We start from the raw sequence: 144,179 nt of genomic DNA, 5'->3' as shown, positions 1-144,179 counted from the left end.
CAAGAGTTTAAAGGAACACGTCGTTGCCTTGGATCGGTCGAGTTGGTATTTGAAAAGCGTTCCTAACCGTTTGTTATAAAATACGGTTAGAAAGATGCTTTAAAAGTAGAATACAATGATCCACACACATTTTCCTCAAAATTTATGGGAGTCAAATTTGACTCCCATAAATGGCCGACGGTGTTAGTTCGCGAAGTATAATGAAAACCACGCAATTTTGAGGCAAATGTGTGTGGATCATTGTGTTCTACTTTTAAAGCATCTTTCTAACCGTATTTTATAACAAACGGTTAGGAACGCTTTTCAAATACCAACTCGACCGATCCAAGGCAACGTGTTCCTTTAAAGACATTGGACACTGTTGGTAATTGTCAAAGACCAGTCTTAACGTATGCATAAAATAACACACCTGTGAAAATTTGAGCTCAATCGGTCATCAAAGTTGCGAGATAATACTGAAAGAAAAAACACCCTTGTCACACGAAGTTGTGTGCTTTCAGATGCTTGATTTCGAGACCTCAAAATTCTAAATCTGAGGTCTCGAAATCAAATTCGTGGAAAATTACTTCTTTCTCAAAAACTATGGCACTTCAGAGGGAGGCACTTCTCACAATGTTTTATACCATCAACAACTCCCCATTACTTGTTACCAAGTGAGGTTTTATGTTAATAATTATTTTGAGTAATTACCAATAGTGTCCACTGTCTTTAAAAAATAATTATACTACTTTTGTTGTGTGTAGCCTTGTTTTATTTTGTTATCGCGTAAAACATGTCATTTTCGTTGCTGAGAGGGTGGGGGGGGGGGGGAATCCCTACCTACCTACCCTATCTTTGGGGGGGGGGGGCGTTACGCCAACATAGCATATTTGTTTTATGCCTACGGAAATTCACCTTGTCCCATAAAACTTTCTCTGTAGATATAATATAAATAAACAAGGGATGGTAACACAATTGATTTCGAAATGGAATATTAATTATGCAAGATAACTAGGAACTTTCAAATTGTATCTAAACTTGCATCAGGGATGATACCGGATCAAGAATAATATTTGTGTTTGACCCATACAACATCGGTGTTGGTATAACACAAATAATTATCATAAACCACGATGTCACTGATTAATGGCCCTTTTTTAGGAGTACATTCTTCCATTTGGCTGGGTACAAATCGTGCCTGCAGAAAGTCCACTACATGTGGCTCTTCTAGCAAGCATGTGACGTCACAGGTTACAATGGTATGTAGACCGTTTGGGCATTGCCTTGGATGGGAAGAGTTGGTCTATAATAAGCGTGTGTAACCGTTTCTTTACAAAATGTATATGTTGGAAAGATGTTTTAAAAGTAGAATACAATGATCCACACAAGTTTGCCGTGAAATTGCGTGGTTTTGCTTTTACTGTGCGAACTAACACGGTCGGCCATTTATGGGAGTCAAGAATTTGACTCTCATAAAATATGGCCGACCGTGTTAGTCGACGAGGTAAAAGGAAAACCGTGCAGTTTCGAGGCATGTTTGTGTGGATCATTGTATTCTACCTTTACAACATCTAGCTTTCTACCCATTATTATGCATTTTTTAACAAACGGTTAAAAACGCTTTTCAAAGACCAACTCGACCCGCTCCAAGGCAACGTGTTCCTTTAAGATAACCCGTTATACTTTCCATCCACTGCAATAATACCATTCTGGTTGATCGCTCATGTATTTTACAGCAGGCTTTTTTATACATGTGTATGCTTCGTTTTTGAAAGGGCAGGGGCACCAATGCATTTTCTGCTTGGTAAAAGGGCAATCGCCTTCGTTGCCGCCGTCAAGTACATGCACGCACATTGACATCATGTAGGCCTACCACCACATGCGCTACGTGTGTAACCAGGGAGGAAGAAAGTAACGTAATTGATTACGTCAAACACGTACGAGAGGTTACAAGCTTATTATTTTAGAATTATTTGTTTAAACACACATAGAGCAAGTAAACAAGCGTTTGTATAATATTTATACCACGTGGCACATTTTCAGCAGGAACAATTCGAGTGAAACTGTTTCCGATATACTAATAACGCCCTCTGTTGACCATTGGTGAAAATGTCAACGGGCTACATGCACAGCTCAACTTTTTGACCAGTGGTGATCTTGTTGTATCCTACCCCCCCCCCCACACACCCCGCCCAAACGACACAGGTGTACGGTCGATATACACGCATGGAGAAATAAGCTAGCTTTGAGGTGAGGTTCCAAATTAACTTGACAGATTAACTTGACAGAGTGTTAAAATTAGTCATCGAGTTAATCAGACAGGTATTTCTATTTCGAGATCAATTAGAAAATGGTTTTTATTTGCGGTATTGCGTGAACGGGCATGTCACGCGTGTGTCCATTTTTGTAAGCTCAGTAAAACTTTGTTTAAAGGCATTGAACACGTTTGGTAATAATTTTTAAAGCCCAGGAGTCTCACTTGGTGTATCCCAACATAATTATAACAAACCTGTGAAAATTTTGGTTCAATTGGTCATCGAAGATACAAGAGAATGACAGAAAAATACCCTTGCTGCATTAAGTTGTGTGCTTTCAGATGCATAATGAAAGGCTTCAGCCGAAGTCTTTAATATTTGAGTGAGAAGTTACCTTTTTCTCAAAATCCAAGTTACTTCAGAGGGCAATCTTATGTCGTTTCTCACAATGTTTTACCCCGTTGCTCGTCACCAAGTAAGTTTTTATGCTAAAAATTGTTTTGAGTAATTACAAATAGTGTCCAGTGCCTTTAACTTGTGAGGAAACAGAAGGCAGGTGCGTGTACGGCTGATCATCTGTAAGGTCTGTGAAATAAAAAGGCTTTCCAACTAATTATTCATTCGCGTGTTTGAAGCTAAATGTCAAAGACCACTACAAAAATGTGATTTCACAACATGAAGTGCACAGAATACTAATGTTGTGTCTTGTATGTACAATGAGCTCGAGAGAGAGAGAGAGAGAATGTGGGTACAATACGCTCGGTCTCTTCCGGTGAGTAGGTATTGCTGTACGGAGGTCCCGACTGTAAAGATACCTCTGGGTTAAAGGAATAATGAGGAGACAGTGCTAATTAATTTGATTAATCTTGTCCGATTATGAAATTATCTACGTGTATTATCTTGCGAGAGTCATGGTGGGAGCCGAGTGAACCTAAAAGGAACGAGGTCCAAGCGCCGCCGGCCCGGGTTATCCGCGAGATATTTTCCCCCGATCTTAACGGTGGACGGCTCCGCCATGTGGACTCCCTCCCCCTGTAGAAGTCACAGCGGATTAGGACCTTTTGTGTACAGCGACTCGGTCCTCTCTACGTGTATAATACATGGGTGATACGAATACGATACGCTGGCATCACTACACGCATGGGCTGACTGGCTCCAGGTAGTCTAGTATCCCGGGTGGACCACGTCTCTCTGACGGCGACTCGCAAGAATGAATCATCCCCCCCTTTTTTATTTTCTTCTCCTCTTTTTTTTTCTTTTGCCGAGGCTTCTTTTCTTCCTCTATTATTTCGGAAGCAAGGACATTAAATTATTATTTTGATATTCTTTCACCGATTCTTTCTTTCTCCGGTCTCTGTTTTCACTTATCACCAAGAAAGGGAAAAATGATCTGATCGATCGACAGGAAACGGCCTGGGCTCGGCCAAGTACGATGATTCCACTCGGGACCGGCGACTGGTCAACGGGTTCACCGTTTGATCCTTGCATCGCCTTCCATCGCCTTCCATCAACAGCCTTAATACCGTAACAAACATAGCATCACCTGCCTTGGGGAGGAGGGTCGAATTCTACAACGAAACCCCATTTGCTTTTTAAAAAGGCACTATACACCTTTAGAAGTAATGTCAAAGACCAGTATTCTCACTGGATATGCATACAAATAACAAATCTGTGAACATTTTTGGGCTCAATTAGTCATCGAAGATGCAAGAGAATAATGAAAGAATAAAAAAACACCCTTGTTGCACAAATTTGTACGCTTTCAGATGCCTATTACAAAGGCTTCAGGACTAAGTCTTTCAATATTTTGTGGGAGAAATTAGCAGTTTCTAAAAAACTAAATTAGTTCGGAGGGGGGCCTTTTCTCTCATTGTTTTATAATATCGAGTCATCCCTAGCTCTCTTTATTGTTTGTTAAACCAAGAAAGTCGTTATGCCAATAATGATTGAGTAATTACCAATTGGTAATTACCAATAGTATGCTTTGAAATGTCCGAGAAAGGCTTCATGAGGGTTGTTTGTATGGTCACTCACAACATTTTGGAGTAATAACTTAGGCATGTTGAAATGAAGGTGCTTTTAAAACTTGTTGTAAGTCATTAGAGTTTAAGATTTAAAGTAGCTTCTGTGAGCATTTATGCTCAGACAAGAGGGGAAGACAATCGCCCAATAATTTCCTCTTTTTGCAAGCAATCGTTTCATTATTTTATAAGGAATACATTTAGAAATGAGTCAGCATAGAGACAGTGTTTCAAGTGTGCATATTAAAGGTTTTTTATTTTATTTTATTGATACCATCAACATGGTTCTCTCTGTTATATAATGTGAATCATAACCAGTGTTATATAAAAGGTCTCTGTCAGTACATGTACACAGGATTTGAAAAATTCTGAAATTCAACCCGAGAGTAAAGGCCGGTTTGTAGTCAGTTGCGCGAATATAATCGTTGAATGCAGACGATCGCCAGCATCTTTAAATGCTTTTCTTTATCGTGCCTTTTAATTTCTGCGACCACCGACTAAAACCGGTCTTAACCCCCTCTCTCTCTCTCTCTAAGACTGTGTCTGATACAGCAACTTCGGTTACAGCTACGGCTAGATTGTGCTCGTCTGCCTATTCTTCAACACTGGCAGACGCGCTGATCTAGCCATAGCTTAAGCCGAAGTTGCCGTTTCAAACATGGTCATAGAGTACAAGTTGTCTTACTGGCCTGGAATTCTGTGAAAGCCATTGCCTCCGTTATCAAATTCTCACTCCCCTCTAAAAATGCCCCATGTCCTCTTTTTGGGAGTGGGAGGGAGGGTGCAAGGTGGAAGTGCTTTCATCAGGATTTGCCCTGTGTTACTTAAAAATACAGACCTGGAATTACACTTGGTCTTGGAGGCCATGGCCTGCGTTGTCCCTAGTGTTGCCCCTGGTCTTTCTTGGCCTGTGCCGCCCCCTTTCAAAAAGTTTCCCATTGACTTTAAGATTGTCCAATGGAAGTGCCATTTAGAAAATGGCCTTGCCCTTTCTATTCTAGGCTTAATAATTGCTTTGTAGGACCAGTTAGTTAGTTGTCTTTTCATGAGTTGCCAGAAGTCCATATCTTAATTTTTCTTTTTGGCATAGTCATTTCTGTATTGGACTTCATTGCAGAAATTGAATCCATGCAGAAAAGCACTTAATGCTTGGGGCCCATATGTAGTATCTAGGAAGCTATGTACTAGCCAGTAATGACCAGTTGAAAGGGAAATTCTACTGGACTTCAGGCTACTACCCCCCCCCCCTGTTTAATGTAAGAGGAGGGGGACAATGCCATTTCACTGTCAAGAAATGAAGGAATTCCAGGCCTGAGTTTTCCTTTCTAACATCTTCTTACCACTTTTCCTTAAAAAAAAAAGCTGTCCAAAAACCACCCTCATTTTCATGTACAATGTACAAGGGGGAAAAAGGGCAATCTGAACTGTGCAGCATTTCTACTTGCATAAGATTGCCTAGGTTTGAGGTACATGTGTTTTCAATGGGGGATGTTTTTCATCTCGAGTTCCACCTGTGTACAGATATGTGGATTTATTGTTAGAGATGGTACAGCATTTGGGGGTCAATCCTTAACCTCATTCTCATCCTATCGTTTTGAAGTAAAATTATATTTCCAAGGGAAAGCTCTTCCTCCCCGCCTTTTTTTCAAAATCGTCACATTAGGACCTTTTATTTATGTAATTAATAGACCAGCCAAATTTTTTTTAACTTGCCGTATTCACAGCGTTCTCCCTTCAGTGGTCATCTGGCCAAATCGGCCACTTAGAACACACGAGAACCGGTACTAGCTCAGTGTTGAAAAGCTTCCCTATTTCATTTGAAATATTGACTAGTTAAAAAGCCGCCAGACTAGTGACAAGACTGAAGGGCAACCCCTTATCTCAAAGATTAGAGTATTCCATCCGAAATACACATTTGTTCTTGGGGTGTTTGGTATGGTATAACTGTACCAACTTAAAAGGACAGTTATTTGATAGTTAGCTGTACCATCCCTAAAAAAAAAAACTCATGTTTTTTTTTCTTTTCTGTTTTGTATTTCTCTGGGGGAAGGGGATGTGAAGTCCTCTTTATGTTAATTATAGCAGAGTACAACCGCACCATAAATTACATTGTAAAAATGAGTTTCCATATTTACAGTATTATAATATATAATATATATAATATAAAATATTATATTAGATCTAGAAGTAAACATAAAAGGTATGATGATGATGATGATGATCAATGTAAACGTGGTCTGGTAAGGATCACTTCGAGCCAGCATGGGCACGAGGTGATGAATTGTCTGGAGTAACGTGGCCCCCACCCTTTGATGAAGCTGATCCGAATAGAGTGGGGGTCCGTCGGCCCGTCCGGGGGCTCCGGATCTCGCCGTGCATGCTCCAGCATCTGTGACTTGGCGTAATCAAACACTTTGATCGAGTAGCCCGGCATGAGCTTGTGCACGGTTAACGTTCTCGACGGCGGTAAGGCATCCAGGGTAGGAGAGTTGACAAATAAGGCAAAGTTACTTCGGTTGTACAGCCACACGCCGTCCGACTCCCGGCTCATGGTCAGGCCGCAGCCGACTTTCTTTCGAGTTCTGACGACGGATTCCGAGCGCTCGTCGCGGGTCAACGACCGCAGGCAGAACCCGTCCCCATGAGGTAGTTCGTAGAAGATATTTACAGAATCTAAGAATACTGTGTACATGCGTCCCACTCGTGTTCGGTGCTCCCAATACGCTATATGACACCAGTGAGGCTGCCCTCTACTGTCCTGAGCATCTGTAGAAACGAAAATAAACAGAAAAGAGCTCTCATTAATAAGCAATTCAACAATACAGAGGTGATCAAAATGTGTCGAACCCAAGTGGGTTTAAATTAGGGCCCTTTTCACATGAGGAGAGCAAATTAGCAGGGGACCCTTGCGTAATTACTCTCATGTGAAAAGGGGCTCAAGGAAATGTGTGAAGTCATCATGTGCATGAAATATAAAGAGGGAAGAGATAATATAACTCAAGAAAAACTGAACTGAACACTTTAACCTTGATATTTTAGGGAGGAACAAGGGGCTCAAGCCAAAACCCCTGACAACACATTTTTCATGAGACATGAGAGACTTAAAACCCCCCTCCACGGCCCTCAAGTGACAGTGTTCCTCTTAATATTTCCAAGACACTCAAGGCATGGCAATTTATTTACCACAGTAAATCATGCAAGTCTGACCATCAAAGATTATTTCAAGCCGTAAATTGGGTTGGAAAGGGGGGGGGGGATGTCAGTACACCAGACTCTGGAATGGCCTATTAATCTAATATTTGCCTTAGATTCTCCCTCTTCTCTGAGTCTCTCAAAAGCAAGCCAGCAACACCAAGGAATGTCTTAAAACCAACAACAAAATTCAAAAGATGCAATCCAGGCAAGCCACCTGTCTGCAATCCCTCTTTCTGAAGGACTGCACAGGCCAATTTTTTTTAATTTTAACGAAATACTCAGGAGAGAAAGAGGTCCTGGCCAAGACCAGTCAACCTTCAAGAGAATACAGCAGACTTGGGGGACAAAAAATATGAGTTGTAGATCAGAGACAGTTATGAACCAAGATAGAAGAAGGGGAAAAAATGGTATGCATTTGCAATCCAGGGTAGGCATTTTGTGCCAGCCGCTGCGAGAATTGGGGTCATTAATCATTGCATACTACTGCTGGGAAAAGAACGAAAACAACTGCAGCGCTCCATAAAAAAAGAAACGAAAACGAAAAAAAGTATGGCCCCTTATAAAAGGGCAAAATAACTAGATACTGTTGAAACACCAGTTACAAGGTTTTATAGCCAGAATTGCAAAACTATGAGCACTAGTGCTTATAAATTAATAAAACTAAATTGCAGAATCGAGATTCCAGTGCAAACCCTAACATTGATAATGCTTTTTCTCTGAGCATATAGGCCTACATATATGTTGTACATCGTCATTATACTCGATATTGACTGAAAAAATTACATCCATACATGTACGGTGTTTTCTTTAACGCAAATCACACCTTTACAATGGACTGCTTGCTCCTTCATATTCATATATTGTAGGCCTACACATGCACAATGAGATTGTCTGTACATGTAGGCCTACACCATGCCTTGTGTTCACAAGGCACACGTAAAATGGCCGACAATCTTTTTCTTTATGCGAATGAAATATCAACATAACATTGATGTATGCCTATAAATAAATAAATTGATAGCTTTCCAATGATCATGGAATAAGACAACAGTCCCTTTACTTTTTTGGCCAATACCATAAATATTTATATCAAACCTGTCCTGTGCAAGTAATTTTTAGTCTTGACATGCTTCTAAGAATATAAACAATCCGCATTCCTGCAACCTCATTTGCTGATCAAACAATACACAAAATACAACAGAAACATGGGATTTCTTGTGATATTTTTATGGGAAAGTTGACATTTTCCAAAATCAAAACAACCTATTCCGGGCCCCCTTGCGCTCTAGTCTTAGCAGTCTTAGCAGTCACCCTAATGACAGGGAACATATATTACTGAGCTTTCACTGTCCTAGCAGAGCTCTTTCACTCATCGTATCTGGCAAATGAAGAAACATCATTCTAACAGGCCCCTATTGCTCAGCAAAGGGCTGTCGGGTCATCAGTTGCAGTAGCTCCTATTTCATAATAATGCCTAGTGTCATCCCAGACTGATATGTTTCCATTTTCAGTTCTTCATTTTAAAGGGGGTGGCTGGAGGAATTTAGGAAAACCCCTAATAAAATGTTTTGGGACAGATTCAAGTCAGATTCTCAAAGCCAGACACGAAAATAACACCCTTATATTATGCATTTAAGGGCTACAGAATATATTGAGACAGAATCTTGAATCTCTGCAGATTCAACTCGTACTCTGCAGACTACAACTTACAAGAAAATAACACACCGATGTCAAAACTGCATCGGGCTACAGAATATTAAAAGAAAGAATCTCTGCAGAATCAAGACTCTGCAGACTACAAGAAAACAACAGCCTGATGTAATAGATGCACCAGGGGCTACATAATATATTAAGCCTAATTCTCTGCAGATTTAAGTCGGACTCTGCAGACAACATTACAAGAAAATAACACCCTGTAAATAGATGCAGAATATCACTTTGACATTTGATTTTGAAATTCAAACTGGCCCTTTGATTACCGAGTCAACCTGCTTGGGGTAGGGTAGCTTTCCAGATACCTCCTCTAGTAGAACACAGTTCGAATCTCACCTGAGTGACTAACCTAAAGATTTACCAACCCCCCCCCCAAACAAAACAAGAATCAAATGGGAAAGGAGTGTAATGGTAAAACTCTGAACACAATACTTTCCATCAAGCTACAGCCTTTGTTGCCATTCTAATGGAATATTGTACCCCATTCAGCAGGCATGATATTTTACCCTTGCTAGCAAAAAATATGTTGACTACAAAGGCTGGTATACAATACAATAGGCTTTAATAGACTTTCAAGTAACAATTTTGCTGATTTTTCAGAGGGCCCAAAAAATCAACAATCAGACTGCTCATTTTACACACATACACAAAAAGAGGACAGAATACAATTTTTACATGCAACCTTGGTTCGGTCTTTTAAAGGGACAAAAAAAACAAACAGCTGAACTATGATAAATATTGATTTCATTTTAATCGCTCTGCATGCATAGAAATGATAGGGCCGCCTACATGTAGTTTACTCTTAATCTACGTATGATTACGCTCAAGTGTGTAGCACACAACCACCAAGTGCAAGTTTCCTGAGTGAACGTGACACAATGGGGGTACTCGTGACCCAGTTTTTTTTTCTTCTATTTTTCTGAGACTGTTCAGGTGGAATATGAAATAATATACACATCTTGGGTCAACATGGCTTTAAGCTTTGGCGGCATCAAAATGTGGTTTTGATATTTACACGACCAGACCAGAGATTTTGTGCCGGCAAAATGTATCCATGTGTGCAGGACAGCAGGAGAAACGGAAGATGCTGAGTTTTTTAGGGGGGAGATGGAGATAAGAAAGCAACGGTCCTTGATTCTAATTGAAGTTCCTAAAGAGTATTATCGAGAAAAATATGACGGGTGACTACTTTAAATACTAGTAGTGGTTTTTATAGGCCTAAAGGCTTGCCCAACTAAGATATTTTTGTATTGTAGGGGTGCCCTTTCTCATATTATTTAAGAGTAACCCTAAATTATGACACCGATTCACTCTTTGTAGTCATTGTGAATACAGTGGGCAATCCCATTGTTACATTCATGTGCATTTGTGCAAATGCAGTGACCTACATGCAATGAACTACATCTAGCTAAATTATGATTTATGAATTATGATTTATGAATTGTTTACAATTTACGTCTTCAAGTTTTGTGTGTGATATGGATTGAAAGTGTGTAAACCCAGCAGGGACATTCGGATAGGCCTAAACTCATGTTGAGGATATTTACACTCACTGCCATGTCTTGTGTCATATTGCAATCAAAAAGGTTCATGTTGTGTAAGCCCACGGGCAAAGTATGAAATGATATGTCAATGTTGCTCTTTACTTGTTCTTTTGGTGATATGGTGGTGGGAGGATTGGTGGGGTGGGGAGGGGGAGGGTTTGACAAAATATGGTATATATAATGTACAGTCACAACCTCAAAACAGATGAGTGCATCATGTTTATGCAATCAAATTGGTTCTGTGGTACATGTGTGTACCTGGACCAGCCTTCGGGGCCAGAGCAGAAGTCAATATTTCTTATAATCCACAATGCAGAAGAAGAAACATGGCCGCTGCTGCTGCTGCATTCTGCATCTAGCCATGTCTCTCCCTCTCTCTCTCTGTTTCCCTGGACAGCTAGGGGGTTAAGCATTAAGAGGAAGTTCTCAGCAGCTGTCGTTCAGCGTTCTCTGGAGACCGCTGGAGCCAGCGTTAACTGCATGGGCTTCTGACCTCCTACATGCTTAATATGGTGGAGTGGAGACAGTCTGTCTACTGGCCAAGGTTAGATGGGCCAGGCTTTTCTATATTGGCAGGGTGGGCAGAACACTGGTTCACTGCTGGTTGGTTGGTTGGCCGCACATGGGTGAATGGTAAAGGAATTAATGAGTTAGGGTTGGGAGTGTGTGTGTATATAGTGTGTGTATATTTGCAATGGATGCATGATGAAAATTCAACTACTAGAATTCAGAGAATGGAATAATAGTATCTCCGGCCACAACCATGCAAGGCCATTTTGTTTTTTTCCCCAGTGAAGCTAGGATGAGTTGTTTTCTATGAAAATGATTTCCAGCGAGCATTGTTGTGTATCATGTACAAAATAAGATATGTGGCTAAATTAGATGAAAACTTGAAAGGGACAGTTTTGGTTTAAACCATGGTTGCTTGTGAGAGTCTATAGGCCCTACATCACAAAAACATGTAATTATCAACCCAAATATTGTGGGCCACCAAAGTTATTTGGGTGAAACTGTTTCACTCACTTCTCAAAAGAGTCCAGCACCTCATCAGCAAGTTATATCCAAGGGAAGCTTTCTGCCATCTTTGTCTTGAAAAAGTTTTTGTAAATCTGTGGGCGTTTGGGTTTTGTGTAACTTAGTTTTTGTGTTGCACAAAAAGTACCCACACCTTTTGATTCCTGCTATCTATCATTTCCCAACCTACATTATAGTATAACAAACGGCACAAGTGACATTAAAACGTTGTCCAATGTTCACTGACACATCAAGGCATGTTTATAGTGCATTAGCTTCTTCACTCCCTCCCTCCCTCCCCTCTCGCAGCTCATTCATAAATATGCAAATAAGCTTTAATACTACTAGCAAAAGGGATTTGCCTATCTACAACAACATCACGTTTCTTAGTTATTACTTTGTGTCCAGTGTTGACTTTAGTGCTTGGGCAAGGCATGTATGCTATGCATGTTTCTCAAATGGATTTGTGGTTTACCTGAAACCTTACTGCTGGCTATCACACATCAGCACTTGAAGGGGGGAGGGGGGGGGGACCCAAGTTTTTTTTTCTGTCACCACAGTGAACAGGAAAAAGTATCAGATTTAGCCCCAGTCTTTTCACAGGAGTACCTTTGGGTCCAAGGCTGACATAATAGGCCCCAAAAGCTCATGTTTTGATATAACCAAGCTCCTAAGAAAACACTCTTTTGTTGCGTTCCAGCGTTTTTTTCTTTCTGTATTTGATTAAAATTCTTTTTCGAGAATAGAGGGGTGAGGGGCCTTTCCCTTCAATAGCAGGTAGCAACTGGAGGCTCTATTCATAGAGTCACAACGTTCAGTCACACAGTTAGGCCTCGGAATGAAGGGGGAAAAAAAGGATAAACTATTTAAGAAGAGGTTAAGTCCATGGCTTTTGAGGTTGGACTTTTTTTCTTCCTATTCTCAGATGGAAGGATAAGGGGTAATGGTGTTTTTGTCCGGGATTACTGTTCTGGAATCACACGGGAAAGTTCTGGGTACAAAGGTAGCCACATATAGTAGGTATTATGTTATTTTTGTTGTCTGAAAACCCCTGTTAAAAATAAAACGTAGGCCTAATAATACACAAAAAGCGATGCATGAAATGTTTTATAAGTATCAAGCATGGGGGTTTAAGACTGGTATAATGTGTAACTGTTGCAAATCAGTAAAAAAAAAGTTTGTAACAACGACTTTGATTTTGAAGTTCATTTGTTTTTGATATTCCATTGACCTGTTCACACGATTTGACTAATATTAATGTTGGAATGAAGAAATCAAAAGATCAAAATCATTGTGGTAACTGTTTTTTTTTTCAAAGAACATTTGTGACCGACTGTCTCTTAGTACATTAATAACTTCCTTAAAAATTGAATACTTTCAAGTGGGATGAAGCTTAAGTGCAAGGCTGCACAATTCTAATGTTTCCACAATCCACTTAAATCTTTCAACAAAAATGCAAGATTATTTTTGGTTTAGTTCCAACAGAATATTGAATGAATCTCCCCATGGGAGCCTTTCACCAGACTCAACAAACCAAGTAAAGTAAAAATAAAATAAAATGCCCCCATCATGAAGTGACTTGATCCTCAGCCTAGATTGGAACATTGTATTTGTCATATTACTACCTAAAAAAAAAAATGAGCAAAACAAAACCCACAATGAAACACTGTGCAGGGCCCTCAGTTAATATTGATGGTAAACCTCCGCATAGGCCACTCCAGATGAGCCCTGGCAACAACCGGAGATATTAAATTCCCCGATAACGGATCCCATGTTCTAAATTGGGTCATCTAGGTCAGGAGCCCAACCTACCTTTGGAGCTTGGCAACTTCCAGTAATGGGAGATTAATATACTCATATTTTTTTTTTATTAAGGGAAATACTTATAATACAGAGTTCAATATTATTATGCATGTGGGCCGAGATAATGCCTCTGCAGATCAATTTTTGTCATCCAACTTTCAAGGCAATATCAGAGTAGTAATCAGGACTAAATTTCAAGCAAAACATTAGCTGGTAACCAGTCGCATAGCAAAAGAAATGTAATTTTGCTGGTAACCTAACTATTTGTCCGTGCTAACCATTTTTTGTGTGCTTAGCTGCTTCAGGAAATTGGGTTCAGGGTCATGATAAAGGAATAAAGGCATCATGCTCACAACACATACATGAGCACCGTTCTTGTCCGGATAATCTCGGGTAAAAACTAATATGGAACTCGCAGAAAACTATAGCGTACAATTTGGAAAAGGTGTAGGCCTAAGGGTCAGATAACAAAATTACACAAACTGCTTTGTTTTTCTTACTAGCTAGGGACTCTCTTCAAATTAAAGGTTTCTCAAAATTTGGTAACAGCGCCCTCTTGAAGTTTGCTCGAGATCAACTCCGACATTCAGTGACACTCATTACTGAACTTGAGCCGTACTGTAAATGTACTGATCATCCTGAGATCGATTGAACCTGTTTACAGTGTAAACACAGTGTAACTCTGTCGGTAATAAATTTGAACATCGACATAGCACTGTGTGTTTATCCACTTCCAAAATGCACATGTACCTGACCTTCCACTTAACAGCACTTTAAAGTTGACTAGAACACCTTGCTTGCAGTCAAAATTACACAAGTTTAGTGCAATGCCACAACATTTTTATTTGAAGAAAAAACAAATAGTGTAAATAAAAAATGAATTAAACTCCAGTGGTATTAAAATTTATTTTGTAAATGTATGAAATGGGTCCCTATACAGCTCTGTTGCCCAGAGGGCCACTGTTGAAGCCTGGATTTTTGCCAAAACCAGGCTAAATTGAATTAAAGTCTTCATAATGTTTTCCGCTTGGTGTTTTGGTTTTAAAACCCCTACTGTACAATCTGGAATATACCAGATGGTTTTCTTTTGATGTTTTTTTTTCTGAATGTTATTGGTTATTTTGTTTGCATATTGGCGAAATTTGCGCGGATCGACACAGAATTTGCGCACATCGGCCCGATACGCTAGCTTCTGCTAGGGGAAACCCCTGGTTATGTTTCAATGTTCCAGATCTTGACTATGTATAGATCAAGGTATTGTATGTCAGGCTAGTTTACTATATACAGAATGTCAGAAGGTTGATTGAGTTTCACCAACTCAAACACAGGGCAACAGCTCTACACATAAACTCTCGTGTAAGAGCAGTCCAAAATGATTTATGTTTTAGCCTCAATGCAAGAGGGAATCGTCATAATAATAAGTTTTATACTGCAATATTTGACCCTTGCAGTAAATGTCACCTTTTTTCCCTCTCCAACGATATGTTTTTATATTTTATTTTAATAACTGGCGGTGCAGTTTGATCCCTGCAAGGCGCACAGCTCCAAGCTGCAAGTGACATGAAAGGAAAGCAGATGGGTGCCAATGTCATTGTGGGTCGGCACTGATCAAAGACTCTAACAAGGTGGTACTGGAGAGACCCAAGCATGCAACACACACTGCATAAACCTTACCCAAGGAATGCCAGTCTAGAGAGAGAGTGCTGGGTGTGTGTACAGTGTGAATGTGTTTTGAGGGCTAGATGACTGGCGAGTTGGGAGAGCTATACACAAGCCCAGTCATTCCCAATGAAAGGCTCTGGCTGGCCACAGTGGGAGTCCACCCTTGTGATAAGCACACAGGGGGCCTTTAAGTAAACAGGTCCTTTGAGCTGACCCACGCTTCACTGGACATACCCCTGCCTCTCACAATGCCCTACTCCCCTCAAATAGAGCCTTTACAAAACTAACATAATTCCTCCATACCTCCATCTAGCCATCACACTCTCCTATTGCTTTCAGAAGAAAAGAGAAAACACCACGCTGGCTCCATTTAGGCTTTCATTCCCTACCCCTCTCTCTCTCTCTCTCTCTCTCTTTTTTAAGGGTTGTAGGCCCCTGTATAAAAGTGAGGGCCCATTATGCAGCGGAATAGCCAGCAGCCTAATACATTACACAAGGAGGTTCTGTTTGGCCATGAAGAGAAGAATGCCCAGGGAGTGTGGGTAGCCCTAACAATCCTTTACAAACCAAGGCTTCATCATCAGGATGGCCTTTCTTCTGGGCATAGGCAGTCCACAAATGGTGGCACCCTGTTGGCTACCAGAGCAGAATGTCAGGGGGAAAGTTGAGCCGCTGCCAGGGCCTACTGATTGGCCCCTAATAGGAGGCAAACATTCCATTGGAGAGCATCTTTGACCAAAAGACTGCTGTCTGCCACCATGGTGTTTCTTTCTTCCCCTTCCTTTATTTCTCTCTCAAACAGAATTCCATTAGAATCACAAGGGCCGTACTGTGTTACAGACTTCGCTATTGAGGCGGGTATTACAGATTCCACTTTACCCAAAGCCTACCCCTACTTGCCACAAACTGAGCAGAGTTGTCACAACTGGAAATTATCAAACAGGAGTTTGATTTATTATAACTGGCAGGGAAGAATGGTGACTGGCGCCCATTAACTCAGGCCCAAAGAAACGGGAAAAAAGTCCTGCCCTTTGGTCAAGCTGTTATCATCTGTAGCTGTAATTACAAGGAATAGTCAAGATGATCCAGGGCCTTGTAAAATTATATCTGATTAATTTTTCTTCTTCACATGAATGTAAACAATTTTTTAAGTGGTTCAGAATTATGTATCATTCATTACAAATAAATATGTGATGTGACAGATTTTACATTGCTTTCTTGGTTTGTTCTTTTGGAGAAGTTGTCTTTCTGATTAATCTGACAGCCTTTGAGTAGATTGGGAATCTTGAGACCCAAAGCTCGAAGGGAAATAGCCAGAGAAGTAAAAAAAAAACAATAATAACTATCTGCAAAGTAGATTTTATCACTTTTGTGAGTATCGGCAATCCACCATTGCATTGCCACAACTCACAAAACTCATAAGAATGGATTAAGTCCACTACTGCTATAAACTACAAATTGTTGCTCCTTTCCGGTTCAGTTTCTTCTTAATATAACATTCATCAAAATAATTGAATTTATTGACAATTTAAGACAAGATGCCTACAACTTGCGACCTTACCCGAGGTCTGTCGGCCAAAATTTGATAGTAAAAACATCAGTCAAAACCATCACCGAGTGGTCCAATAAAGAAAATCATCCCTAAAAGCCTCATTTTATATGAACCATGGACCAGTAAAAAAGCAGAGGGACTAGTCAATAATGACAAACTAACTGGTCCTAGCTGCTGAAAAAGTTAAGGGCAGACCTTGGTTTCTGGAACCATTTCACTAGTTACTATGGACATTTGTTGGAGGGAAATCTGTACACTCTACATGCATTGGCCTGATGATAAAACTTGCAACATCTTGCAAAGTCAATTTTCTCTGAAGTCAGATCAGTAAAGTCACACATGTTAGCGATACCCCAAGGAATCTAAAGGTCTGGATTTTCATTCTCAAAAGGACAAGGCAGTTCTTAATTGGTGAAGGACACATCAATTTGAGAAAACCATAATGTCTGGGTGGACACATTGCACAGTGGCACATGAAACACATCCTGACTGCCATGTAGGAATCCAAGGCCAGACTGGTGTCCCAACGTCAAGATCAAAACTTCATTTTTTCCCACATCACTTCATGATAACCAGTAGTTTTTCACAACAGCTTAAAAACTAATCAAATTCAGCACAAATTCAACATAATTCCCCCCCCCCACTTTAACACTCCCTGAAAAATTCATTAAAATGGCAAAACATAATTTGAGTCAAACTCAAGTACATTTCTCTTGCATCATCCAAGTCAACGATTCCACCAAGCAAAATTTCTTTTGAAAAAAAACACATTTTCCCAAATGAGACCCAAAGGGAATCGCGGTTGACTAACTCCCATAAAAAGGCCATAAACATTGCCATGCTATCATGCACACTACAACACTGTCTTTTTTTCTCTTTTACATTTCAGGTTTTCTTTTTTAATTGCCTATTAGAGCAACCATCTTGTTTGGTTAGCCTAGTTTGAAGGCTACTACATGCTCTGGAAGGTCATGGTCTCTCTTCAAAGGGCATCCCTGGCCTTCAATAACATTCATTGAGAACAAACAAGCCAAGGGGATCAAAAATATGGAAACTATTAACGAATCTAACAATTCGTAAGGCAGTATAGTTACAGTTTCCAAGGACTGAATATTTTCTCTCCAAACTAACGTTTCCCTGAAGATTAGCAGTGTGAATATTAATCAAAATGTCAAGCTGTTACATTTAGATGACATCATGTTACACCAGGGCCAAATTTCACAACTTTGCTTACCCCCGCATTCTGCACTAGTGATCACCAGGGCAAGCGCTAATTTTTGCGCTAGCTGTTTGAGCCAAGAAAGACTAGCAAAGTGGAGTACTACACACATGCACAACCACAAATTCCCTGCATCTGTTGCCCTGGTCTTGGCATTGGTGCCCCTACAAAGGTTTCCAATACACTTCAAATCTTCCAAATGGAAGTGCCCTTTTGAAAAATAGCAATGGCCTTGTCGTCTCAAAGATGACATTCTAGGCCTGTTTGGAGAGCAAAATAATAGACAGTATTTAAAGGATCAATCGACGTGTTCCAACAAGTCATCATCATCTACCTTTAAACCAGATTATTTTCATGCCATTTGAAGTTTTTATCTTGCACTGCAGGCGATTGTGAATCGGAAATGTATTCAATCTGTTAAAGTCATTCCGGTGATTCTTAGCGCCACTCGTATATGAGAAGATCAACTGGAACATTCCTCCTAAAGCAATTCAAATGGAATATATATCAAGAAGTTGATCACATAAACAAACTCCTTATTAGCATCTGACAGGGTCGACTTCTTTCTAATTACTTTTTTCCCATCACAGTAATTACTCGGCTTCCTTGGTTTGTTTGGAGAAAGATTTCCATGTACATGTCATGTAGGCAAACTGTAGCTAACATTAGACAGAGTAGATCTCAATTTAATACTTGTAAATAGCTGGCATTTTTCACTGGTGACTGGGGAACAATCCACAATCAAGTCTTGAAGAAGACGGAAAACAAAATTCAAAAAAATAATATTAATTTTACTCTCCATCTTGCGTTTTGATTTTCGAAACCAAATATTCCCTTTTTGTCTTCTTTTTTAAATACTTTTTTCAATGTACGGAAAACATGGCGCCTACCCCAACCTAAAAAACAACTTCAACACACTAACAAAAGCTTATGCCAGCATACAAACATGATTAATATTCCCAGCTTCAAATATCCATGTCAGACGAACGGCAAAAATTCCATCAAGCACAAATTTGCAAAAGTGTAGCTACAGGCTTTTCTTCTAAAAAGCCAAAAACCAAAACCAAAAAGAACACACACTTGGAAAAGAAATCGAATGGGACCTGACACTGATGAAACTTGGCAGTGGTGTGCTTCCTCCACCCTCCCCCCCCCCCCCTAGTTCAAACTAGGTCATATCCCCAACACTGGGTCAGTGCACCTACCCTACCATTTAGACACCGGCACTAGTGGAGTACTGGAGGAGTGGGTGGGGCGAGGCCTCAGATCAAATTCTCCTCTTTTTGGAGCACTTTTAAAATATGTGGTCAGGGATAGATCATTTTGATTTTGTATCAATTTAAGTTGGTTCCACCCTTCTGATTTTAGACAGAGCTTTGAGTGTGTGATAGTCATTCTATGGAATTGAGTTGGTGTAGTGGTACTTCGCAGGGAGTGTTGGCTCAGACCCAGTAGATTCTCTTATCTGACAGGAAAGTAATGGTATCCTTATTGGGTTAAAAGATGTTCCAGCCAGGGTTCAAGTTTATAATAGGGGGTAAGAAGTTGAGGTGAGGTGACCATGAGAAGCTGTGACCCGAGAAGCTGCGACCCGAAAATTCATGTACATGTACACTTTTATACTGAGTAGAGGTAGAGAAAAATTACATTCGATTTACAAATCTAGATAAAAACCATTCAAAAATTAAGTGTCAGTACACACCAAGATTTAATGTTGCAATTTAAATGATCCGAAATTGAAAGAGGCTATTTTCTTTATATCAAAGAAACCCTGCGTGACCATACAAGATCAGAACGACGGATGAAAAAATAAAAAATGTTGTCTGGTGCCTTTCGAGAGTTCAACATCAACATTCTCTACATGCGCTGGGAAAATGGGAATAACACACATAAATAGCTGGAAGCCAAAATTGCCCGAGCACATCACACTTCCTTCCATTCAATCCGTCTTTAAAACCGAAGGAGATCTATCCCCTAATATCTTTCCCAAGATGTCCTCGGTTGTTCCGTCTTTATCTCATGTTGATGACCCCCAGTCCCTATCTCATTGACCCCAGAGAGATTCTGCTTGGCGACATCAGCCGAGACCCCCTCGGGGCGCATCGCATAAACGAAGAGAAAAAAAACAAGAGAAAAATAAAGCTTGACAAGACAACAATATGAATTTCAGTCCCATGAACAGCTCAGACTTCTGCCTCCATGTAGACATCCTCCACCGTCACCCTACTCCTTGGGACAAATTCTTGGGTCGGGATGAATTCAGATTTGCCATTTTTTTTCCTGTTTGTCGTTTTTTATTAATAGAGGATGCACCTGAGGTCTTGTAACTTTATGTTAATTCTACTTTGATCCCTGCCTGTTTGTTACAAACTTAAAATCTTTATTTACTTTGTCTGGTTTTTGTATTTATGAATTTTTATTCCTCCCAGATGTGACCTATTGTTGTAGAAAAGTGAAGTTAAAATTCATGGTTTCAAAAACACTTTCAAACACAATTGGTTGATATTAATAACTTCCTCATTATGCAAATAAACAAGTAATTTAATGACTCATGTTTTGTTGAAGCTGAAAGAAGCTACCAACTGGGAGAAAAAAAAATGTGATGTGAATACATCATCCCTTTAATACAGCGAGCGGAAGATAAGAAGACGAACAAAAATGATAAGGGCATCTTCATCTTTAACCTTGGGCGAGACCGGCTTTAACAAAATCATGCATGTACAATGCAAATTGCCTGCCGTTTTTTGCATAGAGCTTGTACATGATGTCCATACATCCATGCGAAGCATACCTCTAGCTACACACACACATCTCCCATGCCGGTAGGTGTAATTGCATGAAAAATTATATTCTGTATTTAGCGAGACAGAGCGAGCGAGGAAGGGGGGGGGGTGGAGGGAAGGGTATAAAGTAAAAAAATAAATCTGTTTAATGGAAGTGGTCGATAGAAAAGTGTGATCTCCAATAAGAATGTAGATATGTAGAGAAATACATTCTGGGTGCAGTAATGCAGTTAACTGCAGGGGCCTGTAGCTAACTGGATAGTAGTTACGCAGGTGCGTCCAGTCATTTAGGAGGCAGCCAGGGGTCAACGACACCTCGACCCAGGCTGCCGAGCTGTACCAATAGACCTTGAGTCTAAACTACTGTAATCTAATAACGGCCCCCCAAGAAAAGAAACATGGGAGTTGTATGGATATGAAAGACTGCTTTTGTTGTGATGGTTGGGCCTGCGTCGCGCCAGAATACCTCGACTGCATAAAACACACAAATATATATGTGTATGTTTTAATTTTTGGGAAAATTTTGAGTATGAATATTAAGCAAAAATACGAGACGAGATTGGAGAGTGTAGTTTGAAGCTTTGCATGGTGTGAAGGATAAGACTACACTATTAATAACAGTAAACTTGCAGATGATGTTTTGCAAGGGTTTTCTGTAACAGTTCACATGAAATGTGTAAATTTTACACCCCAAAATGTAGTCCCATTCATAGTTATGCACGTAAGCTACTTTATACTATCGTTGATTGATGACGGAACTTTGCACTAAGCAGACTTCTAATCACACAGCAGCACTACTCAAATGCATGCTGTCATGAAAAATCTGAAAAATGTTGTTTTGACCAAAAACTAATTGAAAAAAAAAAACATTATCAAAGTGTGTAGCCTTTTCTCTTCAAGTGATTCCAAATCAAACAATGAATGCATTGTACTTTCCAAACTGTATTGAATACTTATTTATCATAGAGTGGATGTCATCAACATCATTGTAATATCAAGATGTTTCTAAGCATGCGAGATAAGAAAAAAAAAACGGTTTTGATAGCATATCAAAAATTTGTACATTCCATTGATAGTCGGAGATAAACATTAAGCTTTGATGCTCGGGAGTCGACTGCAGGCAGAGCCAGGCAGAGCCAGTGGAGGGGTTTGTTCCCAATCATCCTCTGGCGCCTCCGCCCTGTCTGTGGATAACCTTTGACCCCACTGTTTGGAGAAAGGCCACCCAGGCAAAGTCCTAGCATCAACACTATCTGATGCCAAGTGCTATGTAAACTACCTTTGCCACATTAATCAACCTGGTCTGTTAGTGGGTAAAGGGCTTGCCTGTGCCTGGCTAGCTAAACCATGGCAGCCAGCCTGGTGTGTGATTCCTTGAGTTTCAGGGAGCTACTACTAGGGGTGCATTCCACTCGCGCTTGCGCACGTTTGCCAACAATTTCAAGTGGAACAAGTTGTGCGCTGACACCGTTGGCGAACATACTTCTGAGGTGTTGGCGAGTGGTTTTAAAAATGGCGGACATGCATACGGTATTATTTCTTTGTCACAAACATAATTACATTGTATTTTCGGAGATTTATAATTAAGATTGAAAGTAACAAAGTTAATTAGTCGAAGAAATGCTGTAGAAAAGAGGACTACATACAGCAAGAACCAAGTTTAAAAAAATACTACGTACGGTGCGCGCCATCTTTATTTCAGGGCGCCGCCATTGACATCGCATAATGCGCACCAATCGTTCCAAAGATAAACCTTGGGTTGGCATTACCTCACAATGGGGGAAAACCATGAGGCCAATGACAACCCCTCGCTCGTCTTTTCACACCAGATCAATTTTTCTAGCCAGGCCTCCACATGTTTAGGTTCTCACTATATGGCTGGCAGTGCTTTCATTGATAATTTTTAATATCAAACGCATACCTCGCCTGGTCTGGTTCTTTAAAAAAAATATTAATCATGGGTCAGCCATCGTGCACGCGGCATAATTTCTCGTTACAGAATGCGGTACATTAGGGCCTGCATGCTGGGTTACATCTTAGAATGAATCATGGCGTTTGGATGTTCCACACATGCACATTAATTTACCATGAAAACAAAGAAAACCAAACCCCAAAACTTTCCTAATGTAGCTTTTGGGTCATCTATTTTTCTTGCATGCAATGTAGGTAGACCTAAGCAGTATGAGTAATAAAGACTCCATTAACATTCATGAAAAATTTAAAGTGATTTATCGGTGTAAATAACAGTTTAATTGTGTCCCCCAGCCTCCACAAACCTCCCCCCCCCCACCCAAGCCCACCTTTGCCAGATGGCTTGGCTAGTACTCACATGGTTAACAATGTGAAATTAATTCACAAAAGCTATACCCATTTTTCAATTTCATAATAAGCGTTTTGTATCCAATAAATCCAATGTCCTTGTGCTACCAGTGATGAAACTGCTTTACTACGAATGCATTCTCTTTTTGGTAAATCTAACACTTGCTAATAAAGACCAGCCATTTGTATCAAAAAATCAATCTTCTTTACTGCAAAAGAGAATTCAACTAGAATGGGCAAAGTCTGAACAGCAGTCCTGCACCAAAGATAACAGTAAACACGTCCCATTTGTATTGAAAAACTGTTTCTTTTACCACCATGTTTTTTTTTCTTCTTCGTACTGATAGAGAGGACTGCAGTGAGAAAGCTTTACTTGCCATTGGAGTATCTGATTGGTCTGGGTGCAAAATACCATGTGTGCAAGCATGCTCACATAATAACAAGTTTATATTAAATTTCCAGGTGACTGTATTTCTGAGGGAGAGTTTGCTCCAAAAGATTTTCCAATAGCATTTGCTGTATCCCAAACCAACATACCTGAAAGTTCTCAATGAAATAGACACAACTCGGTAATGAGAAAAGCGTGCATGTATTAATTAATATGTGTACAATATGACTGTACTTTTTCGGACGAGGTAAAAAAACATATTACAGAGGTCTGTTGATTTTGTTTAATCACGCTAACAAGAGAAAAAACAACTGTCCGACCCTGAATGGCACCAGTTTATAATCTAAGCATTCCTAACCCTTTCCTGTTGTTGAATTCATACACATTTTTTGTTGACGCCACACTACACACTTTGTGAAAAAAAATGAGAAACTACAACCAAAACAATCAAATTTGTATGGTGCTTGCCTTGTTGGAACTTCATCAGGGCAAGGGCATTTTCATTTCAAAGAGGGGAGTTCCAGTGGGAAAATAAAAAAAATCTATCGGAAAGTTTTGAAGGGGCACCGCGGGTAATAGAGGCCATGGCTTCCAGGGTCTGAGTGTATTTCCAGGCTAATGGCCCCTAATCACCTCCGAAAACTTATTGAAGCCACGTCGACCATGGTCATTGATGCCTTAGTCTTGGCCTTGTTCCTTTCTCCCATCAAAAGTATTGCTTTGGACTTTTAAGATTGTCCATCCTTTTCAAAAATTCATTAGGCCTCACCTTCCCAAAGATGAAACTTCAATCCTGTTTACAGTACCTAAAATCGGACCCCTTAAAAATACTGGATACCTGCTCGATTCTCCAAAGTGTACACACCTCAACAATGTTTCTCAAACTCTTTGCTGGTCCTTGCTCTATGCCTCTTTGCTTTTCATTGTTGTTACCTGGCCCCATCAGGCACAAGAATCAGTAAAGCTCTTTCATCAGGAGCCCCCGAAAATCCACAGGGCAAACAAATAGGACACTCAATTTATGTCCATGCTCTATTGTGAGACTAGCAGATCCTTTGACGCAGACAACTGTTGAAGTTGATTTTCCTTGACAAAAATATGCAAAGTCACAAAAACCCACACGCATACTGGCGGTTCCGAGATTTTTTTTTTTTACTAAAACTAAGGTTGGCTGGCTTTGAGTAACAATCGTTAACCACACAGTAGGTATGTGATTATTAACACAGAGGCCATGGACACTGGTGCCCTTTCCATGGTCCTGGTGTGTTTTTTAGAAAGTTATGCTCTTACAGAAAATCTGATTTTCTGATCCATGGGTGACATTTACTGGGGGAAAAAAGAAATAAGTAGAAGAATCGACAGCCCATTTAAAGCCTTTGGACACTTTCGGTAAATAGTATTATCCAAGGCCCACACTTCGTGTTTCACAAATTATATATAAAATAACAAACCTGTGAAAATTTAGGCTCAATCGGTCATCGGAGTCTGGAGAAAATAACGGCAAACCCCACCCTTGTTTCGCCGTGTCATGACATGTGTTTAAAATAAATCCGTAATTCTCGATATCGAGAATTTATATTGTTTTAATGTTTTCTCAAAAAGTAAAGCATTTCATGGAAAAACATTTCAAGACAAGTCCTTCACCATTACCTTTTGTAAACCCTGTAAGTTGTTTGTAAATCTGTGAATTATTATATTTTTTTTTCTGTTCCGAAAGTGTCCAATGGCTTAAGTTTGATTCTTTCCAGTCTTGGGAAATGGCTGTTCCTAAAACAAATTTGAACAACAAAAAAATACTTTTTTGGGGGAAGCTTAAATAACACCCTCCAACAGAAAAGCAGACAATCAAGTTTTAATCTGAAATGATTTGCATGTATTCAAATATTGAAGTCAATATTTCAAACGGTTCAATGTTTTGCTACATCCTTAAATATGTTGATGATAGTAGATTTTCAGACACACTGCCCTCGCGTTAAAAGCAAACACTACTTTTTCTGATACAAATTGTAATTTGAGAGGGCCCCTTGCAAAGACAGTTGGCGAACGAATTGTCCTTTTTCTACATGTACTTGACAAATCATTCAGCAATGCCCTGCACTGTCAACATTCTTTAGTTAAGTTCAGTGACGCCAAGCCAGAGATAACGAGGCCCCCATGCAAACTTAATAATAATCCCCTTTCACTTTGATGATTCCTGTAAAGCTATATAGGAACCCCATAAACTAAATAAGATTAACGTTGATAAAATGAGATTGTGTCGTTTGCAAAATATCAACTGAAACATCTGGCACTAACATGGATACATATTGTCTCATCATAAGACAATCGTGCCCGTTTGTATACTCTCGACAAGAAGAACAGAAACTTTACTCTGATTGTTGACAGACAAGATAAAAAAAGGGTTTTTTATATCTTGTTTTTTTTAGTTAATTTTGTTTCCTGACAAACACTTAAAAAAAAAAACTAATTTGTAATTTTTTTTTATCTTGATCGAATGAAGAATGAAGAAAACACAAAACTTTGGTGATTTATTTCTTGTTTTTAGTAAAGTTTGTTTCTTGACAAACAAAAAGTAAAACTACTTGAAAAAAAAACACCCACAAATTTGTTAAAATTCCAATCTTGCTAAGGAAGAAAAAAACTAAACTCGATCATTATTTTCTAGTAAAACCAAACCAAATGTTTCCACAATTTTTTATTCCTAACCTGGGGCCCCCAGTGTGTCTTCCATCATTGCCTACTATAAACTTTAGACCACTTCAAAAGTTGTTTACAATTCCAATAAATAATGCCAGCAAAATGTTTACTTAATGTTCTTCAAAAAAAGACAATGTTTGGAACCTGGATCTGTGTCACGAGATCTTTGCGTTATTAACTTGCCAGTCTCGTCCCAACTGAACTGAAAGGGCTGCTTGTTTTTCAAATAATGAAGCCTCACACTCGTTATTCTGTGTAAATTCTAGTTTGATCTTTCCAAGCTTTGAACTTTTTGAAATGAAATCATTCATCTTTCTGGATTTAAAGAGGTGCTACATGTATGTGGAAAGACAGACTTCTGCCTCTGTCTAAGGGGACTGATATACCTTCGGTTTTTGGGACCTAGTGTAATTGTGTGATCACCTTTCCTTTAACAGCATTATTAATTCTAGTCCGTTTCAAACTTTGAAGCATCATGATGATCAATCATGATCAGACAGCTGCATTTACTTACAGTTGTTTCAGATCATACCTGATATATCATCGACTCAAAAAACTGAACTGAAAACAGGGGTTTGAGACTTTTTTTCAATTATTGCCTTTCTTATTATCTACCTGTACACGGGACAGCAGAATGCACTGTCCACTACAACAAGAAGCATAGGGCAAGGCTAGAAGAAGCCACACCCTAACCCAGAGTTTGGTTTTGCCCACACTCTGTATCTGTTGTGGTTTTCAGAACAGTGTCCTATAACAGTCAAGTCTTCCTATCTTTTTCTATCTAAATACTCTCTGAATTAACTTATTTAGTTTACTTTCTACCTCTATGGTTTACTGTTACTCCAACCTCCAACCATGGTACAAGGGCTGGGTTATATTATGCAAGAGGGAGATGACAATGATAAGCAGCAGTTACCATAAACTGGAATGTTGCCTCAAGAGATGAAAAACCAGAAGAGAATAGCTGAAACGTTTTTGTCCGAGCGAGCGCAAACCACAACAAAACACCCCTGCTTTTGAGGCCCATACAATAAGGTCCCACCTCTCCTTAACAGGGGATGACAATCCAGTGACATTGTGAGGGGTACACAACACACCCCCAACAACATTCCAGTGCCCTTCCTGCCTTTGGGGGCTTAGAGATCACAGCACCCCCCCCCCCAAAAAAAAAGGCCTTTCATATGTAAATTCCAAGGGCCACTCAGATGAATTTCTCCCCAAAGCTCTCAGAAGTTACCCATGATGTAGTGAATTTTTTAGTGTACCATCTTATTCTCAGGCAGTGAATCCTTTTTCTAGATGAAAATGTCTCCTCTTTCTAACCAAACAAAACAAGTAACAAGAATGCCATGTTCCAATAATTGGCGCTAATTTCCGTACAAGGTTGACTTTCCAAATTTCTGTTTGTCTTCTCAATTCTAATGACTGATTTCCTGAAATTGTTTGAGTTTGTTGTTTTTTCGTAAATGCTTCTTTTTTGAAAGGGCAAGGGCACCAAGGCATTTCTCCTTGGAAAAAGTGTACCCTATGAGGGAAATTGTTAATTTCTATTGGAGCAATTCAAAGACACCAAGGCAATGACCATGGGGGCATGGAGACAATCTTCTTCGTTGCCTCCATGTAGTATCAGGCCTGCCTGCCTGCAACCACTACCACCCCAAAGCACACCCTGACCCCAACACAGTACACCATTACAGATCCTCTAAAGAGATATGGAATCAGCAACACAGAGAGCATCATCTCATAATCAGAGTTCCATAAAGCTGGCTCCGTGGTTACTGCATGCTCAGTCTTTGATAGATCTACATCTACTTGAAATATTTCCGTGTCCACACAGATAATCACACGGCACAATCGCTTAACTTTATTAAAACTATTTAGCAGGCCGGCGTTATCGTCCCGATGTACATCGGGACAAAGGGCAAACTGCGTTGCACTTATCACTCGGCTGTTTGCTCGGGTTACACAAGGCAAGCTATAGTATCCAATGGAAAGGTCAAAGGTCAATGGTAAAATAAGGAGTTGATCAAGAGCAAGGTCAAACGGCCTAAAAGGGGTGAATATATAGACTGTGCATATTTATAGAGGAATTAAAAAACAAATTGAATTTTATTGAACTGTGCAAGCTAAGGATGTAAAGAGAGGTTTTTCCTTAACTAGAGTGTAAATAATGTAAAACATATCCCCACCCCATTATGATTTCTTTGACAAACTTACATTAACCTAGTTTCAAGTTGGTCTTTGTAAAAATGAAGTGACTTTTTATAAAAGTACAAAATATTTAGGGCCTCCTTATACACCAATGTGATGTCTACAAGAGGTTTTTCCTTAACTAGAGTGTAAATAATGCAAAACATATCCCCACCCCATTATGATTTCTTTGACAAACTTACATTAACCTAGTTTCAAGTTGGTCTTTGTAAAAATGAAGTGACTTTTTATAAAAGTACAAAATATTTAGGGCCTCCTTATACACCAATGTGATGTCTACAACAAGTCATAATAGGCCAAATACTACCGTCTTCTGAATCATTAACCCTCCTACTACGTTACTAATTAATGGCAACTTGTGATTGACAGAATAACTGTGCCGACCTTAGCGGAAATCAGTAGGACCCAGGTTCTGCACTTGATCAGTTGCACCATGATCCATGCAGTTAAATGGTTTCAAATGGTTGGCCGACTCCCTAGAAATTGTAATAAAGACTATAGAGTGGTTTCAATCAACATTAAAACCAACCAAGGGTTAAATTCTGAACTCATAAATATTTAGGAAAATGAACACCATTTTCAGCAAAAACATGTTGATAGATAGCCTTATCAAAGTCTGGTGCTTCCAAAGGTAACATTGGTTAAAGCATGGAGGAAGAAATCATTTTAGTGCTTGTGTTGATCCATGTCGAATCGAGGGGGTCAAACTGCACAGCAATAGGGGCCACTAATTAGGCTACAGACCACAACTTTATATAACCTTGCAGCAAAAACCAGGAGGAGGCCAACCTTTAGAATTTATTTTACAAGTCTTCAGTTCATTATCCCCGCTGATTATAAACCTCAAGGCCCTTTGGGGGTCGGTTATTGCAATCACTACGTTGCTTTAAAGGGAAATAATACTGCGGTAGAGAGCCGGAACCACGCAGCCGCAGAACTGCATGAAAAAAGATCTATTTCTTATGATTTTTCGCAATACTATCAATGCAGTTGGGTATTTCAAGTTTTATGTTTGTCCAATTGCCTTTCAAATAAACTGGTGAAATAAAAACTTCCTTTGGCTTTTTACAATCCAGACAGAATTTTTAAAAAGGGTGCTTTTTGTAATGTATTTTTGTTCACAATTTTGACTTGCACTGAAATTATTTTACGTCGGTTGAGGACGTTGATGTCTAGATCTGGTAGGATTTAGTTTACTGGATGTTTTTACTTACACACTCTTCAGGCCCGAGACTTTGCCTCCATGCCCTTGGTGCCCTTGAAATTCTCCAATAGAAATTTACAACCCTTTTAACAAGTACAAAATGCCTTGATGTTATTGTGATTTTAAAAACGATGCATACAGGCCTGACAGGCCGCAAGTTAATAATCTGATAATATTATTGCATTGGTTAACTGCAAGGCTCATTTCATGTGATATTATCAAGTGACCTGTGAAAGTCTCGGCTCATTACTTAGTCTCCGGTCAATGATGGAAAACTGCATTCAATTTTGATCAGTCAGTCAGATATTAAAATCTTCCGACCAGGAATAACTGTTAAACCTAAACAATGCCACAGACTCACAGATGAAGAAATTGTCAGCGGAAATTTCATTTAATATGTTCCAGTCAGTGACTTGAAATACAATTTTATTATCAAATGACTGAAATGTTGCATTGTCATTTTTAAGCATGGAGATTACCAGATGTGTAAGGCTATAATATATAGTGTGCAAACAACCCTCACTGAATAGTATTTTTGTATTTTGAAAATTGAGTTGACCACGACACGACATTCAAATTAGTTCAATTCGCCAATTACCATATGAGGGAGGAGGTTTAGCGAACTTTAGAAAAGACGAAAAAATCCCAGATTGTGCAATTCCAGGGGTTTACAGACTCTTTGAATCCCCTAAAATAGATCTATTGGAAAAATTTGAAGGCACTAGGAGAAGATTTTGAGGGAACACTGACAAATCACAATGTGTGGTAATTTTAAAACAACCTCACCAGGCCCGAGTACAAGCTTTAAAAACAAAAGCGTAACAACCATTTCAAACATGTACCCACCCTGAATCCTGATAATCGGAACATAAACAAAATTTATACTGTCATTATTCCACCATTTTTAACATCCATAATTTCTCAAAAAAATTTTCAGGGGGGAATATTTCACAGAAAGCTTTTTCCACCATGACCATTAAGCTCAATGGCCATGTGCAAATCTGTGTTATTTTGCTTTTCCATTATTGACCAAATTGTAAAAAATGCAGGCCCTTTAAAGCAAGGATGGAGGACATGCCTGGAGGGTGTTCTACCTCCCCCATGGTAGGGACATGGGCACACTGGGGTTCATTTACTTGGGGGAAAAATATTAGTTTCCGCCAAGGTCCCTGTAAATCAGAAGCACATTTTTGTCATTGACTTGGCCATACAGTGCAACCTAACTCGTATTTAAAGGAGATCACTGGGTTAGGATTGCGCTGGTAAAGAAGGAGGCTTTGCATAGATATTCTTTAGGGGCAGACCCTCATTTTCTTCCCACAGACTTGACTTGGTAACGCTCCTAAGTTACAATTGCTGTTCAGTTTATTGAGAAAACATCAAGTGTACAAAATGTACAAAAATTCTTTCTATTCTTTTAAAAATTTTATTTAAGCACTGCAAACTTTTGTTTTGGGGGTAAATTTTATGAAGATGTCTTTCACTTTAATCTGTAATTAAAGGGTACTTTAAAATACCTATTTAGGTTGAATCAAGCAAACACTGGAAACTTCAAACAGAAACAAAGCCTACCAAAACGGGAAACATCTTTCTTTAAGCGGATTACAAACTTACAAACTAACAACTTCCACCTGTGTCCAGGGCACTCCTGCAGAATACCCCAACTTCCTTAATATTTCCCCCTACAGGCAAAGTCCTGATTCATCTTGTTGAAAAGTTGAACTGGTAAACGAAAAGAGTTCCCACTGCCATACTCTTTCGAGGATGTTCCAGTCTTGCCACTGTGACAGTCACTGACTAATTAAATTATGCTCAAATCCAAGGGGGTAAAACGCAAAAGAGAGGGGTGCGCAATTCCCCTCTCTCGCAATTCCCCTTCCTCAACGTTACACTTTTTTTGGAAGATTGTTCCTAGAACTCTTAAGAAGATTTTGAATCTGAAAAAAAAAAAAAACAGGAGTCTTAAAATCTGTTACACAACTGTGACTTTCCTTTAAACCACAGAGTTTGAGAGAGAGAGCAGTTTAGCTTCAAAACCAGGGACACATGAGCTTACTGCCTAGCCAAATCCCCCACAGTAAAGTAAACATCGGCCAGGCAAAGCCAAGGGTCTTTGGCTGACTTGTGATACCAAAACCTATTAATAGGGGTACCAGTTTACAAATTTGAACCCAAACAGATGGGCAGAAATTGGAGACAGTCTCTGGGTATGAACAAATACTTGGGCAAGGATAACAGGGACTTTCATTACCAAAGAGAATGAATGGTTTAGGTAAAATGTCACGTTAGAAACAGTCTCAGCATGTGGGGAAAGAACAGTTACTCCGCAATCGTGCCTGGTAATTATTCTGTGGTCAAGTTCTTACTGCACTCCCCGACCAATGATTTAAACATTGGCCAATCTTTTAAGAGTCAACTACATGTTTTTTTTTACTCTTTAAGGAGGTCATCCACTGACCTATATCCATTTCCGTATTTAAAATACACAGCCACAAAACAATACAAGAGCAAGCATGGCTAAGAAAACAATCAAATAGGTTTACTTTCAAAGTTCAAGCTGACCATAGTCTTCAACAGACAACGAACCTTTCAAGTAAATCTCTAACAAATTATATTGGTAACCAATCATAAGCACAGGAAATTGCCCACAGCTGTTTAACAAGGCATCACAGCCAAATGGAACTAAGTGGAACTGAACTTTCTTTTTTTCACAACTATTTGGAAGTTGGTCCCCCCAAAACCAAAGAAACTTTGCATTATTCGACTGGGATGGATTCTCAGTGCATTGCAAACAGTTACACCTTCCGAGAAAAGGTAGCGGCAACCCTATCCACATTATTCGAGCCAGAAAAAAGTGCACCAATAGCCGATTGTCATGTTGATACGCCTAACTCAACGTGGCTCAGTTGGTGTTCCCTGCCGGCCAGCATGTTTTTCTCTAACCCATTGGACCGGGGAAATAATTTGCCAGCAATCACACGATGGGGTCTCTACAGTGCGTGTATTTTTGGAATATTTCTCTTGAACTCTGGGGTCCCGCGTCCACCACACAATATCACTTTAATCACGTACAGTGTATATTATTGGAGTCAAGTGAGTCGATAGGCTGCGCCGGCCTTGCTGGAACTAATTTTCGTCAGTGTCAAGTTGTTTTGGGGAAATGATTCCATAACATGGTGCAAAATATAATACTTGGCCATATTTTCTCTATTATAAAAGACCCCAAGATAACATTGAAATAAAAACAGCCTACTTAATTGATAACCTGGCAAGGTTCTCAACAAATTACATATTAACTTTATTGAAAAAAAAAAAAAATTAAAAAAATTAAAAAGAAAGGGGTAAAAACAGGAAGTCTCCTCAACTCAAAAGCTCTGGTAAAAAAAAACATGCATTAGAGTTCCCATGTAATGTAAGCAGGACTGTTTTTCCAGACCCTTCCATGGGCCCCATCAAAAGACAAGTGGACTTTCTCTGCCTCATTTATCATACTCTCTTCAGCTCTTCCACTACTATGTCCTACCCCCTCCAGCTCCCACAGAGGACAGCACTTCATCATGCAGAAATAATCACCACTCTAATAAAAAAAAACTAGAAGTAGAAAAAAAAACGCTAGTGCATTCCTCATCCACACACAAGTAACCTTTGCTTATGGCTCTCCCTATTCAGTTGCCAATGTCCCAGGAGTCTCCAGAAGGCAAGAAGTTTACTCCAGGAAAAAAAGCCAGACCTTATATCCCTGGTAATCTGATACAGGGATTGGTTTTTAGTTCACAGATCTTGGTCCTACATCACCAACTTATTGTGACTTTTTTTTATAAGTTTGGGGTTTGTGGCTAACTGATCAAGTGGCACCAGACCCCTGACCACAAGGCCAAATATTTTTTTTTTGTACTAAACATTTGTAACTGAATCAAAAGCCACTATTTCCAGATAGATTACACCATTATACAAAAAGCATGGGACAGAAAAGTGTGGGGCTACAAAGTTACCGATGTCCAGTCAAAATGCAGGAATAGTGACTCCTATCTGTTACTAAAGTTTAAATATGAATCCTGAACGGTCTTCAAATAGCTTCAAAAACAATCAAATAACCTGCAAAATATTTGATGGTTTTTGGATGAGGAGCCCATAATTATTGTGGCTAGCCCAAGGTAGCTGTGTGCGGAAGCAGGGGCACCATTTAGTTACCACCCACATCACACACACACCTGTTTTGCAGTATTGTCAATTTCAACAGCTGTATTTTCCCTCTTGGGACATTTATGAAGTATCCCTCTGTTGAGTGACTACCACAAGTTTGTTCTTTGAAACACAGCTTTAGCACATGTCTGTGCTAAGAATATTACATATAGTAGATAGGGCCTATAGTAAATCTCTACCAATTGTAGAAACAAAAATTCACTGGCACAGTGTTAGCCATCGTCTCTTGGACACCCTGTTTTAAATTTGGACTCCCATCTGTCATTCACATATTTTTACATATTTTAAATTTAGTACACCCAGTTTTAAAATTTCCAGCCAACTTGGAACACCCTTTTTACCAAATCATGGCTAACCACTTTGGTCCCTAGTGTAAAGATTGCAGTTTTTGGAGAGTAGTTTTTTTCTGAGGTAAACCAAAGTTTCATATTTCATTGTAGCTTGAAAAAAAAAACATCCATTCATGCCTTATTATTTTAGACATCTCTGTTAACACTCTTTAGTCCGCCAAAGTAAAAATAGAAATTTACTTTGTACCATGAAACACAACTCTTCCTGATGTACCATGGAAATGTTGCAGAAAAAAAGAGTAACTTCACGATTTATAAAAGCGCACTAAACTGTGTAAAAAAATCCTTTAACAACCAAACTTGAGGTTCTACAAGCTTCCTCTTTTCATTCCAACACAATAGCGAGTAGGGGGGAAAAAATGAACACAGACACGAAATTCCATCAGTAACCTGACAAAACCAAAAAGGTCAGAGAAGAGTTCTGGTTATCCCGACATCCTTTCACTTTTGATAGAGTGCTACAAAAAAAAACCGCTGGCATCGAATACGACTGCCATTAATACTAATCTCTTAGAGTGCTACGCACCATTGGCTCTGAATCTGGCAGCAACAATAGTTGCACTTTTTTTGTAACAGGTAGTTCAAACACGGATTTTTTCCCTACATTTTCTGATTTTTTTTTTTTTTTAAACACCGCTTGTGTGAAAAGGTCCAAGTGGGAGGAGCTTGTTATGCATCATGTGTAACTGTGAAGGGGAGAGAGAGATTTATAATGTCCCAGTATGTGGGGGAAGGGGAAAGGCAGCCAGGCTTGTGTGCTTCGTTTTGAAAGGGGCAATGACACAAAGGCGCTTTCTCTTTGGAAAGGGCACCCACCCTTGTACGAAATTGTTAAAGTTCTACTGTAGCGTTTCACCAGGGGCATGGAGGCTACCGTGAAGTATCGGGCCTGAAAATGCTTCAGAATAAATTTACAATTGGTGCCCTTTTCAAGGAATAAAATGCCTCTGTGCCCTTGCTATTTCAAAAATAGAAGCATACAGGCCTGCCCCTGTAATAGGCAGAGGGAGTAGAGATGAAGAAAGCTATCAACTATAACTGGTGAAAAATGCATATGGGAGGATAATGTGGGAGATAACTCTAGCTTAATGGGGCGTGGCATTGCTGTAGCAAACCTACACACACAATTCTTTAAAGAAGATAAAACATAATGGGGAAACTGTCCATTATGATGAATGGGATTTGCTCCGCAAAGCCCCCCCCCCCCCCCCATAAATTTTTTTTATGAGCTTAATAAGCAATTTGAAAACTAATTGGTCAGTGTCAGGGGGGCTTATTACAAACAAAATCACTGGGCTCCTTGTTTGCTTTTTACTACATAAGTATTGATTTGGCAGAGAGAGAAGGGGGGCGTAAAAGCCATTCTCGCTAAATGTTTTCAATATTTTGCTAAATGCTTTAGAGTATACTAAACCAACACAAACAGAAAAGGGTTAGTATAACCTATTAACAAAATTGATGATCATAAGTATGTAATGAGTGAGGGGAAAATAGCCCTGTCCATGTTTATGCTTCCATCCTTACTCTATGCTAAACAGGATTCCAGCATTTTGTGCAATTACAGGAGGGAGTAAGGCAGCTCGTGGGAACAGCAACATTCTCGCCAGCCAAAGCCCACATTGGCCAAGCATATCCAGCCTTGCTGGTGCCAGTGTGGCTGGAGCTGTGGCCAGCCTAGCTAAGCGTGAGGCCAAGCAATATGATTTACACAAGGGCTTTGACTGGTCACAAGCTGTATGTTAATTTCCCACCCCTTAGGTCAGGTCTGGAGAGAAAAAATGGTGATGAAAAAAAAAGGCTGTGGGGGAAAAAAAACCTCTGACCAACACAAGAAGGGTGGAGCCATTTGCAAATATTTCTTGGAAGCTCTGCACAGGGAGTTATAATACTCATTACTGGCATTCCTATTCCAAGTAATTGTTCATCTTGTATATTGATTGTACAGATATGTATTTGAGCAATATGGAAAATCTTACCTAAATTTAAAGGGATGTTTTTTTATACCTTTGGCAATTACTCCAAAAACAAATGACCATTCAAACTCCCTGGGTATAGCACTGCAGCTGTTGATAATGTGTAGCATTTTAAGAAATGGTTCCCTTCAACTTAAAGGAATGTGTTTTTTATAAAGAGGGACTCAAAACCATTTTATTGATTTGTTTCTGCACAAAAACATTTCTCAGGTTTATGTACTCCTTATACTGATTTTCTTCCTTTAGTGGACACAACCCACTCAAGATTTTTGGCAATATCTCAAAAACAACAATACCTTTTTGAATTGAAATTTTCAGGTTAGTTTTGTTGTAGGCTAGGCTGTACATTTATAGGATTAAAACAAGAAAATGTTGTTAAAGACCAAAGGTATTCTATTGCCTTTAAATTAAAACGGTGTATCCCATGTCTTCCCCACGAAAAAAAACTCAATTTAGTGATGATACAACACATATCAGTAGCAGTTTAAGCAAAGCCAAGAGAACAAATTTATGCCAGCTTTTCTTCCTCAAAGAGCCTTATCATTCAAGCTCCTAGGTAATAACTTGCTCTGCCGAGTCTGTGAGAGGCACATCTACAATTGTAATTCCATGTGTGTGCACCCCCCCCCCCCCCCACCTCCTGATCAGAGCTGATCTTTTTTGGCAGAGGAAGGGAAGTCCACAAACAGATCCACTGACCAGAGGATATCGGGGATATCATTCTAATAATTTTTATTTTATTTTGCTAAATGAATTGAAATGATTTTTATAGTTTGTTATTTATAAAAAACAAAATATCGTGAAAATTTGTTATGATAGGGGATATAAGGGGTGGGGTGGGGCAATTTTAAAGGCAGTTTTGCAGCGAATTCTGCTTGGCAAATACCATTGCTAAGCAAAAAAGGAATGAGGTGCCTGTCATAGCAATCCTTGCAGCAATGTGTTGTACTGTATTTTTGACAGTAACCTATAATTGCTAAGCGAGAGTTCTCTGTGCTCAGTAAGTTTTTGGGCTTGCAGGCTTTATAAATCACAAATCACCATCAAGAGCTTTGACCCTCCCTCCCCCCTCACCCCTCCCTCCCCCCATCACCTCCAAGTAAAAAAAGAATTGACTACGAAATGAACAGTTTGCATTAAAATTCACATTCCAAGTCATCCATGTGTATTCACTTCGTCCTTGGTTTGACTGAGTAGTCTACCCCCTGAATAAAAAGAAACCACAATCGCAGAGTTTTCTTAGCACCCTTAAAAAAAATAGTATAACCTTAGAGAAGCAAAAGAAGGAAAAAAAACGGCGACTCTTTCTCACAAAAGAGGCTTTGATGTCAGGGGATTAGGATTTAAGCTCCTCTCAAGCCACTAATGAGTTGAGTAAACTTTGATAATAGCAATCTGCATGTAAACATCAGTGCAGAGCAAATAAAAGTCACTGACAATAAACACAGTTAGGAAATTCTGTATTTGTTTAACAAACCTAGGAATACAACATAAAGATGGGGGAGCTGCGATTAGGAAATAAATCTCCTGCGGGTTGAAATGCGTTTTTTATGTCCTCTCCGGAATTTTTATGTCAAAGGCTGTAAAAAGTTTACAGGCACATTTTAAAAATTTTAAAACTAATGTCAATTAGGCCAAAGGACATTCCATTCATAATAAATGGATCAATTCAGGTGCTGGAGATTGAAATAATTATGTTATTTCTTTATGTCCCTTACCAATGAAAGTACACAATAATTGATGCAACTATCAGCAGTAAACAGGCACCATCCATGCACTGGGTGAACTGCTTTAGCAATCCTGAAGTTGTCGAGTTCCAACATGAGTTTGGAGCCTAACTTCAGCAAGTAGCGCCTTTTAGCCAACATACACACAAGCTTGAATTGGACATTAAGTCAGTCTGATCCTACGATCTGAACCTAATCTGAATTACAATCCACAAATCCCAAGATCTGCAACATGCAACATTTATGAACTCTTGGATGTTACCACTCCATCCAGCACATCGAAAATACTTTGACCCGACTTTGACTTGTCATAAATATTCAAGTCAGCTGCAGAACTAACCATTCAGATGAGTAGGGTGTAAACGAAGAATTGGGCTCAAGCAACTTCCGTACTACAACAAAGTAGGAAAGTTGCTATCATGCCTTCAAGTTAGTTTGTAGGTCTGATTTCATACTTTTTGTTTACTTTCTGATTTGACCGAATAAACTTGTGGTTAATGTGAACCACCTACAAAACATTGAAGCAACTTGATTAGGCAGAACAGCCAACAAAATAAAACAAAACAGTAAATTAACAAAATTACAAACAAAATGTGGAAAAAAATAAATACAACTTCTCGGAGGGACGCGTGTTCAGTTCAGTTTCCCAGAGAGCATTCGAGTTAAATAAACATCAGATATATGAGAGGGAATTAAAACCAACCTGAAACTGCGTAGAGCTGCTGCCGCTGGCTCGGCGTATTTCCCGTCTCGGTGCTCTCCCCAAAATCCACCGTGGAGCCGGTTGTGGATTCCTGGGAGAAGCAGTCTTCGTTAGGACTCGAGGCTGGTTTCCAGACAGTCAGAGCAGAGCCAGAGAGAGAAGGGGGATGAGTAGAGGCAGAAATGAGGAGATATAGAGGGGGGTAAAATTGAAGCCATCTGTTATTATCTTGCGTAAATGGAGTGGGTAATTACTAGACCAGCTCAATTATATTGCATCCAGGCTTACTGGCTTGTTGCTAGGACACATCATTGGAATGTAGGGGGAAGTGGGGGACTCTGCTGCTTGAATGCAAACTGCAAAGCAACATTGAAATGGGGGGGGGGGGGGGGGGGGTGTGGGGGTTGAAGAAGAGCAGAAGGGGCCCACTAGAGGGTTATGTTTAACAGTTAGGCTGGAGCAAGGCTTACATTTATTTTAGTGAAGACTGCAGAGAGTCCAGTGGCTTCTGGATGTGGGGTTGTCAGTTTTACTCCATGGTTTTATGATGGGAAATTGCAGAGAATGAACATCTACAGGAGCTTTGAGATGAAAGCTCAATGGGGGGGGGGGGGGGGGGGCGGGGGCAACATTGTCTTACTTCCAATAGCTTAGGATTGCAGAACAAACCAGATATGCAACACCTTTAAATGTTTTGAATGATCCCAGGGCTTGAACGGAATAATCCCTGAACTAAACTGGATGTTTTATTCACAAGAAGACTTGGTTTCAAGTGAGCAGAAGCACCATACAAACGAACAAATAGTTCTGTTTGGAGTGCTTTATCCTTGGAAATAAGGAATGTTTTGTTAGATTAACAAACAATTTCCAAAAAAATCCACAGAAAGATTGGGGTTACTTTTTATTATTTTTTTTTTAGAAATTGTAACTCATGTCTTGTTCATTAAGTCTTAAAAAAAAAAAGCTTTACCAACCGTCTATATTATTTTTATGTGAACAGTTCAACTGTTTTGTTTTGTAAAGAATTTGTAAAGCATGGTCATTTTGGCCTGATATCCTGTGCAGCAACATAAAAACGATAACTTTTCAGAAAAAAATGAAAAATTGTGAAAGTATCTAAGAGTGGTAGTAGTATGATGAACTTAACAATATTCGTTAAAAATACAAAATCTATAATAAATTCGTTTTTAAAACTAAATCTAGGTGATTTTAACTGTTTGAATGTAGTTGTCAAAGATTTAAAAGTTCCAAGTAAAACAGATGATAAAATTAACTTAGTTTAGGGCCTATATTGATAAATTATTGGTCTCATAATGAAATTAAACAATTTCTATGAGGTTTAAAAATGTATCAAACAAATTAATCAAAAAGTGGTGATTTGTGAAAGTTTGACCACATCACAAGCAAGGGTTGATTCCTCTGGACTATTTATTATACACACCTTCCGTTTTGGACCCCTCGATCGGAAATCTGCTGTATGGAGGCGGCGGCGATTCTATACAATGCAACACACAACAAACAAAACACACAACAAGAAAATAAGAAAAAAAATAGAGAAGAATTTCTGTCAGCCTGTGTGTGTGGGAAGGTCAGTATTATTATGAGGTAAAAAGAAAAAAAAGAAGAGAAGAAAAAATATGCCAGTGAATCCCCGCTGTGCGTGAACAGACAGCGAAGCCTTGCCAACGTTTGTTAATTGAGGCGAAAGACTTCGGCTGGAGAGCGGCACATAAATAGCAGAGGCGCCATGTTGGTAAATCGAATGCTGGGTGACTCAATGGTTTGCCGCGGCCCGCCGGTCTTCTTTCCCCGACGCCCAGGCGGGGCCGATGAGACCCACGGTGGTGGTAGCGCAGCCCAAAAATCGCTAATATTTTGTTTCCTTGTCTAGTCTTGTCTCTCATTGTTACAATAAAAGCCAAGGTCTATCGGTCTATCTGCACAGAATATATAATTAAACAATGGCAAATATTGTGTTTGAATATAAAAACCTGTCCTCATATAAATTAACAATACTATTTCTGTTACAAATTTCTCGTCCGCGGATGTTCTATAAAACAGTGGTGTTACAATTTAAAAACCAAAACAATTGTTTGCTCAAGGCACTTTCTTCACACTTTGTTTACACACAGAATGTACACACAAGTAGTAAATTGAAGAGTTGCTTATTGAAGTCCAGGCAGCGCCACGCCGTTAATTAATAATTTAAACAGTAAACATCTTTTAAAAGACAAGCTGGAGCCAGAGAGTCGTAAAAGCTTGTTGACTGCCGGGCTGGCTGGATAGAATTAAGATTTTGTCTTCTGCAGGGTCTTAAAACATCCTTCTTACCTGGCCGACACAAACGGCTGAGATGATAAGGGTTGCAGCATACGATTCCTGAGCTAAATTCCTCCACATCACGTCCCGTTTGACAACAAAAGTTGAGTCTTTTAAGTTCGCTAGCCTGTTTGAGATCGGACCAGCGGTAAAGCTGACAGCACAACACGTGCGGCTGAGCGGTCCTGCCCCGGCCGAGGCGCACGTCCCCCTTGGGCAGGGGGACGCAGGCGGTCGAAGTCGTTCCGCGGCTTTCGACGGCATCGAGCAACAGCTCGAGCTGTCGATCTTTCAAGCGTTTCAGGAGGCTGTGGGCAGCCGATTTGAACTCGGGATCGGTGTCCAAGTCGCGGTCGAAGCCCTGACTATCGGGGCCTTGTTCGCCGGTGGCAGACTGACCACCACGGCTCCTCCAGAGTCGCCGGATGAGTACCGTGCGCTTGGACTTGAACATGCGACATAGGATTCGTGCACACGGTCATAGCCCACGGAGTCTAGCGTTGACCATTCCATGCGCCGGACCCTCCAAGTTTAAATCCAATTCGGTCTTCAGCATCAGTTGAGTAAGGGCTGGTGGTCAAGATAACCCGGCCCGACTTTATACAACAATCCTCGTGTAGTAAAGGTGCAGGTCAAGACATAAACAGTAGCTCTTCCTTCCCCCCACACACACCATTCGTTATCCAACAAGGTAATGAATGCACTGCATGCAAGCAAGCCCTCTGCGTAGTTTACCCCCGGTCGTAGCGGGTCGTCATACGGTTGAGCACTCAGTGCGTTGGCCTACTCCGCGGCAACGTGACGCCAGCACAGCGCCTTGCATCCACAGGCAGATTACGTACACTTCCGCCGCACCAATGCGAGGACAAAATCCCAAAGGTACATAGATAAAGCACTCCCAAAATCGTCTTCGGTCACGATCTCCAAACTTTTTAAAACATCCACGTTGAGGAGAATCCAAAACAAGAAATAAGGCTCTACAATCCGCTATCTATATATACAGCAGTGCAGGAAACCTCCACACACATGTGCACTCTACAATGTACACCGTACATGTGAGTTTTCGATAAATGTGTATACAAAATGTATGTGATCGTGATTGGACGCTGCGTTACGTGTGTGTGGTGCGCGATGAACGAAAAATCAACACGAGTGGTTTTTTTTTACTACACAGAATGTGAGCTCACAAACTCCGGACCCGCTGATTGGCTTATTTAAGTCACGAGACGTCTAGACATTTTGGCGCGGCTCGAGTCTGAAATGATTGTTGAGCAAATAACATGGCGCTGTCACAGTGGATGCTGCTACTCCCTCCGGGCATGTACAGGGATCGCCTCAGAAACCACTACAGCGCTGGGATTTACTCGTTTATGAACCCATGAGCAGGGTACAGGAGGGTGTCCCGCAGTACCGGGGTTGGGTCCATTCTCTCAGCGAAATTAATAAAAGTGACAATGCTGATTATGTAAAATAGACAGAAAGATCATGTTGCCATGGTTACCAGATTGAGGGACATTGAACTGCGTAGGCAGTATAATGTATAGATACAGACGCTGAGACTACTCGAAATGTATTCTTCCATTCCTCGGTAGATGCGCGTGCAAACAAATCAGTAACGAACATTATCAATTAGTCTTTGCAAACAGGTATAATATTCCTTCCCGTCCTCCTTAAAGGGTTTCAAGGATTTCAAGGCCAATGTTGATTTTTTTTCTTTTTTTCCCTTCAAATTAGTGTGCGTTAACGGCAATAATGAATTTTAATGAGCATATCGGCTAAGACAATATTTTAAGGACACTGTTCAAATTAGTTGTTCTAAATCAATGCTCGGTGAACGTTAAGTAAACCATTCTTCCTTCATGGTTATACATTGTATGTTTGGATTGAACAGGTTGCACTTATTGTTCTTTGGTTATCACCAAGTATTTTTCCCCTTAAGTATACCACTTGCTGTTAATATTAATAATAATAATAACGTAACCCTGTGGAGCTACGTTTTGAAGTATGATATTCAGTATGAGACATATCCCTTTACCATTAATAGTTTAAAAGGTGCTGCCGATGTACCCATGAACACCGGGGTAAACCCCCTTCTCTTAAGGGCCACATTGTTCTCAAATAAATGTACGTGCATTACACAACACACGTAACCAATGTCTTTACGCCCCATCCAAAGTACGCAGCATGATGGTTAAATGTCTTGCTCAAACTTTGTCACGACTAGGATTCGAACCCACACTCAGCTGATCAGAAACACCATAGCTCGACTCCAGTGCTCTTAACCGCTAGGCTGCGACACGATGTTGATGTTATTGTTTCTTACGGGGTTATTTATTAGTTGGTCATCCGAATGTTGAGGGTGGACAGTGGTTGGATGGAGTCAACGGTCAAAATTGGGGTGGTCGGGTATCAGGGATAAACTTTGCATGGTTGGTGCAAAGAAACCAGCCATTCACATTCACCGTGTAATAAGTCATAGTCAAAACAAGCACACCTTATTTTCACGAAGTTTGTTTGTATATTATTTGAAAATTTATGTTATAGCTTTACGGTATAATATGCCAAGGCAGTAAGCAAAATAACTTACATGCATTATTGGTATCTTCCAAAAATAATGACCATACAAAATTGGCAAGAAGCACTGCAGCTATTGATAACAGAACATTTGACAAGAACCACTTCAATTCAAAGGAATGCGGTTTCAGAGAGAGTGATGAAAACACTCAATCTGAGAAACGCTTCTGCATAACACGTTTCTCAGATTGTGAATTCTAATTACGGAATATTATTCCTATACGGACATTAGACGCTCCAGATTTCCGGTGATACCCAAAACGATATCATTTGAAATGACATTTTCCGGGATTGCATATTAGAGGAACGATTAAAAACATTACAACGGTTCTAAAAACCAAGTACACTTTGCTTTAAAAAAAAAAGCATAAAATAACAAGCTTGTGAAAATTTGGGCTCAACAGGTCATCGAAGTTGCGAGAAAATGATGAGAGAAAAAACACCCTTGTTGGACGAATTTGCGTGCTTTCAGAAAAGAATAAAATACTTCTAGCTAGAAGTCTTTTATTATTTTAGTGAGAAGTTACCTCTTTCTCAAAAACTACGTTACTTCAGAGTGAGTCGTTTCCCACAATGTTTTATACTATCAACAGCTCTCCAATGCTCGATACCAAGTCAGTTTTTAAGTTAATATTTGTTTTGAGTAATTACCAAACGTGTACCTTCCCTTTAATAAAGTTCCTCGAAAAAAGAAAAAGAAAAAAAAGAAGAAAAAAAACAAAAACAGATTCAATATTATTTACATAATTGGAGGCAACAAATTCGCACTTATGAATGTGTTGATCCATATATGAATAATCCTTCTGGCATTTAAAGGCACTGCATACGTAGTACCAGTATTCTCATTTGGTGTATCCCAACACAATATGTATAAAATAACAAACCTGTGAAAGGACTCAATTGGTCACCAAATTTGCAAGAGAATAATGAAACAAAAAATCACACTTGTAGTACAAAATGTGTGTGCTTTAAGATTCATAGAAAGGGATTCATGCCTGAAGCCTTTTTATTGGGTTCACTTATATTTAAGTAATTATAAGGATTCCCTCTTTCTCAAAACCTATAATGCTTTAGAGGGAGCCATTTTTAAACAATTTGTTGTATTACTATCAACAGCTCTCCATTGCTCGTTACCATTTATTATTATTTTTTGTTGCCTTAAAATGTCCAGACAGGCATCCAGCTGAACTACTTGATGGTGGGAACAAGCTTCAGATGGAGAGCCCCTTTAAATAATATGCTTAGAGTTATATACATTTAGAGGGCGCGTCACGAAGGCACCGAGTGCGAGGGTTCAGAGACGCGCTGCGGCCCCCACGGGCAAGAAATACTTCGGAGGTGTTTCCGGGACTCAAGCTACGTCTGTGCATTTTTGATCGTGTTTTCATCCTGCTTTGACTCTTATTTTTGTTTGACCACAGTGTTCCTTGCGAAGTCAACGAAATAGTTGACTTCTTGTTTGTCCACATCCTCAAGTTTGAATGAGAAAAGAATGCGAACCCCAACTATGACCTCATACTTGGCCTTTGGTACATTGCTTGAATTTTCTTGACAAGGAAAAACGCATCCTCATGGCGAAATCGGTCGTAGAAAGAGATACATCATAGGCAGCTTTGCAACTCAACCTTGCTTATGCGATGGGGATGGATTAATGCTGTTTTTAGCGACTAAACGATAGCTGTAGAAACGATGCTGACTTTTCGGCGTTCTTGTCGTAGCCACTGCTCAGCCATCACACGCTCCGTCGTCACTCTGAAATAGACAAGCATGTCCCCCCCCCCCCCAGCTTACACACACACGCGTTCCGAGTACATGTATGTGGGTTTTTTTGGCGAAGTTGTGGCTAGAGTTTTTATAAACCCTAATATCTTAAAAATGAGGCCCTCCACATTTGTGTGACGTCTTTGCCAACAAAAATACAAGTTTACTTGATTGTCATACGCTATTCGGGGACAGTGTCACTGACCGTCGGACAGTCAACTTATTCCACAGGGAGGTAATAAAAATAAATGAATAAAATCGTCTCAAGTTATTCAAAAGCTTTGTGGATCTTCTATACCACTGGAGCTTTGAAAGGCACTCAATGAACAAACTGGCGTTTTGTTTCCAACTTATAGAACCTTTCGGATGCGACGGGTAAAAAACAATGCGAACAACTCGTGGGAGCGATGTCAATTTCTGGGATGGAACATTCGAGTTTTTGATGAGACTCAAACTTTTAAAGAACTCAATCGATGATTTTACCAGCCGGACATGACCACAGGTTATCATTTAGATGAAGAATAACAACCTTCTTTAAAAAACGACAATGTGCAAGATGTCCAGTGTGTAGACTGCAACACTTGTAATCACAAGGTCGTGGGTTCGAATCCTTCCAAGCTAACCGCCGATTTCACAATAACTAGAATAAGTATTGTCGCTATATGGCTCAGAATTAACATGTCTTGATTTTGTGCGATTTATCATCATAAAACCAATATGTGTATGTGATTGATTGGCTTTTGCCTGCCTGGCGTTTATGGTTTGCCGATAATCCCTTGCGGGAGGATCATCTAAACGAAACCAGCACCAACAGCAGCAGCAGCAACAACAACAGCTACAACGTAACAACAAAAGTTAAAAACAAAAATGATGTGTGAGGAAGAACGTATGATTTCAAAACAAAAATTCTTATCAAGGGTTCTCTTTTTCCAAGATGGTCCCCATCAGTCCTCTCTCATAGATCAATCGAACATCCAGGATCATCAAAAGAAAGGAAAACCTAAAATCGAATACCACCAAACAGTTTTTCGTTAGCGGTGCCTAAATAATACCCTGCCAGGACCGCCCTTCTCGTTACGCGGATCCATCAATGGTCTAAAGAGAGAGAGGGTCCCGATGACAGGATGCGCCAGTTTGACGGATCTTCCATTCATCCCGTGCTCCATTGTTATTTAGAAGACCCACGTCACCTTCCTGGAGTCACCAGCAAGGAACACACGATCCAAATCCCATACCCCTATTGTCCGGGTCGGATCTGTCAGGCGCCCGGTCGCCGCCTGCGTCTTTTTTGTCAACTGGGTTTCGTTTCTGATGATGGCAGTCAGCACTAGACAGAAATCTTTAGTTAGTGTCCACGGTACATGAGTTCACATTGTACACATCCGATCGGCAAACATCACAGAGAAAAACGGGAGTGCTTATAGCCGGAGTCACTAAACGGAACAGTGGCTTTCTTTCGTCTTGTTTCTACAGATCCACAATGGAACTACAAAGGAGGTTCTCGGAATTATGAGTTTTACAAATAGAATCACGCGGGTTTTGTTTATTCAGTTTATTTTATTTCATCCGGTGGAGCTCAATGCCAAACATGGTAAACAAACGGAGAATTTATGTTTTACGAGAGGGAATACAGGCCTGTTTGCTTCGTTTTTGAAAGGGGAAGGGCACCAGGGCATCTGTCCCTTGCTCCATTGTAAAGAGCACCCTGAGGAAATTGTAAATTTCTACTAGAGCATTTTAAGGGTATACCAAGGCAGTGACCAGGGGGCATGGAGACAATCGCCTTCGTGGCCTCCGTAAAGTATCACTGTCATGGGTTCCGAAAGAGCTGCGAAAAAAAGAGGAGCCTAAACAGTTGTTTAAATAACGGACACAGAAGTGGCTGCACTGGTGAGATTTTACACACTGTGTAATGTTATAAAAAAGATTCAGCTTATATCACACACGGCAGTGAAAACATCGACTTCTCATCCACATTTCCAACGTTTCGATAAGAAGGTGGTCTCCACCCCCATAACCAAGGCTATCAAACTATTCAATATACAAATCACAGTCATACGGTAATTATTGTCGAATTTAAACCTCTATCTTTACCAGAATCTGGATTAGAATGTTCGCGAAGATAGAGAGTCTATAAATAAAGAAACCGTTAGCACCTACATGTTGCACTCTACTCTAATTGACACATTACCAGAATCGCTGAAGTTTTTTATCCTGGATATAGACCGGCGACCATAAGACGTCCAGCATGCATGTATTAATGAGGAGTAGTCTGACAGCTTGTGATAACTACGCCTTCTTTATGTGAAGAGTGGTGAATAGAGGACTGTGTGAATAGCTTACTCTATTCAGACTTTTGGTGGTGAGAGACTACCGAAGAAAATACCCAATGTGGATGACAATGAAAGTAATTGCGGATCGCTCAGTTTGTCAGAGACCACATTAATTTTAGTTTTCACTACTTTGTCTTGGTTTCGTGGGAAGAAGTCACACATGAAAATGCTGTTCTATATAATGGCTAGGAGGCTGCAGACATGAACAAACATGTTCGAAAGTATAATACCTATAAAAGAAGGCATAAAGAACTGTGCTTGTATTTTTTCGGTTTTATAGCAAAATAGGGAACGCAAACTTATTGAGAGCAAACTTATTGGTCACCTGTAGGAAGACCCCACAATGTCGCTCTAGTAAAGATGTCTGTTTTTGTCTTGTGTGTCCGTTGTCTGTCTTCGCCCTGTATGTCATTCCCAAATCAAGCAAACGCTTACCGGGGCTTCCCTACTAGTATACCATTAGTGTATTCTGTCTTGAAGTATATCATTGTGTACGGTATCAAAACATTGTGTAAAAATAAAAATGGAAACAAAAATGTTGTTTAACTGAAATTGTTCGACCCACGTCACGAGTCAAAAAGAGCAACAAAACAGCTTCAAATAATTGCTTTGCGCCCTCACACACAGTATATTGTGCCATCCAACTTTGAACGGATCCACGAAGTCGGGAACGATTACGGATGTATCCGGTATTATATATTTTGGATAAGGTGCCGAGGGACGACTACTAGTATGGTTTCGCAATCCATCGGCATGGAACTAACTTGAGTGTGCGGATTATACACTCACGTGTCAGTTGGGGTACCAGATTGAGTTCGAAGGTTTGGTTTTTAAACTAACCGCTGATAAATCTTGCCTTTTTGAGATGATCCCCAACACGCAAATAAAGCAAGAAACAGTATTGAAATAACAAGCCCGCCCTCTTTTGATTTGATCGCTTTAATAAGTGATAACTCTTCGAGTGGCGTCAAAGCGTCAGTCTCCAATTTTAGGGACCCTTCCATCAAAGATATTAATACAATAATTGTTGTAAGTGACTGTGATAAAAATATCCACAGACATAAACTTTGCTCAACGGATAAACTTATTGAAGCACGAGGAGGAGTCTACAAGCGATTAATTTGACACACAAACCAAAATACATTCTGCCAGGAGAGGGCGCAAGTCACAATACTATAGGTTTGGTGATGTGTTAACATAGTACGCCCTTTTCTAAATTATGGCTTTGGCTTTGAATTCGGCTTCAGGCTCCGTCCTCTCGTCTGAAACTCTGGGCGCGTATACCCAAAGCACAATCAAAATTGTCAAAACAATCGCAGTGCCACTTCTACTTCTACTTCTACTTCGCTACTCGGCAAAGTCCCATGATGGGATATCACGCCAAGATTACGCACGCGTTTGACCGATGAAGCAACTAGGGTAGATTAAGAGTGGATTTGAACTGGGAGAGCGGGGCAGTGACAACAGGCACTGGGAGATTGTTCCATGCAGGGGTAATTCTTGGGAAAAAAAGAGTTTTTGTAGATGTTGGTGCGGGGAGAAAAGAGATTATATTTCAGTGGATGGTAACTGCGTGTTGATATACCGAGGGGAACAAGAGTCAGAAAGTTGAGTGGATTTATGGATGGTAGTTGGTTGTGAGAGATCCGATACATCATTGTAAGACTGGCATTTCTCCTACGGGTTTCCAGTGACTGCCAATTAAGCTCCTTGATCATAGATGAAACACTTTCCATAGAATGGTATTTATTGAGAACATTATCTGGCTGCTCGTCTCTGAATGGCTTCTATTTTGTTGATATTTGATCTTGTGTGTGGGTCCCATACACAACTGCAATATTCCAGGCGAGGGCGTACCAATGCTGTGTATGCACGTTCCTTGAGGTCCCTAGAGCAGTGTTTTAAGTTGCGTCGAACAAGGCCTAAGATTTTATTTGCACTAGTGGTGATTTTGTTGATGTGGTTGTTCCAGGATAGTTTATGAGACAGGAGGAGACCCAGGTAAGGATGTTCAGTGACTGTAGATAAAGACTCATCTCCTAGAAGGTAAGACGACTGTATATTGTTATGGAGCAGGGATAATTATAGTCATGCTATGACATTTCTCGACATTAAATTGGATATTCCACTTATCAGCCCAGGATTTTAAACTGTTAAGATCTCTTTGGAGAATGGTCTGGTCTTCTGCTTTGGAGATTGATCTGTAAATCAAGCAGTCATCTGCGAAGAGACGGATGTTAGATTGAATTGAGTCTGGGAGGTCGTTTATGAAAGTAAGGAAGAGGAGGGGACCGATAACTGTACCCTGAGGAATTCCTGAGCTTACATGGCACCAGTCAGAGGCTTCCCCATCCACGACAACTCGCTGGGATCTGTTTGTTAAGAAGGTTTGCAGCCAATGTAGGATGTTCTTACGAATGCCGTAGTGGTTAAGTTTGGAAATAAGTTTTTTGTGAGAGACCTTGTCGAAGGCCTTAGAAAAGTCCAATAATGATGGCATCAACTTGTTTACGATGATCTATGGCCAGAGCTAGGTCATTAACTGTCACGAGGAGTTGAGTTTGGCATGAATGCCCAGGACGGAAGCCGTGTTGAGCGGGATTCAAGATGGTATTGTCGTCATAGTGGTCCATGATGTGGCTGAAGATGATGTGTTCAAGAATCTTAGAGCATATAGATGTTATTGAGACGGGCCGGTAATTAGATGGTTTAGAACGATCCCCTTTTTTGAAGATTGGGGATACATTACCGAATAGCCAGTCCTGTGGTATTTCGCCTGTGTTCAGCGATTGCTCGAAAATTTTAGCAAGGATGGGTGCTATAACTCTGGCGTGATGTATGAGGATTCTAGCAGGAAGGTTATCTGGACCGGTAGCTTTACTAACATCAAGTGTCAGCAAAAGTTTGAGAACACCTTCTGTAGAAATGACCAAGTTTCCGATATCTGGATAAACCCTTCTTGGAGTAACTGATGGAGTAGTGTCGTCTACAGTAAAAACTGATTGAAATTGAGTGTTAAGAATGTTAGCCTTGTCCTTACTGCGAGTGGCAATATTGTTGCCTGTTTTAAGAGTAGAGATCCCTACTGAGTCATTGCGTTTAGATTTAATGTATCTCCAAAAGTGTTTCTGGTTTTTGTCACTTGGATCAGAGATAAGATTATTAGTATACTTCCAGTGGGCATCTTGGATTTTGCCCTGGACATTATTTCCTAAAGTCGCGGAATTTATTCCAGCTCCTTTCTCTATTGTGAGCTCTCGCTAGGTTGAAGAGCTGTTGTTTTTTCTTGATCAAACGCCTGATGTGTTGGCTAATCCATGGTAAGTTGTGGCGGGAGCTAGTATATTTAGATGGTATGTGCTTCCATAGTGTTAAGAATGTTAGTTTTTAGTAGGTCCCAGTTTTCCTCAACTGATCTGGTAAGCGGGTCCCCACAGAAAAACTGTTGACTAAAGGCGGCCATGTCCAGGTTGAAATTGCTGTGGTCACCTTTGCTAAAAAGATATACTTTGCGAGGTTTCTTTTTGTTGATTTTTGCTTCTAAGTTCATTCCAAGTGAGACAGCCTCGTGGTCGCTAATGCCTGCTTTTACTGAACAGTGGGTAATCAAGCTGGGATGCGACGTGAGGGTGACGTCAAGAATGTTTCTTGTAGGGCCGCTAATTCGTGTCGGGCTCCGGACTTGTTGTTCCAGGTCATGGACATTGCAGATTTTAAGCAGTAAGGAACATTTCGCTGAATCACATGCACCCGGTTTGACCGATGATGATGGCCAGTCAATATCTGGGAGGTTCAAATCACCTCCCAAAACGATGACAGCAGTTTTGTATTTTTGCTTTATTCTGTCGAGAGAGTCGTTGAGTTGGTGAATATTTAGTATGTCTGTCTTTGGTGGGCGGTAAAGGGATCCAACAAGAAGCGGTTTATGACCACGGATGCAAATGTGAATCCACAACAGTTCGGCATCAGTGTCTAAAAAGTCACATTTAAAAGGAAGCAGGTTTTCCCTAATCATAATAAACACCCCCCCCCACCCCCTCGGAGGTTACGATCCTTTCTGAAGATAGAGAAACCTGAAGGTACAATTTCACTGTCCGAGATCGAGTCATCAAGGTGCGACTCGGTACCGATAACGATATCTGACTTCTCACATTCGATGGTACTCTTGAGGATAATGTGTTTGTTTTTAAGGCTGTTGCAGTTCACAATGGTGATTTTAATGTTATTTTTGGGAGGTTGTTTGTGCTGGTTTTGGCGAGTCAAAAGAATTAGAAAGGGACACAATGGAGGAGTTATTCAGCAGCGATGAACTAAAGGATGGCATGCCGCAGTTACAACAGATCCATGATAACGATGAATTGCACAGGGCATTGTAGACCTCTGATGACATGTTCATACAAGAAACGTGGAACCATTAAATTATCACAATTATTGTCGCAGCAGACAGCTCTTTGTCCCCATCGAACTGCTTTGTTGCAAAGGGTACAAGGGTATTTAACAGTACGTGGACCTGGGTTAAGTTCGGTGTCGCCTGCCAGGATCAGCAAAAATAGCTATGCACCATTTGTTGGATGCAATATTTAGTGAAGATCTAAACAAGCGGAGGCGTGTATCGACGATAAGGTTGGGGGAGAGAAGGATTGGTCTGTATTGCTGACTAAGTGTGGTCCTACATGTAAGCAAGTTTATTGGAGGTGTGTTGCGAGTTTTAACAAGTGGGTGGTTAATGGCAACAGAGTCATTGAAATGGGCAGAAAACCCGAGGACAGAGAGTAGTAAAATAATGCTACCCAAGAAAACATTAGACGGCATACTGACAACAACAAGCAGTAGTAAAAAAAAAAGTTGATAAAAATGGAAATTCCTCACCCAATAAACTAGCAGTGTAGAGGTCGATGGACGAAAGATGGAGACACTCACAGAGGGTTCCGTTTCGGTCCAAGCTGGTTCAGACTGGGTGATGGCAGCTAAAAACACAGTTAAAAAGCTGGAAGAGACAATCCTCAGCAAATCTCTGGTCGAGACCCCGTACTGAATATCGAGTGTCTGAAGAAACAATGGCGACAGGGGTGGTGTTGGTCGCAGTTTTAGAAGGACTCACAAAGATCGAACGACGAAAGATACAGCTGGTTACAGCAACACACAGAAAACGACGAGACAACATCCAAAATACGAGCAAAATACTTGGAGGTTCTATCAACGTCGTATTGGGGGTGGGGGGGGGGGTGTGCAACGCCCTCCAGAAGACAATCAGAGCATACTGATCGGAACGTCAAGTTGAAACCAACGGTTCTTTTCAGAACCACCCCAACTCATTTCATTACATCATGGTGTTACCGCAAACCTTTCCATTATTGAATTTCCACCATGCAAAGTTTCAAATCCTACATAACTAATGATAAGTTTCACAGCCTGGTGCGGTCATGAGGGTTACATTTACTGCAACTTACTTTTGAGCTCATGAGGAGATCGATTTGATAAAATTTTTTTTAACATAATTTTTTTTCTCCATGACATGGGATCCAAATAATTGCTTTTAGCTTGGCAAGTTTGGGGATAGGTGTTTTATGGTGATATTATTTTTCGGGCTACATTTGGGGATAACGGAAACATTCTTAGCGGCTGACCTGACATATAATTTATGGGAAATTGACACATCATTAAGATTTACAAATACAGAGAAACTCATCGATAAAGCTCATCCAAAGTAGACCGACTGGTATGGGCCGAGCATCAGAGCAAACACTTGTTTACGGTCGTGCTATTTAGCGCCCTCTCTTTATTTTTCCCCCTTTTTTACAGCACATTGTTTATTGAGGGCGCTCTTTTCCTCGACTGTTTTTTTTATATAAACCAGTGACAAGCGCTGAAGAAGTCTCACAATGAGCTATCAGGTTTACAGAAATACTTCATTGGGAAACAGCTTACAAGAAAGTTTAGACGAATTGATTCAGGTAAATACATCCTTTAACATCTGTAGAATAACCTGTGCGTAATTTAATATCTATGTGTGAAATTGTTTGGTTGTAAAAGATCAGAGGACGTCTGTTTATACAGCGGTAATCCATCTATCTATTGCTTGGACGAGTCGACCTAAACTTTAATAAAGAAGGGGTGGTTTGGGGGCGGGGGGTAGTTGTAGGGGGACGGGACAAGTAAATCACCCACTTACATGTATGTAGTGAATGGTTGTTGTTGCGAGTATCCATAGCCACACAGCCGGCCAATATATATTGTATTGGCATGATTGGTAGCCATTGTTTTCAAATGTCTTGTCTGTAATTAGTGTTATTCATTACCGCGTGAGAGCTGTTTGCCCCGTAGTCACTTTTTGTTAATGGGAAACTGTGACCACCTGAACGTGCACAACGGTATAGGGAGATTGGTGGTGCGGAGGGATATAGATTTAACCAATGTCAGGGCTGTATGCTTCGTTTTTGAAAGGGCAAGGGCACCAAGGCATTTTCTTCTTGGTATAGGGCACCCTATGATGAAATTGCAAATTTGTACTGGAGCATTTCAAGGGTACCAAGGCAATAACCATGGGACACGGAGGCAATCGCCTTCGTTGCCTCCGTGAGGTATTACTATTATTTATTAGGCCTGCAATGTAGATCGTTTCATTCATAAAAATAAACGGAACTACTTTCAAGATGGACTTTTTCTCTTGCGATTGATATGTAATTTGGCGTCCGTTTTGCTTGCCGTGTTTGTGAAAAACTTACCTCTAAATCACAACAATTCCTGCTTTCTCCGCTAAAATTAATTGAGAGCTGTAAGTAATTATCCACTTATGGCCCCATAATGAACCGAAAATGACAGTTAGATGAGTATTTAATTATGTTATTACGTTTTAAATTAAAACTGTAAGTTATCGCGCTTTTTCGCGCTTTATTGTCAAACTTGTATGATACGGCCTCAATTCGCAAGGGAAATTGGCCATTGTGTGTCACAGCGAAAACATTGCACTGGTTCCCAGCCGCACTGTCACTCATTTGTTGTATAGGTGCTGGTACTCACGGGTAAACGTAAACAAACATGTAGGCCTATATTTTCCCATGGGGTTTGTTGAATATTGTAATTGAAAGATGAAGAACATTCTCATGATTTTTAAACTTATTCTAAAGAGGATTTTTATGTTATTTTGGCATGAAAAACATATGCATTGTAGTATTAAATTGTGAAAAATTTCCCCCTTAAAAAAAAATCATTTTAATAACCATAAATTTCACTGTACTGTTAGTACAAAAGTTGATTTTTTAAGTCAAACAAAAACAGTTTTTGTTGTATTAGTTTTTACATAGGGCCTACATTACAAAAAACTACGAGGGTATAATATTGTTCTTTATTAAACAAATAAGGTACAAAGTAAAGATCAATTATGACAGGCTTGCTCGGTTTTCTTTTCTTTTAAGACTTTATTTCATTTACACTACATCTACATCCTTTTATGCTTTCTTTTGCTTCGCAAATGAATGACAAAGCTGGCTCGCCATCTTTATCATCATTTTGCGGCTGCTTTCTTTCTCTTGTTGGAGAGTTTTGCTGTATAAAAAAATGGAAATTAAGTAGTTAGAATACAAACGTAGCTTTTATCAAGTTGAACATTCCTTAAAAAACACGCTAAAAAAGGCTGTTTCGTTAGTTGACCCAGAATGTAACCCTTGAACTTTTATTGAACTTTGAGGTCAAACTCTTCAAAGGTCATTTGGAGAGTAGATTGAACCAGGGAGGAAATTGAACCTTCATTACCTGAACTGAACCCCTTCACTAACAGATAAATGATGTGCATGTGCAATGCAATTCAGTATTTAAATATTTGTATTGGTATACTGTGTTACATCTATAGTGTACAGGGTCACAAAAAATTGTTATGTAAACACGGTGAAATATTTTGACCTTTGACCTTCCATAAGTCCGGTTCTCATGAACCGATCCCTACAAGTAAAGTGGCAAAATGATATTCACAAAGAGCTCTATCCAATGAGACTACTTACAGCTCAATCAGAGCAAATCTGTATAATTTGTAGTTGTAGTTGTACTTTTGTAGACAGTAGTTAGGGAGATTCACTAAATTTTAAACAACATCTGGGATAACTTTCCGTATGGCTTTTTCACATATTTTTACAAAAAGGGATATCTCATTGAGGTAAATTAGATATTATTTCATATCGAATGAAAAAGTGGTGGCGCCATACGGAAACTTTTCCCAACATCTGATTAGATTACTTTTGACATAGCTGGATCGGGTTGAGTCATGCAAACCCAAGTCACGGCAGGTCAAAGTTTAAAAATGTTGCCATTTTTTTCATTAACAAAAAGTGTGATTTTTTTTGTACTGTAATTATGTAGCATACATGCATGTGAATTTATTAAAAAATTTCAATTTTTTTTAATTAAATTTATTTTGTTGATTTTTGTAATTAATTGTTGTAATAATTATATTTGTTTGTTAGAATCTTGAATAAATTGTACAAAACTAAGTCAAATATTGTATTTTGTTCAAGCAAACATGTTGGCCAATCACTGTATCAGCGGCACGCATAGCGAGACACCGGCCTGTAAAAGTTTGGGAAATCCCCGCAGTATCGCTGTCTTGAAAAGGCGATCGCAACAGACCGCGATGGCCAATTGTTAAAAAAAAAAAACATTTGTAGCTTTAATTCCACTATTTTGAGTTGTCATTCAGGCAACAACTTTCATTCTAATTTTGCGCTTTTCCTTAAAGTTTAAGTACAAATGTGCACGTATCAGTCTTTCTTCTCCACCAACACTTCAAAATATTTTGTCTAATTTCTCTGTGATGGGCATAAAAGGTTTCAGAAGAGGGCCATCTTGAAAGTAGATCTGGTTATTTTCATGAATGAACCTTGTAACATCAAATAAAATCCAATATCCTTGCGCATGTCTTACACCAAACTGAGCGCTACACACCGCGCGACCAACTCTACCTTGCCGCAAAAACCACAGCCAAAATGAGTGATGCTGCCCGAGGGCGCCCTCTATTGGTAGTGACCCTCCCTACAGTAGTTAAGCTTGGGCGATATCACGATATTATCGAATATCGCGATATTAATTTGGAAACGATTTCGATATCGGATGGATTTGGTTTTAATCGAAATATTGATATATCGCGATATCGATTAAAAATCGCGATGTATTTGCTAGCTGAGACATCTTGCACCCCATAGGTTTGGAGTAAAACCAGAAGAATAGGTCATTAGAACACCTCTCTTATGCTATGACTGTCTCTTCTACAACTTTCACTTGGAGTTTGAAGACTGATGATGTCAAATTTAATTAATCGCGATTATATCGAATATCGCGATATAATGTCGGCGATATCGTGATTAAAATAAATCGATATCGCCCAAGCTTAACAGTAGTGTAGTGTTAAAACATGTTTTGCTTTTTCAATATATTATAATTATAAATAGTAAATACTAGGCCTATTAATAGCAGTATTATTGTATTTAAGTTATAAATTTCAGTATTGGTATGTTTTATTTTTTGAAGACATTTCTACTCAAACTTATTTTCAGTCACCATTGCTGCCCAATTATCGCTGAGTGGTTTTGGAAAATGATACTTGGGCAAAGTGCTAACTTACTTTGCCAAAGTAATTATTTGAACTCAGGTCTAGTGCGTAGTAGGTATTTCTAGCCCTACATTTACCTTGGTATCCCTGCTTTCCCCAAAGTTTGACTAACATAACGCTTTTCTTGACTTTTTGTTTCAAACAGACCCAGCAGATCTCACCTCATCTTGCCCTAAACGTTCTGCTCAAGTTTGATCGTTCTATAAACGATGCGTTGTCAAATAGACTACGGAATAAAGTGAATTTCAAGGTAAAGTCTTGACAATTTATTGGCTCCCCTTAACGGACCTCTCCAAAGATTGGTTCAAAGTGAGCTACAGAGGGCAGCATTTGTTTCACAAGTTTATAGCCAGAGGTTTAACACCAAGTTCAGTTGTTGAGCGCAATCTTTCAAGGTGTGCATTAAAATTTCTTCGCGTGTTGTTTTTGATGAAGCAAACTTTGTACCATAAATTAAAAATTTACATTTTTGTACAACTTGGGCGCAATCTTCATGTTTCAACCATAATTCTGACCACCAACGTGAAAAACAAGCTGTAGCAATATGTTTTACCTCCATAGCTTAGAAGGGTAATTGAAGGGTAAGAATTGTTGAACTGCTGACTTTCTGTCAGAAGAATATTTTTGTCCTAAACTTGAGTAAAGACAAGTGTTAACATGGTTGCATATAATATGAACTGTGAGTGCAGAATTGCTTGTTATAAAGCGCCACCTTTATGCAAAGTGCTGATCAATGGTGTGCAATTAAGTTAAGGCCAAATAAACAATAATACTCAGTTGATCATCCCCTCCAACATGTCCAACATCCTTTTTTGAGGCGGCATCCTTTTTTTAAAATATTTTTTATTTAACTTTTTTTTCTTCAAAAAGACAAATTTAAAATGCTTGGCAGCCACCTTTGAAAAAAAAAAATGGCCCTCATCCTCCTCTTCTTTGTAACAACCAGACGATCAACTGGTACTATTTTTACTTGGCCTAAACTGTGTTGGTGGTCTGCTGAGGGCGCCATCAAGAGTATTTTTATCACTTCCGGGGGTATATGCGATTTGTCGAGCACAGTTTCAATAGGCGTTCTGTCACTTTTGTTGCACCGTAGTTTTAAGTTGCTTTAGAGGTGGGTTGTATCGGCTCCTTCAAATGTCTTATTGTCCGTGATGGATTAGATGTGTGTGTTGTTAATGTGTTCCGGTCTTTCATATCTGTTTTGGGTACGAATGAATATACCCCCGGAAGTGATTGAGAGCGCCCTCACGCGGTCAAAAAATATGGCCCATTGTCTATAACAGATATATCGCACAATTTTAATTTGCCTGCTCAAGCTTGAACTTAAAAACTGTGCATGCAATTTAAACTACACGATATAATAATAAAGAACATAAACAAAAAGCTTAAAGGTAGTGGACACTATTGGTTATTGTCAAAGACTAGCCTTCACAGTTGGTGTATCTCAAAATATGCATAAAATAACAAACCTGTGAAAATTTGAGCTCAATCGGTCATCCAACTTGCGAGATAATAATGAAAGAAAAAAACACCCTTGTCACACGAAGTTGTGTGCGTTTAGATGGTTGATTTCTAGACCTCAAATTCTAATCTGAGGTCTTGAAATCAAATTCGTGGAAAATTACTTCTTTCTCGAAATCTATGGCACTTCAGAGGGAGCCGTTTCTCACAATGTTTTGTACCATCAACCTCTCCCCATTACTCATCACCAAGTAAGGTTTTATGCTAATAATTATTTTGAGTAATTACCAATAGTGTCCACTGCCTTTAAATAGAGTAAGGCTTAAAGACATGGACACTATTGGTAACTTTCAAAGACTAGTCTTCACAGTTGGTGTATCTCAACATGCTTAAAATAAAAAAACCTGTGAAAATTTGAGCTCAATTGGTCGTTGAAGTTGCGAGATATTAACGAAAGATAAAAACACCCTTGTCGCACCATGGTCCGCGAAGTTGTGTGCTTTCAAATGCTTGATTTTGAGACCTCAAATTCTAAACCGGAGGTTTTGAAATCAAGCTCATGGAAAATTACTTCTTTCTCGAAAACTACGTGTACGTCACTTCAGAGTTTCTTCTCACAATGTTTTATACTATCAACTTCTCCCCATTACTCATAATCAAGAAAGGTTATTTAATGATTTTGAGTAATTACATGACCCAATAGTCTCCACTGCCTTTAATGGATCACAGAATAATTTAAATTTTGTTTTTGGCCTTCTTCCTTAAACAAACAGGGACGCCTGAACACCTACCGTTTCTGTGACAATGTTTGGACGTTTGTACTCAACGATGTGGACTTCAAAAATGGTGATTCGATCGCCGTTGACAAAATCAAGATTGTTGCCGTAGACGGAAAGAATTCCAATCTGCCAGCGGATTAACACTGTCCTTGATTAACATCATCCGATAACACCTATATTAAGAAAACACTTGATAACTTTACTGGGTGGGGCAGTCGGAAAACCAGAGATGGATTTGGTGGAAGCTAGAGGGTATGGCACATGCAAGGGGAACAGAGATTTGTAGATGGACCGTTTTGCACTTGGGAGACCTACATGTACCTGCCTTCACAGTTATTTGTTTTGATTTGGGGTTGAACAAAGAAAAATTGACTTGGAGCGACTGCACTGTTAATACATCTATTCCTCCGTTAAAAAAAAAAAAATTGCTGATTTTATTTCATTTTGGTTTTCTCAACACCCTACTCAATTTGGCAATTTTTTTTAAAGATTTGGTTTGGTTTCATAAAAGAAGTAAGGAAAAACAACATTTATCCATAAGTTGTGTTTCCTTTTATACTTAGGTGCACACAATGTGAATATAGGAAAATTTAAACTCAAGACATGAGTCACATGACCAAGGTCAAATTTCATAAAGCTGTTAAGCAGAAAATTCTGCATCGCAATTTTCTCTGCTAAGCAAGAAATGAGTGGGTACCAGTCACGGCAATGGTAATTGTAATGTATTTTGCCTGGTAACCTATTTTTGCTGAGTAAGAGTTTTTGTGCTTAGCAAGTTTTTGTGCTCGCATTTATGAAATTGGGCCCCGTTACTCAAGTCAGTTATATGTTGAGGTTGTTTGCTGTTGATATGGCTACAATGGTCTGTAGAGTTGGGTGATAAACCACTTCACGTCAGAAGATGTGTTTTCCCGCCATTTTTAGAACAAGTTCTGATTTTCCTCAATTTTTTAGCCAACAGCTGAACAGTTGTGTCCATTGGGACTCTTTTCTGGCATTCACCTACTGTACCTGTACAAAGCGGAACAACAGAGTCTGGAATACATGCCTTGTAAAATCCCTTTCCGAGGATTATTCCTGATTCTAGACCGTTGTCCTGCCTGTTGTTGTGCCAATGTGGTAGCAGTTGTGTGTCATTATATAATATTCCACGCAATGGGCGAGTGCCTACTTAATGTTCTTCCCTTGAAAATTCTCTTTCTCATAATCTCAACAAATTTCTGAAATATAGTACCACTGCATGGTTTGGCGTAGACATATTTTAAGAATTCTGGCGTGAAGTGGTTAAGCATGCTATTAAGTGAATACAACAGAGGTATTTATTGATTTTGTAAACAGAATTCAAAGACATTAACTTTTAAAAAGGCATTTTATTATCATGAATATTTAAAAGAGTAGTTTGTAACAATAGTTTTATTTTAGACTCTGAATAAAGTAGTCTTCAGCTCAAAAATTCTGATCGGGATTTATGTTATAGTTTTTTATTTACACTTTCAAATAGAAATCTTGGATTATGAGGTTCCTTTTGTTAAAATTCAAAATAAATGTAGATCTTACTTATTTTCAGGGGTGCGAGTCATTAATAACGAAAAGTCTGAAGCTTGGATACTAGGTACATGTATGTTGAAATGATGCCATTCTACTGTTTGGTAACCCCTGGGGGTTATAGATTTCAAGGAGCTTTGGGGAACAGTATCCAAAGCACTAGAAAAGCAGACCAATGAGCAGGATTTCTTTATTTGAGGAAAAAAAAATTGTCTTCACCAGGCCGACATAAAGTCTGAATTCAGCCAAAAGTCTGAACAATCTCATCCCTGTACTATAGCTACAACGATGTAGGGGCTTCGTTAGACTAGCAACCATGTCCAATGCTCAATTCCCCTCTATACCATTTCTTGGACTCAGGTTCTGTAACTAACAGAATGTTGGTTTGAATCCTGGCAAGGTCAGTTGCGAGCAAGGCACTTTACTATAATTGCTTCTCTCCACCCAGGAGTACAAATGGGTACAGGCGAGAGCTGGGGAATAGCCTGGGATGGACTGGTACTTTTCCTGGGAGAATAAAGATATTCCCATTCTCAGTCAATTATTAACGCCAAGGGAATAGATATAAACATATTGGCCCAGGACAGATTTTTACTTTGGGTTCTTTTGGTTGGTAAAACAGTTTGTAACAGCTAATTCCATTTTCTCAATATCCAACTTTTAGTCAAAAATCAAGAATGTTCTCCATCATTTTCCCCCCAAAAGCCATTATTGTTGTAGTTTTATCTTTCTTGTATCTGCTGCAATTTATACCATAGGTCCTTCTGTTTCATTTAGCCTTTCTAGAAAGACTCTGCCTTAGTCCAAACCTTAGGCCATTTACTATGTTTGCATTTCATACCATGGATGGTAAGGCAGTTCACAGTTTGAGTCAAAATTAAGAATATTCTCCAAACCCCGTCGTCATAGTGTTCTCTTTCCTGCATCTGCTGGCATGAGTTTTATTAGCTCCATTTATACCAAAGATCCTTTTGGTCCATTTAGCCTTTCGAGAAAGACTCTGCTTGGGTTGAAACCAGTGTTGCAGCTAGACCAATTTTAGTGGCGGGTGGTTCAACAAAATGATTCATGTAAATGGGGCCATCATTGCTGAAATGCAAACTTGGAGAAATCTGTCTCGGGCAACACAGTGTATTTTCTCAGAGAGCTGGGCAAAAATTGTTAGTCCTGGGCAGGCTCGCCCAGCATCGCCCACCGTGGCTACAACACTGGTTGAAACGTCAGGACATTATGCCGAAGGTCGGTTGGTGAAGTTCTCAAAAGTCATCGTCGTAGTGATGGCCTTCTTGCATCTGCTGCATCAGTGTCATCAGCTCTGTGTTGATCCCATCCTCCATGTCGCAATCTCCACTCTCCTCTTCCGACTCTTCTTCTTCTTCATCTTCTTCCTCCTCAGCATGAACCGGCTCCTTCATAAGATGTTGTTGGGACGATGACTGCGATTGGAGGTCCTCTAGTGGTACTTTGTTCACTGAGTCGTCATCCACTAGTGCTGTCTGCTGTAATTGGTCAAAAGCCAGTTATTCTTGGTTATTCAATAATATAACATAGTACAGGCCAGTCCTACTGCACATAGGAGGGGAAGAAATGTTGCCAATAATGCAAAGTTTCAATTTTTGAATCTAGTTTTATTTAATAGTAGAAATGATATCTTTATTTCTTACCTCTAAAATAGCTTTATGACTTTGCAAAAAAGATGACTGATCCTGGAAACCTTGAGACGAATCTCTCATCAGACTCTTCAAATAAAGCTCTTCATGCTGGAAATAATTCATAAGTATAGTATGTAATGTCATCTTTGAAAGGGCACGGGACGTTTTAATTATGCAAAGGGCACCTCCAATGGAAAATCTAAAGTCTGCGGGAAACTTTTGAAGGGGCACAAGGCCAAGACATGGGGCAACAGTGACGACTATGGCCTCTGTGTAATTACCAGGCCTTAGAAATACCTGATCATTGATTAGACCCCGTAACTTGGGCACTCTGCTCCTTTAAAAAAAAAAAAATGTCATTTGTACAACCAATATTGATAATGTAAAATTAAAAGTACAGTTAAGAGTACAGTACAGTCCTAGACCTGACAAAGTATAGGAGTCCAACCTGGGCGTACAGTCCCAGTTACTGGGTCTAATCATTATCAGCACTGAACATGCGCAGCACTCGACTGTAAGTAAGATTTTTGCTTTGGGGAATTCCAAATCAAATAAATTCAAATTGAACCAAACAATTTATGAATTTCAGAAATCAGACATAATTTCCCTCAAACATGACAAACCAGAAAAAGGTACATTAATTTTCCTAATTTATTATTAAAACTTACTATTTGTTACTTAACAATGATTTGAACAAACATCATTCACTAAAAAACAACTAGGTCTATCTAGGGCCTAACTTTTAAGACGTTTTAAATAATAAATGCGCATTAATATTATTAATTATGGGAATCTGTAGTTAGTAATGAGCAAGCACACGAACTTGGGTATTTTTTTAATTTTTAATTTTAAAGAAGTGCCTGCTCCCCCTTCGCTGCCCCCCTTCCCCGCCCTCCCCGGACATGACTTCTGTCGCCTCTGTCTGTGCTGTGGCTGTGTGTGTTTTTTGCTGGTGTTATAAAAACTATAAGGTTATTGTGTGGTGGGGGCGGTTAGCTGTCACTGTTACAGTGTCAGCTATCAGCTCAGCATGCTCAGTCATCAGTGACGCTGACAGTGATCACTGGTGACGACAGTGAGTGAGTGTCACTGTCAGTGTCACTGTGTCACTGTCACTGCTGTCAGTGAGTCAGTGTCAAGTAAATAAAAGAAAACAAAAGTTGAATCTCACCTTTAATCGAGTAGCTTGCTCGGTGATCATGTTTTTTATATCTTTCAAAGCTTTCTCTTCTTCTTTCAGATATTTCAGTTTTGCTAACATGACTAGCTAAAGTAAGTTTAACACGACTTTTGATTCGTGTATTTTTGGCACACCGACCGGATTAATCGTTCATGGGCGCAGCCATCTTTTAATTCAACTGGTGCTTGGCGGATGTACCAGAAACAAGGGAGTAGAAAGAGTACCAGCCACGAAGGAAGAAAATACTTCAAACTATGGCGCCCTCTAGTGAAATAGTGATTATTTTCCTGGCATGTTTTATTATACGGTCGCGTTTTATTATAAAGTTCTCTGCACTACAAAGTTGCCACTGTCGCAATGCTTTTGAATGGAAAAATGTTTATTTCTCTAAATCAACTCATTTAGTAAATCCTTAAAAAACAAGGGGCAAAAATTATATATATATTTTTGAGGATGGCAAATCTAAACAGCAAAAGAATTGCGCCCGGCCCCGGACGGATGCGCTTAGATGTACGGACGCACCTGTAAAATGAAGGGTGCGTTCGTTTAGCTTCCCTGGGTCGACCCCGGTGTGTGGCGGTTTTTTTTCCCAGGACGAACGTAGGCAAATAATTACCCACGTTCGCCCTAGTAAAAAACCCACCACATACCGGGGTCGACCCAGGGAAGCTAAACGAACGCACCCGTTGGGGGAAGGGGGCCTACGCATTTTGGGCAGCGGCAACAATAATATTGGATCAGAATGGATATCTCTCTAACAATCTAAGTTTCTTTATTGAAAGCTTGGGGGAAAAGCGAAAATGCTTCTTACTGCTGGTTTCCTCAAATTAATTGTTTGGAGGATGAAAAGAAAAAAACACATTGCAGATAACTGGTTTTCAATTACCAATAATGTAATTGTGTTTTTTAAACAGAGTTGGTGGATAACAATAACATAATTTTTTAAACATCAATTTGTTTTCATCAATGTTTTTCTACAACTCATGACAAAAACAATACCATTATTTCTGAATCTGATACACACACATGAGATGTACATGATGTCTATGCACAATTCCCCGATCGAATGTTTATGTACATCGTTATCGCGCAAAGTGCACTCTTTGAGGTCATTATTTCCGGTTTCTTGCAAAAAACCGAGGCACTGAGTCGAACTGGCGGAAGGATTGTTGTTGACAATTCCCACATTTACCAAGTAGCTTATTTCAAGTTTATGATTGGCACTACTAAAGAAAGACCTCTCAAGTAACATACTAGTCTTTTCAAGACATGATCAACGAGAATATAAATTAAAAGACGACAACAAAACGATTTTAACTGGGGAACTATTTTATGCCGCCATATTTTCGCGTATGTGTAAAACAAAATAACTAGTGTGTGAGTAGGTCGACCTCAATTTTGCTCCATACCCCCATCATAATGGCTGAATGGTCGTGGCTGGAGATGAAGTAATGTTTTTGCGCACCGACATCAGGTGTCAAAAAATACTTCCTTACGAATTTCCTCAGAATCCTGAAGTCTTTACACCACCTAAGGGTACCTAAGGCTGCAGGCAGAGGGGCTGATACTCACCTGGTTTGTCCGAACTTCGGCCGTGAAAAATGAGCAATCTCCTGACGTTCACGCCGCCGATCGTGAAACGATTGCTCGGGTGGAAGAAGGACGATACAGAAGACCGATGGTCGGAGAAAGCTGTGAAGAGCCTCGTGAAGAAACTGAAGAAAACGGGAGGGTTAGACGAACTAGAAAAGGCTATCTCATCTCAAGACATCCACACGAAATGTGTCACAATTCCTCGGTAGGTATACAACGAGCGATATTGATTGAATTTGATTGATACTTGACTGAGTCTTTGACTCGGCGTACAAAAACAAAACAAACAAAATCTACTGCCATGACTGCTGCGTGCCTGGCTGTGGATGCAGATAATTTCAGTTCCGTTATTTGTGATACAGTAATGTATGGGTGTATTGTTTTTACAATTTGAAGTCACTAATTTAGGGTTTTAGGGGCAGTCGACAGGGCAGTACAGAGTAACCACTCATTCATATTATTGGACAAGTGGGGGCTTTACCAGTTCACTAGTTCATTTTATTAATATTAATTATTGTGTATTTTTGTTCCATCTCATTCTCATTTGGAATGGAAAATTGAGGTTCCAAAAAGAGAGGGCGAAAGGGTTCCGTAGTTTGAAGGGGGGACGGGTGTTATGCCACTCACTACCCGTGATTACCCAAGAAAGCAATCCTTTGCAACCTCTCTCAATCCACAGAAACTTTGGGGGACCAACAAATACACAGCCGATTCCACGAAACGCTAGGATTAATCTTATCTCGAGTTAGGACGAGTAACCCCTCCTAACTTAGGAGGGGTTAAAACCAATGCGTCCTACGTCTTTGGATACGGAACTGAACTCGTCCTAAGTAGGCAGTTTCATCAAGTTGATTTCACGTGTACCAACACACACACCCACACAGCCCCGAAAAAAAAGAACGAAATGTATTAAATCATAACTCACATTTTGTACAACTCACAACTATAAGACTTGACAGCAGGCAGGAGCATTCTCTCCTCGTGCTTACATTTCAATTTTTTTTTTAAATCGGATGAATAGTTTCGGAGATATTGTAAAAAAATAGAGAGCAACGACAGAAACCGGATGCTTGGCCTCGCGTGCAGCGCCATTAGTTTGTGCATGACGTCACCTTTGAACCCTGTGGACAACGGATTTCAGAAATCTTCAGAAAGCGCCGAAGAAGCCCGAAGGCGTTTTTTTTGCGATGAGGGAGCACATGTTTACACAAAATGAGATAACGATTACATCATAGTGTAGCCGATAAAATTCCGCACATGGTACATCTAGTCGCGTAGCTTTTACCATGAAAACCTATTTTTGTCGGCATTTTCCGTTTTTTTAATCAAAATTTCTTCCAGAGATAATTATCAAAATTGAATGCGACTTTGTCAGTGCTAATTCCCATACTTTTAAGATTAACTTGTGAAAATTTGGTGTAATTTGATTATGTATTCTTCTAACTCCAAGATGTTTTGTTCAACCATTTCTTTCAAAGTTGTCCTAAATACGCACGAATGTACATGTACGTCGTACATCTTTGTGTTTCCGTTATGTGCCACCACAAGAGGGCGTGTGTTACAATAAGTTTGATATGCCGGGGCTCTAATGATGTTTCGTCTTGGTTGGGGGAAAGCTGCCCGATCTTGCTTATGGTAATTTCCACGTTCTGAATTGATAATACCAGACTGCTCATCTCGAGTCAAAAGAAACTAGTATTTATTATCTATTTTTTAAGGCCTACTAACTGAAATGAAAGTAGAACAAAAAATGATTGTATTTATTGTAGCCACTAGTTTTTAGAATGTGTCTTTGTAAATATAACACTAATAATTGATGTGTACCAATGCCTTCATCCTCAATTTTTTTAAAGATTGTTCTAAATGTTTACTGTATTAATACTACAATTATTACTACAAGGATCAACTGATCTTAAATTAAAGAAAACATTCCAGTCATAAACTCTTCAATTTTATTCCATTCTGGTTAATTTAATAATGCTATTTGTTGACATAATTAATAAAGAATATTCACACAAACACCTGCAAAACTTAACACATATTTAATTTTTATAGTTAACAATTTCCCCCACGATGCCGCTCCTCAGTTTGATTCACAAAATATCACTGATTGTTGTTCATAAAAATCATACTAGCGCCGCGCAGCGCAGTTTGTAAACCTCCCCATTGGTAGAGGGCGCTCGTCATATAGTGCGCCCACTATTGCCATAGGCTGTGCATTAAACTTGGCCAAAGCCGATATGAAGAAAAACATAACAATTGAACTTGAACACTGGTACGTTTTTTGCACGATCCACGCTCATTAAAAACGGTATATCTCTGCAACCAAACATCCGATTTCAAAATTTTAAATTGATTTTTACTCCTTAGAATACACCTTAACAGACCACATCTTGTCAGAGAAAAAATCACCTGCATTAAATTTCACTGAAACTGCCTATCCTAAGCCCTAACCATGCTAACTGATTAATCCTAAGTTTGGATTAGGAAGAGATTGGTGAAATCTACAGCTGGGCCGAGAGTCAAGAGGGTTTTACAATAATTGCATCTACTTTTTTACACTCCCTAAAAAAGTACAAATAATGGATGTATTTTGTAGAACTGTGCATCACTTCATGGCCTGGGCCAAACTTCATAGTGCTGCTTAGCGGCTGCTTTTGTGCTTACTGTGCGATTTCCATTTCATAGCGCTGCTAACCGTAAGCACATGAAAAGGCATGCTAACATGAAAATAAATGACGTCTCAATGCAAATCTATGGTGAACGCATATGGTCACCTCTTTTTTTCTGCTAACTCTTTGCACCTTAGCAAAGTTTTCTGCTACAGTAAGTTCAAAATTTGCTTGTTAAGCAGCACTATGAAATTGGGCTCTGGACATTCAGGGCTCAGGCATCCACAGCTATGCCTGAATGTATTTTGTAAACCACAACCTGCCAAACTGTCAACCTCTGCTAACCGCATTGCACTGGTATTTGAGGTTATACTCACTTAAGTTTTATTCATAGGCAACAAAACAATGCATGATGTTCAGACTTCTGTATGTTTGTTCACTCATGTCAAAGACAACCCTTGGGTCATAATGAGTGAAAAAATTGTATGTTTCTGGCATCTTCCATTTTGTTACGAGTGGTACTGGACCTTACGGTTTAATACTTGTTGTAATTGTATTTGGCAACACTAACAATAGCAAAAATTGAATGCTTTTTTAAATGAATAACAACGATGATGTTCATTTGACTGCAAAGATGCACATTATGTACTTGAACAAGACATACATGTACTCCTTGTCTTCTGACTTATTTCTGTCTACTCATCACCTAACCAGGCAACCAGATCTTTTCCTTTTTGTTAACGGGACACCGACATGTCATTTGTGTAAAAAAAAATTGTTTTGACCTTGCCCTAGAGTTTTGAATTTGTAAGTCTTGAGTTTAGAGCCATGAGCACTTTAAAGGCACTGGACACCTTTGGTAATTGTAAAAGACCATTGTTCTCACTTGGTTTATGAAATAACAAATTCTCTGTAAAAGTTTTGACTCAATTAGTCATCGAAGTTGCTAGAGAATATTGACGAGAAAAAAAAACCTTGCTGCCCAAAATAATGAACGGAAAAAACCCTTGTTGCCCAAAGTGTGATTTTAGATGCCTAAAAAAGGTTTCAGGCCTGAAGTCTTTCAATATTTGAGTGGAAATTACCTCTTTTCCCAAAACTATGTTTCTTTAGGGGGAGCATTTTCTCACAAAGTTTTAAATTATCAACGGGTCTCCATTGATCGTTTACCAAGAAAGTTTTTATGCTAACAATTATTTTGATTATTTACCAATAGTATCCAGTGCTTTTGTTGAACATGTGTGTGACCATGCATCAAGTTCATGTTTTGGAAGTAATCTAAAGGCCAGCTGGGGTGCTTGGAAGATAATGTTCACATGCTCAGTGTTTAATTGGCATTTGGCCAGAAGACCGCAGTTCAGGGAGGACACTTCATTTAAAGGAATTACACTTTGTGAAAGGATCAGCAATGTCAAGCTGGTCTAAAATGTGAAATAAAAAGGCTCCTGGATGTTAAACAAAAACAATTGAGATAGACTTTATAAAACGTCATAACATTAGGTAATGTTCATTGTTCAATGACTAAATTCGGTGCTCTTATCTGCTTTCTATTGCATCATCATTTTCTTCTTAAAGGCAAAGTTTATCTTTGGTTTTTGGAATCGTTAAATTGGTTTACCTACAATGTACATGGTGTGCATCATGTACAGAGTATGTTGTACAATGTACATCATACAATTAAACTAATCTGTATAAATTTCATTTGAAAAGGTGGTAGCATTTTTTAGATAGGCGATGGCCAAAAATCTGGAGCAGTTATATGTATGTCTATGCAGAAAAAATAATCAGTTGTTGGAATACACAATATGCAGAAAGGTTTCTCAGATTAAAATGCTTTGGAATCCCTTACTCTAGTAATACTGTAACTTTGAAAGGAAATTGTTTCTCAAAAATGTTAATCAATTATCACCAGCTGGAGTGCTTCTTACCAAGTAAGTTTTTATGGACATTAACTTTTTGAGCTAATTACATGAATGTACATGAAAAACAATAACAATTTTATATATGCAGTTTGCGAAATAACCATTTAGCATGCCAATCGCACAAAACCACCCGTAACTGCCCTGCTTGTTAATACTCCTTTGAAACCACATACAACTTCCCTCGAAGTTTGATACATAAAAGTTGTGTTTTGAGTTTTACACTGTAATTTCAAGCACAGTAAACAGCTATAGATGAAGCAACAAACATTGTCTCCAGATGACGAAAGTCTAAAAATAGCATATGGTCCCCTTAAGAAAAAAAATGAGTCCTACATGTATTTTGTCTACCTATAATGGTTCAAAGTTCGGATACTCCCATTAGAAACCTCTGTACAATGTACATACATGTATTTACATCAAGTAGACTTTTGTTCTCCGTTTGTACGACTGTCACACATCATCCGGTACTTTGTACTTGAATGTATGTATTTTACAAACAGTGCAATATATTGTAAAACGTAGGCCTGCACAGCTTTTTACGTGATAAACTTACAGTCGTGACACACACCGTTGTTTGTTACTCTTGAACACTTTGATTTGCAATGATTGATTTTACAGTGAGTTTTAGGTGAAAAAAAGAAAAAGATATTTGTTGGTAACAGTGGCATTTGTTTTTTATTTCCAAATTTATGTTTTGATTATTTTTTATCTGATATTTCATCTCTGTAAGTTTTTTTCTTACAGTCAGCGAGGGAAAGTCTCAATGCAACAATGTTTGCAAAGGGTTTCTCAAAGGAAAAAAGTCATTTCCCTTACCTAAAAAATTATCAAACTGGTCATGCTTTCAAATGTTTACTTCATACACAAATAAAGTTTCCTAAAAAAATGTGTCTGTTGCCCTTTTAGGTGACCACACAACCTGTTGGTTACACAGGTTAAAAGCATGTAAGTGCATGCATTATGAAATTGTGATAACTGTGGATTTTTTATGGTGTTAATTATTGATGGTCTCCAAAGCTACAGTACAGTACAGTACATTGTATGTTGTATTTGATAAGAAATATCCTCAAATCCTGTAAACCGCATGACCCTGACCATGGCCCGGCTAAACTGTCAACTGCATTTGCCATTAATACAATTAGCCACAAAACACCTGTGGGTTAAAAAAAGAAGAAGAAGGTATTAACCTAAGAGACTGTTCACTGTGAGTAAAATTCCTGGTAAGGTCATAAATCTATGCACAAATTGAATGAGTAGTCACTAGAGTATGATACAAGTATTGACACTGATCAGCAGTTGTGGTACCTTTAATGTCAAATTTCTAGGGTTGCCTCCATGCAACTAATTTCGGTCCAAGGTGTGCTGAGTTCAAAGTTTGTTGAATTTGAAAAGATTGACAAATTCAACAGCTACTTGATCCAAGTGTGTGTTCTGTTTACCCAGATGGATGTGGGCATCAAACTGCAGGAAGAACTGTAAGAAAAATTTTTGTCTACATGTATCAGTTTTCATGAAAGTGGATTTGTTGATAAACAGGGGTGTAGCTAGACCAATTTTAGTGGGTATAAATTCCAAATTTTTCGCAGTCCACCGTGGTGCGAGCGGATCAACAAAATTATTCATGTTTAACAGAACGATTGCAATGTAAAACAACAGAGAAGTGCATATACGCACTGCGCGTGACTCGCAGCGAATAGTACATCATGCATGCACAATTCATCAAATATGGCGGCCGATGACACCTATTGCAATCCATCTAATTTTATGAAGCTGTCATTGCTGAAGTGCAAACTACAGATACACACCTGTGATGTATGCATGATGCCATGTTTCCAAACAGTTCATGTAATGGGGTTAAATGCATGCAATTACATGTAAAAGATGAATGGCCATTTGACTCAGTGTTCTGTTTTTGTGAAATTTGATACTCCTTAATATCATCAGCAAGTGTGTCTGAGGTCAATGAACAGTAAACAATATTTTTATAACTGGGGGAAATCTGTGCTGTGCTGGGTAAAAATTGCAAATCTTGGATGGGTCTGCCCAGCACTGCCTGCTGTGGCTATACAACACTGTTGATAAATGTAATGTTGCAGTCTGCTGCCAACGATGTAGAGTGATTGCAATGTAAACAATACATTTGGATTCCAAAAAGATCTGCCTGTCATGTGAGACTTGTTGGCAAGGATGTGCAAGGTTAGCTGTTTTTAGTGTGGCTGGAGGATTGTTACTTGTTCCTTGTGATCAGGAAGTGAAGGATTGATACATTATCTTTTACAATGAGTGTACCTGGACATTCTTAGTTTCCTGTCATCAACCAAAAGTTTGCTTTTTTTGGGGGGGGGAATCATGTGTGTGGAATTGACTAGGTTAGTGTTCTGGTAAACTTTGACTGAATGCGCTTTTTATATATTACCCTGTACAGAGATTAGTTACAAATCAACATTTCAGATTAATAAAAAATTACTAAGTTGACAGTTTGTAGTTTTCTATGAACCCCTCAACACGTACATAATATCTAGGGCAATATGCAATTTCGCAGTACACCATGTGTACTACGAGTGTTCTATTGCTCTTCATATACCCTGTACAAATATTGTTTACAAATGATCCACAGTTCAGATGAATACAAAATTACTTTGAAAATTTGCAATTTTTTACAAACCCCTCTACATAATACAGTGTATCTAGGGCAATATGCGTTTGCAGTAGTCCATTTGTAGTTTTGTAATTACGAGTGTTCAGCTTACCTATTTGTACTATGTGCATACTTGTTAAAATATTTCGGATGCTTGTACATGTATGGCATTTGTAGGACGCTTCGTTTGCGCGTGTGAAAATAAAGTATTTTGGCGTGATTTCATTTCATATGAATCATGTTTTTACACCGTCACTCTAAACTGTAACAATTTATTTAAACAAAAAAAGTAAATGTCTCTTTTGCGCAGTACGATATTCGAGCACGCTCATAGAGTAGATTGGCCACATAGGGTATGTTCAGACGTGGGGTTAAACTAGTCCTTAATCCGAGCACCCCGGGTGTCCAAAAGATAAACATGACTTAGTCCAAAATGCGTTTTCCACAAATGCGTTTTCCACAGGGTTTCGATCCGCTATCGTCTCTACAAACCTCATGGTCATCATGTATTCCATCTTTAAAGACGGCAAAATCACTTCATATCCTTGCTTGGCCCCAGCACAAACGCAATTCTATTGTGCCCGCTAAAGTTTCCGTTCCGCACTGCTCTCGATGAACCAAACATTTACACGTTGTTGTTGAAAGCTTCAAATTATTTTCGAGTGTGAACTTTTGTAAATATATCACAACTTAGTCATTGAGAAGTCGTAGCCTACACACATTCTCATGTTATGTTAAAAATTGTTTTTCAATTCAACATTAGTCTGGTACTCGTATAACTGTTACGTAAAGTTGTTGAGGGCAGGAACTAGATACAACCTAGTTTTCGAACCCAAACTTTGGTCTTAATTGTCGATCCCGTGTGTGTAGCTTAGCTGTGATTAGATCCCACTTTCTTCAAAGCAAAACCCGTTCGTTATCATAAAGTAGCGTTTCGCACAGAAGAAGTGAATTTAAAAACTAAATAGTGCTACTAAAAATGAGAACTTGTTTTCGTGCGAGGTCCATTTCAAACATTTTCGGCGAAGGGGAATACCGGGGCCCCAACACTTAATGGTAACATAAAGGGAAGGCAGCGGAGAGACGCAAGGAGATATTATCATGCAGACACCACCCAATACTCGCTGCTGATCCACCCATACACGTGGAATGACGTCACCTTTGTTGCCGCGGTCATTTGGGCTAAAATAGACCGGAAGTAGCAGGTCAGTTGCGTTCCAATGATGGTTTACTGGGCCTCGCAGCAGGGGGTTGGTCGTAAAACCTGGGCTTAGGCTAGTCCACCAATTTTTGGGGTTTAGTTTAGCCCAGCTCAGTGGGTCAAATTAACCCTCGTGGACCAGAATATTGCGTTCCCACGCAGGGTTAGTTTAGCACTTTTGGATTAAGGACTAGTTTAACCCCACGTCTGAACGTACCCATACATGTACCCAATTAAACTGGCTAGATTCTAGCACTTTTTATTGGATCAATTCTTGTGTTGGGTTATGAGTGAGCAAGGCATGCTGGGAAAAAATGGCACGGCGAGATCGATCACCTCTGGGAACAAGGATTTGAACATACCCAGCTCTTTTACAGGCTCTGAAAAGTTGTTTCTTTCTTAAAAGGTATGAGGGGTTACACACATTCAATTCATAATGTATTGTCAGACAATAGACTTATTACGGCTGATTATGTAATCAGTTTTTTTACTTTCAGCAGTTTGCATGATTTTCCAAGCGTCATTGAGAAAAATGTAACAATGGAAGGACTTTGCAAGTCTAGGACATGTATAGGTTTTACCCTCCTTTGGGTAGTTGAGTGTTGTAGCCTACTGGTTCTGGTTGACCAATTTCCTCCCATGTTGGATTTGTTTTCCCTGGGCTGGGTCGGGATCACTTGACAACTGAGGAAGTCACACTCCAAAGGAAGGAAACCTTCAATGACGTTGTTAGGCAACTTACTATAATCAGAAACATGTTTCTGAGGCAGTGGACCAAAATAAATTCGAGCGGTTATAAACAATTGTCATGACTCAAGTGTTGTTGGTCGCATATGGTGTGCGGCCCAAATACTGCTGGCTCAGATTGCAGGCCTGGTTTGACCTGTGTCGGTAATTGAGTACATTGTCTGTGTATAGGCCTTCTTTGTGCATTTTAAAACTTGGCCGTGAATTGTTTGTGCCTAATTGTGACAGTGGAGTTTAACTTTGTGACGATGCTTGTAAACTACTTGTATACTAAAATCAGGCCTGCAATTTCATCTTTGAAAGGGCAAGGCCATTTTCATTTTTCAAAAGGCACCCGTCCTGTGGTCAGCTTGGAAAGCTTGCAAGACCAGGGGCAATGGAGGCTAAGGTCTTCGTGGTCTCCTTACTGCTTGTAAATTAATGTGTTGCCTTGTCAGCTACATTGCACATTGTTTTCAAAAAAATACTGTCGGCACTATTCAGTGTGTAGCAAGTTCAGGCCTGGTACTTCACAGAGGCACTCAAGGTGAATGCCTCCATGCCTCCTGATTATTGCCTTGGTGCCCTTAAATTGAAATGCTCATTGTAATACAATTTCCCCATACTTAAAGGCACTGTACACGTTTGGTAATTGTCAAAGACCAGTGTTCTCACCTGGTGTAACCCATCATAAGCATTAACAATCCTGTGAAAATTTGGGCTCAATCGGTCATCGAAGTTGTGAGAGAATATGAAAGAAAAACACTTGTTGGACGAATTTGTGTACTTTCAGATAGGAATAACAACTTCTAGCTAGAAGTCTTTTAATATTTTAGTGAGAAATTCTTTCTCAAAAACTACGTTGCTTCAGAGGGAGTCGTTTCCTACAATGTTTTATACTATCAACGGCTCTCCAATGCTCGTTACCAAGTCAGTTTTTAAGTTAATATTTGTTTTGGGTAATTACCAAGCGTGTACATTTCCCTTTAAGGGGTGCCCTTGAAGGGTCTTTTCTCTTGAAGTCCGGCTCACTTTAAAGTTCTAAATTGGTTAAATAAAAGCAAATCAAAACAAAACAGCTTTGCACCTACAATTGTTATCTAGTTTATTATTATTATTATTACTCTGTTGTAGTACATTTTTTTTTCTTCGTACAGTGCAGCAGGGCCCAATTTCATGGCTCTGCTTACCGTAAGCACAGATCGGTGCTTACGGAAGCAGGTAATTCTGTGCTTACGGCAAGGTATTTCACGGGTTAGCAGCAATTGGGCTTCTGCGCGTGCAGACTTCATGTTACTAGGCATTCTACGCTTGCAAGGCTAGCACAGAAATTCGGCGCTTGCACGTAAGGGGGGAATCGCGATCATAAGCGCAGAATTTTGCCATAAGCAGAACCATGAAATAGGGCCCAGTTGGCTTCAACAGCACATTCCAAAAGTATTGTGTGTTCCTACAGTGTGGTGCATGATAACATCTGTTCACAAAATGCCTTCACTTCACCCTCACACATGTCAACAGCTTTGTTGACATGGTAACACTCTGAAGGCCTAGGTTCAAAGTGACTACTCCTATTCTAAGAGAAAATTGCAAATCAGATGAGAGTTTTTTTATTTATAAGCAGAAACATGTAACATACATGTAGACCTTAATCGCAAATACTCGGTACGCACATAATAGGCAATGGAGTGAGGTGCATGCTGGTCTAGCTAGCTATCAAATTTGATCACTAGCTAGACCAGCATGCACCTCATTCGACAGTTTGCGCTTGTGCAATGGTATTTGTTAAAAGGTCTAGATGTACGTCTTACAAGGCTAATAATTTTTCTAGGCTTGAGCATGACAGGCCTTGAATATGGTGTGTATTATCAAGGCCACTTTTCTCCCCCAACCCACTCTCCCAAAGTTTTGCTTAGAACTACCATGGAACTACATAGCAGTGGCCTCCCACCCATGTTCATACCCTCTCATGTCCTTTATGCAGGCCTGTACACGCATGCCACCATTGCCCCTGGTTTTACACGCAGGCCACGGAGGCCGAGGCCCCTGTTGCCCCTGGTTTTACATGGAGGCCGAGGCCCCTGTTGCCCCTGGTTTTACATGGAGGCCGAATCCCCTGTTGCCCCTGGTTTTACACAGAGGCCGAGGTCCCCGTTGGCCCTGGTCTTTGCCTTAGAGCCCCTTTGAAAGTTTCCCATAGACTTGGAGATTGTCCAATGTAAATTTCCATTGCAAAATAAAATGGCCTTGCCCTTTCATAGATGAAATTCCAGGCCTTTTTTATTTTGTAGGACGATACAGGTACTTTAAATATACATTACAATAGGTCAATGTGAAAATTAAACATCAAACATGAACTAGAGTATTAAGCAGGAAACTATTTCGTCCAGCACTTTTAATAGCAAAGTGTTTCGACTCATTATGTTTTGTACACACTGAATGCTGATAATATTGGGTAGCAAAATTGTGATTTTTGAGGCAACTGATAGTAATACAATTTGTAAATAAAATCATTGAAGGTTTCTAAGCCATGGAGCACATGATTAATGTACACTTCATGAATCTTGTGATCAGAAAGCATTTTTATCCTGACGAGAGTTTCTTGTCAGATTTGTGTGATCGTACATTATATGGTACCATTTAATATATTTTATTTTAAAACGGGTCTTTATGCATGGTCTCTTGTATATTTTCAGATCAGAGCATGTGATCAGTGGGTCTCACGTTTTGGCGTACTCTTCCAAAGCCCAATCGTAAGTCACACTTGACCATTGCTTGCTCTTTTCATCATGCACTTTTTAAATCATGTAGGAATATAGACCATAATGTTCATTACGTAGTTGTGCTGTGTAGAATTTTAACAGTTTGGTGCCAAATTGCCTCGTTTACTCGTTGTACGTTTACATTTTACCCCCCAAAACACCAACCACCCCTAACCCTCACTCCAAATTCAATATAAAATCTTGTCTCAAATCATCATCTGGTAGAAAAATATTAAATATTTAGTTAATTCACAAAAATCATCATGTAAAATAATTAACATGAATTATATAAAATGCTTTATAAACATTTAGCAGGAAACATTCTGAAGACCTCTTTTCAATTGGCCAAACTTCCAGCAGTTCTTAGACCAATGCCACCCCCCCCCCCCTTGAAAAGAAGTTCGCAATTAAAAACTTTTAAACACTAGGGTTTTTGTATTTATTTCATTTTTTTATGTTTTGTACACTGTGTGAGATTCCAGCTTGCCATGGACGAGCTTACGGCCTGGCTGTCCCAGTTCAAAAGATCACCAGTGACAAAATAAACAACATTTTTCGGGTGCTCCATGTTCATTTTGTTTTCAATTTTGGGGCTACTGTTTTGACTTTCAGGGGCCTACATTGTGAGCGTTGCTACATTGTACGAAGCTACTTTTTACTAGTGTGCACTATTTGTTGAGTTAATTTAGTAGGCTTACTTGCTTGATAAAGGTTTCAATCCTCCTGCTTCATATTTACCATTTAACCCATTCAAAAAGTAAGCATTTACAATAAATAAATTTTAATCCATTGATTTGATGCAAGAACTGTAAAATTACTGTATCATAGTCATACTATGAAGGTTTAAAAAAAAACACCTCACCCATATTGTCAACTTGATACCTACAAAATAAGTGAATGCAATGTACGCCAGCCAGAATGTTGGGTCGCTTCCAAGTTTGTTCACAAGCCCACATGTCCTCTGTAGTTATGCACTCATTTTTTTTGGAAGCGTAAACAAAAACCAGCTAACTGTTTTCACCAACTTTGGTGGAACTCGTTGAGTTGCGTTTTTGGACGATCTTATATTCTGCCTATGAATTCTTTGGTTCTTTAACAACCATTTTTATTGATTTTGTTGTAATGAGGATCGGTTTTATATAGAACCTAGTATAAAGTTGCTCGGCAAAATTGACAAATCATCTTAAAAAATTAATAAAAGATGAACTTAAAAAATAGGATCCAGTTGTCATGATCTTATTTAAACGTATACTGTCAGACTGTGTGCTTGTGCACCATTCATGTCTGCCATATTGTTCCCTTTTGTGATACAAAGCTACTATAGTGTGTAGCTTTATTGGGGCTTGATTTATGTTGTCACAAGGACATCATGTTTAATGGATGTACAGCACTGATAGGGCCTACAAACTGTACATTTGTAAGTAACACTTGTACATTACATATGTACATAATATGCATGTCTACACAGTGAAAAACATTTGACACACAAAATTGTCATGACAATCATCTATAGAATAAGGACCTTACTTAAATGGTACAATGTGTTTGTGGAGTTGTGTGCATACGTACTATAGCTCCCAACTGTAGCCCGATTCTGCAAAAAGTTCCCTGAAATTAAACCGGTCTTTTAATGTTTTGGAATGCACACATTTGGAAATCTCAATGAAAATGGAAACTTTTTCCCTACGCATGTAGTATGTAACTCTAAATTTCTCCGCAGTTGTACAAAATCTCGACCCAATTTCAAGATGCAATGATGTTGGCAGCTATGACATGTACTGTACGTATACTGTACATAAAGACGTTGGCTAGTTGGCCTATCATGTACACGTACATGGTACATACATAAACGTGTACATACTTCATACATGTACGTGTACATACTGTCTAGTGTACATACTACATACATGTACGTGTACATACTGTCTAGTGTATGATGGTACAATAGACAAACAGAAGGCCTTGTCAAATGGAAATGAAACAAAAAACAAACAAACAAACAAACAAACAAACTTGTGGATATAATGTGTACAATGAATTGGTTGATGAATGTATCGACATGCATGCCCTCACAACCTACCAGATTTAAGAAAGAAAAGCATTGTGTGTTCACAATGCTGTGCATACACATGTACCATGTCTTACACAATAGTACAATTTCTAGTGTTCGAAATGTCATTGACCTATCCACACACTAGGCCCTATTGAGTATTATTATTGATGTTGTATAGACTCAACTACTATTAGGCCTATGCATTTCCTGTATCATCGGCCGCCAATCGAATTTACTTATAGAAATTTACAATTACACAGGATCAGTAGAGGATTTTTTTCTCCTCTCACACTTGCTACATGTACATACTTGTTTTTTTGTAAGCGTTCTTAAAGAAATTGAAGACATCATCCAGGAGGACTTATTGAAGAATAAAGATGATCCGACTCATCTTTATTCGTGGAAGAGTTGGTTAACCCCTGATGAAAGATGTATTAACTTGAAGGGCAAGGCCCTTTTAGTAAAGGGCACTCCTGAGTCGTACGAGGAAACTGTACATTTTGCATGAGAGCGTGGTAAGGGTCACCACCAAGGCAATGACCAGGGGCATGGAAGCAATTGCCTGTTAGGCCTATTGTATTGAGGCCTTTATGAAACCCCTGGCATGATTTCATGCTTAACGACTGATTTTGTGCTTTAAAAATGCGCAAGTTTCCATTTCATACAGTGTAGCGTGCTGCTAATTAATGAAAAACAGTGACGTAAATATGCAAATTGGTGAACGTGCGAGCTGATCACCCAATTTTCTTGCTAACCTGTGAAAAAATGCCTATTAAAAGCTTATAAAAAGCAAATTTTTAGTACAAACAATTTTTCCATCATACTCCGTCAGCATGGTTTGTTTGTTGTAATGTAATATACTGTATGTAGCTGAAATAAGGTTCTGCAACAAGGCTGAAACCATGCAAGCTCATACACTCATTGTCATGTTTATGTACTTAAGTCTAGGACATGAAAGGGTGTCTTTTCTGAGGCCATGATTACACTGTAGTCCTACAGGTACTTAACTCAATGATCATTTTGACCTTGTTAGTGTAACTTGTAAGTGTTCAAGGTTCATGTAATGTATGCTCATGAATGCTCATCTTTTGTCAAAGATACATTTTGTTATGTGTACACAATTGTCTGCAAAATTACAGATGTTGAAACTATTTGGCTGAGTGAAAAAATCAATGTTTAGGGTCCCCGCCTGCTTCCTTTTGTGAGGCTGCCTCCTTTTTTTCCTCTCTTTTAATTCTCCCGTTTAGATGTTTTTTTTTTTTTACAGAAAGTTTTTTTTATTGTGTTCTCAGCAAAAAAAAAAAATTTTTTTTAAATAGCCTCAGCCACTTGTATTTTTGTTTATATTTAAACTGTCTTTTATTGTCCAATGTTTTGATGTTTCATTTGTAGAAAACGATGGATATTTGGAATTTAAAAAGAATGGCGGCCATCTTGAAATTATAAAATAAAAAACCCACCTTCTCCCTCCTTTTTATTAGAAATCTGGATGCTTGAAAACAGGTTTCTTTTTTTACTTGAAGTCTTCTGTTCAAATAAACATTACACACAGTATGCATAAAATTAGAAATTTGAGGACAGATCTACATACATTGTAGGCCTACGTGCTGAAATGCCCGTGTACAGTATGTAACACCCACTCAATTGCTACATGCAGCCTTGGAAACATCTAGAGTACTCCATATTTGAACATTACTGTATGCCTGGCATACAGTTTTATGATCATAAATGTCATTACAATGCACATTAATGCTGCCCTGTTGATTAGGCCTACATCAGGCCTGGATTAATACATGTACACACGGGCCATGTTGAACTTGAACATTCATCATTCATGTGGTACATTGAACATTGTATGTAGTTGTTGTTGTGCAGTTTTCGCTTTGATCCCGTCATAATGTCTAGAGTTGTAGGCCAAAAACTAAAGTCAAAAAAAGGATTTAGAATTTAAGATTGCTTATATTCACCTTTGCTCCAATATGCATTTCTTACCCTTAACATCTTAGCTTCTGTTGTAAACATATCCAGTGTTTTTCTATTTTGTTCACCAACATTGTAATTGACCACTGGTCGTTGTCCGTTGGAGTGCTCTGGTCAGTTACACTGAATGACCATGTCCAAACTGACCGCTTTCAAGACTCGATCTCTTCAGGAATTCCCTCCCCACTCCCCTTGATGTACATCACACATTGTGGCTTCTTACATATCGCTCAGGTCCGTCACTCGGTGACGCTCATGGCGCTTCAACATTACTACCCCTGGTCACTAGACCATTTTATTTCATTCTTCAAAACATTATAAGCTCCAGGGAGTATACAGCCTGTGCTGCCAAACATTGTTTCTTATACTGTTATATTTCTTTATTTATATTTCAATATTGTATCTTGTACTGTTTGTTGAAATCTTGGCCGAATAAATAATAATAAATAATAATAATGTAGCATTCACCTGAAACATCTCTGCTCTAACAGGTACACATGTGTGAAGAGAAGCAATTGTAGTATGAGCATCTTGCTCGAGGACACAAGTGTCATTACAGGGATTTGAACCCACACTCCGATGACTTAAACCACCAACCATGCCAGAACTTAAATTCAGTGCTCTGAATGACTCGCCCATGATGCCCTTTAAAGTTATTTTCTTCCTACATGTAGGTGTCATGAAAGAGTTGTGTAGAGTGATCAAATTCAAGTTCTGGTCATTAAGTCATTGTTTTGGGTTCTAATTCCAGTCATGACACTTGTGTCCTTGAGCAAGATACTGTGCTATTCTCTGTATAAACATAAATGGGTACCTCTGAGGATGTGTATGAAAAAGCAACTGGAGCACCACGGCAGATACATGTAAGGTCTGTATACATGTACTCCCCAGGGAGCTGAGAACGATTGAAGGAATGATATGGCCCAACGACCAGGGCACAAATGTAGAGCGCACTGAAATGCACTTCATAAGAACTATTGATATTATATTATTAAATGTGTACCGTTCCTTTCTTTAATCACTACATCTTGTAGGTCCCTAGATGGCCGTCTCCAAGTATCACATAAGAAGGGTCTACCCCACGTCATGTACTGTCGACTGTGGAGGTGGCCAGACCTACAGAGCCACCATGAGCTCAAGCCAGTCGAGCATTGCGAGTTTGCGTTTCGGCTTAAACGAGACGAGGTGTGCGTCAATCCTTACCACTACACACGAGTTGAGACTCCAGGTAATAATGGCTACATGAATCCTGTGGTGTTTGTTTGTCGGAGAGGGGGTATGGGTAGGGATAGCCTAGGCGACTAGTTGTCAAAGTCGTGACTATTGATGGTTTAGTTGAGTCGTGACTGCCGTTATTCACTTACCCGATTAGTTAAGGTGCCTTGACTACTACAAAAATAGTCGGACTTCCAGCTTGATGAACCAAATTTACTTACGGAACACAAAGGGACATCAGTAACACAATCCTTTCAGCAAAAGTTTGACTATATTGCGCCTGCGGCAAACAGTTTGCAGCAATGCATCTTGAGAAAAATTTGTCGCAAGTCAAAGTCGCAACTTCATGTTTTTGAGCCTGTGCAACTAGTCGAGTAGTGAATTTCAATAGTGGCCCAGGCTAAAGGACAATTATTTTGCAGCCCTTTTGAATTTCGTTGCTACTAAAATTTGAGGCTGGAAAAAAACACATTTCTTATTAATATTTTTGTTTCTTTTCCTGTTGTTTATTTCCATTTTTGTGTATTTTTTTTTTTTTTTTTTTTTTTTTTTTTTTTTTTTTACATATTTGATGTTTGCATAAAATGTGCATTGTGCAATTCAGTTTTTAATAAACCACTTTCTATTGAATTAAACTATATTGAATATGAATCACCCAAATTAAAAACAAGAACTCAAAGTTCACATGAACACCCATATGGCGGAGAATATGTATACAGTTTCAGTTTCAATTACCCTTGATTTGGTCGTTGTTGTTTTCCCCTTGCACAGTATTACCTCCAGTGCTGGTACCGAGGCAGCCAGATATACCAACAGAGCTACCTGAACTGGACGACATGAGCAGTACGGTGCCAGATAATGCGAACTATCCCGTGGGTATGGAGCCGCAGAACCTACTCCCACCAGGTAAAGGATGACAAGCAATATAGGAATGCTATTATTGTTACTCTAGGCATGGGATGGATTAAACAAAGATTTAAGACAAGTCTTATCTCGAGTTAGGACGAGTTGCCAGTGTGCTCATCCTAACCACTCGTCCTAACTACTAACCTTAAGGTTTTAACATCTCCTGGGACTGGTGCTAAGTCTTTGTGAAATTGACCTCTGGAATTACACAGAAGGACGCAGAGGCCACGGAAGCCACCTAGCGTTCCAAAGTCTCCCATTGAAAGCGCCTCATGTGCACACCTGTCTGATCTGGTGTGAAAGACTTAACAAGACGCGTGTACATGTATGTACCCTGCAAGTCTTCAATAATTAAATATGTTTCAAAAGGTGCATCACCTCAGATGCTCAGAGAAAGACCCTTTTTCCATTGTCAGATCTTTGAACCCATCGGAAAACGCTTTCTCTTTCACATCCTCTATGAAAGAGTGTTGCTTACATAAAAGTTGTTTATTGTACTTGGTTTATAAGTTATACAGTAGTGTCACAGGCCTTGAACTATACTATAAAAGTGGCACAGCAATGTTGCTCTGGTCAGGGGCACTTCTCAGAGGAAACTCTAAATTTGTGTTTGAACTTTGCAGAGAGCACCACAGCAAAACCATAGGGCACATAGCGTCAACTGCTGCGTGTGCCAGGGGTTATTTTGAGGATTGTCCTGATCATCCTCATACAGTACTAGAAACTGTTGGGATGTTTTGTGTTTTCCCAGTTGCCAACTCATCTTACTCAAAAGCACTCCGCACTGATGACGTCAGTGACTTTTGCTCAAATTCCTAGCTGTCGACGAACATGGCACTATTTTAGCGAAGAACGCATCACATGGCACTTTTAATAGTAGTGGAATGCGAGCATATAAGTTTGTGAAATGTTGTACATTTGTCTGAGATCCTGGTACTAAGCCTCTAGTTTTGGCATAGTGGGGAGTGCTGCAAAATGTATAGAATTTGGCTGCCATAATGAAAGGCGTTCGGAAGAGGTGGCTTGAAGAAAATTTACGCTTGTGTAAAGAACAGGTTTTGCAGACTGCATTATTTACACACATAGTATGTGTACATGTACCTGTACATGTTATAGATTAAATTAGCTTAGCAAAATGTTCATGGTGGTGTTTGTGTGTGCACGAATAAATGTTTGCGTTCTTCCTTAGTGGCAACATTTTTTTCCGACTCTGCAGCAAAAAAGCTACATGTACAGGCACCCCTATCATGTAATACATGTGTACATCAACTTTGGTCACTTGGGTAATGCCCTCATGAGAAAACTTAAAGGAACTCGTTGCCTTGGATCGAACGAGTTGGTCTATTAAAAGCGTTTGAAACCGTTTGTTATGAAATGCATATAGTTAGAAAGATGTTTTAAAAGTAGAATATAATGATCCACACAAGTAGCACTCGAAACTGCACGGTTTTCCTTTTACGTCGCGAACTATCACGGTCGGCCATTTATGGGAGTAAAAATTTTGACTCCCATAAATGGCCGACCATGTTAGTCGACAGGGTAAAAAGAAAACCACACAATTACGAGGTATATTTGTGTAGATCAATGTATTCTACTTTTACAATATCTTTCTAACCGTATACATTTTACAACAAACGGTTACAGAACGATTTTCAAATACCAACTCGACCGATCCAAGGCAACGTTTTCCTTTAAGAGAATGGAACAAATTAGGTGAGGTTTAGCACCGTGTACTGACATGACTGAGTAGTGGTGGTTCTGAAAGGAATCAGCAGTTGACAACTCAACCTTTTAATCAGTGTGTGTTTGATACCCAACCATGCAAAGTTTCAATTCTTAAAAACAAACAAGGAAAAAGTACAGTAGTCTTACAAAAAAAAGTAAACTCGCTTTGTTTACACAATGCGGCAAAAGGTGAATCAGTGCATCCCCCCCATACTCCCCGGTGAATCAGCAAAATGATGGACCCTACCCCCTGTTCCTCCCGGAATATTTCTGGCACATTTAAGCCCCTCTATGGAGCCTCTGCAATGTGCGACGCCCAAATTAGTTTGTCGCCTTAGCATCAGTGAGCCCCGCTTTGCCCGGGTTACACGGGTAGCTTCATTAAACCCTCTTCCTGGGCTGGGTTAATGAACCCAAGCCCTGAACAAGGCCCCGTAATGTTTCATCAAGTAATCCTGGTGTCAAGACCAATTAGTCAGTCCTTAAATACTAACGACTAACAAGTATTGTGCCTACATGTACATTTTAACTTTGTTCTCTCTGTGGCATCGGGCCTTGAATAAACCCACAGCACCACAGCAATCCTTGTGGTGCCTTGTGCTGTTGCTGTGGTGCCCTTTGGAAAGTACAAAAAAAAAATTGAATTTGTTTCCTCATTGAGAGTTGCCCTTTACCAGAGCAAAACTGATGTGCCCCTTCGAGAGCAAAGTTCAAAGCCTGTGATGTTATTCTACCATGTACAGGACACCTACGGCTACGGCTAGATTTCCACATCTTAATGCGTTAAAGAATAAGACATTCTTAGCAACACCCTTGGCAACAGTCATAGCCGTAGCCATAGCCGTCAATTTTGATACAGCCTTGTCACTCCTTATTTTTTTGTCTCTCCGGCAATAAGAAAACTAGCACTGTTACTCGTAGAAGATAAAGAAATTACAGTTTTGGGGCCACGTCACAGTCATTTAAGGTCATTTCCAAGAAACAACACAACAAACAAAACACAAAATCAGACAGGAGAGAATACAAAAGTATTTCACATAAAAACATTTTACAACCAATCCAACAATATATTAATATAAATTATTAATATATATTAATATTCTTTATCCCCGATGCAAATTTGACATCTCTTATATCGTTGCGGTACCTGCTGCCAAAACATAGGATTTGAACTGGCTCTAACTGGTGCCCATTCAACAGTTTTGCATCTAGAGAGTTATGATTTCCAACGGAAGTGCCCTCTGGAAAAATGAAGATGGCCTTGCCCTCTCAAAGATGACATCCCAGGGCCGCTATTGCTCCATTAACTTGGCCTAGTTACCTTTTATTAAAAGATTTCCTGTTTTCAACTTGCTAATTATTTTTTAACAGGTGTCATAACAAAAATGAAAAGGGGGGGGGGGGGGTGTCGCCGCGCTGTATTCAAAATACCTTTACTAGTAGTTTCCAGGCATGCTATTTTTAAATGTGTAGTGGATGTTTGAACTTGACAATGCTTGAAAAGCTCAAGTGTACATTTTGGTAGTATCTCAAGAAAGGACGTGTTTAGAAAATAAAAGAATGCTAACCTGTCACGAGAGAACACTTAACAGCTTAACTTGATGATCGGTTTTGAGACTCGGGCATTTCAAGTTTATCTACATGTAGAATAACTGGACTCTGGCAAGTGGTCCAGCGAGTGTTTCAAGCACCAATACCAGGCATGACTTTAATTAATGACATCAGATTTATTTTTGCACTGGGAAAAATCGGCAAAATAGGGCCAACAAATATCATGCCTTTGATTCAGTACATGTGCGAAGACCCACTATTTCTAGTCTCCATGTACATGTGTACATGTATATGTACTGTGTACTAAAATGTACTTTAATCTGAACGTCCACTTTTTTGTTTACTGAAGAAAATCAGTAAAACTGTTATTTTAAGCATACAAAAGTCTATTCCTTATAATGAAGGTCCCTTGCATTCGATTGAATTCAAGTCATACTTTTTTTTTTCCAATGGACAAATATCATAACACTAACAGATCCTGAATTGTGTTGCCACTCAAAGTCAAAATAGGAAAAAGGTTTGTTTAAAGGGAGATACATGTGCCTGTAAAGACAAGAGTTTGGTTGGGACGGGACCACACCCGATTAAAAAAAAAAAGAAACACCCGGCCAAGTGCTCGGAGTCGGGAGGTCTACTCATTGTGCCTTTACTAATTAGTGACGGGAACCCCAAGGTTTCAGTTGACAGCAAACAAATAATTGAAGCCTTCCTGTGTAATCTCATCCCTAGAAAAATATGAAATAAAAAATACACCTAAATAGGGGAGTGGGGGGGGGGGAGGGTTTAATGTTTGTGTGTCAGATGGATGATGTCATCAGGCCATACTTCATCTACATGTACTTTCACTTTCAGAGCTGTTGGTCATGACACAATGAAATTGGTGACCTCAAATAGTGTAAAACACTATGTGCTGTAATGTACTGAAACACACGACCCACATATGAGTAGAAAACACAACGATTGGTACCACTTTGCGTCTGTCACGTTCGCCGTTTTTTTTCTTCTTGAATTGAATACACGGAACCCACTGTTTGGTTTGATTCTGCACACAGTTGTGACCATGCATTTAAAAAAAAACTATTGATGGAAATAATTTTTTAAAAATATAGCATTTTTTGAGGAAACTTGTATTGCTAGAAATCGTAATCGGTGCTGCCTTGCAGGAAGAATATTCAGCAATTGCAATACACAATCTGAGAAATATTACTGTCACTGGTTACTGCCAATGTTCTCAGATGCAATTTTTTTTTTCTGCTGGAAAAGATATTGTAAAAAGTTCCCCAATACAAATGCAAAATGCCTTAAGTTTCGAATGCCATTAATCTTCAGAGTCGTTACCAAACTTACTCTCAATCCTATTTTTCGTATTTCCAAATGCAAACATACAAGATGTACGCATGTTGTGTGGTCATGTGTAGTGTATGTAAAGCACATGAGGTGCCCATATGCACATGATTTATGTGATGAATGGAAATCCGATGGTTAATTGAGCAGTTTGTTTGTGTTTTGCCAGCTCGCACAAAAGAAGGTTTTGTCCCTAAATCCAGGTAGTCATCTGTCAGCATCACCCTGTCGCAACACTTGAAGCTCAGCTCCAGCCACTTGGCACCTCTCAGGAGACCCATGTCAACCACTTGCCCCCTTTATTCAGGTCAACGAGCTCTCAGACCACCCCCTCCTCCTCCTCCTCCTCCTCCTCTCTCCCTACTACCACGTGACTCTGATACATTGAAGATATTAAAGGCACTGGATACGTTTGGTAAATGTCATGAGACTGGTATTCTCATTCCTGTATCCCATCAAACATGTATGCGTAAAATAACAGTACTGTGAAAATTTTTACTCAATTGGTCATCGAAGTTGCAAGAGAATAGTGAAAGAAAATACACCTTTGTTGCACAAATTTGTGTGCTTACAGTTGCTGAAATAAAAGTATTCAGGCCTCAGCAGTGAGGTCTTTTAATATTTGAATGAGAATTTACCTCTTTCTCAAAACCTAAGTTAATTCAGAGGGAGCCATTTCAGCTTCCCGTTGCTCGTAACCAAGTTAGTTTTTCATGTGAACAATTATTTTGAGTAATTACCAATAGTGTCCAGCGCCTTTAAGAGTCAAGAGGTGACAGTGTTTCATGGGTGGTGATGCTTTTCATTTTGTTAAACAAGATTCCACGGTGACACTTAAAATGGACAGAAAATTTAGATTTGCGAATTGTGAGGCTGTACAGGTCTGATACTTCCCGAAGGCAACGAAGGTGATTGCCTCAATGCCCCCTGGTCATTGCCTTGGTGCCCTTGAAATGCTCTGCACAGTAGAAACTCACAAGTTCCTCATAGGGTGCCCTTTATCTAGTACAGTTAGGTGCCCTTGCCCTTTCAAAAAGAAGCAGGCCTGATGCTAGTGGTCAATGCAATCTGGCACAGTTTGTTTTAAGTAGAACTCGAACAAACAAAGCAAGTTCTCACTGGTGTTACTCAAATAGTATTCCAATAATGAGGGTTTGTGAAACTGTTGGTTGTCATTTTGATTTTGCTCAGTCTTAACCCGTCCATGAAGTTTGTAATCGGACCGTAAAAAGTTATTACTGCGTCCACTCCAATTGAACACAGTTTAAGCCCGTTCGGCTACACTTTTCAGAATGTAGTAAGAAGGAGTTTGGTGTGATGGAGGCTTAACTAGCAGTTTTTAAAAAGTTGATACTAATCTTTCCCCCTCTTTATTTTCTTTCTTGTTTTTGTCTGATTAGAAACCCCTCCACCTGGCTATATGAGTGAAGATGGTGACAATACTGAACAGAGTATGGATACATCACAAAATGGAAGTAAGTCATGGAAACGGCTGTTTCTGAAACAGTCTTGTGTCAGTTATTTCTGCACACAGTCTAAACTCCCAGTTTCAGATGTGTTTTAATTTGCACCGACCATCTGTGCTGAAGCTGGAAATCTATCCTTTCTGTTAATAATCTACAAATTAATAAATAAAATAAAGAAACATTAAAATAACGAGGAAAACGTTCATCAAAAATGTATAATTATACCAAGACCAATCAGAAAACCCAAAGCATTTTTTACCCAAGTTGTAAGTGCGAGCATGTTATTTCTAATAATTCTCGTATTCAGGGTTTTCTCAAGATCCACTTGAGCATATTGAGCCTTCAAATTTGGGGTGGAAAATTTGTAAGGATTTCAATGTCATGTTATTTAGCTTTTTTGGCTACAATGTGATTTTTAGTAATAAACCAATAAACTAGTGACTGGTATAACACCAAAGGGAGAATACAATTTTCCATATTATGTCCAAACCTGTCGTTTTGCATTTTATGCACAGAAACTATCAGCTAAGCCTGAATTGTCGGGTCAAATTAGCAAAAAATCGAACCTAGTATCTTTAATTATCATTAATAGCAAAAGATCTTATTAACTGGTTTATTGAAAGAAAATATTAAGAAGTAACAATCTCTTTGTTATGTTTTTTTCTTCTGCAGCAATGTCTCCTGGTTCAACAGACTCACTCGGTAATTATTATTGTACAATTTTTTTAAAATTTTTGCATCTGAAACTTGAAGCAATAGTCTGTGCAACTCCTACTCGTATACAAACATTGGGACCCGTTGAAACATGTGATTTTGTTTCTTTCACCTTTTTGAGCATCAGGTTGGAGACCTGAAGTTCACTGTTGCCCACTGTCGCTGATTTATAAATTATTATAGGGTTTGTTTTTTTCATGTTTGTTTCTCCCTTGTTCTGTGTATTGCTCTTATACAGGTTCCCCAGGGAGAACAGTATATTGTGGCTTAGACAGGGATTATAGCCATGTCCATAAACGTATAATGAGCAAATATAACGAGCAAATCTGTCAGCCACCAAATATACTTGAATGCAAATTAGCTCTTAAATTGTGCCATTCTCTTGTGATCATTTTCACTGTATACATTACATGTACATGTAGGAGGCACTTACAGTGAGGAGAGTTAAAATCAATATTGACTATTCTGACTTGTCTGTAAGACATGCTATAATAATGAGAAAAATATGCCAATCGTTAAAAGGCGCTTATAATGGCAAACATTTGGTGATATTTAGAAACGTTTTTTTTTTACAAAAAGTGCCTGGTTTTGGCACGGAGCCTTATATATAATAGTTACGTGGATGATTGCAGACTTCATCAAACCACAAGTGGTTTGGTATCTATTTCATTGAAAAAGTACAAAGTGATTAAGCTAATCGCTAAACCTAATTGTGGGGAAGGCGTGTAATAGGTTTGGGATGATTATGTATCACTAGCGGGATGGGATGCCGCGCTTTGCGCGGCAACCCCGCTAGAAAGCTTGACGTAAAAATGCTGCAAGTGTAGCGTTGTGTACAGGGGAGGGTTAAAGTGGCTGGGCAGGGTCACAATACAAATCACTGTGGCAAACAGCCCATCCTAAGTTAAGACGAATCTTAGTGCTTTATGAAATCGTATTGTTCCAGCCCTGATACTTCGGCTTTTAAGGGGCACGGCAGTTTTGCCTTGACTTTTTGTAAAAATTTAGGGCACCAAGGCAATTTTCAAAAATTTGGAAGGGCAGCACGGCAATCATAAAAAGTTGCGAAGGGCACGACGGCAGTTTAAAAAAAACACCTCCGAGTTGCCTGTAAAAAATAGTTCTTCCAATTTTTCCATTTTCTAATCTAACTGTTGCCCAATGAAAAAAGAAAGCATTCATCTAATTCAACAAAATAAAGAACAACTACTTACAATACACAATAAATAATTTTTGTTCATACGTATCCTACTATTGGTCATGCACGTTGTGTAGTTTTTCGTAGAGACGCTAAAATTCCCACGTAACTGCTCCATTTTGACACGATGTTGACAGAATAAATGCATGCGGTGCGCGACGCCTATGCTGTACATGATGGTACATCACATGTACCAAGCATGGGGAAAACCACTATCCCAGCATGCAAAGACACGTCGAGTCTTTTTCTCAAGGCGTTTAGCGTTGGTTCGCGTAATTTTACCACTAGAGGGCGTTTAATCTCACGCTATCGCTCTGTTCTGAAACCCCCTCTAGCGTTCGATGTTTCGAGTATTTTTTTGTCGCACGCAAAGAACAACGACTAACGGGCCTGAAATCTGCTGTTGTGCCTTACGTGCGTGAAATTGGGGTATATTTCGTTGCGTGAAATTTACACAGACATCGGAACTTTTGGGCTTATTTTCGAACTTCGACAACGTTGAATATAATTTGTTTTCGGGAGGAAGGGCACGGCGGCAATGACGAGAAAAGGGCACGGCAATCATTGCCGTGAAAAATTGGTTTTTTGAAGGGCATTGCGGCAATCGGTAGGGGCAACGACGGCAATTGCCGTCGTTGCCGTCGTGAAGTATCAGGGCTGCTGTTCCCCACGGGTCCCGCCAGTCAGGTGGTTCTCCGTTTCGTGTATTTTTCTCTGTCCAGTTTATTTTTTCCCCGTCCAATATCATCATTAGTCCCTTTTTTTCTTCCCCTTTCCGTATTATTTGTCCAGCCCTTTTACTATAATACTCCCTACATTTGTTGGCGTTCCCCCGCCCTCTTCCAACAGACGTAACACTATATGCCATTTCCATCTCCCTGTTCACACAACGTGCTCCCCACCAGTCTTCATCCTGTCGTCGTGCTTCCCCCGCCCCCCCCCCACCCCATGCATTGTTCTGTACTGTATGTACGCGCGAAATTACTGGACGCTTGCGCCGTGACTGTGACATCACAAAGGACGCCTGCACTCACGCTCACGCTTTGACTGTGACGTCACAAACAACACATGCCCCAACACGGGTACCCCGAAATTTACCCCAGGACGCATCATTTTAGCAGGGTGCGGGCACCACTTGCCAAACAACAATGGCGGCGCCCATGCGATTTAAGCGCTTTTATAATATAGAAGCATTGAGTGGGAACATCTGTTTGTTGGTGTAGGTTTAATAGATTTTTAATAGATGTCAATTTTTATGAAGCGTATAATGTATTATGGTTCTGTGCCTTGCCCAAAGGCACAGGTATCATAGCCGGGTGTCGAACCCACACTCTACTCAAAATCCTGAGAGTATGATTTTGGTGTAGTTTTCCTGAGGCTGGTTTTACCTATGTATGGAATTGTGTTGGTTTCTGTGATCAGTTCAGCAAAGCTGCCATCTCTGATTATGGAAATGTGTTCTCTCTTGTTTTGAATGTAATTATAAATAGTGCCCTAATTGTTTTTCAAAATGTCACTGATTGCTACATTGCAAATTTTGCTCTGGTTTAATCCATGTTTGTTTGTGTGTTTGTTTCAACTTGTTAATTGTAATTGTTTTAACTGAAAGAAATGTTGTAATTGTTCATGTCAAAGTGGAAAGCTTTGTGTGAATGATACAGGTTCATTTACAAATGTTTTATTGGTAAAAGAATAAATAGCAAGCACTCAGGCCTAAACATTTTAAAATTTACCTGAGATTTAGGTAATTTTTTGTAACATAACAAGAAGTTTGTTTGTAATGACAATATATAATTATGTAAATACATTTAAAGGCAGAATCTTCATTTCTTGATCCTTCTTGGTTTTAAATCCGTATCAATTGTGTGAATATTACAGATTTAGAAAAGCAACAACTAATTGAACAAATTAATGGTTAAATAGCGAATAGAAAGCAGTCAGGCTTAATACAAATGACAAAACAAGTTATTTATTTATCAAAATCTTGTTTCGCCAACCGTTACACATTTGCATTCTTATCAATTGTGTGAATACAACAGATTAAAAAAAAAAAAAGTGTAAGAAAAAATAGAAAGTAGTCAGGCCTAATAACTTAAGTTAAATTTAATATCTAACTTAAGAAACTTTATACAAAATTTGTTTATGACCACTTTATAGGCTTTCACAGATTTGCAACCCATACTACTGGGGATGAATATAACAGATTAAAATAATTAATAAAAATGAAAGGTATAAAAACAAAAAGAAAGTAATTAGGCTTAGTAATTTGACAAACCTATTATGATTATTATTATTATTATTATTATTATTTTTATTAACTGAATACAAGTTTTATTGTGGTTGTAATGGCCCTTTACTAACCATAATCTGGTTTTTGACGACCCCTTCACAGATTTACAGCCCGTATCATACTGTGAGCCCCCCTTCTGGTGTGCTATAGCTTACTACGAGATGAATCAGAGGGTAGGAGAGACCTTCCATGCGTCCCAGCCCTCACTCACCATAGACGGATTCGTCGACCCGTCCAGCTCTGAGAGATTCTGCCTCGGCTTACTGTCCAACGTCAACAGAGATCCAACGGTAGAAGTCACGAGAAGACATATTGGTAAGGATTTTTCTTGTTTTGGATGAATTGTCACTTATTTTAATTTTGATTTCGATGCAGTTTCACCTTTATTTCTAATGCACGAATAACAGTGGTTATGAAAAGTAGAACCTTGCATTTATTCAAGCCGAGGTGTGTTAATCTATAAGGTTGAGTTGCATCTCAAAAGATGCAGTTTTACAAGATATATATGGACTGGAAAACTAGTGTGGTCAAGCTGAAACTTTGCAGGTTTTCTTTCTTAAAACTTGTATGCGTTCTTAAAAAACCTAGTGTTTGTCAGTTGACAAATACTTGGACTTTTTGTCTAATTTGATGTTGCATCAAAGTTTTTTAGCATTTTCTTTGATTTCACATTGCTTTTTGCCTTTTTTTGGGGTAAACTTTGAGTGGCATTTTGAATCTCATATGTGGTCTTTTTTTTCTAGATGAAACTAAACTTCCTGCAACTGTAATTAATACATCATAACTAAACAGTATGTCACCCTACTGTCTGTCCATCCTGCCAACAGGTAAAGGAGTCAGGTTATACTACATCGGAGGAGAAGTCTTTGCAGAATGCTTAAGTGACAGCAGCGTCTTCGTCCAGAGTCCCAACTGCAACCAAAGATATGGATGGCATCCTGCCACAGTCTGTAAAATACCTCCAGGTATGGCTGTAACCAATTACTGTATAACTAGTTCTAAACAACAACCGTATAAATGCGCTTGAAGACATTGGACACCATTGGTAATTGTCAAAGACTAGTCTTCTCACTTCAAAACATGCATAAAATAACAAACCTGTGAAAATTTGAGATCAATTGGTCGTCGAAGTTGCGAGATAATAATGAAAGAAAAAAACACCCTTGGTACAGGAAGTTGTGTGGTTGATTTTGAGACCTCAAATTAATGTCCGTCGATGTCGGTTTTTCCCCATAACCGATATATTGAAAATTTAATATCGATATATCAAGTATTTCCGATGCGCAAGATGAAGCCTAAAGACAGCACTTGGTATACTCATGGAGGTAGAAATATATATACCGAACACTGATAGTTCAATAGGGCTACATTTAAACCTGTTTCTGTCTGATCCCACGAACTTGTTTGTAGTTAAAACAATTTCAAATTGCGCTAGTCCTGCCCCGATTATTTATGGTTTTACAACAAAGTATGATCGCTGCTATCGCTGGCTTGGCCGATTGGTGAACGCTCACCACAATTTTTGATTCGTGATTGGCCATGATTGGCCGTCTCAAAATGACAAAGAGCCTTTGTGAGTTGTGTGACTCGCCGACATTCAGGTGTCAGTTGACGATACATTGACGTAGAAGTGTCAATCAAGTTGTCTGATGGGAGCAGGCAGGCGGCTTTGAGTTGAGATCTGTGGTATGATGTGAAAATAAATATAATTTGGTGTGGTCAGAACTAGATTAGGTAGACAGGCCTGCTGCCCGCTGTTCTATGTGGAGAGTGAAGTGTGTTAGGAGCGTGTCGCTTCAAACTTTGTCAACACTAAATGTAGTTACTTCAACTTTTTCAGAGTCAAGAAAATGCCCTCGAAATCAACGACAATTCACGGCAATACATTGCCGTGCCCTTTTTTATCTAACTGTTGTTGTTGGCCCTTTTTCAAAATTTTTAGATACATAATAAATGTCCGCTGGTTGAGAATGGTTGAGATAATCATCGAAAGAAACTCACTAGAAAGTCCCGCAAAACACAGACCTACCATTCCGTGGTCACAATATGCAGCAGTCACATAGTTTCCAATAAAGGCTCGTAGTCTTTTTACGTTGCATTCTACAATAAAGGCAAGAATTATTGAACGCTAGAATGCCCTCTATTGGTGAAATAACACAGTGCATCACGCAATACTTCCTTGACCAAAGACTGCACGTGTCTGTGCATGCTTGGGCAAATGGGTTTCCCCCCGAATTGCAATAACCACCAACGCCGGTGTGCATGCTTACACTGTACAACGGCATAGTCTTCCCTGGTACGCACGCAATAGCCGCTGACAGCGTGGTCTGCGAAGCATATAGTTCCTCGAAAATGTTAGCTCGTTTACGAAACAACACAACGTGTAGGATTTATTTGACCAAAATAACGCCAATTACGATGGGATCGATAGAAAGATTATTTTACTGTATAACGTAAGATTGTTTTCTTCCTTGTTTTGTTTTGTCTTGTTGTTTCAGGAAAGTTTTTGCAGGGTATTTTTGCAAAGTCAAAAATGCTGTGATGAAGATGTATTGATTTTGATCACTATGCGCAATGGGAAGTTGCATCTTAAACAGCCGATAGGCTTGGGCAGCAGCGGCGGTTTCTTTTGAGGTATTATTGCACGCTCCTTGCGGGGTCGTGAACTTCTGCGGCGGGCGGCTGATGGCGAAAAACACAAAGAACAAGCAGACATACTTGGTTGTAAAACGTATTATTTAATAGGGCAACTCAAAATGATGAAACTACATAATGATATTGGCTTTTTTAGTACTCAAAAACAGATTTCTTTTAAATAATCGGACACTCTTTTGGTATTTTCGATATCATTTAGGAACATCGAATTTTCAAAACATCAAAACTTTTGATGTATCAAAAATACGATATTACGATATGATTAAAAAAGTGACATCGGCGATTTCAATGTCAAAAAAGTATCGAGTTTTTTAGTATTTTTGATTCAACGGACGTTACCTTAAATTCTAGATCAGAGGTCTCAAAATAAAATTTGTGGAAGATTATTTCTTTCTCGAAAACTATGTTACTTCAGAGGGAGCCGTTTTTTACAAGGCTTTCTACCGTCAACCTCTTCCAATTACTCGTGACCAAGTAAGTTTTTATGCCAATAATTATTTTGAGTAATTAGCAATAGTGTCCACTGCCTTTTAATTTACATGTTTTAAAATTTGTCCTCAGATAGAAAATAAAAAAAAAACCCAGTTTGGACAATCTTTGCTAAACTTATTAGAATGTCTAGCCATCTTGATTTAGTGGTTTGTCCAGATCTTCATTCGCTTCTTCGCTTTTAGACGCCCTATAGATGGGTTAGCCTTCAAGATTGTCCAAAGTTTTCTTGTTGAAACAAAGCTTTTCACATTTTGAAGATTGCAGAGAAGCTATTTGTCATGAAGATCTTGACAATCACAAAATCATGATGGCTGGACATTCTAATCAGTTTGGCAAAGATTGTCAAATTTGTTTCTTGTAGCCTAAGAACAAATTCAAATACTTGCAGATGCCTGTAAACTTAAAGTCCAATGTCAAATGACAAGTTTTGTTTTAACTTTGAGTATCTTGTTTACTGCCCCTTTGCTTACATTTTTGTTCTTTTAATTGTTCACAAGCTAGATCATGTATTTTGACAGATCCAGCCAATGGTTACTGGTAAAGCCCCCTCTTGTGTATATATTTAGTCAGCCAGTCTGTTTCATCATTTTCTGGGTTATATTTCACCAGCATCAACATTTACTTTGAGGTTTTATCTTACAAATTCTGTAATGTTCCTTCAAGATTACATGATCTTCTCTAAGTTGTTTATCTCTACTCTCTTTTCACTTATCTTGCCAGGCTGTAATCTAAAGATCTTCAACAATCAAGAGTTTGCCGCTCAGCTCTCCCAGTCCGTCAACCGAGGCTTCGAAGCCGTCTACCAGCTAACAAGGATGTGCACCATCCGCATGAGCTTCGTCAAAGGGTGGGGCGCTGACTACAGGCGCCAGACGGTAACCAGCACGCCGTGTTGGATAGAACTTCACCTTAACGGACCGCTGCAGTGGTTAGACCGGGTGCTGACGCAGATGGGCTCGCCGGTGGATAAGTGCTCTAGTATGTCGTGATGTGAACGCCATCGGGCACCCTGCGCTGGTTTGTGTGTTATACTTGATTGTCAAAGTTAAGATCGCTCCCCCTGTTGAAAATGTGTAATCAGCTTGAGAAGTTGGACATTACCGGTCTGGGGAAGAAACCACCCATGAGTTTTTGATTTGATGCAGGGTCCACAGGCCACACCATTGGTCGGGCCAATGGGAGACTTTTGAGACGCTGGTGGCGGCAGACATAACGGCCCTTTTTTGTGGCTCTTGGCGTCTGCGCACATGCTGAGTATTGCTCTCATAGTTCTCAGCTCGCATGCTACTGGCGAGAACTGTGAAAAAGAACGGTCCAAAAGTCTCCCATTGAGAGGTCAAAGGTCAACACTGTTGCAATGCTAAGGTTTTGAGTAGTTGCATTCACAAATTGTACAGCTACTCTTTTTGGGAGGGGCGCTTTCATTCATTGTAATTTTTGAGGGGTGGGGCAGGAGAAGTTGTGGGGTGAGCCGAGCTGCCAACTCTCCCTGATTCTGTAGAGTGTTCCACTGAAAAGAAACCAATCTTGTCATGATCTGATGGACAAATTAAAAAAACTCCCTGATTTTGGCAAACTTTTCCCCCTATTGTGCTGAATTTAATTCTAAATATCTCCCCGATTGTTGAACGAAATCTCCCTGATTGCAAAATGCAAATGTTGGCAGCCCTGGGTGAGTAGTGTGCTGAAAACTATTCTTGAGAAGGAAACTGTTTCTTGATGAGTCAAGGAAAATGACTGTTCGATATCGACCTTTGGTGTGCCCTAAGATCTTGTTAAAAACTTCCCTCCTGTAAACAAAATGGCAATAGTGGCTACTTCTCCTCGTTAACAAAATTGCAGAAGTTTTTTTTCTCCTCGTTAACAAAATGGTTAAGGTGACCCTTTCTCCTTGTTAACAAATTTGTGAAAGTGACCCTTTCTCCATGCCCTGTCATTTTTTGGCAACACTTGGGGGAAATCTGACTTTGACTTTAAACTTAAAAGAAAAGAAGAAAAGAAAGAAAGAAAAAAAAAATATGAAAGAGCAGCTTGTAAAAATGATGAAATTGATAAGATGATAATATTTTTTATTGTGAAACTAAGAGATTTAATGTAAACCTGCCGCCTCTGGCCTCTTTGTAGCTGGTGTCAAGTTACCCTAAAAAAAAAAAAGAGAGATTTTTTTTATGACTCAGTAAATTTTTTATTTGGATTATTACTATTACTGTTTTATTATTATTGTTTATTTATTCTATTTGTTGTTTACGTTTTTTTTTATAGCGAGGGGGGTAGATTGTTGTTAAATCTCGGGTGTGCGTCTTGGTCGTGCTATAAATGCTGTTTTTAAATTGTTCTTTGTCTTGGCGTTGGTTGTGGTCTGAGCAGCAGTTTCAACATCTCAGAGTTTGGTTTATTTTTTAAGGATTCATCTCGGGGTGGGGGGGGGGTGGGGGGTTATCAGAGCTATGCTCTGAAAACGCTTCTTTGTTACACTGGTCTTCAGCCTTAATACTGTACCCAATCCATAGAAATAGAACCCGGAGAACGCTGAGCTCGGCCACCCTCTGTGCCGTCTGTGGATGTGGCATATCGATACAGCGCACTTAATGTGCGTATGGCAAAAATGATGATCGCATTAGACGCCTGTATGGCAAAATGAACATCACGTGACACGCGTGTATGGCAAAATGGCAAGATGTCAGCGCAGAACGACTGATTCTAGTGTGTTCATTGGTCAATGTCATTGTATGGCAAAATATTTTGCCATATACGTGTAACAAAAATGGCCTCTGGCGTCCATAAAAATGGTCTCATAACGAAACCTCACGCACAATGAAACACTCAGCAGTCTCCGGGTTCTGTTTCTATGATCCAATCACAGCGTTAGGTTCTTCTTTAGTCCAGGACTTTAATGTTCATAGAAATACCGACAGGGATTTTCTTTACCCTGCAATTTACATCTTAACTTTGAGAAGCTACCAGAGTCATCTTGTAATTTCGACAAAAAAAAACACACCTCAAAACACACAAAATGGGTTGCTCCTTCTGTTAATTTCACCAGACATTTTAGGAATTTAAAGGCCACCATAAGTTCAACATCATCTCTACTACCTTCAACAGAAGTCAGTCGCACTTTCATGCTTTCAAAATTTCATTTAATTTATTTACCGTGTAAAAGTCTGACGAGAAGGAATTCCAGCCTGCATCCTCAGCTCTTGGTCTAAATCAGTTAATGGATTTGGTTCTGATGCACATGCATAGAGTTAACCAGAGGGCGCACTGGTGATGCTGCGTGCACAAATGCTGAGTGCACAAACGCGACGGGGACCTTAAAGAGACACACGCGTCGTTTTGGTAGATGAACTTTGTACGCGCGTTAAATGTGAAACACACATCGTGTGTGTTGATAAACTCACCACGCCGTGCGATGCTGTTTTGTCAACTTACAAAATGGCTGCATGCGTGCATTCCGGGCCGCGTATATACATGTAAGGCAGTGCGCCCTCTATTTCTTATATATCTCTATGTGCACATGACATCATCTCAGTAGGGCGCCTCTCTCAGAGGTCAAAAAGTGGTTGTTTACTGGCCAGTTCGTGCCACAACTTGTCTTCTGTGTAGATACCTCCAAAACATGATGTTATACTTTCTGTCATTGTGCATCTGGCAGTGTTGGTGATATTAAATGGTCAGAGAGTAGGAGGGTTAAGTCATGTAATACCTATGACCCACCATTACAGTCTTAGTTGTACTTGAAAAAAGCTATTCTTTGTGGTTTTGTTGAAGCAAAATTGATGTTCATGGTGAACAATTGATTTAATCACTGAAGTCGGCAGGTTCAGGAAGATGTTGTTTTTGTTGTTGCGATACTAAGTAAAAACTGAAGCAGACCTTAAAGAAATATAGGTATTATATTTATATATGTTTATAATGGTTGTCCACAAAAGTGCTCGTTGTCAAGCCAGGTTCTTACATTTTCAAAGAGGATAGTATAATGCAGACATGATATTCTTTCTACTTTAGTCTGATTTCTGATATATTTGTTTGCCCTTTGAAAACCTTAAACAAATTGTGCTTAAAGGCAGTGGACACTATTGGTAGTTACTCAAAATAATTATCATCATAAAACCTTTCTTGATTACAAGTAATGGGGAGAGGTTGATGGTATAAAACTTTGTGAGAAACAGCTTCCTCTGAAATGACGTAGTTTTCGAGAAAGAAGTGATTTTCCACGAATTTGATTTCGAGACCTCAAGTTTAGAAATCAAGCATCAGAAAGCACACAACTACGTGTGACAAGGGTGTTTTTTCTTTCATCATTATCTCGCAAATTCGACGACCGATTGAGCTCAAATTTTCACAGGTCTGTCATTGTATGCCTATGTTGAGATACACCAACTGTGAAGACTAGTCTTTGACAATTACCAATAGTGTCCACTGTCTTTAAGTAACCTGAAAAGTATGTTAAAGTCTACATAACTCGTAGGCCAGCCCCTGTACTGAGTAAAGTTGTCCCACTTTTTTTGTTTAAAGGACAAAATGTTATGCCTGTTTTCTGCTAACCCTATACTCCCTAGAGTGTGACAGTAAGAACAATTGTGCGTTGCTTTGTGTTGGGGTAACTTGAGTTTTGAAGACCCAATGGACCATGGTATTTGTTATGTCAAATATTTACAGAATAGTCACAGAGCCAGAATCCATGCAGGCACAATGTGTACAAAAAAGCAATCATCAAGTTGATGGCAGTTGCACCTGGCAGAATGTTATCAATTTTGGGTATGAAGAAAGGAAGCACATCACAGATATTAAGTTTAAACAATATTGGTTTTACATGTGATAATAATGATACAAAATGGTGATATTTCTCCTATGACCAGGGCCCAATTTCTTGGCTCTGCTTACCACCGATTTCTGAACTCACTGTCACCATTCACCGCTTGCGGGGGCAAGTGCCGAATTTCTGCGCCAGCTGTGTAAGTGAAGAATGCCTAGTAACAAGGAGTCAGGCGCACAAAACAAAGTACCCTGCTGACCTGTGAAGTTGCCTGAAGTAAAGCTCGGAATTTCCTGCTTCCGCAAGCGCTGATTTGTTGCTTGTGGTAAGCAGAGCCATGGTGTTGTGCGCTGTTCAGTGTATGGCCTGCCGAGAAATACCCTGGAATGCACAAGGTCAACCTATTTTGAAAATGGGGTGAGATGGTCTATATTAAGAAGAAAGAAAAACAAAACAGGGACAAACCCTTCTCTATTTACGAATCCATTTGCCCACTTGTTTTTTATTCCTGATAAAAGGTTTTTTTATATATTTTTTTATGTGTGATTTTCCCAGACACCAGGATATCGCCCATAAGGTGTGTTTTTCCTGTTTGTTGGTATAATAATAACTATAGAATTGACAATGCAGGTTTAAAACTATTGTCACTACCGATGGAACTTATAAAACCAAAAACCATGATTAAAATTTAAACTCATGCCATGTAAAATAAGATTAAAAAAAAACAACAAAAAAACTTATGCTGTAAATTTTGTAAAGATGTACCCGTTGCTTGTGCACACCTCTGTAGTCATTTTACTTTGAACAAAATAAACTGAAAGCTTTTTTTTGCTTCATTCGTGACTATTGTTTTAAGAAGAAGAAAAAGCACCATATTTTGTATTTGTTGGTAAATTTTATAATTGTCTTTAAACATTGGTTTAATACCACCACTGTGGTGACATGATGGAAGATGCAATGTGTTGGTAACCCTTCATTTGTAGTGCCCTACAGTCCCAATTTCACAGAGCTGTGAAGCACAGAAAATATTGCTAAGCAATTACTTATGCTAAGCAATTAGTTTTCTTATCAAGAAATGAGTGGACCCGGGCCCATTTTCATATTAGCTGTTTAAAGACAATGGACACTTTTGGTAATTTTCAAAATCAAGTCTTCTCACCTGGTGTATCTCAACATGTGCACTAAAAAACAAACCTGTGAAAATTTGAGCTCGATTGGTCGTCGGAGTTGCGACATAACTATGAAAAAAAAAAAAACCCTTGTCACACGAAGTTGTGTGCTTTCAGCTGCTTGATTTCGAGACCTCAAATTCTAAACTTGAGGTATCGAAATCAAATTTGTGGAAAATTACTTCTTTCTCGAAAACTACGCCACTTCAAGAGGGAGCCGTTTCTCACAATGTTTTATACTATCAACCTCTCCTCATTACTCGTTACCAAGAGGGGTTTTATGCCGATAATTATTTTGAGTAATTACCAATTGTGTCAACTGCCTTTAATAGCAGAAAATACTGCTTGCCAATTGTCTAATGCTTGGCAAAAAATGGGTGGGGCACCACACACAACAATATGGACTTTTGGCTGGTAACCACTTTCTGCTAAGCAATATTTGTCGGTGCCTAGCAAGTTTTTGTGCTTTTAGGCTTTATGAGATTGGGCCGAGTTACTGAAATGGTCAATGTTCGAATGGTAACTTATGATTGCGGAGTGAGAGTTTTCTGTGCTAAGCAAGCTTTTGTGCTTAACATGCTTTATGAAATTTGGCTCTCATGGTCACGAGCCGGTACTGGGTCAGCGACTTCGGTTACGGCTACGGCTGACCACCAAGTTAAACAACCGACATTTTGACAAATAGTAGCCTCCTGTGAACAGGAAAGGGGCAAATAGACAGTTCACCAGTTTTTTTTTTAAAGGAGGCAAACATGAAATGGGAATTACGGGAGGAAGATATGAACCACATTAAATCCAAAGCTTACGACGAAAACCGTATTCTCATCTGAAATCATGTTAATACCGATGCCATTTACCTTCCCTTTTAAGAGTATCGGAATTAGGTATAGGATTTGAAACTTTGCATGGTGGCAATACAATATGGAAAGGTTTGCGGTAACACCATGTATTGGCTATCTCTAATGAGTTGGGGTGGTTCTGAAAGGAACGATTGGTTTGAACTCATCAGAATTCAGTATTCAGAATTCAGTATCAGAATTGAACAGGAAACCTTTTTTTCTGCATGTCGCAAATATCCCGAATCCGATGCGTAAGGGATCCACTTGAGCAGGTTTTACACTACCACTGTAGGGAAACTTCGTCAGAACTGATTCTGCTGAAAATTCCTTGAAAATGAACCAATCTGTACATGTCCTGATAGAAGTGAATAAATATTAAAATCTCCCCTCATATGGAAACCCTTTCCAATGTAGAATGTTATTGGTTGCAAGCTGAAATAGTTGGCAGCTTTGCGCTGCTGTAGACGCAATCATTGGAGGCTTCCTCCAATGGGAGACTTTGGGACGCTAGGTGGCAGCAGACATACCAGGTAAGTAGCCATTGTTTACGTAGTTCTGAGCACGTGCACATTACCGAGAACAATGGATTTTACCTGGTAAGTCTGCTGCCACCTAGCGTCCCAAAAGTCCCCTACTATTAAATGTGAATCCAAGAGTCGAACATTTTGCCTATTCTATTGGTGATAAACTGGTTTGCTTTGGTTAATGCAATGTACAATGTTTTCCAACTGTAAAAATTCATTTTGAGATTATATGATGGACACAATACTCTGCCACTGTTGGGTTTGGGTCTTATCTGTCTCTAGACACTGTCTCTAGACACCCAAACCAAACACTACCGTACTATTGTGTCCACCATACCTCAGAAAAGGCTAAAACCAAATGCTGGCGATGTTGATAACTGGAACAGTTTTCAGAGGGCAATTCGTAAAAAAAAAAAAAAAAAAAAAATCGTTGGATTATAGGGCTGTGTCCGAGCTGGCAGCTTCGGCAACTGCAGTGCTGCCAACTTTCCCTGTTTCTGCATAAGGTTTCATGAAAAAAAATAAATAAACCAAGCTGTCGATGATCTGATGAACAAATTCGATAAGTTCTTCCCTGATCATAAAAACTTTGTTCCTGTTGAATGTAACTCTGATTGCAAGATGTAAAATTTTGCCAGCTCTGCTGCAACTGTTTTTTTTTAAAGAAATTTGATATCTTACGTTGGACAAAACCGAACTCGCAACATATTGACTCGATAAATTCCCCTTATGTTATTAGTCATTTATGTCTGGCTTGCTTAAAGTGAAGGTTGATTCTACGTTGGCGTTTGTGTTGTTAACATTATGAGAAACTGGGGATTCTAATAAAACATCTACATATTATTGTAAAAATTAATGTTAATTAAACTGTACGTCTGAGTTATTTGTTCTTGTTCGTGTGTGTTTCACATCATGCATTAGATGTTTCATTTTGCTGTAATTGACATGGGACTCCATGTGCTTTTACCTCAAGCCACTGAATCTTTACAGAATGCCCCCTTTTGAGACAGCGGACCAGTCTATGTTGGAAAATACCCAGCGGGTAAACAACCTTGCCCTGGTCTCTCAAACCTGAAAATTTAGGTTACGCAGAGTAATTGCAGAGAAAAGCTTAATAAGCCAGTTGCTAACTGGCAGTGCAACGCACATTAGATCAATGCTGCACTAGCCTACTAAAGTTTCGCAGAAATAGAAACGGAACACATCGCGCAAAATATCCAGTTTGTTTTCCTTGATCTGTTTCATTTTCTGTTTTGAAATCGAAACCATATAATTTCCTTGACCATCTGAACATTTTCTTTTGAAAATAAATCAAATATTCGTGCTTATTTGTTATAACGTGGTGCTAATCTCGTCTGTTTTGCTAGCAAAGACCAATTCTGTAATGTTCCTTTAAAATTAAAACCCTTTCAACTCATTTGCAAGTGTGTCGATTGTGGTTCGGTGAATCCCAAATGCCGGTGTGTTAGTCGACTTTTCCCGTCGCGGGTCATTATTGTCATCAAAACAATGCCGTGTGGTCGAACCGTTCTTTCAGTTCTTTAAATTGTAAAACAGTGACATCTCATGAACGCTGTGTCATGGTATGTATTTATTCAATGTAATGCCCCACAAGTCTGCAGGACCGTCAGTAAGATTTATAGTTCGTCGATCAAACCTATCTATTTTGTCGACAAGGCGGGCCTTTTTAATGGATGCCTACCAGCCTACAAAAACCCATTCTATTCGACATAATAATGAACCATTTTTCTATAGCGCATATCACAATCACAGAGTATCTCTATGCGCTTTGAGATGAAGCCAAAAGAGAAGTAAAAGTTAATAGAGATGTGAAGTAAATACAAAAGCAAAATCTAGTTGATACAGAAAGAAGTACTGAAGGCTATTTGCTTATTGCTTATTGCAATGTGTTTTTAACTTTGTCTTAAATAAATTCACTGTTTGAGCTTGTTTTATGGTGCCCGGAAAACTATTCCATATTCAGCTGCTGCTGCTGCAAAAGCTCTGGCCCCATAAAATTTAGTAAAATTCGAGGGACAAACTAAGAGAGACCTGGATTTAGAGCAGAGATTACGAACTGGATGATATTTTTTGATGAGTTCCCGGAGAATGTGAAAGTTGTTATTCCGTGAACTAATACACAAAGTGATACTTAACATAAACACAGAGCCGAAAATGAAACGGAACTTCTGTTTTGAGGAACAAGGAAATATTAACTCGGAGTGTGGTTAAGGTTTTTCTTCCATTGTTCAGAAGCTCATACTTGCAAAGTAGCCTTAGTAGAAGAATTCCCATGCGCAATTAGACAGAGAATGAACTCCTTCAGCATGGAATGTCGATTGATGCTGTTAGTTTGTATGTGTGTGGTAGGAACAACTTGTCAAGAAGGGGGAAAGTATCGACGCGCCAACAAAGGCAACACAACAAACACAAGGTATAATGTAGCAAAACGTTTAAAATAAGGGTTGCTTATCTTTTAGTTGAACCATTGTTTTTTGTGTGTTTGATAGGCCTAACGTGTAATATTCTTACGCAGTGCTTATTTGCTTATCGCTTTAGTGCGTAAGGGCCCCTGTTACTATGTTACTCTGTTCAGTTACTCAGTTATAGTGTTTTTCCCACCTGCATGTGTGCTTCATTGTCACTATGGAGACCGAGAACAAAACAGAATAAACGGTAACTGGGAAAATCTAAAGACCTAGGTGCCCCACAAGGAATTGTGTGTACAAAGTCTAAGGGAATACCTTCAGGGGCAATGGAAAGAACAAAAGATGACCCCACAATGATGCAAAAAGGGAATGTGTGCCCATGCAAGTGCTTATAAAATTATGTAATAACGTGCCTATTTACTATAGTGTGCTTATTATGTATACATGTGTCTACGTGCATACGTACCTGTGTGCCTATGTGCCTAAGGGACATCATTGTTCAACCTGGACCCCACAAGGGAAAACTTGGGAAAGGGGGAGTTTTAAACAGCAGTAGCAGTACCCCATAAACCGGATGTTCTTCAGCTATTGTTATTATCGACAATATAGGCTACCTTTGTATTTATTTCTCGAGCCCATCGCGTTAAGTGAGGCAGGTTATTTTGCCCTAGTAGTGGGCCTACGTATCCAGTCCATCGTCAGCTAATTGGAACATTTTGTAATCTTCAGCTAATTTTTATAATCGGTAATTAGAATACTGTTTTCTCTCGATCACATTCAGTGACCAGATTATTTTACGTTTGTTGTAGGCATATATATACCGATTCAGTCCAACATCACCCTTTTGTACCCTTCTGCAATATTCAGCTATTGTTATTATTGATGATTAGGTTACCTTTTTTTTTCTTCTGTCGTACCCCATTCGAGCAGTGAACCAGATTATTTTACTTCTGCAGGCCCTATAGGCAGTCGGCCTAAACTCATTTAGTCCACCATCATCATTTGTAGGCCTACCATTTTGCAATCTTCAGCTTTTGTTCATATCGATAATCAGGCTTCATTTTTTTCCCATCTCTCGTAAGCCCATCACATTCAGTGAACCGGATTATTTTATTCTTGCAGCAGGCCTTACTCGTTCAGTCCAACATCACCCTTTTGTATCTTTTTGCAATCTTCAGCTTTTCCTGAATATTATGATACTTATTTTTCTTTCTGTGGCAACCCATCCCATTCAGTGAATTGTATTTTTTTACGCCTGTAGAGGCCTACCGATTAAGTCCAACATCACCTTTCATATCTTGTTGCAATCTCCAGCTGTTGCCTATTGATGATAAGGCTACCTTTTTTCGTTGTGTCGTAACCTCTTTACAGTCAGTGAACCAGATTTTGTTACGCTTATATATATACCTACTCATTGTGCCAAAAATCACCATTTGTACCTTTTCACAATCTTCAGTTTTTTTGTAATAATAATTATTGATAATTAGGTTACCTGTTTGTCTTTTTTTCTTGTAACCCATCACACTTAGTAAACCGGATTTTGAAGTCACGTGTTCTTGGAGTCCGTCTCAAAAAGTGATCTGCTCCGACGGTAAGAATCTTGAACTATTGCTTTCCAAAAGTGCCTTGAAATCAATAAAAAAATGTACCATAAATATTGACATTATTTAATGTTGTGTGACTGTGTACTGTGAATTACGTGTGGCATACTGCTAAAGAGCACTATCCCTACTTTGTCTAAGTTGAAGATACATATTTTTTGAATGTTTTTTTTTTTTTTTTTTTTAATGCATTTTTGTAGTTCTTTTTGTATTATCTGTGATGTTTGTGTTCAACAGGCCTGGTTTTCACTCTTTCATTTACCAAAAGCGCTTTGAGACTTCATTGTAACTTTACGGTTTATAAAAACTGTTCATTATAATAATATTGAAGGCTAGCTCAATCGGTGTCACGAGATGTCTGTTTTGTTTTCACTTTTTTTTCGAACTTTAGTCGATTTTTGATCCTTGAGATCGAAACTAGTTTGGAAGCTCACTTCTCAAAAACTTCATAATTTTTAGCACAAATATTTAATGGGGAACTTTTCACCGAGACCATTTGTACCTGAGTTATCTGCGTACAATGTCGTTTTGATAAATTCAATTCAATTCAATTCGATTAAAAAAAATGTTCATCCTCAATATGAAAACAGGACTTGTACGACAATCGTTCTTGAACTTCACAAAAGTCAAAACAGGTGAATTTATGTTGAATTCATTTAAAATCCTATTTGGCTCAGTGGTTTCTTGACTGCCTTTTGCCTGTACTTGGACCCCCGGTTCGAATCCCGGAGTCGTGCCTTAAGTTTGTTTGTTTGTTAATTTGTTTGTCCAGATTATTTTGCAGACAAACACCAAGCTGGAAACAACCAATCTCTCTCATACAAACATTGGTTTAATGCGTTTGCACAATTCAGGAAATTGTGAGTCAATTACTAGACTAGACTACAACACTTAATCTACTCAATGCGAAATCAGCCGTTAGCTTTGGGGATTCGAATCTGCAAATGCGAACCATGCAGTCTAACCACTGGACCATTGTGACCAAACTTGCATGTGGATTGGGAATTGTTTCACCCAGACCCCGAGTACGGGGCAGGGTGTATAACCATTAACAGCATGGGCCCGTGAGGAAAGTATTTAGAATTTCTTCGTAAATGTATCACTGAGCTCGCAAATTATTGTCATTCTTTGAAGGTGACCCCGAAAGCCACTAGCACTGCAAATTGGGGGTTCCAGTGATTTCTTTTTCAGAAATATGAAAGGGCAGGTATTCTTTTGGTTTTGGAAGACCAAGACCAGATCTCAAATCTCACTTAAAGGGTATAATGTACTTTTTCCTAACAAAAAACACAATGTCCACAGATTTACATTAAACTTACACAGTTTGAAGATTATGATAGTAGAAAGCTTCCCTTGAAATTTTACTCACTGAGGTGCTGTGGTTTTTGAGAAATGAGTTGAAGTAATAATTTTCGTCTCAGTTTTAGAATGTAAAAACGTATTAACCAGTTATGCTATGGTTTTGGTATAATATCATAACTGGTTAAGGGGATTTTACATGCTAAAATAATTTTGGTCTCATGAGACCAAACTTATTTTGTGACTTGTTTTACTTATTTCTCAAAAACTACACAACCTTAGTTAGTAATATTTGAAGGGAAGCTTTCCACTATCATTATCTTCAAACCCTGTTAGTTTAATGTAAATCTGAGGACATTTTGAAAAAGTACCCGAATCCGTTAAGGTTATGCCTACAATAACCCTGCCTGCACCATTTAATGTGTCCTTTTAATGATCACATTACATTTAAACGTACGTGCGGCGGATAACGAGTTTCCATCAGCTTTGTAACTGTATTATTTGTGTCCCCCCCCGAGAAAAAAAATAAATAAATAAAACAATAGTTAGCGGGTTGACCGTTCGACACCATGACAGAGTCCTTTTTTAAGGCTAAATGACAACACAACAAACATAAACAATACTGAAATATTTGTTTGTGAAAACTATATAATAATTTCAGTAAATTTATATACGACTTAAAGACACTAGACACCTTCGGTAATTGTCATAGACCAGTCTTCTCACTTAAGGTATCTCAACATAGTATGGCCAAAATAACAAACCTGTGAAAATTTGAACTCAATTGGTCGTCGAAGTTGCGAGGTAATAATGTAAGAAAAAAAAACACCCTTATGTGTGCTTTCAGATGTTTAAATTCGAGACCTCAAAATCAAATTCTGAGGTCTCGAAATCAAATTCAAATATTTCAGTGAGAAACAACTTCTTTCTCGAAAACGACAGTACTTTTAGAAGGAGTCGTTTCTCACATTGTTTTATACTATCAACATCCCTCGATTGATCGGTAACAAGATGTTTTCATGCTAAAATCATTTTGAGCAATTGCCAATATTATCCTGTGTCTATTATTTTTTTTTTTAATTTTTTTTTTTTTTTTTTTTCCAAAGAGAATTCAAACAGACACCGCAAGAAATGACGCCGTCCAGTGAGGATTCAGGTAAGGAAGTGAGATAGTCTGTCGATCGACGTAAATTTTCTTGTCACACGAGGCATTAGCTTTGAGGCAAATAACATGCAGTGTATGCTACCGGGCCATGTTTGGCAGCACACGAGTCATTTTCAAACAATACGAACCTCAAGAAAAATACATGAGCAGACAAATTTGACTGCCTTTTCTGCTTGGAGATTGCCTAGGACTGGTTGGTTGTAAATTGTCTTGTGTGACATGGGCCGTACGCTCTGTAATATCACATGAGGACATTGGCACCCAAAATGGCGCAACCAAAATTTACGTCAGGGTAATTGGTCCAATAGGCGCGGCCTTAAATGTTTTGGTTGAGAAATTAAAAAAAAACTTACGACTAAGCATGGCTCTTGACTGGGAATACATCTTCATTTTCAAACACACCCAGGTTTTTTTGAGGAAGTAAATCATAATTGCCTTAATACGGGATTGGCGTCATTAAAAATTCGTTTCGTTTTTTGCAGTTAACTTTCTAAACTGGTTTATATGTGAACAAGCTACCCTTTATTTATATAATTGGTTTGTGGTAACACCATGTGTATATCTACTTGCCAGGTAGAGTTATTTTAGAGAAATGTCTCCGCAGTTAGTATTATAGCAAGACAGTTTCCAAACAACAAACTTAACCTGGCAAGTAGATACACAATGGTGTTACCGCAAACCAAATGTATGATGATACCTCACCATGCAATGCCTCCAATTAATCATTTATTGACCCTTTTTTTATCACCATGTGTCCAACCAGATTGTACCCAAATGTGCAGTGAGAAGTCCGCATGTCAAATACGAGTACCTCAGTGTAATGACGATACCGATGACGATGGGTAAGTGTAGCGTAATGGCATGTCGTGGCAGAGCAATTAAGAGCACCACAGACTCAAGATCTGGTTCAATATTCTTAAGCTGCTTGTTAAGAACGCAAAACTAGCTAAACTCAACATGATTATGTTATTAAGATAGTAATTCACATTCTGATTCCGATTCTACTGCTTACATGTAGATTCGAAATATTAATATAAAAAAAAAAATAGAACCAAATAACAAATCATTGTTGACACGAGCGGTTTTTTGTTTTTTTTGCAGAAGCGGAATTGTTACCTCCCCCGAAAACGGAAACCCATCAACTGGTGCGTTAACGACCTCCAAAGCTACCACAACTACAGGTAAATATATGCTGACTTTACATAGCACTTTATTTCCTCAAACTGTAATGATACTGAACTGTATTAGGAAAGTTAATCTGTATGTTGCGAAAATCTTAATTTTAAGCTTATGCCTCTTTTAATTTTGTTACCCATGCAATACGTCATCTATATTCAAAGAATAAAAAAAACCCTCCTTTAGCTTAAGTTTGTAAAACTTATTCTAACCATACCTTATCTTGATTCAAAGCGACTAAATAAATCTTTAGCGAAGGTTTCTAAAGCTTTATCCATGACATAACTAATAACTTTGACTCAGAGTAAACCGACCTTTCGTTAAAGGCAGTGGACACTATTGGTAATTACTCAAAATAATTATTAGCACAAAACCTTACTTGGTAACGAGTAATGGGGAGGTTGATAGTATAAAACATTGTGAGAAACGGCTCCCTCTGAAGTGACGTAGTTTTCGAGAAAGAAGTAATTTTCATCGAATTTGATTTCAAGACCTCGGATTTAGAATTTGAGGTCTCGAAATCAAGCATCTGTCAGCGCACAACTCCGTGTTACAAGGGTGTTTTTCTTTCATTATTATCTCCCATCTTTGATGACCGATTGAGCTCAAATTTCCACAGGTTTGTTATTTTATGCATATGTTGAGATACACCAAGTGAGAAGACTGGTCTTTGACAATTACCAATAGTGTCTAGTGTCTTTAAACGTATTTAAATCTGTGTTCAACCTATACCTTATCGTGTTTCAAAGACAGTAAACCAACCTTTAGCATCAGTTACGAATGTCCACGGATTAGATTTGTGTCCGAGTCAACAGGGACTTCAAATGAGACAGTGGATCAAAACCAGCGGACAAACAACCTTGCCCTGGTCACTCCAAAAACTTAAATGATCTCACAAAAGCTTAAAGGGAAGGTGCCAGTCTTCTCACTTGGCGTATAAAAACATAAGCATAAAATAACAAGCCTGTGACAATTTTGTCATCGAAGTTGCGAGAAAAATGATGAGAGAAAACACACCCTTGTTTGACGTATTTATGTGCTTTCAGATAGGAATAAAAGACTTCTGGCTATACTAGAAGTCTTTTATTATTTTAGTGAGAAATTATCTCTTTCTCAAAATCTATGATGCTTCAGAGGGAGCCGTTTCCCACAATGTTTTATACCATAAACAGCTCTCCAATGGCTCGTTTTTACCAATTCAGTTTTTAAGTTAATATTTGTTTTGAGTAATTACCAAACGTGTAACTTCCCTTTAATAGCCATTTGCTAATTGCCAGTATAACGAACTATGGGTTAATCATTTTCTTTAACAATGTATATAGATACAAATGGGTCACATAATGGGCAACCACGGTTGATCGGCATCGGGATTGGCATTGTCATCCTTGTATTGCTCACAATTGCCATTCTCGTCGTCTTGTGCCAAGGTCAGCGGCGAGAGAGATCACACGTTCACGGGTAAGTTTATCATGTCTTTACATTGAAAACACAAAGTTCTCTGGAAGAAAAGGGGTGTGGGTGAAAAGAACGATTTGTCCTTCTTACGAGCGAAGCAAAATGTAACATTAAATGTACAATAAGCTAGGCTGTATGAGTGTGCACAAAAAGTGTCGCTATGCAAAAAATGCTTGACGAAATCGTTCCCGGTATCAGCCATGTGAACTTACCAGTACGTCTATGCTGGGTGCATGAGAGTCGCAAGAAATGGTTGTTATGACCAAGTTGCCGTAGTTGCCGTAGATGCCGATTTCAAAAAGCAAGAAAGTTCGAGACAAAATTTTCAGTATTACCAAAATGATTTGTATTTTGGCCTCATACTTTTTTCTTATAATATAACTTTAGTTTTTTTCATTTTAGTGTTAACTGGGACGACCCGGGTTACATGGGAGTTGAGGTTAAAGGACGACCCCTGCAGCGCCAAGGTGATGTCACAGATCATGTCCGAACAGGTAATTTCCATATATAAGCATCCAATACTGATGGGTAGAGGTTGGATAAACTGCAGACGCAAGTCCTTGGCACTGTGTGACCCCAATTCCCACTGTTTAGAAGATTGGACAATTTTGGTGCTGTCAAATTCAGTGACACCCCAACATACACTGTTGTCTTGAGATTCACACAACATAGTAAAATAATGTTAACAAGTTTTATGGGTAGGGTCTATACGTCTAGGTATGACGAACATAAAGAGGTCCAGAAGAACCGGTTGATAATGTGTGTCAGTAAATGGATTTTTGGGAGAGACCGCGAGGATGTCCTTTCAGATCCTCTCTTTGTAGGGGAAAAAAGTCGTTAGACACACAGGCCACTTCAAGGTGTAGGCTACACATCAAATATTTTCCCAGAGGCCGTTGCCACCAACCCATAGGCTGAAACAGCATTACCTTCTTCACAGTCCATAGGGATGTAGGCTTAGGTGTCATCCATTAGTAAGAAGCCGGTCTGGTACAGCAGAAAGCAACACTGATCGTTAATGTTTTGGCTTAAAGGCACTGAACACTTTTGGTAATTACACAAAATAATTGTTGCACAAAGTAACGAGCAATTGAGAGCTGTTGATAAAACACTGTGAGAAACGGCTCCCCCTGAAGTGACGTAGTTTTTAAAAAGGTAGTAATATCTCACTAAAACATTTGAATTAAATTCGAGACCTCAGCTGAGGTCTCGAATTCAGGCATCTGAAAGCACACACAACCTGTGCGAAAAGGGTGTTTTCCCCACGATTCCCTCGCAACTTCGACGACCAATTGAGCTCAAATGTTAACATGTTTGTTATTTTATTCATTATGTTGTTGAGATACACCACGTGAGAAGACTGGTCTTTGACCATTACCAAAGGTGTGCGCATTTAGGACACAAGTGTCACGACATGGAATCGAACCCACACTAAGATTCTCTGCACTACCTTTTCCCGTTTTTCAGAACATGGTTTTAACAATCAGACGTACGAGGATGAGATTGCAGTGGGGATTCGCGGAGGGAGCAACCGTACCATCACTCCTGTGGTGCCCCCTGTACCTGCCTCTCCCGATGGGGTACCTTTAACGCCAGAGGGCTACGTGGACTACAACCCAAAGTCTGGGGAGACTTCACGCACGGCCAGCAGCGGCGGACTGAAGTACAAAGAGCGCCCGTTACCGGTACCTGGCTCCCATGAAGTAACATACGAGGATATCAAAGACCTGGTCCCTACAGGACTTGGTAGTTCCTCAGCTCAGTTGAAAACCTCCTCAATACCCTCGGGTCATAATACTCCGGTCCAAATATCTGTCGACCGAAGTAGATCAACAGGATACGTGGATGTAGACTGTCCAGACCCTGTGTTTGTCGACCGAAGTAGATCAACAGGATACGTGGATGTAGACTGTCCAGACCCTGTGTTTGAAGCTACTCTTGGTTCGGACGGAAAGGACCCATGCTCAGTTGCCGAAACTACACCCAACGAGAAAATAACTGTTGATCGAAGTAAATCGACAGGATATGTGGATGTCGACTATCCAGATCCTGTGTTTGCCACTACTCATGGCTCGGACGACACATGCTCAGTCAGCAAAATCACATCCACCGAGAAAGCATCTGTCGACCGAAGTAGATCGACAGGATATGTGGATTTTGACAGTCCAGACCCAGTGTTCGAAACTACTCGTAGCTCAGACGGGAATGAGCCATGCCCAGTTGCCGAAACCACACCCACTGAGAAAGCATTTGTCGACCGAAGAAGATCGACAGGATATGTGGATTTCGACACTCCAGACCCAGTTTTTGAAACTACTCGTAGCTCAGACGGGAATGAGCCATGCTCTGTCAATGAAACCACACCAGACGAGAAGTGTGATGGTCACGTGACCGAAGCAACACCCATTTACTTTAATATCTTGGAGCAGCCTCCCATTGAACCTGAGTTTATAACTGACTCTGAAAAGCCCGCACAGCACAGTGATGGTGCCCCGGGTCGTGATGGCCCCGGGGATCCGTTTGAGGTTGGTACCGAAGCTGATGTGATGTCACATGATGGTGAAACAGCGCCCTCACCCGGGGCCGGGTTGACCGAGCCACTGCAGATGGGGAAAAGACAGACTAGGTCCATGACGTCACCATACAGCAAGTTGGACCGGGGTCCCCTATGGCGAAAAGTTACTAAATAAAGCTTATTTTGTTGTTGTCGTCGTCGTCGTCGTCGTCGTCGTCGTCGTCGTCGTCGTCGTCGTCGTCGTCGTCGTCGTCGTCGTCGTCATTAAAACACTTTTTGGGGGGTCTTCGAGATATGGTCTGCGGTAAAAAAGTATCGGTGTGCCCTAAAACATTCAAAATCGCAAACTGAAAGACATTTTCGATAACAACAACATGCCTAAAAATCAAAAGTTTCAGGGAGGTTCTGAAAATATTCACTCCAGTTCTCAAGGTAGGCTAATATGCGTACGCGATGTTTTCAATTCCACCTCCTGGAAATGATTGTAGTTATAGGGTGCCTGTCTGTTTTAATAAATCAGATCGTTGCTACCAGGAAGTGAATATAAGTTTGTGGGTAGGCTGCTTTACACTCACAGGCGTGGTATAGAGCTGACCAAGTGGTCGCAGATATCGGCTTATACTATAACAACAGCTCTAAATTGCTCGTTACCGAAAAAAGATTTTTATGCTAACGATTACTTGTTACTGAGTGTATTAACAATAGTACCCATACGGTGCCTTCAAGGCAGATGATGGTTTTACAAAAATAACAGGTTTTTTTGTACAATACAAAGCATGATGTACAATTTGTACAATTTGATGTCGAACCAAATAAATAGTATAAAACAGAGAACACGACTAACATAATTTTAGCAATGTTAAGTCGTTCATCTTTACAGACAATGATTAGTCATTTTCTGGGCGCATTTTAAACCTCTTTGCTGTTTATAAACAAGCCGCGCTGGTTGGCATGGACGGCCGATGGTTAATAAGTAAAACATTAAACAATTTTTCTCTCTTGGTGTATCTCAACATATGCACAAAAAACAAACCTGTGACAATTTGAATTCACTTGGGCGTCGAAGTTGCGAGATAACAATGAAAAAAAGAAAAAAAAACAAAAAAAAAAACACCCTTGTCACACTAAGTTATGTGCTTTCAGGTGCTTGATTTTGGAACCTCAAAATTCTAATTCTTAGGTCTCGAAATCAAATTCAAATATTCTTGTGGGAAATTTCTTCTTTCTCGAAAACAACGCCACTTCAGAGGCAGCCGTTTCTCACAGTGTTTTGTACTAGCAACAGCTCTCCATTGGTTGTCACCAAGTAACAATTATTTTGAGTAATTGAGTAATATTGTTTTCGGTGCCTTTAACAAACTTTCAAATAAGTAAAATATTTATCAATCTGTTTTGGTTTTGCATTTATGGCTTTCTACGTTTTCCAACATCGGTTGGCAAAAACTCAGGGCGGTGACGTTGCAATACACCAGAAAGGTTTATTTGTAAACCAAATACCATAATGATTGGTCGGTGAACCACATTGTCACGTCAGGTAGCAAAAATAGAACCGCTTGACGCAGCTTCATCGGAAAACCTACGGAAGCGTTTATACGGATGGACGTTCAGTAAGCAGAAACAGTCATAGCTAGAACTAAATATATCTCATCTTCATATTATTGTGAATAAGAAAGAATCAATACAGTCATGTTTATGAATTGTTTTTTTATTTAATGCCAGTCATGACGAGCTTTATGATTATAACATAAACTTTAATCGATCTCTCTTTCTCTCACTCATTTGCTGTTATCTTGAAGTGTTTATACGGCAGCTATGCCTCACTATGGTGTCCTATACATGTTGGCACCATAAAATGGTTTACACCCAAGTGTGATTGGGGTACTATTTGTAACACAAAACACAATTCCACAGATTTATTGAAGATAATGATGATAGGAAGCTTAAAAAATACTTGATGAGGTGCTGTAATTTTTTTAGAAATGGGTCAAACAATGTCACTCATTTCTCAAAAACTACAGCACCCCAGCAAATAATATTTGAAGGGAAGCTGTCTACCATCATTATCTTCAAAATGTGTTAGTTTGATGTAAATCTGTGGACATTTTGTTTTGTGTCCTACAAAAAGTACTCAGACCCTTTAAAACAAATGATGCTTTATGCTTAAAAAAAATTGTGATTTCTGCTACAAGTATACTGTTCAAATTCTCCTTATACAAATTTGTTTTTACAGTCTTTGAGGCTGTCAATGTGAAATAAATGTCGTATTGAAAGTCCCTCGTCCGTACAAATATAATTGTATCTATTTTTGATAACTTACTTTGAACAGACAAAGACCTTAAAACTCGTTTTAAAATGACCCTTGGCCAAAGCTCAGTGGGGTCGACATATAATATACCGGAAACAATGGGGGGGGGGGGTACATGTTTTAAGAGCTGCGACAACGCCATGAACCACATCGACGTCTTCGTTCTTCGGACACAAGTCTTCTTCAAGTGCCCCTCTCTCATCACTTTTTTTCTGGTCTGGTCCTTCACTATAGAACTCACATCCCATCAAACTAAGAAAGGAGACTTCACACCAAACTTTCAAGAGTTATCTCAAAACCCCATCTCTTGATATTTAGCTGTTTCATCTTCTATTCTGTTTATTTGTTTATTAGTTCCAACATGTCAGCTTTTAGTAAGGTTTCTGCGCCAGGAGTGTCACCTTGTGATCGGCATGGCGCATTCTCTAATACTTAGACGAGCCGTGCATGCATAGGGTTAGGGTTGGGACAAGCAAGTGCTTCGATTTTTTCTTGTGATGGGTCATAAAGCCATTTTTATAATAGATTCTGAAAGAGAGAAAGTGCCATTTTGTGCGTAGATTTGAACAAGTTAATGTTTAAATTTTAAACAGTTGCTGCGTCTTATGTATGGTTAGGGTTATACCCTAAACAACCTACGTCACCGTGGTCACGTGGTTATACTGCGCGACGTGCAAGCCCAAGGTTGTGGGTTCGAACCGATTTCCGAAAAACGTGATCTTGTTTAAAATAAATTTATTTCCTCATTTCCTCATGGGTTTGTTGCTGAAGGTCGAGCAAACCAAATGTCAAAAATACAGTACAGTTTCCTTTTATTTTAAAGGGTTGGTACATCAAGTCGTGCATAGAAGTCCACCGACATTAACACTATACTTGGTTCAAGTCCCGTTCTCATGTGAGAGGTCCCTAAGCATATCGCGCCAACTAGTAAACATAATAATAATAATGGACAGTTTTACGGCGTCATTAACACCGTAAATAGTGCATTATTACACCGTCAATTAGGGCTTAATGACGTCGCAATTTATACTTACATGTTGAAAAAGTGTTTTGTTGGCGGAATAATCAGCCATCAGCATAGAAAGAGATGATTAGATATAAACTGCTCTTAACACAATATAACGTACGTATTATATCCGTTTGAACATGGATGGATCACAAACTTGTTGAATTTAACAGTAATGCTTCCGTGTCAACCGGAGTCTACTAGGGTTACTTATTCAGTTGCAGGCATTATGTTTTGCTTTCGGTTTATATGTAGAGTAGAAAAAGAAAAACAAGAAACAAAAAATGTGTAACTTCCTTTAAGTGAGATGAAATCATTGTCATGTTTCCATAACTGGTATTCAATCCTGTTACGATTTTCGGCAGTGATTTTCGGCAGCACATTCTTTGGAAGGACATTGATTGTTCGGAGTTCAGCCGTTGCGCATTGTGTTTACATGACGCTGTTTAACATTAACAGCAGTTTGACACACAAGATGGGAATGTTTTTATGTGGGATCCGTTGTGTTTTGAACTTCAAGTCGTTATCTTGGATACTAGTCTTACCAGCCATTTCATCAGGCTTGAAGGCCCATTCAGTATCAGGCAATCAGGCCATACAGCAAAGGCAACAAAGACAAAGCCGTGTTGGTGATGACCCGTGGGTTGCGCAGGCACTGAATAGTTTCTGCCCTTGGTAAGTCTGAAGAACTGGTCCTCGAGTATTATAAAGAAATGTTTTTTATAAATTGTTGTTTAGTATGAACAGTTACTCGTAACTAAGGGAACGCAAGAGTTTGCGATGGAGTCTTAATCGGCTGTTTAAAACATGCAGGGTCATGGTCGTGTAATAAAGGCCCAAGTCACTCTTTTATTCCCACTCATAACTGACATTTTGTTAAAAAAACATAAACAATGGGAAAATATGTCCAGTGGGTGAATACCGACCAAATGCGCAACAACAATCCTCCGTTCTATTTGGTTTTAATTATTGTTAACATAAAAACTGTGTGCATTCGAAACATTCCCCCCTCGTTTACTACACTCATATTGATCTATCCTTTAGCTAATTCTTCATTTTTAATTTGAATCTTTGTTGCGTGGATTGCACCTTCAGGGCTGAATGTCGCGGCTGGATTGGTTGCACGCGGAATCTACTGCAGTGTACCACCACACCGGCAAACTTCAGAGGTAAGTTGACACTTTTGGGATAAAAGATTATACAATATTCTACATTGAAATGCCAATATTTCTCCAGAAATCGTTAAAGTATCCCTTAAACCCTATTAAGGACAACAATGACATCATAACGACGACGACAGCGACAGCGACAGCATTTAGCCCTGAAGGTGACAATCCACACAACAAAGAGTCAACTTAAAGATGTAGAAACAGCGACAGCGACAGCGACAGCGTCGACGACGACGACGACGAAAACGACAACAATAAGAACAACAACAACATCACTAACAATAACAGCAAATAACATAATCGATAATTACGAAAAACTCAGAAGTGTACAAAAATATAAAAATCACATTAAAATGGTAAACGAACAGGTTATAAACAAGCTTCATAACATTCCCGTCAAAAACAACTTCGCTCAAATACCTGTATAATAGTGACTACTATTAAACCTACTACCATTTTGTTTCATTTAGACGTTGTTTTAAATAGTTGACAATGCAAAAGAACTGTTGAGATGGTGTGCCTTTGGATTATTACAAAACATTTATGTAGTTTAAAAAGTGTATTAATATCAGAATGTGGGATTATCTAAGAAACGCATAATTTGTATAATATTCCAGAAAGCCACAAACTGTGTTTAATTTATATAACGATATAGTGCGCGAGGCTCGTGACGTACCACCTAGACAACTATGGAATATTATTATGAGTATTGATCCAGTAACCGCGAACCGTGTTTATTTTACATAACGTAGTGCTTCAGGCTCGTGATGTATCACAACAACGTCGTATGGACCTCGGTACCTGTTATGGATATTCACCACCTGGCGACCGAGCACCCGACCACTGGTGTAAAGAGGGCCCGAAGAAGGGGCAGTGTGCCTGCTTCAACATGGAGAGCCTCATATTACGTATTGGATATAGAGAGGAGGGGGAAAAGCACCCTCAATACGATGCTCCCATTGGAGATTTATGTGAAAATAGAATTACCAGGTGAGTGGTTTTCTTTCTAAAATGAAGATTATTTATCTATGAGTACTCTTGGTAATTTCATGTAAAGTATGCATTCATTAAGAGCGCCAAACGAGTGGGGACGAAGAAAAGAGAAATGACATTAATTTGCTTGACTTTGAGCCTGTATATACAAAAGACAACTGCTCGAATAATTCCTGTCATTCTCATAATATTACTATGGTCTATGTTCTCCACAGCCGTTGTACTACAACACCACCAACAACATCTACAAAATCAACTGGAGGAGGACCGACGACTAGTGGTGAGTACAGTTTATGTGTCTCCCCTTTTTCCATGTGTCCCTGCCCCCTTCTTTTTCTGAATCACTGATTTGTTATCACTTCTTGTCATCACGGCATCTTAAAAAGACGTGAGCTTTGCTGAATTTCAGTTAACATCTCTTCAATTAATTAGGAAATCGAGTCATATGACTTTAAATAGATTTTAGTTGTGTAAAAAAAAACAATTAATTCGAATACCCTTATCAAGTGCTTTTTTGAAAGATTCGCGAAAAGCTCCGTTACGTAATCACTCATGTTACGTGATAGTTGTATAGCCGCTTTATTGCAGCATGTAGGTATAAACAAAGAAAACTACCAGACATGACTTGAACGCATTGTCATTTTTGACGTGCGCCGTCACCGGCAGAAGTGTTATTAGTTTCTTAAAATCTTGAGGTTTGGCCTGTCTTCTTAATTGATAGTTACGACAAACTCAGAAGTGTAAATGGTAAACAAACAAGTTATAAACATGATTAAATAGCATCCCCGTCAAATTTGCTCAAGTGGCTGTTTAAAGGCTTTGGGTACTCTTTGTGACACAAAACACAAGGTCCACAGATTTACAATAAACTTACACGGTTTGAAGATAATGGTGGTAAAAATGAGTAAAACAAGTCGCTACAAAAAAAAATCGTCTAGTGGTAGTCACTCAAAATAACTGTTATCATAAAAGTATGTGGACCGTACATAACACTTTTCTGGGAAAAGAAGACGATTAGAGCATACTGACCGAAACGTCGAGTTTAAACCAACTGTTCTTTTCAGAACCACCCCAACTCATTAGAGATTATCTGTACACGGTGTTACCGCAAACCTTCGTTATATTTTTTATATAAACAAAAAAATTGTGTGTTCCCGCAGCTTCGTCGCCAGCTACACCCACCACGACACCCGAACCCGCTGTACTAACGTCTTCACAAACGACCTCGCGGTTATTGTCACAAGCAATCACCGTTGTCCCACCACCAAACGAGGGACCAACCTACATTGACCATTGGTACATTTGGCCTCCCCTTGTGGTTGCGATGACTGCGTTGGCATCATGCCTCTTGGTGGCGCTACATCGACGGAGATGCAACGTCACCAGGACGACTTTGACGAGAGTGACGACAACAAGACAAAATGAGTACGTTATGATGCTCTTTTAGAATAAGTCGTTATGATTACAATTAGTATTTGATACTATTATGCGGTGATATGAGAACAGAAGCCTCCATTGTTTGACTAAAATTATTTTATCCCCTCTCGATTAAAAAGTCCGGTTAACCTTTTTTGGAAATTGCCACAGTATGTTTTTAATCATCACTTGGTGCATCCCAACACATGCATACATAACGCATCTTTGAAACAAAATTGTCATTTAAGTGTTAAGAAAACTTGGAAAGAAAAAAAATACCATGAATTTATAGAATTCGGTGCTGCAGATGCCTGAAGCTTTCTCACAATTGGTATTATTCAATTTAGTGTGTGTGTGAAAAATCACCTTTCTGTCTAAAAAAATGTATGCAACTTTAAAGGAGTCGTTTTTAACAGTGTATCATAATAGATCTCGCCAGTGCTGTCTACCAAGTACGTTTTCATGATTATTAACTTGTCGAGTAATAACCACAAGTACACACTACTAACGTGTTTTGGTTTATTTTATATATTGTGGACAGTGTTGAAATGGATGAAGATCGTTATCTAGCTGTGAGCCGACTCACGAAGAAAGTCAGTACAACCCATGATAATGATAATGCCCAGTCAGACAAGAGTGTGGCGGTATACCAGGAACTCGAGACCACCGATCCCGGGGGATACGCCGAACTTCGGCCGTACCAAGAACTGAAAATCAGCAGTGGAAGATCTGCTGAACCTCTGCAGTACGAAGAACCGACGATCAGTAGTGGATCTGCCGACATTTTGCTGTACGAAGAACCGAAGATCAGTAGTGGAGGATCTGCCGACATTCTGCAGTACGAAGAACCGAAGATCAGTAGTGGATCTGTCGACGTTCTGCAGTACGAAGAACCGAAGATAAGTCGTAGAGGATCTGCCGACATTCTGCAGTACGAGGAACCGAAGATGCGCGACAGAGGGTCTGACGACATTCTGCAGTTGGAGCATCCGATTTGGGAACCCATCCGAAGCTATGACCACGCTGAACCATATGCACAGATGGAGTGCTCTGGGTTGACCCCCAAAAAGGTGAATTCGCAAACGATACTTTATACTCCATCACACCGATCTCGTTCTCACTACGTTTTGAAAAATGTAGGCTTGTTGCGGGACGATAGTAATGTGCGCGACGAGGAGGGAGTGAGCGGGGATTGCGACAGTTGAGTGATAGTATAGTATGAATAACAACGTCTTGCAACAGGACTACATTTTTCCCAGAACGTAGTGAGAATGGAGGTGTTAGATTCATTTAATTAAATAAGCATTATATTTTTAATTCATAATTATCGATTATATTACAAACAGCTCTTTTCACAGACTTCAACGCCATGGTTTGCGAAAATGACTTATAATCAAGCAATTCAGTGCACACTAAAACGTGTGCTTGTATCAAAGATGATGCCTCCATACTCGCTGCCTTTTTAAAAAGCTTTTTTTATTGGTTACTTGTTTGTACTGTTTTCATGGAGAATGGAAATAAATGTGAGTTTGAACTGAACAAAAAGGTTAGGGTCTTAGGTTGGCACTAGTAAGTCCAAAAGTTGTTGACCTGAAAAGCTTTCATGAGAAGTACTGCAACTACAAATAGCATAAACCAATTTGATAACTAATTTCTTTCGAATTAATATTGTTATGAGACCTTTTTTCACCCATAAATATCTGAATCCTTCCACATGGACTAACCAAAACTGACATTTACTTTTAACACACACAGAATGTCAACCTAAAGATGATGGGGGAAAGCAACGGGCAACCTAGCCTGAACATCTGACGTTACACTTCGAAGCTCGTGACTTACGCTAGACACCAGCCTTGATCTGTACAAGTGTATCTTTGACCTCTCAGCGGAGGTTTACAGTCAAATCATAATTACATGCTATATGCAACAAACAATCGAACATCATTATACAACCATTATGCACACCGCATGCTGACGACCAAAAGTGCAGCTGACAAACACCACCTCGAACCAATGAAAACAAATGGAAAGCTTACGTCACTGGACGTTTATCCAATGAAATCATTGTATCAAATTAAATCATTTGACCCGTAACATCCGTGCCCGTATTTATCCTAAAGACAGGGGACCAGTCTGAGACAGCGCTTGTATTGAGAGTCAATGGTCTTCGGGACCTGGGGTGCCCAACGAATTATGAACGAGATTGTAATAATGTATATTTGGTTTGCGGTAACACCATATGTGTATCTACTTGCCAGGTAGGGTTGTTCTTAGAGAACTGTCTTGCTTTATTCTACTTCCGCGGAGTAGATAATCGGAGGTTCGGGAGACTTCGGAGGTTCGAGAGATTGTAATAATGAGTGTAGACTAGGAACAAATATGAGCTCATGTAAGTTTATAATTGCGGTAATTAGCTCCAAATGCAGCAAGCAGGTATTACATGTATTTGTGGCTCATTGGAAACTATGCGACTAATCGCTTGTACAATATTTCACATAATTTGATTGGTGACTGGTTTTAGGTACAATGTTTGATGCATATCTCAACACAAATTTACTCAAAACAAATATTATTTGAAAATAAATGTTGTGAATGTTAATTAATTAAAAAAAAAAAATCAAAATTTACCACAACAACAACAACCAACCAGTGTCCGCCTGTAATAGTAAATAAGGATTTATGTACACAGATGATTTAGAGAATAAAGTGGGTTTCGTTTATGACGTAAAGAGTAGATACCTTAATGTTATTGTATTGTCTCTAGCACCACTTCTTATCTTTTAAAAGTATACTACTTAATCAATTTTAAGGGGAGAGTGGTAAAGATTTAGTTATTTCCCCATTTCTATTAATTATCAGTACTTTTAGTTTTATTATTATCTGTAATAATTATTACTTCTTTTTTTTGGGTGGGGGGGGGGGGGGCTGGGCTTCTGCATTGATTGTCGTCCATGATCATTTTTCGGGTAAAATTTCGATAATGATATTCTGTGCTAAAAATTAAAATGGAGTCTTTTGTTATTGTGACATACTGAAATCGCTCCGATTGTTTTTCTTTCTTTTAAACTTTGGTGTAAACTAAACAAAAAACACGACATTGACCTTTATCACGCTGTCACCATCTTTGTCATGTTCCCTGTTTTCGATAGAAGTAACGAATGCTAACATTCATTGCGCAAACATGGCACCAGACTATTATTTCGTCCAGCGTCAGTTTGGTTACAATTGTTTGGAATGGAGTAAAATCAAGATGCGGCCACACTGTGTTAAAGGTCTACACTGGCGGTCTCCATACCTATATTTTGTTCTGGGCCTCAAAGTTCGGAGTCACCAACCGTACACTACTGTTTTACCAGACCTCAAATCAGCACTCAAAACGTTGAACTGGATACCTGACCTAACCGGACCTGGCTTGTATGGAATCCGGACAACAGTAGAACCTGACTATTTTGTGCATGTAAAGTACTGTCGTCTGCGCTGTTTTAAATGTGATTTTTTTTTTAGGGACAAGGACTCAAACTTAGCCTTAGTATCCATCATTTTCGAAATCAGCACCCCCAATTTAGGTAATTTAGATATGTTACCAACTTTGACACAAAAATTCCGCTCACCTTCTTAATTAGAGCCCTCAGGTCTAGACTATTTCTGTAGCCAGGGATCACAACCAAAGATAATAGAGCGCCCTTTAATAATTTGCTCACAACCAACTTGCAATAAAAATTACCGAGACAGTTTCCCCTGTGACTTGATACCCCACCCTCGCATACTTTGAGGAAAAAAAAAACATTTTATGTACCAAAGCGTTGAAACAGCACACAGCGTTGTTTTTATTCTGTCAGGTGTTCTCATGCATCTGGCGCATTCCCCGCATTCTTTACCCAAGACTTTGGTAAAACTTTTATGCAAATCTCCTTGTTATGCAAATGAGTTTTTATTTTTTGCAACGCGCTATTTTCGACAACAACAGGTAGGGATCAAACACGTGAGCAGCGCTGTTCAGTTTATCGTCTGCTCAAACAACACACGTCCATTGTGTCACTACACATTCTAGGAAACATTCAACAGTTTATATCAAGCTTTAGTGAAGAAATTCACACGAATACGGCGCCAGCTAGTTTGGCTCAGAGTGAGTATTAATGGTCGACACTCTGTTCACTGCGTGGGACCATATAGCTCTAAAATAGAGGCCTAGCTTTCTCTCCGAGGCATCTGTAGAAACTACCAGCTCACGGGGGCACAGCTGGGTGCAAAACGCATCCCATGGGGGACCAGAGCTGCTACACAAGGCTCATGGGGGCCAGAGCTTCTATTGCCCGGTCACCGTGGATGGCGGGCCACTGCCGCTGCGTGTATATCCAAGAGGGAATGGAATGTGTGATCGCTACAAAGAACTTTACTGGCCTGGAAGGTAAACACCCAATTATTGCGATGTCCGTTGTCATGATTAAACCATGTTTGTTTAATTATTTAAGGAACATCACACTCAGAATTGGCATTTGCCAACAATCACTTGATAATTTATGTTAATATACCACAAAGAACTGAAACACTCGTAGAAGTTTTAGATCGATCGAGAAAGTAGTAAAAACTGGTTTTAAAATACATTTTGCATGACATTAATAAATAAAAAAATAAAAAATAAAAAAAACACTCACTGAGCGATAAGCTCCAAACGGGAAGTTAATTGTATTCATTTCTCAACTATGACATTTCAGACAGAAATATTTCATGGGATATTTTCTACTATCTTCATCATTAGACCGTGTAAGTTTAATGTAAGTCTGTGATCTTCAAGATTTGTTTGTACCAATTGTATCTTTAACTGTACACGATATCGTAAAGTTAACGTTAACGCGACAGCTGAGTGAAATTTTAATACAATTCAAAAAAAGCTAAAACTTGCTTCATTTCTCTTCTCAATAAAAAACAAACGAACTACTGAATATTTAAGGCAGTGGACACTATTGGTAATTACTCAAAATATTTATTAGCATAACACCTTTCTTGGTGACGAGTAATGGGGAGAGGTTGATGGTATAAAACATTGTGAGAAACGGCTTCTTCTGAAGTGCCATAGTTTTTTAGAAAGAAGTAATTTTCCACGAATTTGATTTTGAGACCTCAGGTTTAGAACTTGAGGTCTTGAAATCAACCATCTAAACGCACACAACTTCGTGTGACAAGGGTGTTTTTTTCTTTCATTATTATCTCGCAAGTTCGATGACCGATTGAGCTCAAATTTTCACAGGTTTGTTATTTTATGCATATGTTGAGATGAGATACACCAACTGTGAAGGCTAGTCTTTGACAAGTACCAATAGTGTCAACTGCCTTTAAAGCCATTGGACCCTTTCGGTACAGATTTACAAATAATTTACAGGGTTTACAGAAGGTAATGGTGAAAGACTTCTCTTGAAATATTAGTCCATGAAATGCTTCACTTTTTGAGAAAACGGTAAAACAATATAAATTCTCGTTAGCGAGAATTACGGATTTGTTATAAACACGTGTCATGACACGGAGAAACGCGCGAAAACAGGAGAGGGTTTTCCCGTTATTTTCTCCCGACTCTGATGTACGATTGAGCCTAAATTTCCACAGGATTGTTATTTTATATATAAGTTGTGATACACGAAGTGTGGGACTTGGACAATACTGTTTACCGAAAGTGTATAATGGCTAGACACTATTGGTGACTGTCAAAGCCCGGTCCTCTCGTTTGGTGTGTCTCATATGCACACAATACGCCTGTGCAAATTTTGAACTCAGACAATTGGTCGTCGAAGTTGTGAGATAACAATGGAAGAAAAACACCCTTGTCACACAACATTGTAAGCTTTCAGATGCTTTAATTCGGGACCTAATTTAATTCCCAGGTCTCAATACAACACAATATACAATACAATATACAATACAATGGGTTTTTATATAGCGCCATTTCATTTAGACCACAGCGCTTTAAACGAACAATAGCAATGCAGATAATACAACAAATGCACAATAAAGCAATAAACATAAGGAAAAAGATTTTTTTTAAGTGCTTTCTTGAAAATAGGCAGTGAAATTGAGGTGCGTATTGTGATGGGAAGATGGTTCCACAGTGGGGCGGCTAAGGAAAATGATTTAGATGCAGCGGATTGAAGAGATTTGCTGCTTAGTTTATTTTCAGCAAGACGGGTTTTGTCTGATGCTGAGCGAAGCCCAGCCCTAGTTTGAATATGAAAAGAAAAACAAGATGAAAGATATGCTGGTGCAAGTCCATTAAAGTATTTATACACATGCACCAATATTTTGAATTGAATGCGCTCTTTCACCAGGAGCCAATGTAGCTTTTTGAGAAAAGGAGTTGCATGATCATGTTTAGAAGCACAAAATATTAGTTTGGCAGCCCAATTCTGAAGATGTTGAAGTCTATTAATTTGAGTTGTGTTAGCTCCAAGTAAAAGTGCGTTGCCATAGTCCAATGTGAAAGAACAAGAGACCTTGTAACACTGCTATATGTGTCAACGTCTAGAAACCTTCTTATACGTGTAATGTTACGCAGATGGTATGACACAGACCTAGACAATGATGTCATTTGTGGAGACATAGACATAAGATTGTCAAAGACAATGCCAAGGTTCCGAACAGTTTTAGTGGGTGTGATAATTTCATCTCCAATTTGCGGTTGAACACTGGGCATGAGGCATTGAAATGAGGTGAGGTTGCAACAAAGAACTTGGTTTTATTGTTGTTCAGTTTCAACATTATTTTCAGTCACCCAGGATTTTAATTCTACAATGCACTTGAGGTCTTAAAATCGACCTCAAATATTTTAGTGGAAAATTACTTCTTTTTCGAAAACTATATTATATGTTGCTTCAGAGGGTGCCGTTTCTCAAAATGTTTCATATTATTATTAACGGGTCTGAGTTTTTGTGCGTACAATTATCTTGAGTTATTACCAATAGTTTCCAGTGCCTTTAAAGCAGAACAACAATTCATGATGTTGGGGTATTTTAAATACTTTGTTGATGTTGGGGGTTGGGGGCACTTTGGTAGTAAGCTCCTTGTTTCGCTCCGTGAATAAATAATAGTCTTACCTCGGCATGAGTTCATAAAGCTTGTAAGCCTAAAACAATAACTTAGCCTAAAACAAAAAATCTTGCTTTTAGCTAAAATGGGATTCTAGTCGATTTCCCCCAAAGTTTATATATTGTTACAACTGTTGCCCCACTCATGTTTCACTTTGCTTAGAAATTTGCTAAGCAGTAGTTTATACCATATAAACATCAGGGCCGGGCTTTTTGGGACTGTGGATGCTGGAGGAGCACATTTGACATTGCATTCATTTAACACAGATTCATAGTCAAATTCTACGTACATGTAAGACTGGTGGCAGCAGACTTACCAGGTAAAAGTATTGTTCTCGGTCATGTGCGCCCTCTATCGGTTGTAATGTAATTGTAGTGATAATGATGGATAATATTTTGTTGTACATCTCGCCTTTTAAAACGATTTGAACGTGGTATAAAACGTTGCCATGATAACAGCTGACCCTGATATTGGTTATGCTTTTTACAACATGACTCTAGAGTTAATAATGGAAAAAGTCAGACAATTAACGGGCCAAAAATGGAGGGTATACGTCATGGGATGGGCATGGTATCGAGTTCTGATTAAAATAAACACGCAAGAGGCAATTTTCTTATATCCGTTCAAAGTCCACTCTTCTAGTAATATTTTGTGTTTACACCACCCCCGCCCTTCAAAAGAAAATGACTAAGTAAATTATAAATAAATAAATAAATAAATGAGTTTAATAACTGAAACCTATTGAAACAGTTCTTATTTTTTTGTCTCTCAGATTTTGTTTACCGAATCTAGCTGACCCATGAAGTTGAAGGTTTCTTTGGAGTGTGTGGTATTGGTTTTCTGACGATGTGGAGTTCTACTAAGGTGTAACACGATCTTGGGGACATCGAATGGTAAGAGAAGATCTAACCCAATTCCCTCCCTATGCATTTGTCTGCAGGAAGCTCAACTCAGTACTTGTAGATGTTGTCAACTTGTTTGGTTTCATGTAGACGAACGTCATGGGCTTTTCCTTGTATGGCATGTTGGGCGTAGCCAGTGATGCCTATTCGTTAGGTTTCGTTCTCGTTTCGTGGACAATTTTCATGAGGAAGTACTCTCAAAATTAAGTTCTGCTTGACATGTTAAAATATGTGTAGAAGTTGTCATGACAATAATATTTCAGTCATATTATGCCCGAAACCGCTTATGTAAGGTGACACTAATCGCAACATGCCAACAGGTTGTTTCATGTATGAAGTTGCACACATTCCATCTTGTTTTGTAAAGTTAACAAAACACAGTTATACAAGTGTTTACTTCCAAGGACCAACTCAACAATTGAGCGATTTTGTTTGAACGTGTAATGTGAATGCCGTGTTCATAGTGTGTGTTTGATTATCATGTAATTATAAATGTAATTTAGAGATAAAAAGCACTTTTTAATTGTTCGTAATTGATCCAAAAGTTACGCCCAAACCTCAAGGTTGTGAAAAACTAAAAAAGACTTCCCTATCTGCCGTTGATGGCGTGCATCAAAACGACAATACTTTGACGTCATGTATGGGAGTTTGCTTTGTTTTATAGCTCCATGCTGCAACAAAGCGGCCATACAAAATGGCGCTTCCACAATGACGTAACATAAGGGATGACATAACAAGGCTGTTTCGCGAATCTTTATGAAAAGCACCCAGAAAAGCATTCAAAATAATCTGTTTTTGGTCTCATACTTGACACCCTTTATTAACATTATATCAACAAAATAAGTTATCACTAGAGGCTATTCTCTTTTCGCGAGGGCGGCGTATCAAAAAATGCAAGCTAAACAACACTGTTATTGAAAAGTTTTGAGGAAGAAACTGCTGCTACTGGTGAAGCCTTGATTGTGAAGAAGGTGTTCTTATCAAAATGCCAAGGTACTTATTTATTTTTATATTTCATTAAAATTGACAAACTTCGTGCCCGAAGGTCAAATTACAAAGTCGATACAATAGTTAAAAATAGATTTGACATACGCAATATTCTTTTAAAAGGCACACCTAAATATAAAAAAATGAAATAGAATAAAAGAAACAAATTGCACCCTTGCCTATAAAAGAAAAACATAAACACATTTTACTAAAGAAAGACATCAAAAGGGAAGTGGCCTAATTAAAAGGTTATACAAGTTAAAATAAAACATGAAATAAAAAAGGAAGCTCACTAACCTCACTGACCACCACACGCAGTAAAACGGCAACTGGTACATGCTAAAGTTGCCAATACAGGCCTAGAGTAAAGATAGTGCAGGTCTGATTTTACATGATTTCATAATGTTGTAAAGACTCACCTTTTTTCATGTTGATTGCTTTGATGCGGGCTAACAATGATCTTGGTGTAACAGCGCCTTATACATTTTAGTTTTTATGTTATGTTATGTTATGTTATGCTATGTTATGTTATGATATGTTATGTTATGTTCAAAATAGTCATGTACAAATTTTTCTCAAAAAATGTTCTGTAAAAGGGAACAAACAAAGCAGTTGTTGACATTGTTGTTGTTGTTTTACAGTGACCGACCGGCTGAAATGCGCTTGGCATTATCAACATATTAGCAGGTAAATGATTTAAGTTCGAAAACACCAAAAACACACAACCAAGTGTGTTTGCTTGCAACCGCGTACCTCCTTTTGTCCCTCTTGTGTTTATACTCTACCCTTTGTTAGCAAAAGCTGCCAGTGGTTTTGTACACGTTTTCCAACTGTGGACTTTCCCGATTCGTAGAATCTATTGTCCTTTTTTTGTTATAGGTTCTCGGTTTGAATGTGTATACCTAATTTTTACCATTACGTTCGAGGACACTTTCTGTTGTTACTGTATTGAAGCATTCGCTATTCATTTTGTACACAATTACTGACTACAGAGGACCCATGGAAACAAAGAGCCGACTAGTGAGGATCTCTCAATAAAAATTTAAACAAATTGTCCTCAAAACGTTGTGAAATCAGCCATATACAGAAAATAATCGATGGGAATTTGGGAAAGAAATAAGAAGATATTTGAGCAAAAAATTTCACCCAACTACATTTTTTTCTTTATCATGTTGATTTGCGTTCAACGAACTTTTTAAGGAGAAATGTTAAAAAAGAGACATTGGCTTGAACTTTGTAGTAATATACAGCATGTGGGCACTTCGAGTGCTTTATAAAAGGAAATGCAGGTAAACACAAGTAGAAATTGATAGTGTTATACTAATAATGTTTTAAAAAAATCATGGTTTTACTTTCAAATTGGCATTGTCACTACCGTGTTTCGAAGTATAGAGTGTAGTAACCATTTCATGGCAAAACAGCCGAAACACTCGAAAATTCTGTTTTCTTGTATGAAAAAGATAATTTCTTTGTAAATTTTTGGTCGTGTTTTTTTCAAGTCAAAGTTTCAATGGCATACTATGTATATGGTTGTGACTATAAATGTCCCGTCTCTGCCCTCTTTTTTTGTACACTTTTATCAATTATGGCAAATCAATCTCTGTTTTGCTTTTCCCCAAAATTGTAACTTTTTAGTTATAGGCTGCTTTGCCATGGAAAGGTCGAACAATGACGTAGCTTTATGACGCATGCGAAAAGAAGTACAAACATTTCAGGGGGGTTCCCCTGTAAATAATAATTGCTGATCTCATTGGCTTGTATTCGTTACACATTACGTTGACGCATCACAAAATGGTGACGCCTAGTAGCACAGTTTAATTAATTCCAAAACCACTGTTTGACCTACCCATCTTTTTGAGGAAGTGCCAACCACCAGCACAGAGGAAATTTGCGCGACATCTTTTTTTCCGGTGGTTGTTGTTATTGGAACCAAACCATGAAGTTGTGTCCATAAACAGGAAAAACCTGTGTGTACGTGTAAGTGAATGGGTGGCAATGATGTGCATTCCAAGAACAATTGTTCAGAAGAAGTCTTTTTGTGTACAACATCACAATTCGGGTAATGTTTATATAGTTGGAATAATCACATCCACGGTTTTGAAGCATCCGATTCATACTGTAATGGTCTATAACTGTGCGGTGTAATTAGTACGCACTGCGTTGTATATGCAGTCAGACATCGAAGCAAAATGGCGTTGTTTTTCTGCATTAGGAACTCTCGTGTTTTGAAGTTCAATTTATGTTCGTGGATGCTACTCTTTATGTTCTTCATGTTGACAGCAATTTCATCGGCCTTGAATGCTCCTTCACTATCAGGCTATAAGGCCATGAAGGGAAGAAGACAAACCAGCGGTGACCCTTGGATTGCACAGTCACTGAATAGTATGTGTGAATGGTAAGTTTGAAGAGTCGATGTTAAATGTGTATCTGGGATAAAGTATGTTAATTTTGTTTTAACCCATACACCAATATGTGTAAGCACTGTATACTCAGTACTTTCCACGGGTCGTGGGTTCGAATCCCGCCCGAGATGCCAGAGAATGTTTTCATAGGACTCGGGAGCAAATAATTATAAGATAGATAGGCACAATTATGAAGTAAAGTGTGGTCAAACCCCAAAAATTGATAGTTTTCTTTTCGTACATCAGGCTTTATAAACATCGTTTTCTTTTTTATGTGTTTAGTGCAACACTCATTTGGGTTTTCTTCTTTATCTAAACTGTTCATTCATCTTTAAATGCAGTGGACACTATTGGTAGTTACTCAAAATAATTATTGCCATTGAACCTTATTTGGTAACGAGTAATGGGGAGAGGTTGATAGTATAACACATTGTGAGAAACAGGTCCCTCTGAAGTGACGTATTAGGTCTAGAAATCGAGCATTTGAAAGCACACAACTTCGTGTGAAAATTGGGTGTTTTTTCTTTTATTATTATCTCGCATCTTCGTCGACCAATTTAGTTCAAATGTTCACAGGTTTGTTATTATATGCATATGTTGAGGTTGAATCTTTGTTATGTGGATTGCTACTTTCAGGGCTGAATTTTGCGACTGGATTGGTTGCAACCAAATGATGAATCCACCGAGTGAATGTCCCTCCACACCGGCAAACTTCAGGGGTAAGTAGACACTTCATTGAGGCATAAACAAACATCTCATCAAAATATAAATCAGATCAAGGCGTTTTACTAAAACAGTGTTACACAGTTTTGAAACAAATAGTTCAAGTGGCAATGCATGTTTCTAAAGAAGAAAAACAATCAACAAATTATACAACCCAAAACAAGCAAATGAACGGAGAAACGAACAAACTACGAAAAAACAAACCCAAACAACACAGACATAAATAAATAAACAAAAAACAAACAAACAAAAACAAACAAATAACAACAACCAGCTTGTAGCGACAGCAATTTAAAATTTTACCCAATTATTTTTCAGAAAAACACATTTTTAATTATAAAAAATTGTTGTAAAGATGGTAACCTAATATATAAAATAATACTGTTGAAAAGGTGAGCCTTCGATCTATACAACAATACAACATTGTATAGAAATGGTATAAGGTAATTATATACATACTGAAATTAAAGAATATTATATGATTCTTGATCCAGTAACCGCGAACTGTGTTTAATTTACATAACGTAGTGCTTATAGCTCGTGATGTATCGCAACAACGTCGTATGGACCTCGGTACCTGTTATGGGTACTCACCTCCTGGCGACCGAGCACCCGACGACTGGTGTAAAGAGGGCCCGAAGAAGGACGAGTGTGCCTGCTTCAACATGGAGAGCCTCATATTACGTATTGGATATGGAGATGAGGGAAAAAAGCACCCTCAATACGATGCTCCCATTGGAGATTTATGTCAAAGTAGAATTACCAGGTGAGTTGTTTTCTTTCTAAATGAAGATTATTACCTGTTATGGGTACTCACCACATGGCGACCCAGCACCCGACTACTGGTGTAAAGAGGGCCCGAGGAAGGATGAGTGTGCCTGCTTCAACATGGAGAGCCTCATATTACGTATTGGATATAAAGAGGAGGGGAAAAACCACCCTCAATACGATGCTCCCATTGGAGATTTATGTGAAAGTAGGTGAGTTGTTATTCTCAATATTATCAATCTATCCAACACTTTTGGTGTTTTCATGTAAAGTATTCATTCATAGAGCTTGAAACGTTGTCTATAATAATTGCCCCGAGTAGGCCTTTTTAGTGATGATGATCATGATGACGATGATGTGTACACACAGTGGTGGCAGTAGTGGAAAACACATTATCTCTATTTAGAGAGACAAACTGCTCAAAATTAATAATTCCGATTGCCTTCACATTATTTATATGGCATGTGCTCCCCACACTGCCGGTGTACTGCATCGGCACCAACACCAACTACAACAGCAACAACAAAGTTCAGTAATAATTGCCCCGAGTAGGCCTTTTTAGTTATGATGATGATGATGACGATGATGTGTACACACCGTGGTGAAAGTAGTAGAAAACACATCATGGTATACATTTGTTTTCGTAAAGAGGAAGGCTAGATAGCCATGAAGGTTAAACCCTCCCCCCAGAAAAAAAAACACAAAAAAAACCTTTCAGAAGGCAACATATACACGAAAAGAGACCAGTGACATGACACGTCTTCTGCCCTCAGTGGCTAAACTCCTTTGCAACATCATCATGGTATTTATTGTAATGCGGTGTAGTATGGCGTCACTTTGATGTGCAACTGTGAGGGAAAAGTGGAGAAGAATAGAAAGAAACGAATAAAGTTGACGTTTGGTCAAATCTGAGCCTCTATTTTAGAGAGACAAACTTCTCAAATAATTCCGATTGCCTTCACATATTTCTATGGTATGTGTTCTTAACAGCACTTGTATTACAGCGGCACCACCACGACCAACAAAAACAGCAACAACAACAACAACAACAACAACAACAACATTACCACCAACCACAAGTGTCACCGGGCCAATGTCTACAGCAGCACGAGAACCGACCGAGGGTGAGTTAAAGTTCTGTGTCCATCCCCCTCCTGACCTTCCCCTCCCTTATTCCCTGTCTACCTCCTTTGCTCTTTATATGTGTCCACTCAATTGGTGCTTACTCTTCTTCTTGATCAGTAATGTTTTAAAAAAGAGGGATGGGGATTCCTACTCGTGATTTTACCGCAGACTCTAAAAAGCAGAATGGACGAAAGGTACAGTTTCATACCAAATCAATGTTGTGTGACGTGGTGGCCGAGCAGTCCATAGCCAATCAAATTCAATTATTATGTTGGCCGCGTTTTGATATCAGAGTGCAATTGCGTGGCAACAGATTCTGCCCCTCCCCTCCCGAGATCTGATATTTTGTCCCCTAAAATTTACTGTTAACAAACTTCTTCTTCTGGTAGCGCCCTCTTTTGAATCTTCGTTAATATCACGAAAATCACGTTAATTTCCCTTATAGGGGGACATCTCCAGCAGACAGATTTCCCTGGGACAGACATTTTCGGCACAGGCTTATCATGCCTCTTCTTTATACCAAGGATATAATGTGGATACGTTACACGTTACTTTTGAGGGCAGAGAGGGCAACAACCACATTTTTTTAGGGGGGGGGGCTGGCTTGAAAAAATACTCCCCTCTTAAACCGTTCCATTAAAGATGATGGTTCCCACGGTTTGTGAAAAATCATTAATAAATCGATGGGGCGAGAGAGAGTGTTTTGGGAGGTGAATGGGTATTGGCTGTATGAGTGGGGTGGGGGTTGGGGTGCAGCATCGGCTTGCTCATCCGGTTCAGTATGAGTGGTAATAATAATGGGAAAAATATTGTAGGTGATCGGGAAGCAATTTTGTTGGTCATCCTCAAGAGTTGTCCAGATGTTTTTTTAAGCATTACCCCTTTTAAATCGATTCAGAACAAAAATGTCCCTAATGAAAACACCACGACAGTGACATTATTGATGTTCAGAAAAAGAAAAAAAAATGCAAGAGGAACGGGTGATTTTGATACTGACTCATATCGTACTTTGAACAACTGTTAACTTCGAGCCATTCACCTCTGTCAGTGAACTATCACCTCTATATAAACGAATCAAACTCATCTTCAATGGAATTCTGACACTCTTTTAACAGTTTCTACTGGCTTACTAACAACGAGTACATTAACACCACCTGCGACCGCCATGACAGTACCTACAGCAATGACAACTACAAACCATTCAGCAACTCGTGTTGTTCCAACAGGTTCGGACAACGTGTCCATAACGGGTGCACCATCAGGAGATACCATGACGAGTACACCGCGAAGTGAGGAAGGATCAATTGGGATAGATCACTTCATTATTTGGCCACCCGTGCTTGTTGCGTTGGTGTTAATATGCCTCTTGGTGGCGCTACTTCGTCGAAGACGTAGGCCAAGGAAAATTTCCACTCGGTGAGTTATTTAATCCACTTTTGTTTGTGGTCGCAGATTTGGTACAAAGGCCTGTATTACATTGTACAAGATTGTGGTCATCAGATCATTACAAATCATTACATCTTAATGACTTGAGACATAAAGGCTGCCACACATTTTAGAAATTCTACAATACCATTATAATGATTTGGGGTTGAACAAAGCCAGATTGAATAGAGCGGGAATCGAACCAATGACCTCCAGCCAAGCATGCCAGTGTCCCAGGGGATTCTGTCCGCTTGAGATGCTGTCCCCCATACGGGAACTTTTAACATGGGCCGGAGAAGGATGGTTCATAGAGGCGGCGCTATCTGAAGATGTTTGTACATAGTTCGCCATATGGCTAGAGTGGACAGAATCACCGGGGAGACAGAATGAGCTATCTAATCCTATGATTACAGGTCCGTTGTAATATCTTTGTTCGGGGTGCCAGTCAGAGGTCATACGTCCTGTTTCTCCAATTAACAGCCAGTTATTGTTATTCCCTTCCTAGAGTCAGTGTTGGATTCTCTGTTGTGAATACTTCTGAATCTCCCACAACACCTCCACCAAGTAAGTATGTCCTTAAATACAATATATATAAATACAATATGTTGAAAATACAACAATTTGATATCATGTTGATTTAAATTGATTCAAATTGCATTGACCAGAGTGGTCCCAATAAATGTTCGATCAAGACCAAGACCATTGTCTTTAAAGCCATTGGACCTTTTCGGTAAACAGTATTGTCCAAGGCCCACACTTTGTGTATCACAACTTCTATATCAAATAACAAACCTGTGAAAATTTAGGCTCAATCGGTCATCGGAGTCGGGAGAAAATAATGGGAAAACCCACCCGTGTATCCGCGCAATTTGCCATGTCATGACATGTGTTTAAAATATATCCGTAATTCTCGCTAACGAGAATTGATATTGTTTTACTGTTTTCCCAAAAAGTAAAGCATTTCATGGAATAATATTTCAATAGAAGTCTTTTACCACTACCTTCTGTAAACACTGTAAGTTATTTGTAAATCTGTGAACTTTTATAACGTTTTCTGTACCGAAAGGGTCCAATGGCTTTAAAGGCAGTGGACACTACTGGTAACCACTCAAAATAATTATTTGGAAGAAAAAAAGTAATGTTGTTTTTGAGAAAGAAGTAATTAACCACGAATTAATGATTTCGAAACCTCATATTATTTAGAACTTGAAGTCTCGAAATCAAGCATATGAAAGCACACAACTTCGTGTGACAAGGGTGTTTTTTCTTTCATTATCTCGCATCTTCGATGACTGATTGAGCTCAAATTGTCACAGGTTCGTTATTTTATACATATGTTGAGATACACCAACTGTGAAGGCTAGTCTTTGACAATTACCAGTAGTGTCCAGTGTCTTTAAGGAAGCTTCTGAAATTACTACTTGCAATTTCAGTAGGGCGCCCCCTCCAAGAGATCAAGAGAGGCTACATATAGCTCTTTGGCTGTTTTCGTTTCCCGTGCGGACATAGCTGCATATAAGGTGGCGTACATCTAAAGATGGCAGTATAATGACATCAATAATCAGTAAGGTCCAATGTATTGTCGTTTAGAGGTTGAAGTACTGACGTCGAATGTCGCTTGTCAATGATCTTCCATTTAGAGGATGTATTTTTATGAAACTTTTTTTTTTACTCGTCCATTTTCTTTTCACAGTCTCAAACCCATCCTACGAGAAACAAGTTTCTGGAAACGAGCTGGAGAGAAGTGGCAATTTCTACTGTCCGCCGCTCGAGACCATCCCGAGAACGCCCAATAGCTGCGGGCGTAGCAGGCCCACCTCCCCCGCACAGGAAGGCGAGAATGCAGCTGCGGTCCTCGGTCATTTCAATGTTGCTTTCACGGAGGGGAACTACGGCATTGTCAACCCAGACCCCGACGACGTCTCGGACGGGAAACTCGCATCGCTGCACCGGTCGATATCACCGAGAGAGGCCCGGTACTCAAGCTGTCCCGAAGACGGTGAGTACACCACTCCGGTGGTTTCGTCGACAGCAAGTAGGGGGTCGTCAAACCAGTCGGCGAGCAGGCCGGTCCAAAGGGTCTCTGCTGACGGCTACGAGGACGCACCCGTCTTCAGCTATGCAACATCGGCTTACGAAACATCCCAGCAGAACTCAAACCACCTGCAGAACTACGCGACAACGGATAACCCACGAGAGCGAAACGCTCGACCGGGAGCTGACCTGCACTACGAGGCCGTCTCCCCGGCCAGTCACTCGCCCAAACCAACCGGTGACAATGTCTACGCGTACGCCACGGCTGTTGTGTACCCGCCCGGTCTGAACACACCGGGCGGGCCTCAGATAGTTAACGGTAATGTATACAACGTACTTCAGACTCCCGTGAATCTGAAAGAAAACGACGGGGAATATTCAATGCTAAAGAGGAGCGTGGGAGGCAGTGACCCAACGAGTCCACATGTACCGATTGTTTCATCAAATGAGTATAATAAAATTGCTATTCCGTTTCAACACTAAGTTATAGGTCAAACTGAGTGTAGCCCGTCGGACGCTCCTCGAAAAACATTGTATCCTAGCTGTAGTCTTAGTTCCGTCCGATTGGACGTAAAACCGTTGTTCCCGTGTGTTGTGTAATGCACGTAAAATAACCCAGTGCACTTGTCGATAAAAGAAGTGGTTCGCCCCGGTGTTCCTAGTTTGATTGGCAGCATATCGCGCCACATCACTTTTGTGAATCATGTTTAATTAAAAAACTATGTTAAATAAGTACGTCTCATAATCCAAAAGTAGTCCCACATACCTTGCAGGAACGTACTGAATAATGACGCGTCTTGAGAGCGTTACTGAGCGACGGATATGCGCGCTGTTAAAGAAGCTGCTAATAATTATTAGCATCATTATTAACCCTACACTCCTTGATGACAACATGACGGCAGTTTTGCACATTTTGACTGTGTAAAGAAGCTCGCCAAAGTGGCTAAGCCCATTGTGAACACACGCTATAGAAGCCTAGTGGTCACGTGACCTTTTCCCTTCTGCCATCATCTTGTTCGTGTTCTTATACTGCAATAGCGATGATTGATGCCGATTATCACCATGCCCAAATAGATACCAGACTATTTCCCTCCATTTGGGGAATATTGATAAAAACTAATCAGAGTTTGAAATGCGTTTACTGCGTAGCGGCAGATTAACTGCAAAAACTAGACTTTATAAGCTTTTAATTTGCCGAATAGGTAATAGAATAATAGAGTTATTAGATCTTAAAATGAGAACCAAAGTTCGCTTAAATTAAAAACATAAACCATCCGCAGAGCCGACAATGATAAAGTTAATAGCGTTAAACCGTCACACAGTAATCACAAGATGATGGATTGTGTCTCGGCAGTTGTTGACATTTTAATTTAATTATAATAATTGTACATCCGAAGTCCTGGGTTAAAGCCATTGGACCCTTTCGGTATAGAAAACAACAGGTCACAGATTTACAAATGCCTTATAGAGTTTACAGGAGGCAATGGTGAAAGACTTCTCTTGACATAATATTATTCCATGAAATGCCTTACTTTTTGAGAAAACAGTAAAACAATATCAATTCTCGATAGCGAGAATTACGGATTTATTTTAAACACATGTCATCCTGACACGGCGAAACGCGCGGATACAATGCGGAAAGGGTCCTATGGCTTTAAGTTACTTGTGATAATTTTGAAGAATAAAAACCCAAATGTACATCCGAAATCGTGTTTTGTTTTGTTACCTGACTGTGATAATTGTAAATGTGAATGCACCTCGGGGAAGTTGAACAAAAAATTAACTTTTAGGCGTCAATGGATTTTAATTTAAAATGGCCACCGAAATCAGGTACTAGCATGTGGGATGCCGAAATAATTGTCTTGTGTTCACTGTTAATAAGGATAAAGAGCAAAATGGCAGTTTATAAAATAAATGTTTTTTAAAACAGTAATTAAAACTACCTACATTCTGTTATTTGAACTATTGTAACGAATATTTTAGTTAATATTGTGACACTATTCCTGGGTGCAACGTTGAATTTACTTTTTAACTTCCGTTCAATCAAAGACGAAACATGCTAATAGTAAATGTTGTCTTCTGTAGTGAATAAATTACCATCAGACATATTTTGCTGTCATTTTTTTCAAAGGTTTTATTTACATGATTGTACATACTGCTGTATAAATAAAAGCTGACTTGCCCACATTTAAACTGATACTTTTAGTGTCATTTCGCCTCATCCCTGCCAAGGTTTTTATACAACTTGGCACAATTTGTACTTGAACCACCTCCCCCTCCCCTTCTTTACATCCCACACCTTCTTTCCGTACTGCTTGTGTGAGCCACCATTATAATATTCTAAAGGATCAGGTAGACTGAACCCCCTTAACACAGGCACTGGTCTTACAGATCCAATGATTTCATTGGATAAACGTGCTGTGACGTAGCTAAACTTGATTGATCCGATGTGATTTAGTGTCGGCTTGCACTTTCGACATTCTGATAATGTTTTTTCCCTTGTTTTCCCTCAAATTTAGGGTTGTTTTATTATCCACTATGCATAAGTTATGTGTTTCTTTTTTTTTCCATTTTTAAGTATGACAACAACTTTGTAGTTCGATGACTCTACACATGCCTGTACTGTAAGTGCCAGTTGTTGTTGAACTAGTACTGCGACGTCACTCTCTTTATGGAAGTGTAGACTATTTTTTACGAATCTACACTTAACTGTATATGTTCGTTATACGAATATACTCAACTGTATATTCGTAGATTCGTTACGTATACTCAACTGCAGGTTCGTTACGAATCTTCAGTTAAAATGTCAAGTTCGTTACAAACTAAAGTGATTAGTTCGACTAATGACTGTCTTTCAAAATTAGAAGATAACATGATGCGCAAAACACAGCTGTGAACATGCAATTTTAATTTCCGACGAATTTTTGTGGGGCAAAGTTATGTCATGGAATAGACTTTAACTGTAGATTCGGCCCGTCCATTCTATCATGAATCTACACATTTTCGTCCATTCTCCTTAACACAATCTCTCTGGGTTTGCAAGCCACGGAGTGTGTTTTGTTTCTCCTCCGGATGTCCGCTTGTTTGGTGTTGACTGGAACCACCATTGTAAATAGTTCTCCGCGTGGTAAATGGCGAATCAAAGAGGAAACAAAAACTATTAACAGACATTAAAAAACATTTCCACGAATTTGTCGCGAAAAAAATGCTGTCATCACGCTGTACTCAATCACATGTCACATCGGGCGGAAAAATGTTTCCTCGATCATTCCACAGGAACCAAGTTCCAATAAGCCATTTGCGTGTTAGGTTTGAATATAGTCTGGTACAATGACGTGCTTGATCACACGTTACCGCTTAAATTTGAATTCCTCAGACGATTGAGACAGTTGCTGTGTCACATTATTAGGGGCAAGTGTTTGCTTAGTTATGTATGTACGAGACGGTGAACACCCATACATGATTCTGAATTGATGTGTTAATAATGGTACCACCAGGGTTTGCTCTCTGGTGACTGCCATATAAAAGCTGACCCGGTGTGGCGGCCTCAGCGCTCCGGCGGTCTCAGACCTCCGGGTGACGTCACCGGAGATTTCGGCACGCAGTAATCACTGTCTCAGATCTCTGGCGTGCCAAGCTCCCCGGGATGACGTAGCATGCTGTCGTTGCGCACCCCTACCGCCACGAATAAATCTTCGAGACCAGTTTTGTTATCGTACGAGTACTTTTCCGAGGGGCAACCCAAAACCCTTTTCTGGCTTTCAGAAGAACCTTCTTTGTAATTCCCACTCCTCAAATAAACGTGGTTACTGTTTTCACAATACTGTCGCATGCGCTCACTCGTTCACCACATCACACGATATGGGCGCTGCCATGACAGCTACGAGAGTAGACTTGTGGACAAGTCGTTTATGGTCCCACGCGGTGAGATAGTCGACTTGCAGCGAACTGCTGGATGCGCAACTACTACGAGCTGCCTGGAGTCGGGCAGCGCAGTAGTTCGCAACCAGCAGTTCGCGTGCGAAGAGCACCGCTGTAACTCGACTATTTCACCGCGTGGGACAATAAACGACTTTTCCCTAAGTCTACTACGAGAGTGTACTCGGCACGGCGCTAAAATCGACTACTTTTGCTTGGTGTGCGCATGCACAGCATGACGTTA

General features: G+C 39.3%; 8 protein-coding genes across 9 annotated transcripts; 5 read left to right on the top strand and 3 right to left on the bottom strand.

Moving 5' to 3' along the window:
- Positions 1-4,483: 4,483 nt before the first annotated feature.
- Positions 4,484-8,205, bottom strand: LOC117288037 (mothers against decapentaplegic homolog 6-like). Its single transcript, XM_033768720.1, has 2 exons — positions 8,185-8,205; positions 4,484-7,052 (listed from the first exon to the last, which is right to left on the bottom strand). Exons 1-2 carry the CDS (start codon positions 8,203-8,205, stop codon positions 6,477-6,479), a joined length of 597 nt encoding a protein of 198 aa, XP_033624611.1. The 3' UTR covers positions 4,484-6,476.
- Positions 8,206-38,345: 30,140 nt separating this feature from the next.
- On the bottom strand, positions 38,346-41,946 carry LOC117288256 (mothers against decapentaplegic homolog 7-like). Its single transcript, XM_033769039.1, has 3 exons — positions 40,847-41,946; positions 39,957-40,010; positions 38,346-38,638 (listed from the first exon to the last, which is right to left on the bottom strand). Exons 1-3 carry the CDS (start codon positions 41,286-41,288, stop codon positions 38,505-38,507), a joined length of 630 nt encoding a protein of 209 aa, XP_033624930.1. The 5' UTR covers positions 41,289-41,946; the 3' UTR covers positions 38,346-38,504.
- Positions 41,947-53,345: 11,399 nt separating this feature from the next.
- On the top strand, positions 53,346-60,802 carry LOC117288567 (transcription initiation factor IIA subunit 2-like). Its single transcript, XM_033769474.1, has 3 exons — positions 53,346-53,456; positions 57,246-57,350; positions 59,338-60,802. The coding sequence occupies exons 1-3, from the start codon at positions 53,385-53,387 to the stop codon at positions 59,482-59,484; spliced, it is 324 nt and encodes a 107-aa protein (XP_033625365.1). The 5' UTR covers positions 53,346-53,384; the 3' UTR covers positions 59,485-60,802.
- A 288-nt stretch (positions 60,803-61,090) lies between these two features.
- Positions 61,091-63,913, bottom strand: LOC117288267 (snRNA-activating protein complex subunit 5-like). Its single transcript, XM_033769052.1, has 3 exons — positions 63,712-63,913; positions 62,553-62,648; positions 61,091-62,387 (listed from the first exon to the last, which is right to left on the bottom strand). Exons 1-3 carry the CDS (start codon positions 63,799-63,801, stop codon positions 62,145-62,147), a joined length of 429 nt encoding a protein of 142 aa, XP_033624943.1. The 5' UTR covers positions 63,802-63,913; the 3' UTR covers positions 61,091-62,144.
- Positions 63,914-65,137: 1,224 nt separating this feature from the next.
- On the top strand, positions 65,138-99,157 carry LOC117287823 (mothers against decapentaplegic homolog 3-like). 2 transcript variants are annotated; one of them, XM_033768358.1, is made up of 9 exons: positions 65,138-65,518; positions 77,106-77,162; positions 82,239-82,432; positions 83,191-83,325; positions 89,346-89,420; positions 90,084-90,113; positions 93,716-93,928; positions 94,441-94,578; positions 97,481-99,157. In XM_033768358.1, exons 1-9 carry the CDS (start codon positions 65,322-65,324, stop codon positions 97,747-97,749), a joined length of 1,308 nt encoding a protein of 435 aa, XP_033624249.1. In that variant the 5' UTR covers positions 65,138-65,321; the 3' UTR covers positions 97,750-99,157. The 2 variants fall into 2 exon arrangements, with proteins under 2 accessions (XP_033624249.1, XP_033624250.1); XM_033768359.1 differs by lacking the exon at positions 77,106-77,162.
- An 11,351-nt stretch (positions 99,158-110,508) lies between these two features.
- On the top strand, positions 110,509-115,912 carry LOC117288036. The gene is made up of 6 exons (XM_033768718.1): positions 110,509-110,533; positions 111,306-111,384; positions 111,644-111,723; positions 113,041-113,176; positions 113,576-113,667; positions 114,641-115,912. Exons 1-6 carry the CDS (start codon positions 110,509-110,511, stop codon positions 115,861-115,863), a joined length of 1,635 nt encoding a protein of 544 aa, XP_033624609.1. The 3' UTR covers positions 115,864-115,912.
- A 4,305-nt stretch (positions 115,913-120,217) lies between these two features.
- On the top strand, positions 120,218-125,164 carry LOC117288035. Its single transcript, XM_033768717.1, has 6 exons — positions 120,218-120,326; positions 120,921-121,158; positions 121,377-121,441; positions 122,322-122,586; positions 123,119-123,647; positions 124,333-125,164. Exons 1-6 carry the CDS (start codon positions 120,218-120,220, stop codon positions 124,387-124,389), a joined length of 1,263 nt encoding a protein of 420 aa, XP_033624608.1. The 3' UTR covers positions 124,390-125,164.
- Positions 125,165-135,530: 10,366 nt separating this feature from the next.
- LOC117288132 (mucin-5AC-like) lies at positions 135,531-141,450 on the top strand. Its single transcript, XM_033768836.1, has 5 exons — positions 135,531-135,645; positions 136,424-136,557; positions 137,674-137,974; positions 138,489-138,547; positions 139,677-141,450. The coding sequence occupies exons 1-5, from the start codon at positions 135,554-135,556 to the stop codon at positions 140,498-140,500; spliced, it is 1,410 nt and encodes a 469-aa protein (XP_033624727.1). The 5' UTR covers positions 135,531-135,553; the 3' UTR covers positions 140,501-141,450.
- Positions 141,451-144,179: the final 2,729 nt, after the last annotated feature.

The sequence above is a fragment of the Asterias rubens genome, chromosome 3 (assembly GCF_902459465.1).
Source record: "Asterias rubens chromosome 3, eAstRub1.3, whole genome shotgun sequence".
In the NCBI taxonomy this organism is placed as follows: domain Eukaryota; kingdom Metazoa; phylum Echinodermata; class Asteroidea; order Forcipulatida; family Asteriidae; genus Asterias; species Asterias rubens.
Note: the sequence above shows the minus strand (reverse complement) of the source record. Positions and strands in the feature narration are given on the sequence as shown.

What these genes read in the sequence shown, in the direction of transcription:
- LOC117288037 (XM_033768720.1), bottom strand. Translation starts at nt 8,205, where the DNA reads ATGACGATGTACAACATATAT. An exon ending in TGACGATGTACAACATATAT is followed by an intron (nt 7,053 to 8,184) that starts GTAGGCCTATAT and finishes CTTATTAATGAG; the next exon opens with AGCTCTTTTCTGTTTATTTT.
- LOC117288256 (XM_033769039.1), bottom strand. Translation starts at nt 41,288, where the DNA reads ATGTTCAAGTCCAAGCGCACGGTACTCATCCGGCGACTCTGGAGGAGC. An exon ending in CAGCCGTTTGTGTCGGCCAG is followed by an intron (nt 40,011 to 40,846) that starts GTAAGAAGGATG and finishes TGCATTGTATAG; the next exon opens with AATCGCCGCCGCCTCCATAC. An exon ending in CGAGGGGTCCAAAACGGAAG is followed by an intron (nt 38,639 to 39,956) that starts GTGTGTATAATA and finishes TCTGGAAACCAG; the next exon opens with CCTCGAGTCCTAACGAAGAC.
- LOC117288567 (XM_033769474.1), top strand. Translation starts at nt 53,385, where the DNA reads ATGAGCTATCAGGTTTACAGAAATACTTCATTGGGAAACAGCTTACAA. An exon ending in GTTTAGACGAATTGATTCAG is followed by an intron (nt 53,457 to 57,245) that starts GTAAATACATCC and finishes TGTTTCAAACAG; the next exon opens with ACCCAGCAGATCTCACCTCA. An exon ending in GGAATAAAGTGAATTTCAAG is followed by an intron (nt 57,351 to 59,337) that starts GTAAAGTCTTGA and finishes TTAAACAAACAG; the next exon opens with GGACGCCTGAACACCTACCG.
- LOC117288267 (XM_033769052.1), bottom strand. Translation starts at nt 63,801, where the DNA reads ATGTTAGCAAAACTGAAATATCTGAAAGAAGAAGAGAAAGCTTTGAAA. An exon ending in AGCAAGCTACTCGATTAAAG is followed by an intron (nt 62,649 to 63,711) that starts GTGAGATTCAAC and finishes AATTATTTCCAG; the next exon opens with CATGAAGAGCTTTATTTGAA. An exon ending in GTCATAAAGCTATTTTAGAG is followed by an intron (nt 62,388 to 62,552) that starts GTAAGAAATAAA and finishes GACCAATTACAG; the next exon opens with CAGACAGCACTAGTGGATGA.
- LOC117287823 (XM_033768358.1), top strand. Translation starts at nt 65,322, where the DNA reads ATGAGCAATCTCCTGACGTTCACGCCGCCGATCGTGAAACGATTGCTC. An exon ending in TACTCTTCCAAAGCCCAATC is followed by an intron (nt 77,163 to 82,238) that starts GTAAGTCACACT and finishes TACATCTTGTAG; the next exon opens with GTCCCTAGATGGCCGTCTCC. An exon ending in TGGTTCAACAGACTCACTCG is followed by an intron (nt 90,114 to 93,715) that starts GTAATTATTATT and finishes ACCCCTTCACAG; the next exon opens with ATTTACAGCCCGTATCATAC.
- LOC117288036 (XM_033768718.1), top strand. Translation starts at nt 110,509, where the DNA reads ATGACGCCGTCCAGTGAGGATTCAG. An exon ending in GCCGTCCAGTGAGGATTCAG is followed by an intron (nt 110,534 to 111,305) that starts GTAAGGAAGTGA and finishes GTGTCCAACCAG; the next exon opens with ATTGTACCCAAATGTGCAGT. An exon ending in GAGAGATCACACGTTCACGG is followed by an intron (nt 113,177 to 113,575) that starts GTAAGTTTATCA and finishes TTTTCATTTTAG; the next exon opens with TGTTAACTGGGACGACCCGG.
- LOC117288035 (XM_033768717.1), top strand. Translation starts at nt 120,218, where the DNA reads ATGCCAATATTTCTCCAGAAATCGTTAAAGTATCCCTTAAACCCTATT. An exon ending in GACAGCATTTAGCCCTGAAG is followed by an intron (nt 120,327 to 120,920) that starts GTGACAATCCAC and finishes TACATAACGTAG; the next exon opens with TGCTTCAGGCTCGTGATGTA. An exon ending in CTGGGTTGACCCCCAAAAAG is followed by an intron (nt 123,648 to 124,332) that starts GTGAATTCGCAA and finishes TAACACACACAG; the next exon opens with AATGTCAACCTAAAGATGAT.
- LOC117288132 (XM_033768836.1), top strand. Translation starts at nt 135,554, where the DNA reads ATGGAGAGCCTCATATTACGTATTGGATATAAAGAGGAGGGGAAAAAC. An exon ending in GGAGATTTATGTGAAAGTAG is followed by an intron (nt 135,646 to 136,423) that starts GTGAGTTGTTAT and finishes TGTTCTTAACAG; the next exon opens with CACTTGTATTACAGCGGCAC. An exon ending in CCAAGGAAAATTTCCACTCG is followed by an intron (nt 137,975 to 138,488) that starts GTGAGTTATTTA and finishes TTCCCTTCCTAG; the next exon opens with AGTCAGTGTTGGATTCTCTG.